Raw genomic sequence first — 144,179 nt, forward strand, 5'->3', positions numbered from 1 at the left:
GGTTAGCCTTCCTTTGACATTGCTGCACCTCTTATGTGTCCATAGCTTACACTTGGTGCATCTTATAGAGTTCCTACCTACGTCTTTTCTACAGATCGAGCAGGGCCATCTACCTGAAGGTGTTTGAGATTTGTCTACCTTCCTACTTATTACGACTTTGGTTTTAGCTAGATTGACTCTAAGGCCCTTTGATTCTAATCCTTGCTTCCACACCTGAAACTTCTCCTCCAGTTCTGATAGTGACTCAGCAATTAGAGCAAGGTCGTCAGCATAGAGGAGCTCCCATGGGCATCCGTTATTGCCTGGAGGACTATGATAAATAGGAGGGGGCTGAGGACTGAGCTTTGGTGGACCCCAACCTCCACCCGGAATTCTTCACTGTACTCGTTGCCAACCTTCACCTTACTAACAGCGTCCCTGTACATGGCACGCACAGCTCTCACTAACCATTCATCTATCCCTAGTTTCCTCATTGACCACCAGATAAGGGATCGGGGGACCCTGTCAAAGGCTTTCTCCAAGTCAACGAAAGCCAGGTACAGAGTTTTATCTTTGGCTAGGTATTTCTCCTGCAGCTGTCTCACCAGAAATATAGCATCAGTGGTGCTTTTCCCTGGCACGAAACAAAACTGCATCTCGTCTAGGTTGATATATTATATATCATATATATATATATATATATATATATACACACACGACAGGCTTTTTCAGTTTCTGTCTACCAAATCTACTCACAAGGTTTTGGTTGACTTGAGGCTATAATAGAAGACACTTGCCCAAGATGCCATGTGGTTAGGCAGCAAGCTTCTTACCACACAGCCACACCATAGACAGACAGACAGACAAGAGGCAGGCAGACAGACCGACAGACCGACAGACAGGTAGGCAGACAGACAGACAGACAGACAGTCAGACAGACGGACGGACGGACGGACGGACGGACGGACGGACGGACGGACGGACGGACGGACGGACGGATAGATAGATAGATAGATAGATAGATAGATAAATAGATAGATAGATAGATAGATAGGGAATAATGTATCAGGGTCACTCCTAAATGTTCATCCAACTCCACTGTACCATAGGACCATTTGGTCAGAGTGAACTTGAAGCTGCTGAACAACAACTAGCCATCCTATATCACTATAGTTTGAAGAGCTCACACTGCACTGAACAATAAAGTGGATTTACTTTTGAGGTTTGTCTCTTTCTTCTTCAGCTCATCTCTTCCACTATCAACAAAATTTCCACCATACTAAAAACATGCCTTCACTTCAAATGCTTTAAATTTAAACAATAAAAAGTTTAAAATCCAGTGTTTATAATAAAGACTTACGGCCTTAAATCTCCTCCGTCTTCATGTCGTGGATGAACAATAACAAAGGAGTAGAATCCTTCTGGAGAAGAATAAGAGATAAAGAGAAAGAGAAAAAATTTGTGGTGGTTGAAAAACTGGTTTAAGAGGTTTTAGGCTTTGTTTGGTGCTTCATTGTTTTTAAACCCAATGTATCTGTGTATGTCCCTCTGTGAGAGTGTGAGAGAGAGAATGAGAGTGTATTTGTGTGTGTGTGTGTGTGTGTGTGTGTGTGTGTGTGTGTGTGAGTGTATGTGTGTTTGTGTGCATGTGTGTATGTGTGGGAATGTGTGATGATATGAATGATATTATATATATATATGTGTGTGTGTGTGTGTGTGTATATATATGTGTGTGAGTGTGTGTGTGAGTACATGCACACATGGACATATATATATATATATATATATATATATATATATACTATATAAATTCAGAGCACTAATTGAAAACTATAAATTCTACATCTTCAGTAGAGTAACTAGTCCCATCTATCCTCTGGAGACAAGAACAGCCAGCAATATCCACTGCAATCACGCACTGTACATCAGAAGTGTAGTTTCCTCATGTACAATGGTCACAGCTCAATTTGACTGAGGAGAGAGGCAATCTGAAAACTGAAGACACCAAATGGTTCATCACTGATTGTCATGAACTCTAACTTTAACAGAATTATCTTCACTCATCTGTGTGGAGAGTAGCAACACCAATGTTTCCAACTAAAATAACTAATTTGGCATTTGAAAATGTGCCACAATATTTGGTGTCCCAAATGAAGAACTTGCCCTATCTGAACAGAAAATGGATTATTCCATCTGGACATCTGCCTTTGCTGCAGTCAAAGCAGGTTCTAGTTCTGTCCTAGTGTCACATTAGATAATGGAATCATGATAGCATATTAGATTATGTAGTGTTCACGATGTATTATATAATGTAGTCCTAATGACACATATATAGTCTTAATATAGTCTTAATAACAAGTTAGATAATGTAGTCTTAATGACACATTATATTATGTAACCCTAAGGATGCATTTGCTCGTCTTAGTATTTTCTCTGTGAGTGGAAACACACAGAAAGATTGAAGCTGAGTAAAATTTGGTTAATAGCAAGATCAGAGACCTATTGTTTTAGTGGTAATATAAACATCATCTAGACTAATTTCTTTGTTTACTATTTTCTGATTGTGGCTTCACTGGAACACTTCCAGCATTCATTTTCCTGTGAAATGTAGGATTGAGAATACAAGAATTTTATTGTGTATAAAGGGTTGAATTTAAAGTGAAGTATACAGTGAATATAGGGAATTTATTTGATGGTGTATTGATGGAAGAGCTAGTTGTATTAGAGTGGTAGGTGGAAACATTAAACGATATTGATACAAATTCTGTTGCTATCAATCTCTTAAAATCTATACTCTACTGGTGGATTTAGAGATACAACCACCTCTTATCAAGTGATACAGCCTCCTCTCTTCCACCTTTCCCAGGAATCAACCAGTCTGAAATTTTAAGAACTCTTTCACCTTATTCATTCTAAACATCTGAAATCTTCGTAACACTTTAGGAAGTAAAAGTGCTAATGGGCTTTTAGTGCACAAAAGCATCATTAACCCACTTATTATCATCTTGTAGAAATATCATGATAGATAAACACTTCTCAGTTGTTGCTATTGTTAATTGCTGCCTTGATTAAACAGACCTGTGCTCAAAGACTTAGCCATAACCATCCTGTCTTTCCTTCAAACATATTATTAAAAACACATTATCAAGTGTGTTCCTTTTGAAAGTGTTAAAAAGTGATCTGAAAAATATTTAGGTGTTATTTCTAGCAAGTCAGTCAACCATTCAGAAAGTATAACTTTGACTCCACATCTCCTTGATGGTGGTCTTCTCCAGGGACTGTATAGTTGGATGAGAATCACTTGAAGGTAGGGAGATTATAGACTTTAATAATTCTAAATTAAGGAACTTACATAGGAGGATTATATTTGGTACTTTAATAGTGTGATATTGAGGGACATACATAAGAGGATACTGTTTGGAACTGGGTTGGCTTTTTCTAAGTGTTTGATGGCAAAAATATATTGGGTGGGAAAAGGGTTGTTAGTTTAGAATTTATAAAACTCTGACCAATTTATCAGATGTTTGCAGGAATGAGACTGGGGTGAGATATATTAATGTGAAATGAGAGTTAATAATGTGGCATCGTTCTGGTGATTCTATTGGTGCAAAGTCTGGATGACTAAACCAGCATCAAAGACGAGAAATGGAACAAGTTTGGCAAGAAAAACAAGTAGTGTTATTGGTTCTTGTAATATAATAGAAAAAAGTAGTAGTAGTAGTAGTAGTAGTAGTAGTAGTAGTAGTAGTAGTAGTAGTAGTAGTAGTAGTAGTAGTAGCAGTAGTAGTAGTAGTAGTAGTAGTAGTAGTAGTAGTAGCAGTAGTAGCAGTAGTAGTAGTAGTAGTAGTAGTAGTAGTAGTAGTAGTGGTGGTGGTGGTGTCAATCACAGACAAGATGGCAGAAGCAGTAGCAGCAGCAGTAGTGGTAGAGGCGATGGCAGTGGAAGTGGTGGTGCTAGTCGTGATAGTAGTGGTGGTTTGGTGATGGTGGTGGTGGTGGTAGTAGTAGTAGTAGCAGACATATAGGGTGTTCAGGCTAAATTTGACAATATCTTGTGTCACCTTTTTTCAGAAAGTTTGATGTATTGGTAAAAGGTCAATGGCATTGGAGAGCATAAAAATTGAAGTTGTAGCTGAGAAATAGCTGACATGGTGGACTGGAAGTGACCTGAATATTGGAAAAGAGTTATATGTATCATGATGATTTACACCAGGTGCCAAAATACTAACACCATGACTGCTGCTCAATGCTGTGAAATCTGTAAAGGCTGTCAGTTGTGATGTGGACAGCTACAATGGAAACTACGAAGCCATGGCCAGCAGGAAGGGACATGGTAGGCATTCTGACAACATCCATAAAATGGAATTTATCTCCACATATTTGAACAGGGTCCTAGTCTCAATTCAAGTAGCTATGTGAAACTGATGGAGACTGGTCAAACCCTGGCTGGAGAGGGTTGCTGCTGGAGGACCATATGTGTGTGGCAGTAAGATTCAGCTCCTTGTTCTACTTCCAGAAAGAGTCGGAAGTGATTATTGGAGAATTTCTACAACTTCACCAGCCCCAATTTCTGGCCTCCTAATTCTCTGATTGTAATCCCATGGATTTCTGTGTATGGGGCATGGTTGAGAAAGACACCAACCACTCTGCCTGCAACACCAATGCCAAGCTGGTGACCAAGACCAAGGAGATGGTCTAAGATCTTCCACTGAGAGGAATGCATGCACTATGTTCTGGAGCTATCTTGAGATCATGGTGGAAGGTGACAAAAGCTCCTTTGAGTAAATATTTATCTCCAATCATAATCTAGTTGTTATTTATTGATTTTTTTAAATACTTTTATTTTTGGATGGGATATTATGTTTTCTTTTCCTGTCAAATTTTGCTTGAACACTGTATATATAGAGTTATTAATATCTAATGCTTTATTAATTCTAGCAGTTGTTGGCTTTTCCTTCTGTCCCACCAATTATCTTTAAAATGGAAGAACATATTAAATAATGTAGTCCTGGATATACTGTATCTAAATAAGAGTAGCAATGGCATGGCTATGTGGTAAGAAGCTTGTTTTTCAATCATGTGGCTTCAGGTTCAGTCCCACTGTGTGGCACCTTGGGCAAGTGTTTTCTAATATAGCCTCAGGCTGACCAAAGTCTTGTTGAATGGATTTGGTAGATGGAAAATGAAAGAGGCCCATCATGTGTGTGTGTGTGTGTGCATGTGCATGTGTGCATGTGCATGTGTGCATGTGCATGTATGCATGTACTCACACGTGTGTGTGAGTCTTTGTGTCTGTGTTTCTCCCCCACCACTCCTCGACAACCGGTTGTTATGTTTATGTCCTTGTAACTTAGTGCTTTGACAAAAGAGACCCAATCAAAGAAGTACTCCGAGGCTTAAAAAAAAAAAATAAGCAGTGGGGTCGATTGTTTCAACTAAAAATTCTTCAAGATGGTGCCCCATCATGGTCACAGTCAAATGACTGAAACAAGTAAAATATATAAGATAAAGATAATGGTTATGGCTGGAGCATTTTTGTTCATAAGTCAGCTGGATTAGAATTAATATAGAGTTAAATAACATTAAGATGGACAAAGAGGGAATTGCAAGGGTTGCTGTACTGTTGAAGAAGGAGAGGACTAAATGTTTAGACCAGGGTTTTGAGACACTGTAGAGATGCCAAGAAGGAGAGAGATAGTTTGGTACACAACTTGTTAGTTTTGAGAAACAGAAAATGTGGTGGTAGCATTGTAAAAGACAATGAGTAGATACAACAGATCGATTGGCCAAATGTTTGTAATGTATTGGTGAATGGAGGTTTGTCAATAAATTAAATAATCTTTTCAGTGAATGCCATCTAGTGTTTGTATGTGTCGAATCTGTACTGTGCAAAATATGTCACTTGTCTGTATAAAATACCATAGACCTTTGTGTATACATGTGTATGGTAGCAGCATTAAGGATCACAATTACAATTGATGACTTACCTTTCAGGAAGTAACTCTGCTGGACAAAATCCTGTATATCTGGTGGTAACTTCTGAACAGGGATAGTCTGTAGTTGAAGGAATTTGAAACCAAATCAGTGAATGATGCAGTTTGTAACATTTGATACATTTTTCAGTGGTGACGGTATTAGTTAGGTTTTGGATAAATAACAAAAGAGATGTTACTCAAGTTATTGAGACTATAATATGTCTATTGCTAACATTCTTACTGTGTCTATTCAGTTTTGTTGCAATTAGTTGCCATGAGTAGGTGCAATTATAAGCATGGAAAATGGTAAAATCGATCTCTGTAACTGCTAAGATCACAAATGTTAGGTCAGGGTATTGACAATTAAATCAATCTCAGTATTTAACTGGCTCTTTAGTTTTACTGAAAATAGAAGGATAAAAAGTGGTGTTGACCTCAGTTGGATTTGAACTCAGAACTGTGATAAATACTGCAGTGCATTTGTTTGACACACTACCAGTTCTCCCAATTTATTTCATTAACAAATAATGCTAAGTTCAAATTCTACTGTGGCCAAGAGAAAATAACAGAAAGCTCCTAGTTCTACTACTGAATCTAAGTCCTAGATTTGATTCTGCTGCTTGCAGTGACTGTTGTTTGCTTTACATTTAATCTATTCATCCACTATGAAGTGAATATCTTTCTTAGGAATCATAGGGTAGGGGCTTTACAATGTAGTATTCAGTGCACTGTATAACTGACAATTGTAATACTGGGTCAGTGCCAACATAGTATCTGATGTGAGCAGAACAATCTCTGGCTGCCTAGATCCCAATATTTTGTTGTTAGCATCCTCACACACAGAAGCTGATAGTATACACTGATGACTGTAGTGAAAGTTCTGTATTCCAGAGAAATCATTTTTGATGTGTGCGTGCATGTGTGTGTGTGTGTGTGCACGCGCGCGCATGTGTGTGTGTATGTGTGTGTGTGTGCATGCGTGCGCGTGCGCATGTTACGTATGATGGTATAGAAGGGAAACTACTCTGATATATTCCCATAAACTCTATCTATTTACTCCATTGCTCCTATGAACATTTTAGATCAAAATTCAAAAGACTATAGTTTCCTGTCAATGTTCTGTTTAGCAATATCAAGTGACTATGTTCAGTGATGTATATTCGGCTTTGTTGCAAATAGTTCCCATGAATAAGTGTAATTGTAAGCGTGGATAAACTGGAAAATAGATTTCTAACATTGCTAAGGTCACAAATGCTAGATCAGGGTAATGACAAATCAACCTCAGTATTTAACTGCCTCTTTAGTTTACTGAAACTAGAAGGATGAAAAGCTGAGTTGACCTCAGCTCGATTTGAACTCAGAACTGTAACTAAATACTGCAGTGCATTTGTTTGACACACTACCATTTCTTCTGATTCTGTTGCATGTAATGACTGTTTCACATTAAATCTATCCACCCATCACAAAGTGAATATCTTTCTTAAAAATCATAAAGTGAGGGCTTTACAACCTGGTATTAGCTGCACTGTATAGTGAGTTGACAATTTCAATACAGGAACAGTACCATCTCAGTAGTATCTGATGTGAGCAGAGCAATCGCTCAGAATTGTAAGTTTGAACCTTGAAACATGCTGCTTACAAAAAATGTAAGATGTTCCAGGGTGTAGTAGTAAAAACAAGCTATACATGAAACTGTCAGTAAACTTTAGTTTATCAAGAAGTATTAAACTAATCATTATAAAAATTAATTTTTATGAAATATTTTCAGAAAAAGCTTTTAGTTTTAGTTAAGTATTTCATATTAAAGCAGTTCTTAGTCATCAGAAATGTGAAATAAGTCACAAATTTTTATGTGTGTGACATCTGTTTGTCTAAGAGTTGTCAACTATTACTTTTGAGAGTGTAATGTCAGTTACATTCAAATTGTCTGATATTTGTTATTATTAAACTAAACAATGTGAGATAAGAAGAAAAATGATTGTAGTGAAGAAAATAACTAAACTTACCACTGTTTGGATAAATTCTGTTGTAAGAAGTAAGTAAATTTTGACCACTAGTTGTAACATATTTTTCTCCAAAAATTCTGTAAAATATCCCTCACTACACTTTTAACAATTTGAAAGCTCTGAAGAGGATGGATATATTAACTGTGGAATATTAGTAATGTTAACTTTGCTATTAACATATATCTCAGTGAGAATGTTTGTAAAAACCTATTTATATTATTGAAGAATTGAGAAACGAAAACCTTCATATACTTGAAATGTAAGCGGAAGTGACACAATTTTCAAGATTATTTATTAGTATTATGACAAGTAAAAATGTCTTGTTTGTTTGGTTCTTTCTTTTTTAATATTCTCTCATAAAAATCTGTGGACTCATTTACTTGTCATCCATATATCATATCTATTCATTGTCTCTGTCAACACATCATCCACTCTGATATGTAATTTTCAATTATTGACTTAACTGCCTCTCTCAGTAGGAACCATTTTACTTATTTTATAATTAAAAAACAGGAATAACATCCCTTCTTTCAATTGTTTTTAGTTTTACTTACACTAAGTTTGTAAAATTTGTGAAACTTTTTTACTTTTTATAAAATAAAATTGAGTTATAGTATTGACGATGGGATAAAAATGTCATAATGTTTGGAAAACAGGAGGTTGATTTAAGAATATGCCCAAGAAAGAGAAAATTGGATAGTCTTCTTTTGATGAGATTTTAGCAATAATATTTTCAGGTGACAATATTTTTCTGTGTCACCAATGAGAGGTTATGATCAAAGATATTTTGTCTATGGCCATTCTGTCTCTTTTATTCAGGTATTATGTACCCTGAAAACACAGATGCAAAGATTCACACACACACACACACATATTATCAATGTATCACATATCTGGAAAAGTAGCACACTCTAAAGCATAGAGTAGTAACATATTTATACACAGTTATGTATATGTCTGGTCATAGAATGACCAACGGTTTTGTGTCCACAAAGGGCTTAGTTGTCCATGGGCTAAGCTCTTTATGGAAGCAAGACCACTGGTCACTCTATGACTGGACATATACTTAACAGCATATATATATATATATATACAAAGGGCTTCTTTCAGTTTCCATCTACCAAGTCCACTCACAAGACTTTGGTCAGCCTGAGGCTATGGAAGAAGACACTTGTCTAAGGTGCCATGCAGTGGGACTAAACTTGGAACCATGTGGTTGGGAAGCAAGCTTCTTACCACACACCTATGCCTGTACCTAAGTATTACAGAAGAATAAGTTATATCCTTAAAATGGATCTGAACTCACAAAACCGATTTAATGCAGCAAATAGTCTAGCTAAACCTGAACTCTCTAGAACACCAAAAGAATTATGTGAAAACCAGAAAAATCCTCACATTGCACAAAGGTACCTTAAATCTAATTTTACTTAAAATGTCTTTTAAAACAACTGCCATCAGTTTTTGAAGTATTGATACTACAACTGACAGGATGATGGCCTTGATTTAAAACCATGAAAATAAAAAAATCTAAGTCCCCTGTTACAAAAGAAGCCAAAAAAAACTATAAATTCAGAAAATATAGACCTTAAGACAAAAGATACTTTACCAACTCAAGCTACAAAAATAATCAAATGAAAGACAAAAGAGAAGGAATTAGAATAAGTAAAACAATACCTGCCAAAATATGTTCTTACACAGCCAAAATGTAACATGCACTGATGAAGCTGGTTGCAAAATGCCAGGTTAAAAGCCGAAACTGAAGGTTTATCATTGCAGCTCATGGTCAATATTCATAACCCACAGTTACTGGACAAAGATTCTTAGGAATGGAACAGACTCAAAGCATAGGCTATGTAACACCCAGGTAGAAACAACTGACTACTTTGTCTCAGGATGTTCTTTAACTCTCTAGCATTTAAACCATCCATATCCAGCTGAAATATTCTACCTGTTTTATGTTTAAACTGGCCGGATCTGGTTTCTCATGCCAGCCCTACACTATCATTCTAAAAATTAACAGTTACCTCATCAAAATCTCAAAGCTGCAATATAATGCATAATTAATTCAAAATGATGTAAATAAATAAGCATTAATTTTGACAGAATAATGTGAATGTTAAAGGGTTAATGGCTGCCAAATAGTATAAAAACTAATATGATCAAAAAGGGCAACATATTTATTGGAAAATCTGCAAGAACAATGTGAAAGAAAGGATTAAAAACTGGTTTGAACATCTTCCCAAATTAGTAGCTGAGATTGGTCCCATCACTAATCTCATACCAATAGAACTATCTTGGAAAATCACTCTAATATAACAGTAAAAAAATCATATTGATAAAACTTGTTTCCTAACTGATATGGCTGTTCCCACAGACAACAATATTACAGTTAAAGAACTCAACGATTTAGATATAGAGATCAGCAAAATGTGGGAAATGAAAACGGCTACAACACTTGTTAACATAGAAGCACTCAGAAGAAAGAAACAGAAAAATTCTGTAGACTTGATACAAAGAAAAAACATTCATAAAAGAAATACAGAAAATAATGCTAATGGACATTGCTCACATTTTATGACATTGCTAAATTTCATAATTTTTTAGAAGCTTTAGTGAGCACTCATATGTAGACATGCATTTCAAAAATTTATCCAATTCTCAACATGATATAATCACCCAATATTCTAAGAACATTATATCAGTTATCTATTTCAGATACTAAAGTGGCACCTTGTAGATAAAGTGTAAATACAGCAGATATCAAGGAAAATTGTTCATTATAATAGTAATAATAATAATCCTTTTTACAGAAGACACAAGGCCTGAAATTTTGGGGGAGGGGACTAGTCAATCATGTCAACCCTAGTGTTTCACTGGTACTCAGTTTATCGGCCCTGAAAAGATGAAAGGCAACGTTGACCTTGGCAGAATTTGAACTCAGAATGTAAAGACAGATTTTACTTGGTGTGCTAATGATTCTCACCAGCTCGCCGCCTTTGATCTCAAATTTTGGCACAAGGCCAACAATTTCAGGGGAGGGGGTAAGTCAATTACATCAACCTCGGTCCTCAACTGATACTTATTTTATCAAACCCAAAGGGATGAAACAAAGTTAATCTTGCCAGAATAAAGACAGATAAAATGCCGCTGAGCGTTTTGTCCAGTATGCTAATGATTCTGCCAGCTCACTACCTTAATAATGATAGTAATAATGATAATTGTCCTTTTTACTAAAGACACAAGGCCTGGAATTTGGGGAAGGGGACTGGTTGATTACAAAGACCCCAGTGTTTGACTGATACTTAATTTATCAACCCAGAAAGGATGAAAGGCAAAGTTGACCTCAGCAGAATTTGAACTCAAAATGTAATGATGGGCGAAATACTGCTAAACATCTTGCCCAGTGTGCTAAGGATTCTGCCAGCCCACTACCTTCAATAAAAATAATAATAATGATTATAATTTAGTTTGACAAGGTACACAGCTCAATATTTTTATAAAGGAGAAATGGGGTGTATGAAACATTTACTTTCTCTTCCCCTGGTCTCATAAAGTGAATCCATGATTAACTATTGTGGCACTCCATCGGTTACGACGACGAGGGTTCCAGTTGATCCAATCAATGGAACAGCCTGCTCATGAAATTAACATAGTTCTTGAGGAGATTCATGAAATTAACATAGTTCTTGGGGAGATTCAGCATGACACAGTGTGTGACAAGACTGGCCCTTTGAAATACAGGTACAACAGAAACAAGAAGAAAGAATGAGAGAAAGTTGTGGTGAAAGAGTACAGCAGGGTTCACCATAACCCCCTGCTGGAGCCTCTTGGAGCTTTAGGTGTTTTCGCTCAATAAACACTCATAATGCCTGGTCTGAGAATCAAAATAGCGGTCCTATGACCACGATTAACAATATTTCAGCTGTGTTTACCCCATATTTTATTTTTAGTGCAGGCATATCAAAAACTACATAATCCCACAGTCTTTTTTAGTAGGATATGATTTGGCTGCTATCTCTTAGCAGGTCAAGTGACTGCCAAATATTTCCCTTGACTCCTTTACATGAGAATGAGAGCATAGCACAAAATGAACTATAACTGTTATATATATTTTTCAACTAAAAGATAAATACAATGTCCATATGTAACCTGATTTGAACTCAACTTACTGAGGCTATGTCTAGACCCAATACCTCTTCTGCAGTGGCCTATCTTTTGTGTGCTTTGAAATTTGTCAAGTATAAAGTCCTCACCTAGATCAATAATTTTCAGTTAAACATATGGAAGTTAAGACTGTTTATTTATTGCATCACCAGTCTGGAACCCCTATCTTGCCCAGGATATTAATCGTCTGGAAGCCATTCAGCGATGTGCAACCAAGAGAATACCCTCCATCAGGCATTTGCCATATTCTGAACGCCTTACTTCTCTGGGCATGGACACATTGAAACTCCGACATCTGGCAGCTGACTTGGTAGACACCCATAAAATTATTAATCATCTTACAAACAATAACTCTGAGCACCTTTTCAGACTCCACCTGTCTAACACCTGTGGACATGTTTACAAAGTCAGAAAACAGCACAGCTCCCATGACTTTCGGAAACATTTTTTCCCGCTAAGAGTTGCTGAAGCATGGAACAGACTGCCAGCATCAGTTGCTAGTTGTCGGAGCACTGCATCCTTCAAAACTTCCTTGCTTCCTGATATTTTCCAACACTACACCTGATTTTCCCCCCTCCATATACACACAAGCATGTATCTGACTCATACACTGTTCGCTTTCCAGACATTTGTACATTACTGCATATACTTTATACGCACTTTTGATAAGTTGTGGTGCACCTGAGCACTGTATACAATAATTTCATTATTATTATTATTGAGTGAGAGAGCAGTTCATGCCATCAAAGTGACACTGGGGTAAAATATACGAAGCCCAATATACCCATCATGACTACCCGTCTGATAAAGGTACACCAGGCACATGCATCACAACCATATGTGCGCGACATGGTGATCTCATATCAAGATAAACAGCACATGACCTTGCAGGTGGGGCCCAGTTAGAATTTTCTTCAGGTTGAGTAGCCCATCCCGCTCAAACGGTCCCTGAATAAGGGTTGTTTAAGGATGTTGAAAGAACCACCCATGTTTCCAGAGGTGAACTATTCAAACCCCAAAGAATCCCTCTCAACACATGGCTATGATGCTCCCCCACTACTTCTGCTCATGATCAGAGATGCACATATCGTCAGCCACTAAGGGACATGCTCAACTGGTTAAGGTCAAACAACTGACAAGCAAATCTGTGGTATTGAGCAGAATATTTGCTGTAGCCCATCTTTTATACCAAGACAAAACAATGTACATGATAACACTTCCAATCAGTTAAGATCAGTATTATTATTATTATTATTATTATTATTATTATTATTTTTATAGTTCCATTACCAGTTAATAACTGATATTTTTAGTATGTTGTGAGACAAAAGCCAAAAAGCAAAGAAAAATAAAAATAAAAGGGAAAAGATAGACATGCATGATAGTTCCAGAAAGGGAGACACAACATGGTTACTTGACCTGGTAGAAATAGCAGTCAAATTTCATACCACTAACTGAAATAAAGGATAGATTGGACTATGTAGTTGATGATATAGAAAAAGACTAGGCTGGAATGGCTTTAGGATTTAACAGCATCACCATCTATACTGATATTCCAACATAGAGATCTCTCATTCTCAAATCTGCTCAATCAGAGCTGCCTCAGCGTTAAATATCATTATTCATCACCCTAACTAGTGATAGCCATGATCAAATGTTTCTCAAGTGTTGTAACCCTGTTTAAGACTTCAGGCTAACAACCATGGAAGAAACTAACAGAGAAATTCTTGGATTTTAAAGAAGTGAATCAAGAAACAAGCAGTCCACCCACCTGTTACCTAGTTGTTCTGACCTTCTGAAGATTAACAACACCAGTCTCACCTGTATGTAAGACAGCCCTTCATATGTCATGGATACTGATTTTTATTGAAAATATTCTATATAGAAAAAATGGTTATTGAAGGACAAAGCACGTGCTCTTATTGCATCTACATTTATGTTTAGATGTTACATTTGTATGTAAAGCTTGTCAAACAACTGTAGCTGAATCATAAATCATCTAAATATATATTGATTTCTGCTTATGTCAAGAAGACTTTACAAAATATTGTATAAAAAAAAAAACAAGAACAAATTGGGTTTTAGTGAACTAGTATTAATAACATGTGTGGTGGGGAGATGATGGTGTATGCATATACAGTGGTGTGTGGTGTAGTGTGCAGGTGGGTGTATTTGTGTGTGTGTGTGTGTGTGAAATGCATGTAAGAATGTATGTTGTATGAAAGACATCCAAATGTTTAAGAAGTTAGGAAGATTTCTTCACATTACCGAAGTCTCATTGCATGTGAAGCAAATTATTTCTTGTATTCTTTGCCAGGAATTGAGACCTTAGTCTACAGTTATCTATATATTCCTTTCATTTGTTCTTGACATCTGCACTAAGAAATTTATGATAGTCAACTGTCATACTAAAACAAGTCTTATTGTTTTCCTGAGCATCATTAGTTTAAATTCAATTCATCTCAGGTAGATGTATTAACCTTGTTTTGTTTTTTTTTTCCAACCTACTTCTAATTTTTCATGTGTATAAATACAAAACATTAAATAGAATTCTTCCTCCTTCACTCGGCACCTTGGCTGAAGGAGTACATCTCTCTTTCACCTGGTGATTTGCTGAAGAAACACCTTTCTCTCTTTCGTTCAGTTCCTTTGCCAAAGAAACATCTCTCTCCTCATGGTATGCGAATGAGAGACCATATAGCTTTCACTATCTCTACTCATCAATCCATTGAGGTAAATTCTCTTACTCTTTCTTTCTCCATCTTCCTTCCATCTCCTGACAGTCACCAACAGATCTAAAAACTACCTATGAAACGGACAACAGAAATTCTTTCTTATATTTTTTACTTGTTTCAGTAATTATTTTTTAAGCTTGGTATCTATCAGTCACTTTTACTGAACTGCTAAGTTACAGGAACATAAACACACTATCACAAGTTGTCCAGCAGTGATAGGGGACAAACACAAACACAAAGGCACATACATAGATATAGAGACACACATACACCATGGGTGTCTTTCAGTTTCCATCAACCAAATCCAATCACAAGGCTTTGGTTGGCCTGAGGCTATAGTAGAAGACACTTGCCAAAGGTGCTGCCCAGTGGGATTGAACCCGGAACCATGTATTTGGGAAGTAAGCTTCTTACAACACAGTCACACCTGTGCCCACTAAAGTTATTGTATAAATGACAACTCGGAGCAGATGTTTTTAAACTATAACAGTAAAATAAAGGGCATTTCAACTATTATTTTCTTCTGTCATTTATTCAAAGCACTTTGAAAATAACCAAAACATCCATTACATCCTTGGTGACCTAATATCTATTATACATCCGACCAATCATTACACTTGGTGACAAGCAGCTTTTTCATCTTACCACCTGTTGCATTTGATTACTCTGAACATTAGATAAACCCAGCTGCTCATTAATTTTACTTACAGTGCAGTTTTTTTTTGAGCCAGTATTGCTCTCTTTTAAACAGCCAATTGAGATTGTGATAAGTTTTTGACCATGGGATGTAAGAGACACAATCCATTTCTGAAAGTTATTCTGCAAAGAGTTACCTCCCTTGTTCCTATAACCCAAGAAAGAGTTATGTAAAAAAAATTTTAAGGGTCTCAAACAATCTCTGGAACATAAGTTATGTATGTTCCCTGTTTCAAGAAAATCATTTGTAAGCTTCAGAAGTTACGTGGGTTTCCACGGACACACACACAACGTCACTTTTATGTGTACATATATATATATATATATATATATATATATATATATTTATTATATAGAAGGAGCTTCTACAGGACTAGAACTGTTTCATTCAAGAGAAATCTTCAGGAAGCATTTCTCTTGAATGAAACAGTTCTAGTCCTGTAGAAGCTCCTTCTATATAATAAATTAATTTTACTCTGCTATGTATTGAGTACCTTATTTACTGTGGTTAACCCCGAATCAACCCGGGACCTACATATATATATATATATATATATATATATATATAAGCAATAATAAATCTCTGAACGTGGTATAAACAGTAACTGCACGACAATGTGAGGTATGTTTGCCATCTCAATATGGCTAACCACTAAGGGTGGGTGTTACTGTAGCTTATGGCCCCAGGAGAACATCGTCTCCAGCTGGCTAGAAAGTGTACCTAAAGCCAGCTGGAGACGATGTTCTCCTGGGGTTACAAGCTACAGTAACACCCACCCTTAGTGGTTAGCCATATTGAGATGGCAAACATACCTCACATTATATATATATATAATTTTAAAATAGGATAAAATATTTATAAGAATTTATCAAGTAGTCAGAGTGAAAAACCTCATAAGGGAAAAATTATTAATTATTCCCTTTAAATATATTTATTTATATTAAGGACATTACTATACATAAATGCTTCGTGCTAGGGGGTACTCTTAAAGTCAAAACTACCATAATAAACACATTTTACAGAACGTGAAAGAATGCAAATATTGGTGCTTGCTTCGAGAGATGCATTCCATTGTATTTGGTAAAGATGTGTTTATTATGGTAGTTTTGACTTTAAGAGTCCCTCATAGCATGAGGCATTTATGTATAGTAATGTCCTTAATATGAAATATATATATATATATATATATATATATATATATATATATATATATGTATGTATATATATATATATATGTATAATCAAAATAAGCAGCAAGGATCCTTGTTGCTTGTTTTGATTTTAATCACCTTATTTTGAAATTGTATGGATAATACCATACTAAATTCTGGTGCCTCAACTTAAGTACCATATTCATCTGAATCTATCTATATGTATATGTAGATATACATATGTGTGTGTGTGTATATATGTATGTGTATATGTATATCAGGGAGAAGAATTAGAAGTAGTTGATAGCTTCCGTTACCTAGGTGACCAAGTCAGTAGCGGGGGTGGGTGTGCTGAAAGTGTAACTGCTAGAGTAAGAATAGCCTGGGCAAAGTTCAGAGAGCTCTTACCCCTGCTGGTGACAAAAGGCCTCTTGCTCAGAGTAAAAGGCAGACTGTATGATGCATGTGTACGAACAGCCATGCTACATGGTAGCGAAACATGGGCTGTGACTGCTGAGGATATGTGTAAGCTCGCAAGAAATGAAGCCAGTATGCTCCGATGGATGTGTAATGTCAGTATTCATACTCGACAGAGTGTAAGTACCTTGAGAGAAAAGTTGGACCTAAGAAGCATCAGTTGTGGTGTGCAAGAGAGACGTTTGCGCTGGTATGGTCATGTGACGAGAATGTCTGAAGATAGTTGTGTGCAAAAGTGCCACACCCTAGCGGTTGAGGGAACCTGTGGAAGAGGTAGACCCAGGAAAACCTGGGACGAGGTGGTGAAGCACGACCTTCGAACTTTAGGTCTCACCAAGGAAATGACTAGAGACCGAGACCTATGGAAGTATGCTGTGCGTGAGAAGACCCGGCAGGACTAGTGAGACCATAACCCGTGGCCTCTACCTGGGATGTAGCCAGTCGACTTATGCATACTTTTCCTTCTTGGGACACAAAACTCCACTTGTGAAGACCCGTTGAGGCAAGTGGAAATCAAATCAAATCAAATCAGATATCAGAAATCAGAACCAAAATCGAAGTCGATCAACATCAATGGAAATTGCAGCTGCGTTACCAGTGCCGGTGACACGTAAAAAGCACCACCCGACCATGTCCGTTGCCAGCACTGCCCCGACTGGCCTCCGTGCCGATGGCACGTAAAAAGCACCACGTGATCGTGGCCGTTGCCAGCCTTGCCTGGCCCCCGTGCCGGTGGCACGTAAAAGGCACCATCCGTCCGTGGCCGTTTGCCAGCCCCGTCTGGCACCTGTGCGGGTGGCACATACAAAGCACCCACTACACTCACAGAGTGGTTGGCGTTAGGAAGGGCATCCAGCCATAGAAACACTGCCAGATCAGACTGGGCCTGGTGCAGCCTTCTGGCTTCCCAGACCCCAGATGAACCGTCCAACCCATGCTAGCATGGAAAGCGGACGCTAAATGATGACGATGATGATATATATATATATACATATATATATATATATATATATATATATATATATATATATATATATATACACACATATATATAATAAAAATAAGGAAGTGGGGAAACAAATTCAGTTTGTTCATCAACTTACGGATATTAAAATGTTACATTATTTATTCATTTTACAAATGAGAACATCAAAAGCAAACAAAATATTATATAAATCAATAGGTAATATAATAATACAAATACAGATTTTAAAAGTCATATTATAAATTATTGAAATTTATAAACTACTTCTTACAGCTGTTTCAGCCTATGGTCAAAAGTTAATCCAACTTACATTGCCTATAGATGTTAATATATTAGGGTTGTAGGCATTTAAAAAATATAATACTTATATGTTAAAAGAACCATAGGCATCGTCAAAGGATATAATTAACTTGAAAAATATAATAATAATATTAATATACTAGACATGCTGCACTTATTACCTAATATATACAAATAAATAATAAACAAATATCCAAAAATACATATATATATATATATATATATATATATAACATTTATGTATTAACTTTGTTGGGTACTTCACTAGCAGTATATTGGATATACGTTATCCCATAGAGGGTTGCATTTACAACCCCTATCTCAATTTGTATATATATATATATATATAAAAATACACATGCGCAAAATACATTAATGAACACCATTGAGCAATATGTTACATTGGGTATACCATGCGTTGTATAGTTATGTAAATACATTCTAATGTACATACACTACTATGTTTGACGAAGGACAATCATCCTGAAACACGTGTCCCTAGATGCAGCCCGGGCGGCTGGGGGCATTTGTCTCCCCTTCGTAAATGTATATAAGGACACAGGGAAAATGTGTCAAAGCCATCAAGAGGCGTCGGTGCTTCCTAGGGCTAAACAGCGGTGATGTACACCCCTACTGTCACGTTCGTGTTAGATTGACAGTATACAACCATTCTATCGCCCCACCACCGTACATGTCTCTATGAGAGATTTAGAAATCTAGTATTTCTGAACAGCATTATTGCTTTAACGATAATCTTCAACATATCATGCATACTATACTCATGTCTACTAACATAACAAAAATTCACGATACAAGGTTCAAAATATATATATTCATACATATACAGATATATATACATGCACAAACAAAATATATGCTTATAAGTATATTAATCAGACAAACATAATCTAGATATTACTTAGTAACGTAATCTAGATATTACCACGTAACGCAAACAAATTCAATTTAAGAATCCAAAATAGTAAATCCAAAATGTATGTCTAAGCTGGATTTGATCCACAATGTTTATGCTTCTGTTATATGCATATTAAAGTTTATCTAGATATTATTTAATATATCCACGTTACGCGAACAAATTCAGTTATAGAATCCAAAAAGTAAATCCAAACTTTATGTCTAAGCTGAGTTTAATCCACAATGTTTACGTTTCTGTTATATGCATATTAAAATTTATACATCCACGTAACGCTAACAAATACAATTTTAAAATCTGAAATAGTAATTCCAAAGCTGAATTTAATCCACAAAGTTTATGCTTATGTTTTATGCATATTAAATATTTAAAATATATTGGGGGTTAGGGAGCGGTCATTTAAAATCATGATCTATTTCCAATTGGCTAATTTGTTTGAATTTATCTGTTAGGCCAGTTGTAAACAATAGGAGGTCAGATTATTAGTTAAATAAATCATATTAGTTTATCTAAACTAAATAAATTGTTAAGTAAAAGTCCATTCATTTCTATGCTAAGACTTGGATAGATATTTACAAAAAAACAGACAACTATATCTTCAATCGTATTTTACACCTTCGAAGTGTATTTATACTCACATATATAGCTATGCATACGTAAACAAAAAGGCATACGATGGACACCGTAAACGCACATCCAATGAAATACATATAAGTATGCGTATGCATCCATTCACATATACACAAGCATACATACATATTGTTACGACACGGTGGGACCTCCGTGATTCGAACTGTTACGGAAATCCTCACACAGGCCCGTTCGATGCAGCGAATAAGCTACGGAAACCCGTCGGAGAGAGGAGAGAGAGAAGATATACACAACAACAACAACCGCAGCAGCACAGAGATACAGAGGCAAGACGGCACTGGCTTACATTCAACAACAGTTTATATGACAATCAATGGTTACAACATCAAAGCATTTAAGGGCAAACAACAAATCAATCAGATCATACACAAACAAGTTCAGATCAAATAATGTTCACGATACGTCACAGTCCAATCAGAACACTTCGATACATTATACAATGTTCGTATCACAACAATTCACGTTACAATTCAAAGTTCATTATCGTCTACATCAGAGTCCTTCTTTTTCTCTCTTCTTTCTCTTCTTTTCTTTTACATCGTAACACGTATCAATACATAATCAAATACCTTAATTCCTAATTGAATCGCCAGTGTCCCACATTGCACCTCATCTCTCTCCGCACCGCCCATTCCTCTGCATATATCCCCTCTGTGCCGCCAAGCTCTCGCATCCCAGCTTGCTTGCTCCTAAAATTCCAACTCCTTGCTGACTTCCAAGATCCGTCTACCTTCTTCGACGATGACTACCAACTACCAACTACGCAAAACCTCACTTCCTCTCTCTCCTTCCCACTACCCTCATCTCCATCTGTCTCTACTGCTTATCCTCTCTATCTGCCCTGGTCCCAACTGCCTATCTCTATCGCCTCAATCTGTCCCTTAGCCTTATACTCTATCTCTCTCACTACTTTTCTTCTCTCTTCTTCAAGGGGTGTTTAGAACGACCTCTAATTCACCCGAAAGGGGTCGCAGAACCGATCAATCACCTGAATCTGACAGGACAATGGGTTTATCCCAAAGTAGGTCACTGCCAACTGTCCTTAGACTGAACCATTCATAGCACTATGAATGAAAATACTATCGCATACTGTCAATAAACACACACACACACACACACACACACACACACACATATATATATATATATATATATATATATATATACACAGTCCCTCTTACAATCCGCATAAATGGACACATATACATATTCAAACAAACATACATACATACACACTTATCCATACACCTATGTTCATACATCTACATTCCTACATCAATAATATACGGATGCCTACAAAATTAACTCTATTAATAAGTATGTCTACAATTATACATGGATAGATAGATATAGAAAGCAAACATTAGTAGTTCCAATCAGATTAATACTAACGAAAGGAGTATATACATAAATGTAAATGTACACCAATACACCTATAAAACTCCATATACATATAAACAAATACAAGTATATAAGGAGTATATACATATATACACACATATATATAACCCCACAAGCAATTATACATCATAGTTTAAATATGTAAAAACATAATACCAATACCAGTAAAGGCCAGACTACATGCATAAACATATATGTCAATATATACCCACATATATATTTATACATATATATACATATACACACACATATACATATATATACACATATATACCCCTACATGCATACAAACCAGTACAATCATCACATACACAAAAGTGTACTGAAGTTTATTCATAATATCTAATATACAAGAAAGATAACATAAAATAATACTTAAAACTACCACATGCATGCACACAAATAAACATAGATAAATAAATAGATAAATAAATAAATATATATATACATATGCGTCTACATATATACAAATCCAATAGTGACCTCAATATGTTTAGTACATTGACTCATACTTTATGCATAACTATATACTAAAAAACAAAAGTAAATATATATAAATATAAAGATATATTTACAAACAAGTACAAGTATATAAAGAATGTACAAATATGTACACACAAATAAACACTTATATAAATATACAAATACATATATTATACACTTATACATACATATACAAAAAATGATATGCCCATAACCCATTACAATTTTTTACTCCTAAATATAATAAAGTGAAAATGCTCAATATAACTATTTGTATCTATTTCAAAGAGTATTTTATACTAGAGAAAGTATACCCCAGTTTATGAAGGCATGACCCATTACACTCCTTAAGATTGTTAATAATCGGTAAATTAGCCCTAATTATGAAGAAAATCTCATTAATGCATAATGAGCATTTTCTATTCCTATTATTATACGCTGGTGCAGATATGAGTATTTTCCATTGCAAATTATAGTTGATTTTTTTATCCTTAAGCTCCCATATATTTGCACTTAACCCTGTAGAATTACTCCTATTCCTCTTTTTAAAAGTATATCTGTGATAATTAAGTCTCTGTTTCAAATTATTCTTAGTAGCCCCAATATATACTCTATTATCATATTGTGTACTTACAATACATTGATATACTACCTCCTTTTTCATGCAGTCATTATTGAATACACAATTTTCTCTAATCCTACAATTGCACCTATTATCTTGTTGTAGTTGCTTTACTTTATTATGATTAATTGCTATTGTATTCTTATCAATATTATTATTGTTAATATTATTATCATTATTACTTATTATTCCCATATCCATCGGCATGTTATTATTGATAATATTGCTCTTATTTATGTTATATTCTATGTTACTATTATTATTATTACCTATCATTACTAATTCCATTAATATTATCCATGCTATTATTACTTGTTATAGCATTACTATTACTATAGTTTCCATGACAATTACTATTACTAGTATTGTTATAATTATTATATCTTAAGTTATAGTGAGACACATTAGTGCTACCTAAATTATTTTTTCTATTTAGATAGAAACTAGCAGTATCGCCCGGCGTTGCTCGGGTTTGTAAGGGAAATAACTATATAAGCATTTTTAGAGAGTTATAGCCAAAAAATAGCAAAAAAATGCATTAAAAATTGAAAAAAAATTAAGGTAAATTTTTTTTAAATCGTTGACACATCGTAGATATTTTTAGAGAGTTACTTCCCTTATATAAAAGCGAAAAAAATGCATTAAAATGGAAAAATATGATGGTAAATTTTTTTAAATCGTAGACTCATCGTAGACGCGCGCTAATACCCAGAAGGGCTCGATATGAATCACGACTATAAGATACCCGGTTTTGGTTAAACTGCACCGCAAAATGTGGGAGTAGTTACGAATCTAAATCGTAGGAGACAGACACACAACTTCACTCTTATATAAAGATGCATTTTTTTTCAGTCATAGAGTTAGATTTATGAAGGTCTTCAGTAGAAAATCCTTCGAATTCTGACTCGCTGCTTGATATAATGAAATTCGTATCCATTTTTTGTCAGAATTACAAATTTTGAAAACACAATAGGAACAAATTTCGGAAAAAAATCTCCCATAATTCACGGAATTAAAATTACACTTCGATTTTTGTACAAAACTGTAGTTGAAGTGTTTACGAAGTATAATACGTGTTTTCACGAATGTACTAAAGAGATTTACTCTGATATTCTCATTTAAATATGAATAGGTAAATTCGAGCGGTTTGGTAACGAAAGGGTTAAACGGATGCATACATTTATTAATCTCTTATTATAATAACTATATATAAGTGTCGTCTGTTTATACATAAACACTGTTTCATACTGTAATTATATATACATATATCTATATATAATATTATATAATAAAATATATACAGAGTAAAATAAAAACCAATTTACCTTTTCTGTATTGTTATAGCAATTCCACCGTCCGTGTGTCTTTGCAAATGTGTTGGAATGATTAGTGAGTTGTGTTTTGGCGCCTTTTTTACTAATAACAAACACACACGTGTTTGTATGTAGTTGTTTGAAACGTTTGTGTTTGCCACTCTCATATATGTATGTGTATGCGTGTGTGTGAGGAATGACACACACACACTCACGCACGCACACATGTACATCAATGCTTTCGGAGTGAAATGTTAAAATATTGAGTTTTCTCGAATTTTGTCTTAATTGGTGGTAAAATTGAAAGAAATTTTTTATGGCATCACCCACTGAAGTACTCTGAAAAATCATGGGTACACTCTAATTGAAGAAATTGTGTGAGGAGTAAATCGTTATGTATTTATTTGTTTCTGTTTGCTGTGTTTTTTTATTTTTTGAGTAGTGGTTTAAATACTTTCAGTTTAGTCTTCCTCAAATCACTCTGTCGCTATTTACTTTCATTTTATTCGTTGCACACTGTGTGTGTGCGTGTGCGTGTGGTGTAAACCACATTAAGAAAAGCATTTGACACACACACCAGAATGTGAGTTTTCTGTAAATTTTGCTTAATTGGAGTTTAAATTTTAAAAACTGGACCTGGCATGACCCGATGCATTCTACTCTTAAAAATGCTAGGTAAATTGTAATTGAAGAAATCCTATATTGTAGATTTCTATAAGTTACAAAGGGAGGCAGATAAAATCTGCCTTTTATAATAAGAGATAATCAAGTTTTTTATTATTAATTGAGGATATGATGGTGGCCAGATTATGAGTAAGACTGTATCCTATTCTAATAGTTTTATTATTAATTATGTCACAGTATTTGTTCTTTCCTTTTCCAAAATGCTTGTTTATTAAATTGAAAATATTCATTGCTATGTTATTTTTAATTTGCATAACATATGGAATTATTAACCACAGTGTATCAATAACATTATTTTGATTACATGGCTTACCTATATTATTTATAAAATTCCCATTCTTATTATTTCTTCTATACTTTCTATAATCAGTATAACTTATATTATTAAAATCATGACTAAATGCTTTATTGTAGTTATTATTGTTATAATAGTTCTTATTAACTTTACTATTTATATCATTATTATTAATATTATAATTATTGATATTTAATATATGATCTTTAATCCTGCTTAGACTATTATTAGTATTATTTCTATTCATATCAATATTATATTTGTGATTATTCTTTTTATTTGGATTGTTGTTATGCATGTCTAACCAATGTTTATTAGTAGTTGTTAATTTATTACTAGCGTTAAGGCAGTTATTGGGGATATATTTTATTTTACCATTATATCCTGCCCTATGTAATGCAGTGTTATACTTTTCACTATGTCTATTAAATATCTCTTCATTTGAGGAAAGGTTAGAAATCCTTTTCCTAATGTTAAGTAGTAGTGCTTTTTTAATTTGTGGAGGGTGATTACTAGAGTTATTTATATATCTTAAATTAGAATTTTTTATATGTATATATATATGTATTTTTGGATATTTGCTTATTATTCATTTGTATATATTAGGTAATAAGTGCAGCATGTCTAGTATATTAATATTATTATATTTTTCAAATTAATTATATCCTTTGACGATGCCTATGGTTCTTTTAACATATAAGTATTATATTTTTTAAATGCCTACAACCCTAATATATTGACATCTATAGGCAATGTAAATTGGATTAACTTTTTACCATAGGCTGAAACAGCTGTAAGAAGTAGTTTATAAATTTCAATAATTTATAATATGACTTTTAAAATCTGTATTTGTATTATTATATTACCTATTGATTTATATAATATTTTGTTTGCTTTTGATGTTCTCATTTGTAAAATGAATAAATAATGTAACATTGTAATATCCGAAAGTTGATGAACAAACTGAATTTGTTTCTCCATTTCCTTATTTGTATTATAAATTTTCAGTAAAAATATTTCTTTACCTTCACCCATTTAATTCAATAAATGAATTAATTGCATTGCAATTAAAAACATTTGTATATTAAGAATTCGGGTACTTTACCAACAGTATATTGGATAATTGATATCCCATAGTGGGTTACATCCATAAACCCTATCTTACTTTATACACACACATATATATATATATATATATATATATATATATATATATATATATATATAATCAAAATAAGCAATAAGAATGACTCCGGTAATTGGGTACAATCGTTTCGAACTACATCATTTTATTAAATGTTGTAAGTATTACAACAGATTTAAGATGCTGAGTACTTATCAGCCAATTATAGAGGTTTTCCATTAATACACAAGTGGCAACATTATAGAGAAGGTAGATATACAGACAAAGATGTGGATTTAAATTTTAAGAACATATGAGGTAATGAAGTCCTTCCACTGACTGACCAAGATATGGCTGTTCCTAACTGCTGTAAGGTTAGAAGCAATAAAGATTTTTTAATTGTAGAAATGGGGTAAAGGAGGTTTCAGAACACCATAAAAGGAATTCATGTTGAAGACAGCAATTGCCACTAACAAATGCCAATTACTGCTATTTGGTGAGAGAAATTAGGTCAATGTCAAATGGTCTTAATCCCATTTACAGAGAGTGTAATTTAGAGAAAAAAGTGGAAAACCTATCACTTATTATTATGAGTAGGCATAGTATTTTATAACTGGGGGAAAGCCTTATTAATTTTAAAGCTAGATTAAATTTAGAAAAAAATTCCAATTTCAAGTTTGCAGTGAAGTTATTTTAGTCATCTATGAATGTTAAATTGAAAGCTAGTATAGTATATTTCTTATTATTTGATTATAAAGAATTAAAATTTGAAAAATATAGGAATACTCACAAAATTATTATTTAAAGTATTTAAATGTTTGGGTTGTGCAATGTATACAAGATACTCCTAACTCCAGACGATTATTCAATAGATTTGTATTACTCTGATGTTTTAAAATTTCATAAGTTTCCATAGAACAAAGTTGACAACCTTCCCTACTATTTCTATAAGGTTGTGTCCTTCTAACTATATCCCATTTTAGGTTGAATTCTATATTATTTGTTTTTAGTTCCCAAATTTTGCTAGATAGAGTTGTGCAACCTGCCTTATGTTTGAGCCTAAAAGAGGAAAAATGATTAAGACATCTTTTAAGATCCACCAAACATCCGAAATAAAGAAAGCTATTGCTAGAAGTTATTATCATGCATGTATAAATTACGTTTTGGACCGAACAACGACCAGATACCAGACATTTTGATCTAATCCTACAATTACAACTGGGGGGACAGTGTTCGGTTCTGGAATTATTTGAGGACAGTTCACTCACATTACTGTTATTTAAATTATTATTAGTATTAGTATTACTTTCATTATTAGTAATCACGTTGTTATGCAAATTAGGGTTACTAGTTATTAATCCATCATCACCTACCATACTTTTATCTATACTACCTATATTATTGGTATTGTTATTATCACTATTTACATCAATGTTGTTATTATTATTATTATTATTATTATTATTATTATTATTATTATTATTATTATTGTTATCATCATTATTAATATTATTTTTATTATTATTATTATTACCATTATTATTATTATTATTATTATTATTATTATTTATTATTACTATTGTTAATGCTATTATTACAATTATTATTACTATCATTGTTGTTACTATTCATTCTACTTCTGGCTAACTTAATGTTTTTACTATTAAGTCTAGCTATTATGGTAGTCATGTTTGGGAGAGTGGAATATGAAATTCTTACTGATCTCCTAGAAATTATTTTATCATATTTATGGGAGGCTGTGAAATTTTTTTCCAGTATAGATTTAAATCTACTGTACACATTCGTTGAGATCGCCCAATTAAAGGGGATATTTAGCCAAATGATATTATCTCTTTTATATTTTTTGTTTAAGTACAAGTGGGAAGGATTAGTGTTATCAGTATTCATACGAGAATTATTATTCCTTTTAGTACTATATTAATGCCTATCGGGTTTATCTAGGTTAGCATTTTCATATTTATTTATGATCTGTTCCCTATTTTTATTCCTATAATTAGGTTTATACACTAGGTTCTTTTTCTCCATTAATTTATGTTTATGAGAGTTTATATTACTTACGTCATTTACATTCACTTCATTATTTGGGAGATTTGAACTATCCATATCAAGAAAGGTGATTTCCTGATCATATCCCACCTTGGATAATGCGATATTGTAATGGTTAGAGTGAGAGTTAAAGATTTCACTATTTGATGATAATTTTGAAATTCTTTGGGAAATATTTTTAACTAATGATTTTAGTATATTCGGGGGGTGATTAGATAACTTACTTACATATCTAGTGACTTCGCCCTCCTTTCTAAATGGGTAATGTAACTTTGAATTTAGGTCTAAGGTAATGTCTAGGAAATTAACTATCTTAGTGTTAGGTTCATAAGTAATGCCAAGGTTAAAATCTTTGAAAAATTTGCTAATTTTCTTTTTTATTCTCTCAATACTTGATTTACTATTGCTAGGTACAACAAACAAAGCATCATCCTTATATAGACCACCTTGTAATTCAGGGATATCTCTGTTTATGCATTTTAATAAGTATGCTCCCACCAGATTCTTTATCTCTGCTGAGTCACTAGAGCCCATAGGTATATCAAAATTATTAGGGGTATCCGCCCTAGTCCATAATTTACCTTCAAATTCGATGATAGTTTTTCTAGCTAATAGGATGATGTCAATTTCCTCCCTAGATATGAGAGAGCGGTTCATAGCAAAAATAAGCTAAACTAAAATCAGAAACCAATTGGTCCAGGAAATTAGATGGTAAAATGTTCTTATTTTTTCATTTCGTTTCTGTCGAATTTTATCCCTAATTATGTGGTTATAGAACCTAACTGTTCTTTCTAGCATGTTGAATCCCATGAATGGATTCCTTATGTGTTTAAATGTACACTGTATTTTATATATATACCTAGAGAGAGAGTAGAGTCCATAGTGATCCATAGTAGGAGAGGTGCAGTTGAAGGGTAAATGTCCAAAAGAGATCGGTAGCCACTACACAGATTTTTTTTCTCTCCTTGTTTTTTTCTGTGTTCCTTTCTGTAGAAGAGTGTAAGCTCGAAATGTAAAAGACTTTTTCAATTCCTGAGCATTATACTAATACATCTGTTTGTTTTCTACACAACCTGTCTTTGTCTTTTGTTATTTTTGTGAACTCTCCCCCATATATATATATATATATATATATATATATATATATATATATATATATATATATATATATATATACATGTGGAAGTGCAATGGCCCAGTGGTTAGGGCAGCGGATTCGCGGTTTCGATTCCCAGACCGAGCATTGTGAGTGTTTATTGAGCGAAAACACCCAAAGCTCCATGAGGCTCCGGCAGGGGCTGGTGGCAAACCCTACTGTACTCTTTCACCACAACTTTCTCTCACTCTTTCTTCAGTTGGCCTACTTGCTTAGCCAGTGGGGTGGCATCATTTGAAGGCTAAAACAATGCGAAGCGCATTGTGACCAGTGATGTGTAGCAACATCTAATGGCCTGGTCAGTCACGGTGATCACGGTGATATATATATATGTGTATACATATGAAGGCACATGGCTCAGTGGTTAGAGCGTTGAGTTTACGATTGTGAGGTTGTGAACTCGAATCCCAGAACAGGCTGCGTGTCATGTTCTTGAGCAAGACACTTTATTGCTCCAGTTCACTCAGCTGTAGAAATGAGTTGCAACGTCACAGGTGCCAAGCTGTATCAGCCTTTGCCTTTCCCTTGGATAACACTAGTGGTGTGGAGAGGGGAGGCCAGTACGCATGGGCGACTGCTTGTCTTCCATAAACAACCTTGCCTGGATTTGTGCCTGGGAGGGTAACTTTCTAGGTGCAATGCCATGATTTGTGTCATGGCCGAAGGGGTCGCAGACATATGTATATACACATTCTTTTATTCTTTTACTTGTTTCAGTCATTTGACTGCAGTCATGCTGGAGCACCGCCTTTAGTCGAGCAAATTGACCCTTGGACTTATTCCTTGTAAGCCTAGTACTTATTCTATTGGTCTTTTTGCCAAACCAATAAGTTATGGCTACGTCAACACAGGAACACCAATTGTCAAGTGACATGTATATATATATATATATATATATATATATATATAAATATATATATATATATATATAAATATATATATATATATATAAATATATATATATATATTTATATATACAAATATATATATGTATTAACTTGCTCAGGGTGTCGAGAGCAATACATAGGCCAAACCCAAAACAATCTACACCAAAGTATGACATTACATAGATCCCAGATTAAAATTCAGGTATACAGAAAAATAGCATTCAGTGAAACACTTTGACATTTGTGCCACTAATGAACAACTCAACTTCAGAATTTTTCCCCTCTATAAATTCAGGGATGATGCAACTTATAATTAGCGCATTAGCAAAGAGTCATATTTTATCGCAAAATATAAACCCCCTTTCAATGCCACCACTACAAGTGCCTTAGGATAATACCCACACAAATATTAAAAACACTATATTCAGATACAACAGGTCACTTGACCATTTAAGAGCACTCCACCAACAACTTACTACTGTCATACCACTCCCGTATTTTTCTTATTCTTTCTCTTCTTTTCCCACTCCCTCTTCTTCTTCTTCTTCACCATCTCCTTCCTTGGCTACTGCTGCTTAAACAATCAAAACCAAGAATCCACATCTCTCATATAAAATATTCCTTCAGATCTGCTGCTGCTACCTACCTCCTGAACCTGCACAAAAATAAAAGAGACAGACAGACAGAAAAAAGGAAAATGTCCCATGTGTTTGAAAACTATGGAAATATTTTTAAAAAAACATTTCATTTAATTTTTCTACAATTTAAATGTTTTTCATACTCTACTCTAAGTTGAAAAAGTCGCAAAGACTGAAACCGGTACTAAAATGTTCTTCATGATAAAATCATTTTAGCATTTTCTACCTTGTCCAATTTTCCTTATACATGTGTGTGTGTGTGTTAGAATTTATGAAATAAATTTCTGAAATTGTTCTGAAAATGTGTGAGTGGATTCCATCACTGGTCTCAATCTACAAGGCATTAGTACCTCCCATCAGCCATGTTTTTTAAACCTCTCTTGTTCAAACATATACGACACTCTTTTGTGTACGTGTCCTGATATCATTCGCCCTGTGTTTAAGAATCATTCAGTCACTCACTCTGTGACTCATCATATTGTTACAGATAGATCACCAGATTTTTTTTGTTATCCCCAAGCCGTGTTGACTGGCTTCTGAATACGCTAAGATTGCGATGGCTGAGTTTGAGTACATACTGGAGCTGAACATAGTTCGTCCATCCAGCAGCAATAGGACCTCACCTTTTCATATGATCCCCAAAATATCTTCTGGTGACTAAGGACTCTGTGGAGACTATCACCTATTGAATGAAGCCCGATAAATACTCTGTACCTCATTTACAGGACTTTTCTCCCACTCTACATGGTACCAGAGTGTTTTTCAAAATTGATCTTGTTCGGGCATACAATCGAGCTGGAGGATATTCTGAAAACAACTATTATTTCTCCCATCGGCATTTTCGAATTCTTCAAAATGCCATTTGGTCTTCACAACGCTTCTTCAACTTACCAACTTTTCCTCAAAACTGTAGTCCGAGATTTACCCTATGTCTATGCGTATACTGATGACTTGCTTGTTGTCAACACAACTGAAGACGAGTACAAAAACATCTGCAGTTACTTTTCGATCGTCTTTCGTACTACAGTGAAAATAATAATGGTTTTATGGAGCTTCTACTTTAGATTTTCTGGGCCACTGTCTTGACGAAAATAGAATTCATTTTGTCGAGTTAAACTATGAGAGTTTATCGGTCTGATCAGTTTTTATCGTCAGTTTATTCCTCATTCTGCGGAACTTATGCAACCCCTCACAGATGTTCTCCACCATCGCACCAAAAAAAAATAAATAAAATTAAAAAAATCCCAGCTTATCACTCTAAATTATAGAGTTTGCAGTCTTTAATGAAATCAAGAAGGTCTTAGCTAACACACCTTGTTGGTTCATCCAAAGCCTGATGCAACACGCTGTTACTTGATGCATCAGATGCTGGTGTTGGTGGCGTTCTTCAATGGAATGTTAACAGAACCTGACAACCACTTTCTATTCTTTCTCCAAGCGACTCAAACCGGTCGAGATGAAATATAGTGCTTTTGGCCAAAAATTGACAGCAGCGCATCTTAGTGTGAAACACTTCAAGCACATGCTGGAGGGTTCTCTGTTTTCTATATATGCTGATCACAAACCTCTAAATTACGCTCTCTGCGTTCCAAGCCTGACCATCACTCACGCAGGGAAATTCAGCTCGTTGATTTAATTTCCCAATACACCACAGATATTTGGTATGTTAAAAGCTCGGATAGTTCTGCTGCTGACGCACTTTCTCGCTTCCACATCGATGCACTACATACTACTGCCTCTATCAATCTCCAATCTCCAACTAGGAAAACATTAAAGAACTTAAACTTCGACATTTTCTCTCTTCTCTTTCTTTCAAACTTCTTCTACCCTCTTCTCCTGGTTATATTTAGTACTATAGTTCTTTGGGTCACGACGCCCTTATGTTCCAAAGAAGCTCAGACATTTGATTTTTTTCTGCTTTGCTTACTCTATCGCATCCTGGAGCAAATTTCCTCCTGAAGTTGATCGCTGCCCAATTTGTGTGGCTGGTATAGACAAAGACATCAGGGAATAGGCCCAGATATCACGGAATAGGTCAGAATGCAAAAGTTCATCACCATATCACCATAGGCGCAGGAGTGGCTGTGTGGTAAGTAGCTTGCTAACCAACCACATGGTTCCGGGTTCAGTCCCACTGCGTGGCATCTTGGGCAAGTGTCTTCTGCTATAGCCCCGGGCCGCCCAATACCTTGTGAGTGGATTTGGTAGACGGAAACTGAAAGAAGCCTGTCGTATATATGTATATATATATATAAGTGTGTGTCTATATGTTTGTGTGTCTGTGTTTGTCCCCCTAGCATTGCTTGACAACAATGCTGGTGTGTTTACGTCCCCGTCACTTAGCGGTTCGGCAAAAAGAGACCGATAGAATAAGTACTGGGCTTACAAAGAATAAGTCCCGGGGTCGATTTGCTCGACTAAAGGCGGTGCTCCAGCATGGCCACAGTCAAATGACTGAAACAAGTAAAAGAGTATATCAAATCACCTCTTTAAACATTCTCAACACCCGACGCACGGTTTCAACATGTGCATATTGGCATCATCAGTCCACTGTCACTGTCTCAATATTGCACGCATTTCTTGAGCTGTGTGGATAGCTTTTCTTGATAGCCTGAAGCAATTCATTTCGAGATATCACAGAAGAAACAATAGCTAAAGCTCTATTTCAACATTGGATTGCATGTTTTGGGACACCTTTTACCAGTACAACAGACAGAGGACGTCAGTTTCAATCCAGTCTCTTCTCGGAAATGATACGCATCTTTTATCATAACACCTGGGATGACTATGAGAAATGACTGTGAAATCTTGCATGTGTCAATTCCAATTCTTCCTATTAATATCCGCATTGGTTCTTTCCAAACTGATATCTGACCATTCAAAGAAGACTTCAACAATGACTAGTAGTGACTTCTCTTGAAAATCGACAAAATTTGACATTGTGGTCTTATCAAGTACCTGCAGAAAAAAGGGTTTAGCTCCCAACAACATTCATGCTGATATGATTGCTACATTAGGGAGTGACACAACAATGCAATAAATGGGCAGCTGAATTTAGCAGGGGAAGGAAGTGTGTTAAAGATGACCCAACACCTGGACATCCTGCAACTGCCACCACCGAGGAAAATTTTGATTGTGTTCATCACATGCTGATAGATGTCATGCTATGGACTACAAATCAAATAGCCAATGCTATTAATATATCTCGTGAGAGAATTGAGAATATTCTACACAATGAACTTAGCATGACGAAGATTTCTGCCCGTGAGTGCGACATCTTACCCCTAATCAAAGTCGCACCTAACTGATTATGTCACAGGAAAATCTGACATTGAGACAGATCCACTAGGTTTCTTTGAACGTTTCCTAACCCAAGATAAGTGTTGGGTTTTTCACTTTGCTCCAAAGATGGCCAATGACATTTCAACTGCAAGAAAGGTGATGGCTTCAGATTTTTGGGATGCGAAAGGCATTGTGATTATTGACTGTCTTCAAAAGAGTCAAACCATCAATGGAAAGTACTATGCCAACTTGCTGAGACATATGCTGTTGATGACTTTTTACCAACTGGATAAAAGCTTTTTTACCAATGGGATCCAAGCACTGCAATACTATTGAAGAATCATGTGGATTGTAAGTGGGACTATGTTGAAAAATAAACCTCATTTGATTACATTGGTCAGCATATGAACTTTTCAGCCGATCATCATATAATTATTGTTTTTATTAGTACAACTATTTATATTGATGTTAATACTATTATAGTCAATATTGTTATTACTACTGCTGCTGCTATTACTCAGATAGGCTTAATCGTTTAGCATGAACTCCTTTAATTTGTGAGTGTTGTTTGAGGCTATTGTTTGTGTCAAGTTCCTTGTTGAGTATGAGAACTTCACCAAATGTTTATTAAGCAATTTGCAGTATTGGCTTCATGGTGGAAAATGTTTCTTTGTAGCCAGAAAGAATTTGCAAAGAATATTGATGGTGATCTGGATCCCATATGGTGCATTACACCATATAACTTCTCTTAATACATCTCGTTATTTCCGAGAATTTCTATTTTGTTTCCGACACCTATTCGTATTCTTGCCAAGGTCTCGTCCATGGGCATTATAATCCATCTCATTGCAATGAGTACAGCACTTTCTATTGCCTGTCTCATTAGTTTTCTATTCATGTTTAATATCTTTATGATAAATGGTTCTATCAGTTATTTGTATTTATACCAATTGCATTTCGATTGTTTATTATTCATATTATGCCTATTGCATTTTGAATGTAGTCTAGATTTATTCCCACTAAGCTTAATCTGAGTGAACCCACCCTTTAACATATTCCTATTTCTGTTGATAAGGCATACGCCAATGTCAGTTGCTTTAAATAGATGGCCTAGTTTTCGAATGATACCATTTTGGCCAGATTCCTTTCTTTTGGCAGTCAGTTTATTGTGGTTCTGAAGAAGATGAAGGTGTAGGAATGTTCTCTATTTTATTTATGGATTGATTAATTAATATGATTGAAGTATGCATCTAGACCCCTCCAGTATTTATCAGAAACATATGTAGGTCTTAAATAAATGTATAAAATCCATTATCTGTATACCTCATATCCCCTTTCAGTCTAAAATGAAATCTGAGATTAAATACTTTAGAAATTCTAAAAAGAAGTTCTTTTTTTATTATGATAAGACTAATAACCTATATGAAGTTACTAATGATTCGTACGATAAGTTGCTAAAAGACACTATTTCCTCTAAATATAAGAAAGCTACCGTAGAGAGATGCTATAATATCAATGATGAAGCTAAATTCCTCGTTAAACATAGCAATATCGATGATATATTAGAATGCTTAGCTAAGAGAGAGGTGTTTATTACTATAAAAGACCACAAGCCTAATTTTCATAATAATCCTTCCTGTATATTGTTAAACCTAGCAAGATCTGAAATTGGGCTTGTAGTTGAGAAAATACTTAGAAATATTAATATTAGAATTAGGGGAATTACTGGGCTTCAGCAGTGGAATAGCAGTTTTACTGTAATAAATTGGTTTAAGAATATCAAGAATAAGAATAAAGCTAAATTTACCCAGTTTGATATAATAGACATTTATCCCTCTATAACTAGATCGCTGCTTGACAAAGCTATTGAATTTGCTAATTCATATGTTGAAATTGATCCTATAGATCTAGACTTTATCAGGCATGCGCGAAAAACATTTTTGTTCACCAAAGGATTACCATGGGTAAAAAAGTCGCATAGTGATGAACTATTTTATATATCTATGGGGTCATAAGATAGTGCTGATGTCTGTGATCTTGTGGGTTTATTTATATTATATATAAATAAAATATAAATAGAATATAGATACCCAGCTCATGACATTGGCCTATACCGTGTTGACGGTTTAGGTATTTCCCATGGGTGTAATGAACACACTCTTGATAGATTTAGAAAGGAACTAATTTCAACCTTTAATCAATTAGGTCTTAAAATCACAGTAGCTACTAATCTGTTGATTATTTAGATGTTTCCCTAGATTTAAACTCTTCCTCATATAAACCTTTCCATAAGCCTAATGAGAAACTCACATATGTACATAAACAGTCTTGTCACCCTCCTGTAGTATTTAAAAACCTGGTAGCTAATATTAGTAAGAGTGTCTAACCTCTCTTCTTACAAAGACATTTTTGACAAAGCTGCCCCCTGTTATAACAAGGCCCTAGCAAATAGTAGCTACAAAGATAAATTAATATATAATCCCTCTATTAATCAAAATATTAATAATACATCTAGCGGCATCAAAGATAAAGTAGTACTTAACCACTCTAGTATTAATCAAGATAATAAGAAACCAAAAAATAGGCCAAGGAAAATTATTTGGTTTGCCCCCTCCCTTTTCCTTTAATATAAAACCTAACATTGGTAAAAGATTCCTGTCACTCCTAGACAAAGACTTTCCAGCTACTCACAGATACAGGAAAATATTCAATAGGCATTCTGTAAAAGTATCATATTGCTGCTGCCCAAATATGAAGAGTGGTCAACACCAAGAACCTGAATCCAGCTGCAACTGTCGCAACCCAGGATATTGTCCACTTGACCAACGATGTAAGATTAAATCTATCATATATGAGGCAGAAGTTACTGCAACCCTAAATAATAATACAACTGATAAGAAGACCTATATTGGATTATGTGAGGGAGAATTTTAAAATCGATATGCCAATCACATAGCTTCCTTCCGACATAGGGACAAAAGTAAACTAAGTTGGCTAGCTACATATGGACTTTGAAAGATAATGAAACACCACATGTGATTAAATGGAAAGTAATAGAGAAATTCATACTTTATGTGAATGGATCAAATAAATGTAGAATTTGTCTGGCTGAAAGAGCGCAGATCCTGTTCAGATCTAAGATCCCTAACTCTCTATTGAACTCCAGGTCAGAAATTTTCAGTGGTTGCATGCATATGTATAAATATATTCTTAAGAATTGGGAAAATTCTGCCTATTCCTGACTGACTCGATATCTTTCCAGCCTTTTCATTTAAGGCCCAAGGAGGATAACACTTTTTTGCCTTTTGACACTTTAGTTTTGTTTTCCATTGTTTACTGTCTATGTTTTCTGTATGCTGCCTTCCCAGTTTCATTGCATTTCTTCTATTTATTCAATTTTTTAGTTCATTATGATAAGTGGTTTGTGCCTGAAGAATATGTTTGAGGTCTCTCAACATATGAAACTATTAGTAACGCTTTAATACATGTATTGTGACCTTTAAATAATAATAATAATAATAAAAACATATATATATATATTATCTGAAGTGTACAGTATTATATATCTATCATGGCTTATCTTACCAGTCGGTTTCACACTGGGAGTAAATTGGAGTGTGAGGTAACAATCCGATACTATAACTCTACGCTCATCAGAGATGACTGCTCTCTATAGAATAGAGAGCAGTCACCATATTTCATTGCATATTGGTTATCTTTGATGAGCGTAAAGTTATATAATCGGATTGTTACTTAACACTCTGCCGTACCCATAGTGTGAAACCGATTGGTAAGATCAGCTGTGATGAATGTATGATACAGTACACTTTAGATAATATATCCACTCTATTGACAGATATATGAGTGCATCTTTTTCCTGACTTATGGACTTTTAGACGACTATTGCACGTGTGGTGTGTGTTTATTACATATACAGATATACGTACTTATATATATGTACATATACATACATATATAGATACACATGTATCCACACGTATACATTTATGTTTTTATTTATATACACATATGCAATATATATATATATATATATACACATACATCTTTAAATCTTTATAGTGTTTCAACTTTAAAGCTGTGGTAATGGTGGGGCACCACAGTCGTGGCTGTGTGGTAAGAAGCTTGCTTTCCAAAGACATGGTTCCAGATTCAGTCCCACTGCGAGGCACCTTGGGCAAGTGTCTTCTACTATAGCCATGGGCTGAACAAAGCCTTGTGAGTGGATTTGGTAGATGGAAACTGAAAGAATTCTGTTTTATATATATACATGCATATAGGTGTGTGTTTGTGTGTGTGTGTGTGTGTGCATGTGTGTGTTTGTCCCCCTCCCATGCCATCTCTTGACAAACGATACTGATGTGTTTATGTCACTGTAACTTAGTGGTTCGGCAAAAAAGGTCAATAGAATAAGTACCAGGCTCACAAAGAATAAATCCTGGGGTCGGGTCGGTTTCTTAGACTAAAACCCTTTAAGGTGGTGCTCCAGCATGGCCACAGTCAAATGACTGAAACAAGCAAAAAAGAATATATATATATGTGTGTGTGTGTATACATATACATATATATATATACATATATGTAAACATGCATATATATACATATACAAACCGATTCATATATGTATATTTGAATATATACAATTAAATTAACAGTCACGAGCCGATAAGATGGCAGTGATTAAAAAGAAGTTTTCAAATGAATGAAATAAATTGAAAAGCATCTTACAGTTGTTTCAGGGAATGTGCGAAGAGGTACATACATCTTTTTGTTTTTATTTGAAGCTATTAGTAGCTCTTTTGTATTTGTGTATATTAAATGATATATACATATACATGAATGTACACATACGTACAGAGTGCGGTGAATAAACTGTCGTCTAAATTACGCAGAAATTGAAATAACACTGACATCTCATTTTAAAAGATATATTTACCAAAATTGCATAAAAGTATCCTGAAATACTAAAGAGTTAATTTACTCAATAAAATCACCATTGGTGACTTCAGAATCTCATGTAACTCTTCCGGGCAGTCTCCTTGTTTAAGTTGGTGAATGCTGCCATAATCCTTGCTTTCAGTTCATCTTTGGTGTTATAAGGAGTTTTGTTGATTTCTCGCTCAAATGCTTCCCACACATAATAATCAAGGGGGTTGCAGTGTGAGGAGTTTGGTGGCCAGATGTTAGGGATCATGTGGTCACAAAAATTGTCTCATGGTCATGACTGGGCTCTCCTGCTTATGTGGCATAGTGCAGAGTCATATATCATCCAAAACAAAAAGTTTTCCAGCGTTTTCTCTCTGAGAATAGCTTCATTCTCTATTCACTCAATCCATCTCTCTTTCTCTCTTCCCCCTACCTCTCAGCACTATCAATATCCTCTTTCTCTCACACCCTCTTACTCCCTATTCTTTGATGATTTGCCTCTTACTTCAACTATACTTCTGCTTAACAAATTTTATTTCTCTTTTTACCTCTTCCTTTCAACAAAGTGTGACACACATATTGGTTATCTTTGATGAGCGTAAAGTTATATAATCGGATTGTTACTTAACACTCTGCCGTACCTCTAGTATGAAACCGATTGGTAAGATCGGCTGTGATGAATGTATGATACAGGTATGTACGTATGTAACCACATAGGTTAATAGAACAGTCCTTATAACTTGGAAATAAATTTGGGAATAATCGAAATAAATTGCGCAATCTAGCGAAAGTCACCCATGAAATAGAAATAATTATTTGTACGAAAGGCAAGGACCTACATACATCAAATTGTCTTTAAATTAAGTGGCGGCAAAAAAATTATTGTTGAACTTTTAAAAGGTAGGCTTAAATATTAATGTAATACTTAAATGCAGCAATCAATTTTCAGTTTTTCTGTAGTTTATTGTTGGCTATTGCATATGGCAGTAGTATGCCTTGTAAAAATAAATCTCTGCCAACAGAGGACCAGATTGCAATCAAAAGAACCAAGGCTGCTGTGAGGAAAAGAAAGTCCCATACAAATGAAAACCCAGATCAAATGGCAGCCACGAGAGCTTCCAATGCTCAGAATACACAAATATTTTGGGACTCAATGCATGAAGAATCATTGTTGGGCCCAAGGCCCAATAAAGAACCCTTTGTAGGAGCTAGCTACATACATATGCACACAGTAACACGTACATATACACGCACAAATATATATATAGATAGATAGATATACATGCATACATAGTTATATATATGCACGTACACAGATGCACATATACATATCATTATCTGTTTTTTAATGTCCACATTTTCATTTCAGACGGGTCGGACATTTGTTGATGCAGATTTTCTATAGCCAGATACCCTTCCTGTCACCAACCTTTACCCATTCCCAAGGAGGATAACACTTCCACATGACCAGATATATTTCCCTAGAATATTGGAAATAAATGACTTTCATACACAATAATCACTTGGCATCAAGAAAAGCAAACACAAAGACTTACATACTACACACACTCGACGGGCTTCTTTCAGTTTCTGCCAACCAAATCCACTTTCACAGGGCTTTGGTCAGCCGAAGTCTATACTAGAAAATATCTGCTGAAGTGGGAATGAATAGTGGCAATGAATATAGTGGAAATGATTACAAAACCATTTGGCTGGGAAACAAACTTCTCAACCACAGAGAGAGAGAGAGAGAGACACACACACACACACACACAAAGGATGTTCCAGAAAAATGCATACACACTGTCAATTTTCATTTTTAGATTTAACCCATTAGAAATAATGGAGGGAACTAAACTAGTCTTTGAATGAAAGTTAATTCATCTTAAAGTGTTATTAGAATCCCGAAGACACAGTCGAAGTGCAAAGACAGCTTAGTAAGGAGTTTCAAACAGATCTTACATGACTTACCTTCACTTAAAGTAGATTGCAAAGCTGAAGCAGATGACCTGTTGAGAATGTCCACAAAGTTAGAAATACAAATGCACATATTCCAGTTGTTGGATGAATTAAAGATAGCAATGATAATATTGTTGACACTATAGAAGCTAAATTTCAACAAATAAATACAATTAGGCACAAAAATAATGATAATTACAATAATATACTGTCTGACTTTAATAATGTTAATAATGGTTATCCCCATGATATGCTCTAAAATAACTGTAGACAGAAATAAGCCCTCTAATGTCAATTATATAAGTTTGCACCATAGGCATAAACAAAATAAAAATAATTGAATCAAGAAATAAAGTGGATACCAATGAGAAAATTACTTATAATAATAATAATGATGATGATGATGATGATGATAATAGTAATAATTTCTACTATAGGCACAAGGCCTGAAATTTGCAGGGAAGGGGATAGTTGATTATATTGACCCCAGTACTCAAATGATTGACTCCGAGAGGATGAAAGGCAAAGTTGACCTCAATGGAATTTGAACTCAGACAGAAGAAACAGCGCGCTAATGATTCTGGCAGCTCGCCGTCTTAATAATAAAAATATTAATAATATAACCCAGTAAATGTAGTTACTTATAATAATAATAATGATGATGATGATGATGATGATGATGATAATAGTAATAATTTCTACTATAGGCACAAGGCCTGAAATTTGCAGGGAAGGGGATAGTTGATTATATTGACCCCAGTACTCAAATGATTGACTCCGAGAGGATGAAAGGCAAAGTTGACCTCAATGGAATTTGAACTCAGACAGAAGAAACAGCGCGCTAATGATTCTGGCAGCTCGCCGTCTTAATAATAAAAATATTAATAATATAACCCAGTAAATGTAGTTACTTATAATAATAATAATGATGATGATGATGATGATGATGATGATAATAGTAATAATTTCTACTATAGGCACAAGGCCTGAAATTTGCAGGGAAGGGGATAGTTGATTATATTGACCCCAGTACTCAAATGATTGACTCCGAGAGGATGAAAGGCAAAGTTGACCTCAATGGAATTTGAACTCAGACAGAAGAAACAGCGCGCTAATGATTCTGGCAGCTCGCCGTCTTAATAATAAAAATATTAATAATATAACCCAGTAAATGTAGTTAAACTGGATAATACGAATAAGAACGATAGTCATTATCATAGTAAAGCAGTGTATAAATAACCAAATTGCTTTAGATCCTACTACACCTCATCAAAATAAGTTTAAAAATAAAAAGATTACAAATGTGGTTCAACCCTGTTCTTTGTTATAAATGTTGCTTTAAATATGGCTGGTAAATCTTTTTGAGCTTCAGAGAAATACTTCCATGCATCCAACTTGATCAAGAAATTTTCAGTAGACATACTACGCTGAACTCATTTACTGCACAATACCAAATATTGCTGAATACATAACAAAATTTAACCATAGAAAATTAAACAATACAACTAATGACAATCCTCATAATAGCACTGCTCTTAGCCACCCAAATAACTGCAATACTATAAATAATGTAAATGGTCAATGCACCCAATTCTAATAATAGAACTACATTGATAGTCAATCTGAACCTATTATACCTACCAATATGTAACTTTTGAAATATATTAGTGTCCAGTTAATAATCAATTCTTTAAGAAAAATATACTGCATAAGTGATTTATCACTGCACTTTGTAAAGGACTTGTTTATATTGGTGTGTCCTGCTCCTCATTCAAACTTGTTGGGAAAATCCCAAATCTACACCTGAAAATAAAGCTAGTAGTTACATCTTCAGCTAAATTTGTATATTGTTTCACTGATAATTTCTCTCTATATAAATCTCTTTGTTCTTCTCTCTGTTCCCTAAGCATTCTCAAATGGCTCCACCAAATCAAATCAAATTTTACAAGGTAACAGTATTACACCCTGCGATTGTCAACATGTTATTTTTATTTTCATTTGGATTGAAACAATATAACATTTTCTCGAAAATAATCTTTCTATAGTAACGGACATTTTATGCCATGACGTCATGTTTTGTATATGGGTGTGTATGTGTCTGTGTTTGCACGTTCGTTACGTACGAGATAGTAAAGGACATTTTATACAATGACGACATCATATCTCTATCATTCTGTCTAGTGCTTACCGTTGTAATGATGTCTGGTATCAAAAAAATTATTACAGCTACTTTCATTGTTTACAATCTTCTGTACCGGTGTACTTGTGTACACTAACACATAAACAAAAAGTTAGAAAGGCTGAAGGGCCAAACAAAAACACTGTACTGGTGTATCAGAAAATAACCATGTAATGGTTTCTGGTGCTCCCAAAATTATTACAGCTACTTTAATTGTTTAGTTTGGCGTACCGGTGTATTTGTGTTTCAGTAAATAACAATGGGTATTTCGTAAAGGACCCGTTCATACCATGGTGTGAAATAATTTTTTTTTACACAGGATTTTTCGAGTGCATTCAATGTATCTGACCTCCAAACCTGCCACAAGCCACTTTTTTTTTCTAGAAAAGAAGGGGGCGAGGAACTAAAAAATTATTTCATAGTGAAATATCAGTGGGGCCCTTTATTGCGAATAGCTGTTACGTGGTATAGGGCGTGCTAGAAATAGCAGCCAAATCTTTCCTTTTTGGGGGAAAGGAGCTGTTTACACGTGATTTCGAGGCCACATTTGTTGAAAGTATGCGAAATAACATGGAAAAGAAAAACAAAAACCTGTGAAACAAAAAATCTGAGGTACCACGCCTCTCCTCTCTTTTCCGGAAAAATGTGGCTTGCAGTGGGTTTGAAGGTTAGATACACTGAATGTACTCAAAAAAACTTGTGGAAAAAAGTTATTTTACACCAAGTTACGAATGGGTCCTTTACGAAATATTTACCACCTGAGTCCTTCTGCTTGTATTAAATATAAAATTGCTTGATCCATCGTATGAAATATATGGTGGTGGTGGTTGGTGTGGGCTCTGTGTATCTGAGGCATACCACATTATAAGTAACCAGTATCATAAAAATAAATTGTTTGTATATACTATGTATACCTAACCTTAAATAACTTAGGAGACCTACACTAACAAAACCTTGATTAATGCAAATGAGCACTTTCCAATATAATGAAGATCATAACAGTTTCCTGTTTGTAATCATACTCTGTCATTCCACTATTAAGTAAAATTATTAAAAAACTTATAGATATTTAGATTTTCAGTCTCTCTCAAGCCCCGAACAAATCTATATAAGTATTACTAAAATTGTTACTATCTGATGACTATCCTAGTTCTGCCTTTCTACACCTCTGAACTTCTTTATATTCGCTCAATTGTTTTAATTTTAGATGTTATTTATCTAAATTTTATTTTAAATAATCCCTTTGGCAGATTCATCTGCTAGATGTATTAACTACTTATCCTTAGTAACTGGCCTGCATACACTTGTGTATGTACTCCTATATGCATAAATCTGTGTAGACATGCATATGCTGAGATTTGGGTGTATATATACATATGTGCATACATATACAGATGTTTCTATGTACATACATTAATATGCATGTGTGCTTATCATTCTATGTATGTATTGTTTACTTATATTTAAAAAAAATCTGTGCACATGTATGTATATTCATATGTGTGTATGTATGTACGTGTGTGTATATATATATATATAAACATGTATACACATAGGCCCAAGTGTGCATATTTATATTTATCTGTATGTATAAATGTTTCTGAATGTGTTTCTACATATATAATTTGTTTACCAGAGAAAAGCATATCGAGATGTAGCTAATGTTGGAGTAAAATTCTTGAAAGTTCAAAAGCTTTCTGCGACCTTGTATGGACGTTTATTGTTACTGAACACAATTCCTTGGTATTAGTTTGACCTCCCTGTCTTTATGTATTCATCCATGAATTCACCAGTTTTTTTTTGTTCAACTTTTATATTATTTGTTTACATTTTTAGAAAATATATCTTTTAATTGCAATAATAAATCTCTGGAGCACTGCCTTGAAGGTCGAACAAATTGACCCCAGTACTTTTTTTAAAGCCTGGTATTCTATTGGTCTTTATATATACAACAGGTTTCTTTCAGTTTGTCTCACAAGGCTTTGGGCAACACAGGGCTATAGTAGAAGACACTTGCCTAAGATGCCATACAATGAGACTGAACCCGGAACCATGTGGCTGGAAAGCAAGTTTGTTACCACACAGCCAGCCATACTTTGTTATTTTATTTAATTTTTTTTTCTTCTTGTTATCTTGATGGTTAATTCCTCAATTTCTATCTAGCATTTGAATTATGTGAGGGTGTTCATATGTAAAAAAAAATCTTTCTCTAATAGCAACACAGTATATCTTACCTTTTACTGACTAAATATTATTTAGTCCAGTTCCATACAGTGTATATAAAGAGGGAATTTTGCATGTACATTTAGAGTTCAACTGCTGAAATAACCATGATGTTCTGCTGGACTAGCATCCTTTATTTACATTAATTCAAGAATATACAAATGTATTGTATAATGCTGAGCATACATATTACTGCAAACATGTACACAAAATTTCTTGCATAGTGAAATACTACAAGAAGGTTGCAAAACAACCATAAACCTATTGAAGTTACATGATTAAACCTCATATATATATATATATATATATATATATATATACACACACAAACATATACAAGAAAATCAATAAGAGACATTCAACATCTTTGGCCGATTTTGTGTGGCGACTTAAGGAAGATCAAATAAAGTATAACATAACTTGGTCTATAGTAAGGCACGCAAAACCATATAATATTGTTTCCAGATGTCAACTCTGCTTCGAGGAATCCCAGTCTATTCTGCGGACCATGAGATCATTAATAGAATTCCTGAAAGACTCTCAATATGCCTACATGCATGTGTACTTTTGCATAATGCAGTGGGAATGAATTTGAGTAACTGTTAATGTAATTTACCTTAAGGTATGGATGAATTAAGTTTAGCTCTAGCCTCCCCATTCATATAAACACCAAGTAGCTATTTAACTTGCTATGTGAATGCATGTGTGTAAAACCACACGTGCATACAATTGCGTCTTCTTGGATGCTTGCATGAGCAAGTGTACATGTGTCATACAACTTATATGAGGGCATTTATACATCCATATCTATTGGTTATTTTTAATACATTTTTCACTGTATTGCACATTTATTTCTTTTTTGCATGTTATTTTATTATTGATTTTCTATGTTAATGAAGTTGTATCCTTTAATTTGTTGCTTTTCTTTACACGAAATGAGAAGATACATAGCAGAACTGTTATTTTAATGAGTTATAACTATTTATCACCCAAAGAGACACATCTGCTCCATTGGATGATCCTGAACCAGTTGTTAAGTATCCCAGCCATGAGGGATCGATGCTAGATGTGTCAAAACAATTGTAGTGATTAATAATTCTCGTATCTTCTGTCATATATATATATATATATATATAGGGCATCCGGCCGTAGAAAACTTGCCACACGCATAGCGCTGCGTATATGTATATATATATATACATACATACAAACGTGTATCTATCTATTTATATATATACAAACGCATATGTATATTCATAGCTTTTATCTTTTACTTGTTTCAGTCATTAGACTGAGGTCATGCTGGGGACCTTGAAGAATTTTTAGTTGAATGGATCGATCCCAGTACTTGATTCTTTTTTTTTTTGCTAAACCTAGCACCTATTCTCATTTGCTGAACTGCTAGGTTACAGGAACATAGATGGGCTTCTTTCAGTTTCTGTCTACCAAATCCACTCACAAGGCTTTGGTCGGCCTGGGGCTACAGTAGAAAGCACTTGCCCAAGGTGCCATGCAGTGGGACTGAACTCAGAGCCATGTGGTTAGGAAGCAAGATTCTTACCACACAGTCATGCCTACAATACATATATAAACATACACACATATATATATATATACATACATTCTTTTTTTTTAGCCATGATTTGCATTCATGCTTGAGCACCAGTGACTTTGCATGTTTACACATATACATACATACAAATATATTATAGATGTCTCATCAGGCCACGCACATATAACCTCAGTTTGAAAAGAGGTTATATGTCTGCAGCCAATGGAGACTGACAATAACAACATGTATGTATACAGATGGATTCTGCATGTGTATGTGTTATACATATATAATTTGGTAGATAGAAAGTAATATGGAGGTCTGTCATGTAGATTTGCATGTATAAATATAGAATTTTTATGTAACTACTCATCTGTATATATTTATATATGACAGGCTTCAGTATAGTTTCTGTCTACAAAATTTTGATCATAAGGCCAAAATGCAAGGTATTTTTCCACTGTACTACACAGTGGACTGAGACAGAAGTAACATGTTTGCAAAGCAGACTTCTTTATCACACAGATGTGTGTGAGTATATATATATATATATATATATATATATATATTAGTGAAGGCATGTGGCTTATTGGTTCAGGTATTCAGCTCATGATTGTAGGGCCATGAGTTTCATTCCTGGTACATGTTATGTCCTTGAGCAAGACACTTTATTTCATGTTGCTTCAGTTCACTCAGCTGGCAAAAATGAGTAGTACCTATATTTCAAAGGGCCAGCCTTGTTACATTCTGTGTCATGCTGAATCTGCCTGAGTATAATGTTGATTGGATCAACTGTAACCCTCGTCGTAACTGATGGAGTGCCAATGTGATACACACAAGCACACACATGCACAGAATAGATCTTAAATAATATTATTGTTATTTAAGACAGCAATCTAGCAGAATCATTAATGCTGGGCAAAATGCTTAGCTGCATTTCCTCTGGCTTCACGTTCTGTGTTCAAATTTTGCCAAAGTTAATTACCTTTCATTCTTCTGGGGTTGATAAAATAAGTACCAGTTGAACACTGGGTTTGATGTGACTTATCCCCTCCCCGATCTTGCTGGCTTTGTGCCAAAAATTTGAAATCATCACCATCATTACTCTTATCAAAGCAGTGAGCTGGCAGAATCGTTAGCATACTTAGTGGTATTCCATCCATCACTACATTCTGAGTTTCATTCTTTTGGAGCTGATAAATTAAGTACCAGTGAAACACTGGGGTCGATGTAATTGACTAGACCCCTCCCCACAAATCTGAGGCCTTGTGCCTCAAGTAGAAAGGACTACTACTACTACTACTACTATTATTATTATTATTATTAGGCTGGTGGATAGGCAGAATTGTTAAAGTATCAGGAAATATGCATTGTATAATTTTGTTTGTTTCTCTCTGTTTTGAGTTCAAATCCAGTTGAGGTTAATTTCACTTTTCATCATTTTGGCATTGATAATATAATGTACCAAACTAATACTGGAGTCAATGGTTTCAATGAACATCCAATCTTGAAAACTGCTGGTCTTGTGCTTAAATTAGAAACAATTATTAGTGTTATTATTACAAAGAATATATTCTGGAGATGTGAATACTATACTCCAGAGTATCCTGGACTCAATATGGGCAGCATGTGCAGCATCAGTGCCACGTAAACAAAAAAAGAAGAACCGCCCCAAAAGGGCAATTTGGGAAACTTCAGCGGTCCGACTTGCCAGGAGGGAACGTCGGACTGCTGAACGGGAATACAGGTTGCATAAATCAGACACCAACAGGAAGAAGCGGAATAAATCCTCCAACCATCTCAAGCAAGTGACAAAAAAAGCAGTGCTTGAATTTGAACAGTGCATAGCAGCCAATCCTGACAGCAAGGTTTTCTGGAAATATGTGCACTCAAAGCAGAGACCTCACTCTCCAGTGGGCCCTCTTCGCAACCCTCACACAAACCAGATCACTGACGACCCCAAGGAATGCGCAGAACTCATTGCCGAGTGCTATGCAAACATATTCACTGTTGAAAGTCAAAATGTACCATCTTCACCATCACTAACAGCAAACTCCATAACAACTATGGAATTTACACCTGCAATGCTGCGACGTCACCTTCAAAATAAGCGCAACTATGCCTCCCCTGGTCTCGATGGAGTTACATACCTGCTTCTCAAACGTGGCAGGCACTTCCTTTTACACCAGCTTTCTATTTTCTTCCAGTACTGTCTCAACAATGGTGCTACTCCGGAGCAGTGGAAAACTGCCAGTGTCATTCCTCTGTTCAAAAAGGGCGACCGCACATCACCTGTCAACTATCGCCCAGTCAGTCTCACTAGCTGTATTGCAAAACTGATGGAATCGTGTGTCAGAGAAACACTCTGGAACTTCTGGAGCTCTCACAGTCTCATCCGACCCTCACAATATGGATTTGTCCCTAACTCCAGCTGCAGTGACCAGCTTGTCGAGTTCCTTGAGGACATTACTCAGATTACTGACAGTGGCTCATGGGTGGATGTTGTCTACCTTGACTTTGCTAAGGCTTTCAACTCTGTGCCACACAAAAGGCTTATGGTGAAACTCTCTGCAATGGGTGTGGGGGATGACCTTTTTAACTGGTTGAAATCCTTCATCCTCAGCCGAAAGGAGGTAGTCACAGTTCTAGGACAGCACTCTACACCATATGAGATGTCATCGGGTGTACCACAGGGATCTGTCCTTGGCCCCCTCTTGTTTGTGGCATACATTAACGACATAGATGCCAATTTAAAGAATGCCACAGTATTGAAATATGCAGACGACATCAAGCTGTACCTTGAAATCAACAGGACAGATCCTGATGTCTACAACTCTTTCCTGCAATCAGACCTAGACACAATGCAGCAATGGATCACAGACTGGCAACTGAAACTGGCTGTGGACAAGTGTACCACCATGCATTTTGGGAGAAAAAACCCTGCGTTCACATACTCCCTCCACAACACTGATATCAAGAAATCCTCTTGCGAGCGTGACCTAGGCATCACTGTCAGCAGTGATCTGCGTTGGTCAAAGCATATCTCTAAGATTGTCAGGAAGGCCGAGGGTGTCTTGGCATCACTCAGCAGGTCTTTTGTTAGCCGCTCTCCAGCCATCTATTTAAAACTGTATACAGCTATGGTACGACCACACTTGGAATTCGCATCATCAGTTTGGAACCCCTATCTTGCACAGAACATTGACCTCCTGGAATCTGTCCAGAGACGTGCAACCAAACGCATACCCTCCATCAGACACCTACCATATTCTGAGCGCCTTGTTTCCCTGGGCATGGATTCACTGAAGCTCCGGCGTTTGGCGACGGACTTGGTAAACACCCACAAAGTTATCAACCACCTCACCAACAACAACACTGAACACCTTTTTGATCTCCATGTGTCTAACACACGTGGACATGCCTACAAAGTCAGAAAACAATACAGCTCCCATGACTTTCGGAAACATTTTTTCACGCTCAGAGTTGCTGAAGCATGGAATAAACTGCCTGCGTCAGTTGTTGACTGCCATGACACTGCATCTTTTAAGGCCCTCATGCTTTCCGAAATCCGCCGAAACTTCACCTGATTATATATACACTTTAGATGAGTTGTAGTGCACCTGAGCACTGTACACAATTATTATTATTATTATTATTCTCAAGTTAAGCATACTTCTGATAAATGTCATCCAGGGTCTTCAATGAACTGATTTAAATATTTTATTTTATGTGTTATTCATTATAAGAATCGTAATATTTCTTTTTAAGTCATCATCATCATCACCACAATCAGCATCATCTTCATTATAACAAGCTTCTATCTCCTGATCATATATCAATAATTAAGCTGTGAATAAATTTGCTATATTGAAAAGAATAGATACTATATTTCATTGAGAAAATAAAAGGTGTGCGTGTGTACTGATACAGATATATTTGTGTCCTTACTCTTACAGAAATGTACTACAAATACCAATCTGAGAATTATGAAATTGAAAAGAATATACATAAAAATAAACAGAAGATAATAAACTGTAAGATTAAATAATGAATTTAAAAAATAACAAGAACAACAATTAAAATTATTAATAAACAGAAAAGAAAAAAAAAAACATTGAAAGTTTGGGTAAGTTTTAATGGTTATGCCATTTGTAGGCAATATAAAATATAGCAGAGTGGGAAAAGTTTCAATGTACAAATAAATTAAAAGTGAGACAAAATGTGTTTTGTTTTGTGGTTGTTTTTAACTACTTTGTAAAATAAATTATTTATTTTTTTATTGTCTGAGAGAATCTCCATTTAGAGTTTTTTCTTTTTGCCATTTATTCATTTATTTATATATTTATTTTTCTCGTGTTTTGAATAGAATAAATTGAAATGATACCTCAAATGAAGAATGCTGCTTATTTCGGTGGGGAGAAGACATAACATCACTAAGCTAAGGATAAAGCAATGGAATAAAAAAAACAAAAGCTTTCATCCATTTAAGGGCCATTTGTATGATTATAAAATTAACCCTAACCCTTTAGCATTCAAACTGGCTAAACTGAAGCCACTATTAAAGACTAAACCATATCATACCCAGCCTTGGTACCAAACTACTTTTCTCCAATTAATTATAATTTCTATATAAATACACCAGCGTATTTAACATTATTAGTATCATGAATGCTAAAGGGATAATAAACCACTACTGAAAGTTATAAAACAATGAAGTGGGGGAAGTGTGTGTCTATGTGTAATGTGTTTGTGATATATATTTTAGAATCTGACATAACACCCTGCCCCCTAAAAAATTCTAACAGATCACAGCATATCTGGATATGTGAAAGCACACTTTGTATTTGCTGCAAATAATTCTCATATTATGTATGGATATGTTTATGTGTGTGTGTGCATATACATCTGAATTTTCCCCTCAAAATGGGAACGGGTATGTATAAAAAAGAAAAGTAATGTTTGTATATTCAAGTGCTGTTGTGTATGATTTGTTTTATAAAACAAAGTATATAAGCCAAGCTCTCTCTCTTTCTTTCTCTCTATTAATTAAAATTTTCTGATTATACATTCCAATGAGATATAAATTAATCTGTTGTGATTGTCCACTAATTAAGATAAGAACAACTTGCAAATTAGGGAAAAAACATCAAAGAGTTTCTGAAAGCCATTGTCTTTGTGTATTGTTTTACTTTTTTCTTTCTTTTTCTTTTGGGAGGTGGGCTGGGGTTTCTCTTGTGGTGATGTGTTTGTTTTTGCACAGACCATTACAACAATCTTCAAAATTGTACATCAGAAATGACTTCGAAATCAATGAAACATCATCACAAAATGTTCCTATGGTTTCTCTCTGGCAGTAACTGAAGAAACAGACTTTCGGCAGTAACAATAAACATATTCATAACAATAATTTAAGTATCTTTTAAAGCAAACTGAAGATAATTGCAGTAGTGTTGTAGGGGGGTTTAAAATGGAATATAACATTGTAGGTTCCATTCAAATCACAGCCACACACTACATTGGAATGAAATACCATTTTTTTTCTCTAAAGCAGCAACAAATGCTATGATGTGTTCACTTCATGTTATCAGCAACATACTTTATAAAACTGTTTTTTGAAAGGCTCATATACAAGTAGTTTCACTTGAAGGCATAGGCTTCATGTGAAAACACGTGAAGTTAATGAGCAATCACTAATAAAGCCAATATCAATAGTAAAAATTAACTGATAAAAGATATGTACATGTGTATGTGTATATACACAAACACACATTTGTAACTCACACACAAGTGTGTGTATGTGTGTGTGTGTATGTGTATATATATATTTATATATCCATTATACACACAGACACACATATACATGATATATATATATATATAAAATTTATAGTTATATATCAGAAAATAAGCAGGGAGATAATTGAGTAAAAAATAAACCTAACAAATTGTTATGATATCGTGTGTGTGTGTATGTGTTTGTTTGTGTAGAGTAATATAAATAAAACTTTGTATCTCTAATGAATATATATAAGCAAATGATACAACCAGTTTCACCAATTTATACCCATGTTCCAGTGATAGATCAATGTATATCATATATATATATATATATAATCAACACAATAGGGAACCTCTATTACTCTCCTCTCACACTGATTTTGTTGAGTATTTGAGAGTGGAGGAACCAACCTTTCAAGATAGAGCCGGAGAATAGGGAGTGGGGGCAAGGCAATGAAATGCCGGAAGATTGTACCTGATGTTTAGATTAGGAAGCACTGTAAACACTGACTGTCCCTTAATGAGAGAATTCTGATTGCTGACATGGCAAGACAATAAAAATAGGACAAAAAAAAATAAATAAAAAAAGTAACAGAATATTCTTTCCTGTTGTGACCTTCCCATCCCTCAAAAAAAAAAAGAGAGTGGGTGATTTGCTAACAATTTTTTTTTCCCAAGATGAAGTGAGTCAGCAGAGAAGTAAAACTGGAATTTTGTAAATAAATAGGCCTAATTTATTTTAATATATTTAAATATTTATCATATATCAATTTGGAAAATCGGAACAAAACTGACTAAAATGATGCAAGATTTTGCTTCTCTTGTTTGTTAAAGGAATCTGTCCTAACATTTTTTTTCACTGGTTAGTATAAAGAGTCTATAACATAACAGGTAATCAGATAAGATACCTACTGGCCAGCCTATCATCATTGCAATTACTTTTCCAATTTTGATAATTAATTTGATATTTTAATTTTTTTAAATCCTGACAGAGAAAAAGGAGGCCTATCATGATAACTACAAGAAAAAGAAATACTCAAAACAAAATTATATATATGCAATATGTGTGTGCATGTGCATGTGTATAGTGTATGTGTGTATATATAACACACACACAAGTACTAATCACATACACATTTTCTGTTTGTCTTTATATGTTCTTTCCATGCTAGCACGGGTTAGACGAATATGTTAAGGAGGCATTTGTTTTACAGCTGGAAACCTTTCCTGACACTAACCCTTACCTCTTTCCAAGTAAGGAATCTCTTATTCCATGCAATTTTAAAGCTGAGGGGATACTGACTGGAGAAGAGTCAACAGGTACACTGCACAAATGTCATGACTTTCATATAAGTGAGATGGTGATGTAAATAAACACATACATATGTATGTGTTTATTTATGTATATAAATATGTGTGTGTATGTACATATAATTTATATGTAAGCGTGTGTATTCATATATTTATATATATACACACACACAAATATATACATGTGTGCATATATATATATGACTGTGTGTTTTGGTATAAAAGTATGTATGTTAAATCAAGTATCTTTATAGTCCAGTGACATTTCCCTTTTCTGAAACACACTTAAATAGATAACTGACTGGTAGACAGAAAGATAGTTAGACAGATATGGGGAGGGGAGAAAAAAAGAGAAAGAGAGAGATTTGTCTTCTCTGTTAACTGAGCCCAAAGCTACGATCATTACACAGCAAATTTGATCATTTTTTTTTCCATCACAGGTTACTGATCTCCCACTTATGTGACAATGCAAGGGGGTGGGGTGGGACATCAGAGAAATTCTTAGTGTGGAAGAAATGCTTCTAGACAGCAGCAATGTCAAAGACAATAGAAGTATTTCTGTTAAGCCAGTGTAGGATAAGGCTGCTTGCTATGCAATGCTTTTTCTCACATACTTCTTTTATCAATGCAGGCAACTAGCAAAATATCTGTCTCCAACATCCATCTCATATCACAGAAATATGCTACAGTGCATCAAAGTAAATTTATGCGATGCACGCTGGATTACAAGAAACCTTAGTTTGATTTGTACTTCAAACCAATTGGGAACATATATATATATATACACACACACACACACATATATATATATATATATATATATATATATATATATGTGTGTGTGTTTAGTATGTTATTTATGCACATATCAATAAATCTAGTTAAACTACTATACTACATAGTTTCAAGGCAACAATGTAGTTATATTTTGTCAGTTTCCTTTCACATATATATGTATATTTATATATATAATGTATAGTGTGTGTGTGTGTGTGTGTATGCACAGGTAAGTGAGTGTATAATGTACATGTGTTGTGTGAGAGAATTCCTGCAAAATAGCAGTGGCATTTGGCCAGAGACATGGCTAGCAGGCAATTGCAGATAGTTTCACTGTTATAGCAAGACATATGGACAACTGGTGTTGATACATAGAGCTGCTGTATTGCTGCTGTATTGCTGCTGCCTTAAACAGATAACTAGGTATTGCTACTGCTATCAGACTCCTCCTCCTCTTCCTCCTCACCATCATCATCATTATCAAACATCATCATCAAATGACTCAAGGTAAGTTGCTTTACTCCATGCCATAAGTACTTGTTTCCTCCACTGCAGTTACTAATTTCTCAAACAACATTTCTTGACAAGTGTATGGAGGCAGGTCTAAGCGGTTAAAGCAAGTGTGTGCTCTGAAAAAAAAAAGCGATCAAAATAGAAGACATTAACTCTGTGAATAAAACCACCAAATAATTTACAACAACAGAAACTTTTGATAATAGCAAAACTTCCTCAAACATCTTGCTTATTAACTTTCTCTCATATTTCTACAGTTCTAACATATTATTTTCAGCTTTCATCTTTGATTAATAATCATTAATTTGTAAAGCTCAATAAGTGTCATTGTCAAGAAGCTTAGATGCTCCCAAAAAGTGAATTCCAGTGGGCATGGTCAATTATCCATAGCAATTCAATTTTATCCCAGTGATTTGTATCAGTTATCCAATGTAGATAAAGTGATGTTCTTTACACCTTTTGCTATAATTAGGCTTCCAAAGCAACAACTGGTGTATTACTTCATCACTGTTTCTTCAACAGTGACCAATAAAACTAAAATCTTTCTTGTGGCTTACATACTGAAAATATTCAGTTGCACAATAGTTATTTCAAAAGCTGAATAAATGTTCATCTTGCAATCTGTAGGAAGTAGGAATGGAGCATGATTTTATTAGCCATATTAAATGGAACAAATAATGTCAGGATGCCTTGTTCAGGAACACAACAGAATGGACGCAGTGGCAAGGTTAGCACTTATTTGACCATATGGTGAGTAGTTCACTCCAACTTAACAAAAAAGCACCAAGCATAACCAACTACTCTAATATCAGGCAACTATTTAATATTGGATTGATGTTAAGTAGATATCTTGTATTTAATAGATATATCTTAATAATGAATAGATATCGATAATAATAATAATAAGGAAAAGTTAAGTGGTAATAAAGATGGTGTACAATAATGTAGCACATACCTTGGAAGGCTGGTAATGCGTCCCCACTTTTCAATACAAAACTTCCGTGGTCCATTACTTCCACGTAGGGCAGCAAACCCTTCATATGGAATGCTGGAGGTTCCAGTTACAAACTTGAAAGAAAAAAAGAAAACAGTAATGGTGTAAAGTTATGTTGATGCAGGAGGTATCGTTCTACTGCTTCACATCCTAATAACAAAAAAAAAAAAAAGACAAGGTAGGCTACTGCAATTAATCCACCCCACTACTATTACACCATCATATGTCTGCTATCCATACTAGCAACAGTTGAGGTCATCACTGTCTGATCTCAGTCATTTCTTATTTGGAGTTAATGACATCCTAGACAAGTTAGGGGACTCATACATTCCATTTCTAGTATGGTTTCTATGGCTAGATGCCCTTCTAAATGCTGATCACTTTGCAGAGTATCCTGGGTGCATCTTATCATGGCAGTAAAAGTTTGGAATTTTGGAGAAAATTGTTTTGCATCTGGATACTGCTTTCTGTTATTATTTACTCAACTGTGAAAGGTGAGCAGTATCAGTTTGTCGGGCAAACAGAATGAGGCCTATCCAAAAGGTGCAACACATTTATTTGTTCTAAGCTGCTGACCATGTGACCAAGTGTTGAACAACTGAATCTCATTGTTATATATCATAACATCAAATATCACACTGTAAATTGGTTCCAATTAATCGATGGACAGATGTGATTCTAAAAAGGTAAAAAAAAAAATAACTTCAGCAGAGGTATATGGAAATCTGTTTTTCTGGAGTATTACCAAAGTGCAAGAACTAGTTACCAAATCTCAGTCAAATCATATGGTATCACCATACAGAAAAGGATATATTTGATAGTCTTAGATACCTTAGGGAAGATAGTCATGACTTTATTAATAAGTCTACAGGATTAGGGCTAACCTGGAGTAAACAAGTGACATGATTATAGATCTATTTAGACCTGTATCAATGGTTTAATTTTATCATGAGAATAAGTGATTTAAAAAAATTTTGCTGAAAAATGGAATTAAATAACAACAATGATAAATACTTACCTGTAAAAGGCGTAACCTTCTTTCATTATCAAATTTTTCAATTGCTGCCCAAAACCACTGAATAACAAGATGTTGGTCATGGTAACCTAGAAAATAAAATGTATCTATAGAGAACTATATTTAACAATATGGTTTATTTTATTACAATAATCTATATAATAATCTGCTTGTTTATTTGCCTGTTATACATTAGTTAGGTGGAGTGAGAGTGAGGGAGGGACGAAAAGTAGAGAAAAGTGATCAATATTAATACACTTAGGCCAAATGGTCATGAGGTCAGCTGAAGGTAGAGGCAAAGAATGAGAGAAAAAGAGGGAGAGAGAAGTGTTAATGATGTGCGATGAAGTGGGAAAGGAATACTTATTATGTGTTTAAAAAGTTAGCTGAAAAGAAAGGTAGATAGAGAGAGATGGACAAGGGAGGCAGTTATGTATGTATTTAGAATCAAGTTTGGGGTTCAATATCTTACCTATCATATGGTGAAGTATACAAATACTCTCATGGCAGTCTTTGAAAGTGATTGCAAAACAACTTTTGTGAAATATATAGCAAACAGAGGAGAAGGAGAAGTTATATCACCTTAATTTACAATAACATTAATTGAAAAATGAGTTACAGCATTTGCCACATTTGATCTCATCATGAAAGGATATGATAACAGTCATAAATTTATTAGGACAATGAGCTTTTCTGAGTATTGGCAATAGCGCATAATGAGTCACTGAATCAAAAGTATTAGTGAAGTCAATGGTACAGTGAGACAGCTCAATGCATTTTTCTTTTAGCTCAGGAGCTGAAAATATCAGATCATTGGTTCCTTACCAGCACGAAAACCCTGACTGAGACTTAAAGATGAATCATCATCATCATCATCATCATCGTTTAATGTCCGTTCTCCATGCTAGCATGGGTTGGATGGTTCGACCAGGGATCTGGGAAGCCAGAAGGCTGCACCAGGCTCCGGTCTTATCTGGCAATGTTTCTACAGCTGGATGCCCTTCCTAACGCCAACCACTCTGTGAGTGTAGTGGGTGCTTTTTACGTGCCACCTGCACTGGTGCCAGGCGAGGCTGGCATCGGCCACGGTCGGATTGGTGTATTTTACGTGCCACCTGCATGGAAGCCAGTCGAGACGGCACTGGCTTCGGCCACGATTCAGATGGTGCTTTTTACGTGCCACCGACACGGAAGCCAGTCGAGGCGGCGCTGGCAACAGCCACGATTCGGATAGTGCTTTTTACGTATCTCCAGTCCAGGGGTCCTGGCATCTGCCAGGTGCCAGTCATAGGATTGGTTCAATTTCGATTCCGATTTCACTTGCCACAACAGGTGCCTGTCGTCGGATGAGGTTCTATATCGACTTCGCTTGCCTCAACAGGTCTTTGTGTCCAAGGGAGGAAAGGCATGCATAAGTGGGCTGGACTCACTTGTCCTGCCTGGTCTTTTCACGCACAGCATATTTCCAAAGGTCTCGGTCGCTGGTCATTTTCTCAGTGAGACCTAAAGTTCGAAGGTCGTGCTTCACCACTTCGCCCCAAGTTTTCCTGGGTCTACCTCTTCCACGGGTTCCCTCCACTGCTAGGGATTGGCACTTTTTCACACACCTATCTTCATCCATTCTCGTCACATGACCATACCAGCGCAATCGTCTCTCTTGCACACCACAACTGATGCTCCTTAGGTCCAACATTTCTCTCAGGGTACTGACGCTCTGTCGAGCATGCACACTGACATTACACATCCATCGGAGCATACTGGCTTCATTTCTCGCGAGCTTACGCATGTCCTCAGCAGTCACGGCCCATGTTTCGCTGCCATGTAGCATGGCTGTTCGTACACATGCATCATACAGTCTGCCTTTTACTCTGAGCGAGAGGCCTTTAGTCACCAGCAGAGGTAAGAGCTCCCTAAACTTTGCCCAGGCTATTCTTACTCTAGCTGTTACACTATATAAGGTGGTGACCATACGGCGCAAAACATGATAGTGTGGTGTAGCAGGTTGAACTTAAGATCATTGCTTTGCTTATGAATTCTGCCAAATGCGAGCTTTCTTTTCAGGTACATAGTGCAAATTTGGTGATATCACTGTACACTGTATTTCAGCCACATAACTGGTGGAATGGAACACATCAAATAACAATGATAACAACAAAATATTAACATGAGTTAACTCCTACCTGAACGATACTCAGTGTTTTTCCTCCAGTCATTAATATCAATTTCTACTGTTCCAGCAATTACAAGTTCCAGTTCCCGGGCATCAAAAGCAGAAACTAAACGATGGTCAATCACCTGCACAGAAGAAATAAACAGCCTGTTAGGAAATAATATTTTAATCGTAACACAAAGTGAAAGAGGCTTGAAGTGTAGGAAGACTGGACAGAATCTACATTGGCACATAACTGTTATTTATCCAGCACACACACATACATACACACACACTCTCTCTCTCTTTGCCATTTCACTGTGTGCATGCACACACCCACACACACAATTAGCAAATAACAAAAAATTATGTTTGTAGTATATTAAAATCAGCTTCTATGTGATATTGATAAGGCAAATATTGATACCCATTTTATCAATCCAGGACTGATGAAAGGCAAAGCTGACTCCTGAATGAGAGACTACTTTAAATTCAGAATGAACAACAATATAATTAAATCCCACCAAAGTATTTAGTCCTCTAGTTTCTTTCTTATTTTACAGCATACATTAGCTAACAAGACATCTTTATTTGACAGACACTGCATATTAATACAGTACTACATATGTACAAACATATCACTTATGGAGAAGGCACATGACTGCTTGCTCAAGTCTAACTAATAAACAGGTTCCACTCCTAGTTTACAGATACAGTAATTCCTTGGCTACCGCAGATGTTACATTTCAAAACCCTGCCATGATAGGTGAAAATCCGTGAAGTAAAAATAGTACTGTATATATTTTTTTAATCATTTTTATAATTTGCATATATTTACTTTATTATAAATACAAAACAACACCAATATTCGCTTATGGTACACTACACATTTTCTTTTAATATATTTTAGTTAATGTGTCATACAGTGCAGTACTGTACTGTATTTTCATGCATTAATTTATTAATTTTTAGGTGTGAAAACGCTTATTTTACCACAGAAACCTGTGATATACTGAGGAGTCTGCAATATAAATTTACATATATTAGCCAGAAGAATCCGCGATGTAATGAGGGTGTGATAGGTAACCTGCGATATGCAGTTGATTACTGTATATGATTATATGATCACACAGACAAGTATTGGTAGGATGAAAAGCAAAATGAAGCTAGGCTAAACTTTAAACTCAGAACATAAAAACATAGCATAACTGAATTCAAGAAGGAACTTAGCCTTGAATTTAAAAGTTTTTGCAAAAAATACTTTAACTATCAGGTCATCCCATAAGTTCTGTCTGAATTTTGAATAAAGACAAGTGATCAAATGTTATATTTAATTGAAATTTAATCCTCAATGTACTTTCCTTGATTATCTATGACTTCCTTACATCTATTTACAAGCTATTTAATCCCATCATTGTAAAACTCTTTTGGTTTCAAAACAAAGAACTTTGAAATGTCAGTTTCGACCTCCTCCTGGCTTGCGAAAGTTATGTCCCCACAAATGATTCTGTAAACTACGAAACAAATGGTAGTCTGAAGGAGCAAAGTTGGGAGAATAAGGTAGATGAGGAATTTTTTCCCAACCAAGCTCTTCAATCTTCTGTGATGTGATCTTTGCAGTGTGGGATTGCGCATTGCCCTGATGAAACATCACACCTTTTCAATTCACTAAAGCGGGTCTTTTTTTCTTCAAAGCTTAGTTCAAATGCTCTAATTGCCGACAGTAGACTTGAGCATCGATTGTTGCATTAGATGGTAACAATTTAAAGTGAATTACTCTTTTGCAATCCCACCAGATAGAGAGAAGAACCTTTTTCCCATTAAGTTCCCTTCTCGGTTGTGGTTGAGCTTTTTCCCTTTTACTAAGCCACTGTTTACAACGTTTAACATTTTGATAGAAGATCCATTTTCTGTTACTAGTCACAAGTCTATCCAAAAAGGATGAAATGAGTTCGCGAGAATGGAGAGAAGAGCAGATGTCAACTCGGAATTTGCGGTTGCTTTCGGACAATTCATGAGGCACCCATTTTCCAAGCTTAGGAATCTTTCCAACTTGTTGAAGATAACGATGAACAGTTGTATGGTTTGAACTAAGCTTTATTGCTAATTTTTCAACTGATAATGCAGGATTTTCTTCAAGTAATGCCTCAAGGAGCTTATCATTAAACTCAACTGGACGTCCTGTTCGATCTTTATCTTCAAGACTGAAATCTCCACTTCTGAATTTTGCAAACCATCTTCTGCAAGTTCTTTCATTCAAGCATTCTTTCCCATAACTGAGTGTATGTTTCGAGTCACTTCGGTGTCAGAGTTTCCTTTTTTGTACTCATAAAGCATTATGTGCTCTTTGGATACTTCCATGATAGGAAGGGTTTTAATCAAAGAAATTTTAATTCTATTATTCTGTAAAATAATATTTAATTAGTTTAAATGTACACAAATAATTTTAAATTCCATTAGGCATTCTAAAAAACGATTAACTTTCATTCAATTTTAAAAAAGGTAAAATCGGACAGAACTTACGGGATGACCCGATTATTATCTATTTAATATTATAGCTAAGGGAGGTAACTCTTAGCAACCCAAATGCTCTTATATCAAATCTCAATGCTGGATGTTCAAGAACCAAATGAAGGCCAGATTTTCAATCCTGGGATCATCTTGATTCCAAAAAGGTATATGTCTATGTAGAGCAAATGTAGACTGAGATATAGGGGTACTAGACGGAGAGAAAAAATTTCACTTATATCATCATGTCTCGTTGAATTGTGTGGCACCAGACATCACGGTCCGCAGCCATGTCTGACCAGCATTGGTGGTTAATATGACATGATGTTAGAGACTTCTTGAGGCAGTCTTTGTAGCGCTTCCTCGGAGCTCCTCTCACATGGTGGCCAGTGGAGAGTTCACCAAACAGGGCAATCTTAGGAAGGCGATGCTTCTCCATTCTGGAGACATGCCCTGCCCATCGGAGATGGGACTTCAGTAGCATGGCTTCAATGCTGGGGATCTTGGCCCGCTCCAAGACTGCAGTGTTTGTGACAAAGTCACATCCATGTATGTTGAGGATGGTGCGGAGACATCGCTGGTGGAAGCGCTCGAGGAGACAGATGTGACTGCAGTAAGTGATCCAGGTCTCTGAGCCCTAGAGAAGAGTGGTAAGAACCACGGCCCTGTAGACACTGATCTTTGTTTTGTTCTTCAGGTTATTATTGTGCCAAACACGTTTGTACAATCTGCCAAAGGACCTATTTGCCGTAGAGAGTCTATTTTCAATTTCTTTGTCGATTCTTGCATCGAATGAGATGATCAGCCCAGATATGTAAACTGCTGAGTTGATTTCAGTTTGGTACCGCAGATAGTGATGTGGGGTGGGCGGTAATCCTTTTGGGGTGTAGGTTGGTGAAGTACCTCCGTCTTCTTGAGGCTGACCTCAGGCCAAAGAGCTGCGAAGCGTCTGCAAAGCAGGATGTGATGCGCTGCAGAGCTTGCTCTGTGTGGGCGACAAGGACAGCGTTGTCTGTGAAGAGAAGATCTTGGATCAGCCTCTCCTGAGTCTTGGTGTGGGCTTGGAGGCGCCGTAGATTGAAGAGGCTGCCATCGTGATGATACTTAACATACACCCCATCCTCATCCTCCATATCTTCAGTTGCATGCTTGATCATCATGCTGAAGAAAGCCGGTGCCAGGACACAACCCTGCTTCATGCCGTTGGAAATGGGGAAGGGCTCTGACAGGTCAACATTGAGTCTGATCTGACCATATTGATTCTCGTGCAGCTGGATCACCATCTGTAGAAACTTGGCGGGACAGCCAAGTCGTTCCAGGATGAGCCATAGTCCTGTCCTGCTCACTGTGTCAAATGCTTTTGTGTGTATATATATATATATATACAGTTTTTTAAAAATTTGTTACCCAAATACCATCACAATGTTTTTGTTATTTCAGGGCTGTAATAGAAGAAACTTGCCCAAACTGCTATGCACCCTCAAAACCATGTGGTAAGGAAGCAAACTTCTTAACTATGCAACCATGTTTGAGCCAGTATCTATCTTTACACAGACACACATGCATATACATATATTATTGGTACTAGCAATTAGTAAAACACCACTCATCACTTGCTCGACAACGTACCTCATAGAAACCCTTAATTAGACATTCCGTTTGCTCTGTTACTCCCCGTTCTAAGCGCCAGTTCACCATTTTTTCTATGTATTCTTTTTTAGTTTTCTCTGTCACTGGTATGTTTTTTCCATTTGGTTTTAACTCTCTTTCAGTAACCTGGAAGAAATGAGTTTGATGAAGTAAGGTTATTTTAGAAAGTACCACATAGCAGAAATATCATTTAAAAAAAAAAAAAAATGACTTAGAAGAGCTGTTTAGTTTCAGTCACCCATAGCTGATTAAACCTAAGTTGAAAGTTACTCCAACTTCAAGCACTTTGTCTATTTTTAGAATATCTAAATTGATTATCCAGATTATCTTGTGTCTTCAACTCTTGTTGAGGTGTGTGTGAACTGATGGATATGTAGCAGCCATTTCATAGAGGATGAACAACATAGATTCTCCTTCACTGGTGTGAGTTCTTTAACATTACGATAAACTAATGTTTTCACAGATGAACATTATTTCAACATCAATAATCACTATAAACATGGTTGGCACCACTCCCTTGTAATATCTTCATATTCTTTTCCAAATTATATAATAATCTAGTTTTAAAGTTTAGTATATTTTTAGTACTCATTAAACTTCATCAATTACTTTTTATTTCTTTTGAGAATATTACAAAAAAAGTTTGAATTCACTGAAAAATATGATTCACAAGAGTAAATAACAAGAAAATGGCATGTCAACATAAATATCAAAGATGATGGATCATGTCCTACAGACATGTTATTCATGACAATGATGAGCAATGTTTAAAAAAAGAGTCTGCTGTACAGCTCCTCAAAAGATGCAGTTTATTGCTTTTATTGTACTTCGATATCAAGCCAATATGACAGGTTTTCCAATGAGGATGTTTTAATGACTGTGTAATAAAGGCTAATGTATATATTAATTATTCTACTACTTCTTTCAGACATTTACTGCAGTCATGCTGGAGCACTGCCTTGAAGGGCTTCAGTTGAACAAATTGACCCCAAGATTTATTTCTTAAGCCTAGTACTTATTCTGTTGGTCTCTTTTAATGAATCACTAAGTTACAGGGATGTAAACACACCAAAACCAGTTGTCAAATGGTGATGGGGGGACAAACACAGACACACATATACATACAGTAATCCCTCGACTATAGCGGGTGTTACGTTCCCACAGAAATAATTAAAATCTTTAAAAAATATAAATACCTATCTGCCACAGAAACTTGGATATACTGAGGAGTCTGCGATATAAATTTACATATATTATACAAAAAAATTTGCAATATGATGAGGGATTACTGTGTATATATAGTTTATAGATGATATCAGATATTCACTGTATAGAGTACACTTAGTGGTGCTCAAAGATTCAAACTTGAGAGGTATAGAGGCAAATTAGATAGATAAATATATAAAGTATACTAAATACATGAAATACAAAATATGTATATATGTATACATATATACGTATTTTGTATTTCATGTATTTAATATACTTTATATATTGATCTGCCTAATTTGCTTAACCCCACATTTGCTCCTATATATATATACACACACACATACATGATGAGCTTCAGTTTCCATGTACCAAATCTACCCACAAGGCTTTGGTCAGCCTGAGGCTATAGTACAAGACGCCTGCCCAAGGTGCCACTGTAGGAAAAAGCTGAATTTCAACAGAATATGTATTTTATAAAAATGCTCTTGAAGAAACTGCCTTTTTCTGCTAAAGACAACTGGCTTGATATAATGGTCCAGTTATAAAGTTTAATGTAAAAAAAAGATGAATATCTTTACCATTTGTAGTGAGTGTATAGAGGTTACTGTATGTGTAAGATTGATTTTCACCAAGAGATTAACAGACATGTTACCTGACCGAAAACTTCTTCATTTACTGAGAATGTCATCACTAAATCATGTTCAGTAATATCTGTATCCTGAATCCACAACAAACTTTGGTGAAATTCTGTATCTAGAGCCTCAACATCTGCTATTGTCCAGGATCTATGATAGAATAGAAAGAGAAATAATGAGACTAGCTATAGAAATATGAAAAATGATGCACAATGAAATATTTTTAATGAAATATCCTCTACTTCCTTTCACTCAGTTATAGTTGTTGTTTAGTCCCAGGTCAGCCATGAACAAGCAAATGCTTGGTTATAGGTGTAATTCTTATGGTCATTTCACATGTTTGTATATTACAAACTACATTGTCTAATGTATCTTTTATTTAAGACAATAAAATGAGATTTGAGGGACATTTGGCTACTATTTCCAGCAAGTTGTGCAAATATGTAGCAGCTTGCTAATGGTGGTTCCTTCTATACCAGGTTCTTGTTCCTGTAATAGATATTCTAGGAACTGTGCAGAATCAAGCGTTAAGTTTAATTTTTCCCTTCCCATTATCTCCCCTAAGTGTACAAGCCACACTATTGTTAATAGTAGATATTAAATACTGTAGTGAAAAGGAGACAAATTATGGAATAGTTAACTTTAAGTGAGTCACTAAGGAACTCGTACCAGTGGCACGTAAAAAGCACTGTTTGGGAGTTGGGCTTCGTGGAGGCAGTGACATCAAGTCAAGTGAGATGGCTGATGCCAGTGTCGTGTAACTGGCCCATTAACCCTTTTGTTACTGTATTTATTTTGAGATGCTCTGTGTTTCTTTCAATTACTTTAAATATAAAAAAGAATTTAGTAAAATAATTTGGTTACCATTAAGCTAGTGTTAGGTACATGAATTGTGACTAAGGTTTGGTGGAAGATTTTAATTCAAAACTTTTGAAAACAAGACATTTTTACTCAGAGCCAGAGCCGGTTTCAGCCGGGTTGGTATTGAAAGGGTTAAAAGCACCCTTCAATCGTTGGGTGATATGCTGTGCTTATGAAGACCTACTGAACCAAGTGAAATTGCAGTTGTGGCCGATGCCAGAGCCGTCTGGCTGGCACCTGTGCCAGTGGAATATAAATAGCACAGTTCAAGCGTTGGGCTGCATGGAGGCAGTGACAGGTGACCAAGACCTTTTGTGACTACTGTTCTTGTATTGACCTGTCTAGCCAAGTGAGACCATAGTCGTGGCCGATGCTGCTGTCAGGTCAATGGCACTTGTGCCAGTGGCATGTAAAAAGCACCCACTACACTCTCGGAGTGGTCAGCATTAGGAGGGGCATCCAGCTGTAGAAACCTTCCCCAATAAGGTTGGAACCTGGTGCAGCTCCCACCAGCTTACCAGTTTTCAGTCAAACTGTCCAACCCAGCCAGCACAGAAAGCGGACGTTAAACAATGATGATGAATTGAGGTATCCTGATTTAATTGGAGTAGGAAGAAAGCAGCTATAACTATTGTAAGGTTTCCCATACAGTTAAGGCACACTCCCAACTTTCAAAATATGGATGTTGGTTGGAAAAAAAAAATATGATTGGGGATGGGAGGGAGTAGAAATTCCAGAAGGATGCAATTCTGGAGAAGAAAGGTAGAGCTAAGTGTTTAGTCCTGTTTAGTGTTAGGCCAGCTTTGATGGAACAGACCTATTATTATCAAAAGCAGTTAACTGTGGCTATTCTGTCTTAGAAATCTCTTTGACTACATTGTGTAATGTGTCCTCTTTTTTTAAGACGGTAAAATGTGATATGACAGAGATGTGACTGCATTAGTAGCAAGTCAAATGACCACAAAGAGACTCTCTGATTAATTGTGAAGGATATGTCTATGATACAGATGTAGACCATAGGGACCCATCCCATATGATCAGTTAAAACTTCAGTAACATATTCATTAAAACTTGAACATCTGTGGTATACATTAATATGATTAATGAAAATGTACTCACTCTCTTAACAAAGCTTTATAGAATGGTCTAGTGAAGAATGCATCCAGTAAGTACTGATGGACCAGAGCTAATCCTAAAACACGTCCTGCAAACCTGAACCTGAAAAAAGATAGAAACATATTATAAAACAAACATGTCTGTATTATGTATACACACAATATCATCATCAACATCATTTTACATGTTTTTCATGCTTGCATGGATTAGATGGGTTTTCTAGCACAGTATGTTGTTACTGTTCACTTTGTTGTAATGTTCAGTTTCACCACTTTTAACTTGATTTTTCACATGGACTGGTTGGCATATCACCACCCACATGTCATTCTTCATGTCCGTTCCAATGCAGTCATCTTTTATACACTGCAGCCGTTATGCCCATTTCCCACTTGGCTCATTTCTGTTCTGTTGTTTATGCATGCTGACATTATATACCAAATAAAGCATGCTCATTACACCTCTATCAAACCTTTGCGCATCCTCCACATTCAGTGCCATGTCTTGCTACCATTCAGACACAATATGAGCTTAATTTGGAGAGAGAAAACTGTTATTCTAAGGGAAGTAATAGATGATACAAGCACAAGAAATAGCATAGATTTCATTGTAAGTAAAGAATGGATATCAAAACCTGTACCCTACGGTTTATCTAAATAATGTATCTGAGTGCTAAATGTTTATATCTCAAGAAATATCTGATCTTCCAAACCTATACTTCCATGACAGCAAGATTGAGGGACATGGAAAAATTCTATCAAGACCTGGAGAATGTGCCAGTTTACAAATTCAATTACATTGACATGAGTGGAAAAGTGATAGGGTAACACATGTTAAAAAAACTTTATAAGAAGAGGAAAATGAAAAAAGAGAACATTTAGTCAACATGACAAATGCACTAAGACTATACATCAGGAACAGTGTGGTCAGGAAAATATCTGGAAAGAGATTGATAAAGACAACCCTAATGTTCAACATTGAAATGAGATAACTACTTCCTGGTTGACTAACAATGTAGATTGCAGGACATCTCAACTTCAGTGTCATTCAACACCATCAGTGACCACTGTTTTCCAGAGACAAAGATCCTCATTGATGAAATTAGAAAGAAAAAGGCATGAAGAATCAATACATCAAGATCGTCAATGTACTACAGTTGCAGGATGGTATTAGGAAGGAAACCTGGAGTTAATTTGAAGGAATTGATGAAGATTATGATTCACTATCCCTTATCTGGCGGTCAATGAGGAAACTAGGGATAGATGAATGGTTAGTGAGAGCTGTGCAAGCCATGTACAGGGATGCTGTCAGTAAGGTGAGGGTTGGCAACAAGTACAGGGAAGAATTCCGGGTAGAGGTAGGGGTCCACCAAGGTTCAATCCTCAGCCTCCACCTATTTATCATCGTCCTCCAGGCAATAACAGAGGAATTCAAGACAGGATGCCCCTGGGAGCTCCTCTATGCTAACAACCTTGCTCTAATTGCTGAGTCACTATCAGAACTAGAGGATTAAGTTTCAGGTGTGGAAACAAGGATAAGAATCGAAGGGCTTTGAGTCAACCTAGCTAAAACCAAAGTCCTAATAAGTAGGAAGGCAGACAAACCACAAATCCCTTCAGATAGATGGCCCTGCTCGATCTGTAGAAAAGGTGTAGGTAGAAACTCTATAAGATGTACCTAGTGTAAGCTATGGACGCATAAGAGGTGCAGCAATATCAAAGGAAGGTTAACTGGGAAGATAGTTTTTGTGTGTGGAAGATGCTCAGGAGCAATAAACACTGAAACTGTGCAGAGAACAACTTCCGCCATATTCCAGGGAGAAAAACTAAAAGTAGTTGATAGCTTCCGTTACCTAGGTGACCAAGTCAGTAGCAGGGGAGGGTGCGCTGAAAGTGTAGCTGCTAGAATAAAAATAGCCTGGGCAAAGTTAAGAGAGCTCTTACCTAAAAAGCACCATTCAAATGTGATCGTTACCAGCGTAGCCTTACCGGCACTTGTGCTAGTGGGACATGAAAAACATTCGAGTGAGGTCGTTGCCAGTACTGCTGGACTGGCTCCTGTGCAGGCGGCTCATAAAAAACACCACTTGAGCATGGCCATTGCCAATACCGCCTGACTGGCCCTTGTGCTGGTGGCACGTAAAAGCACCCACTACACTCTCAGAGTGGTTGGTGATAGAAAGGGCATCCAGCAGTAGAAACCCTGCAAGATCAAGATTGGAGACTGGTGTAGCCATCTGGTTTGCCAGTCCTCAGTCAAATCGTCCAACCCATGCTAGCATGGAAAGCGGATGTTAAACGATGATGATGATGATGACGATTTATAAGAAAGTTGATAAGGAAAATCTGAGAAACCCTTGCCCCATACACCTGTTACAATTCTACAAGATCATAGTCATTAGACAATCAAAACAGCCTAAAAATCAGCAAAATACACACTCCAATTAGAGTTAGACTAACCCTGCACTTCAACAGCACTATCCCACTTATGTTATCATATGCAAGAAAAACATGATTTACTACAAGGAACAGTGAATAGTGATTAGCTATGAAACATAGGGTCATGGAAAGATCTATGCTAGGAACATCATAATGGGAGCATATTATTATGGGAACAAGGAACTTCAGAGCAAAAGTGAAGTAACCAATGTGATTGCGGAATACTGAAAGTACAAGTTTCACTGGGATGAACATGTTGCAAGGAACATGGGCTACAGTCAAGTGGTATTTAAGAGATCATTCAGAAGACTTACAAAGCAATAGGAAGACACCATAGTCAAACAATTTGGATCCAAATAGAAGAAAAGGGTGTGTGAAATCAAGGGAAGAACAGAAATGCATTGTGACCAGTGATGTTCAGAGACATCTGATAGTCTGGTTGATGGTATATGAGACAGAATTGATTACCTTTATGAAATAAACTTTATTTTAAAACTATGCTGCAAATGTTTCATGTTACATTCATTTCTGTTTTACAATACAAGACTGCATCCATATCCTTTTTAAGTAGTCAGTACTTAGCTTTAAGAGTTGTTTTCTACAATTAAGTTTTTAGTCTTTATAATGTGTCTAATATAGAAATTTTCAAAATTCAAAGATAAATATTTTTGTTTAGGCCTTCACATGTGCTGTGTGGTGTGACCTGGAAGAATACAAATATCCAAAATATTCCCCTCAATATGATATGGGTAATTGATAACTACTTTACCAATTCTTGGTAGTATCTACAAAATCTGGACCTTGGGCTAATCTGTACAGTAATGGGTCATTGCAGAATATTCAAACAAAGCATAATATGGGTTGAAAAGCTGGCGTGACAACAGGAAAAAAAACTCTCTCGATGGTCCCCCATAGTCTAACTAAGAATATAATAAAAATGTGTCTAATATAGAAATTTTCAAAATTCAAAGATAAAATATTTTGTTTAGCCTTCACAGTGACTGTGTGTGTGACCTGGAAAGAATACAAATATACAAAATATTCCCCTCAATATGATATGGTGTAAATTGATACTACTTACCATTCTTGGTAGTTATCTACAAATCTGGACCTTGGGCTAATCTGTACAGTGTATGTGTCATTGGCAGAATATTCAAACAAAGCATAATATGGGTTGAAAAGCTGGCGTGACAACAGGAAAAAAAACTCTCTCGATGGTCCCCCATAGTCTAACCTGAAGAATATAATAAAATATGAACAGCATTGTAAGATCTGTAACTGTCAGGAATATGGCTAGGTCTGTAATGGAATATGACCAGGTCTGCAATAGAAAGGCATAATGTTATGTTTGTTATATTATGGAATATTGCAAGGCCATTTGACAAAATAAGACACTGAAAATAATCTGTTGCTGCATAACCTGTTTACACAAACTAAGTGAAATTTGTGTAAAGTTGAACAAAAGGATAACAAATAGGAAATTTTAGCTGACGTTAGTGATGGTCTGCTAAAAATGAACTATAATATTTCTGAAAATAATTGTGTTTTGTTATGAGATTTATATTTTTAGCTTGAGTTTCTCTTAATTTTTTTTTTTCATTTTAAACCAAATAACCAACATGAGAAGAAGTATTGATTTTTAACAATGCTAAAAATTTGTGAGTTGAGTGCAAAGTTGATTAGATCAACTCAAAGTTGGCAGGATTTTAACTCAGAATATATAATGTCGTAACTGAATATCCAAATACATTTAATTCATTATTCTGCTTCTGTTATTCTCCAACATAATGATTGTTTCTAACAAAGGCACAAAGCAAGACATTTGTGGGGATGGTCAGTTACTTGATTGATATTTTATTACATGGAAAAATGCAAGCATGAAAAATAATATTCTTAAGATTATAAACCTGGAAAAGTACAGGACAAGTCATTACACCTGTAAAAGTATAGGACAAACTATTACTTCAAGTAAAGTAAAGAATAAGAAACTTTTTACTTAAAATATTGCAGCAAAGAATGCCAGTTCTTCTAATTTATCACTCTTTACAGTTCTCATCTTTTAAATTGCTGTACGAAACTGTTCAGCTAATTTATAAGTTTGTCTAATTAGCCACTTTTTCCTGTATTTAAGGTAGTAAGTTAGCCAAATTCTACTTAAATAAGTTATAAAAATTACTTTTTAATATTCAAATTTTAATTTTAGATGCAATATTTTAAGTAAAAAGTTTCTTATTCTTTACTTTAAGTAATAGTTTGTTCTATACTTTTACAGGTGTAATAACTTGTCCTGTACTTTTCCAGGTTTATAATCTCAAGAATAAAACTTTTCATGCTCACATTTTTCCGTGTAATCCATGACTTTTCCAAGCATTGCTGTTATAAGATAATTAATAATGTGTCAATTAATAATTTACCATGTTTCAGAGAAATCCAAAAGATTGAGCTGACAAGTACTGCCCATATCCTTAGAAAAACCCTATCCATTTAAATGTCTGTATTGTATTACATGAAGATATTTCACTACCTTCCCTCCCCAAGCTTTCAGTCATATTGTAACATCTCTTATTTTTCATTCGCCCCAGGTCGCTGGGTATGTCTCGGCAAGTGACTGTAACAAAGATGCAGATTAAAAGTAAAATAACAATAATAATAATAAAAAAAAATGTCCTGATGCAGTACCAGGCAGTGGCTCTCATGGCTTCTGATCTTAACTGATTGGAAGTGTTATCATGTAGATTGTTTTGTCTTGGTATAAAAGATGGGCTACAGCAAATATTCTGCTCAATACCACAGATTTGCTTGTCAGTTGTTTGACCATAACCAGTTGACCATGTCCCTTAGTGGCTGATGATATGTGCATCTCTGATCACGAGCAGATGTAGGTGGGGAGCATCATAGCCATGTGTTGAAAGGGATTCTTTGGGATTTGAATAATTCACCTCTGGAAACATGGGTGTTTCGTTCAACATCCTTAAACAACCCTTATTCAGGGACCTTTTGAGCGGGATGGGTTACTCGACCAGAAGAAAATTCTAACTGGGCCCCACCTGCAAGGTCATGTGCCTAGTGTACCCTTATCAGACGGGTAGTCATGATGGGTATACTGGGCTTCGTATATTTTACCGCAGTGTCACTTTGATGGCATGCACTGCTCTCTCACTTAATAATAATAATAATGATAATAATAATAATAATAATAATAATCCTTTCTACTATAGGCATAAGGCCTGAAATTTTAGGGGAGGGGACTAGTCGATTACATTGACCCCAGTGTTTCACTGGTACTTAATTTATCGAACCCGAAAGGATGAACGGCAAAGTTGACCTCAGAATGTAGCAACAGGTGAAATACCTATTTCTTTACTACCCACAAGGGGCTAAACACAGAGAGGACAAACAAGGACAGACAAATGGATTAAGTCGATTATATCGACCCTAGTGCGTAACTGGTGCTTATTTAATCGACCCCGAAAGGTTGAAAGGCAAAGTCGACCTCGGCAGAGTTTGAACTCAGAACGTAGTGGCAGACAGAATATTGCTAAGCGTTTTGCCCGGTGTGCTAACGTTTCTGCCAGCTTGTTGCCTTAATAATTGTTTCTAATCTAGGCATAAGGCTAGCAGTTTTGGAGGGTGAACAGAGGGAAGGAGTGAGTTGATTAAATTGAGCCTAGTACTTAACTGGTACTCTATTTTACCAACCATGGTAGGATGAAAGGCAATGCTGACCTTGGTAGAATTTGAACTTAGAACATAAAGAAGTAGAACAAATACCACAAAACATTCAAGCACTCTCATAGTTCTACTAACTAACTGTCTTTTATACGAATAAAAATAACAACAGTTATAATCCTATATAAAATAATTTCTTGTATGTTTGTATGCTGTGACATATTCAGTAGTTAAGCAGTAAATGACCTTTTTAAAAGATAATCATTCAAATCTATCCTTTTTGTTTGGACATACTTCTGACATTAAGCTATTTTGATTAACTTCTATAAATGAATTTTTTAAAATTTAATCATTTGCTTTTTAATTATTAATATAATTACGTAAATATTTTTTTATACCATCGCATTTTTTTAAACAACATTATGCACAATGATGACAACTGCTGGCAAGTGATGCAAGAGCATGTGCACATACTATATTTATAACAATCCTTTCTCACATAGGCACAAAATCACAATAAAAAACTATTACTGTTTCTGATGTAGGCAGAAAGCCACAAATTTGCAATGAAGGGATTAGTTGATTAAATTGATCCAAATACATGATGGGTATTTCATTTCATTGAGCTTAGAGAGATGAGAAGCTAAGTTGAACCAGGCAAGATTTGAAGTCAGAACATAAAGAACTAGAACAAATACCACAAAGCATTTTCCTTCCATGCTGTAACAACTATGCCAGTCTTAATAATGATGATGCTGTGAATAATCCTTTCTACATTAGGCACAAGGCCTGAAATTTAGATGGGAGGGGGATAGTTGGTTGCATCAATTCTATTCCTCAACTGATACTTATTATATCACCCCTGAAAGGAGGAAAGAGAAAGTTGAGCTTAGTGAAATTGAACTCAGAACATAAAGATGGACAAAATGCTGCTAAGCATTTTGTCTGGTGTGCTAATGCTTCTGTCAGTTTGCTGCCTTAATGCTGATGATAATAACAATAATAAAAACTCAACTTGTCAACTTACCCTTCTTCCCCAGCAAATGAGATATAGAGTCGACTTTTCTGTAGCTCTTTCTTAGAAGTGGACATTATTTTATTAAAGGCATCTTCTAAAACATTATCTCTTTTTACTGTTAATCTACAATGAAATAACAAAATAGAATTAGAGTGACAAGAAGAACAATGATCATAGACAAACTGACAGAAAATTAATATAAATATTGCAATTTACTCTGTGTGTGTGTATGTGTATATATATATATATATATATATATATATATATATATATATAAGGAGAAAAGAGAGAGGTGAGAGGAGGAGGAAAGGTGAGAGAAGGAGAGTTTATAAAATATAGTGAAACTAAACCATCACTGCAACCTACTCTTGCAGTTTTTAACCAATAATACAAATTATTAATATCAACAGTGTGTTGAATTGATATATTAGTCTCTCCAATAATATATATATATATATATATATATATATATATATATATATACATATATATATGAAAAGGATGAGTCTATTTCATCCTTTACTTTTCATATAGAGGGAATGTTTCTTAAACATCTTTCACTTATATTTCCAAATAACTGTTAGCCGCATCAGTTTTAGTTCATACATAACTAGACTCAAGAACGCTATCTTAGCATGCTCTTAGTCTTTCATAAGGGTAATATGTATATTAGAGTATGTTGTGTGATACTCACTCTATCAAGTCTTCTGTAACAATAATAATATTTTTTTGATGCATTCTCTTTTCGCACTGAGGAGAACAGTAATATATAATTAATTTAATTTTAATTTAATTAATTTCTAATTTTTTTATCATGTTATTTACACATTAATATTGCTGTTTGAAATGATCCTATGCATGGATTAAATTCTTTACAAATTTCTAACATCTCTTCTCCGGCTTTAACAGTTTGTTGAGTTTCTATAGGATACTTGTTCTATAAATTCTCATAACACACATTTATATATATATATATATATATATATATATATATATATATATATATATACACACACACACATACTCTTTTACTTGCTTCAGTCATTTCACTGCAGCCATGCTGGAGCATTGCCTTAAAGGGTTTTAGTTGAAGAAATTGTAAAGACTCAATACTTATTCTATCAGTCTCTTTTGTTGAACTGCTAATTTACGGGGACATAAGCACATTTCCACTGGTTGTCAAGTGATGGGGGGGTATTACACTAATATCTAAATGTTCATTACATGGAACATCTTACAGATAGATATCTCTGATATAAAATAATAATGAAATTATTGTATACAGTGCTCAGGTGCACCACAACTTGTCAGAAAGTGCATATAAAGTACATGCAGTAATGTAGAAATGTCTGGAAAGTGAACATGCTTGTGTGTGTATGGAGGGGAGAAAATCAAGTGTAGTGTTGGCGAATCTCAGGAAGCATGGAAGTCTTGAAGGATGCAGTGCTCCAACAACTAACAACCGATGCCGGCAGTTTGTTCCACACTTCAGCAACTCTCAGCGTGAAAAAATGTTTCCTAAAGTCATGGGAGCTGTGCTGTTTTCTTACTTTGTAAGTATGTCCACGGGTGTTAGATGGGTGGAGTTTGAAGAGGTGCTCAGTGTTATTGTTTGTGCGATGGTTGATAATTTTATGGGTGTCTGCCAGGTCAGCTGCCAGATGTCGGAGTTTCAATGTGTCCATGCCCAGGGAAGTAAGGCGTTCAGGATATGGCAAATGCCTGATGGAGGGTATTCTTTTGGTTGCACGTCGCTGAACAGCTTCCAGACGATTGATGTCCTGGGCAAGATAGGGGTTCCAGACCGGTGATGCAAACTCCAGGTGAGGTCTTACCATAGCTATATAAAGCCGCAGATAGATAGCCGGAGAGCGGCTCACAAAGGATTTGGTGAGTGATACCAAGACACCCTCAGCCTTCTTGACAATTTTGGCGATGTGTTTTGTCCAACGCAAATCACTGTCGAAAATAACACCCAGGTCACGTTCACTTGAAGACTTTTTGAGACTAGTGTTGTGGAGGGAGTAGGTGGACGCTGGGTTTCTCCTCCCAAAATGCATGGTGGTACATTTGTCCACAGCCAGCTTGAGTTGCCAGTCCATGATCCACTGCTGCATTGTGTCCAGGTCTGCTTGCAATAGAGATTCATAGTGTATAGGATTTGACCTCTTTATTTCGAGGTACAGCTTGATGTCATCTGCATATTTCAGCACTGTGGCATTCTTTAAGTTGGCATCTATGTCATTAACATATGCAACAAATAAAAGGGGGCCAAGAACAGATCCCTGCGGCACACCAGATGTCATCTCATAGGGCAAAGAGTGCTGTCCTAGAACTGTGACAACCTCTTTTCGGCCGAAAATAAAGGACTTTAACCAGTTATAGAGTTCGTCTCTTACACCCAACGCAGAAAGCTTCACCATAAGTCTTTTGTGTGGCACAGAGTTAAAAGCCTTAGCAAAGTCCAGGTAAACAACATCCACCCAGGATCCGCGATCAGTGATTTGGGTAACATCCTCAAGAAACTCGATGAGTTGATTACAGCAGCTGGAGTTAGGAATAAATCCGAATTGTGACGGCTGGATGAGGCTGTGAGACTTCCAGAAGTTCCAGAGGGTTTCTCTGATACAGGATTCCATCAGTTTGGCGATGCAGCTGGTAAGACTGACGGGGCGATAGTTGACAGGCGATGTGCGGTCGCCTTTTTTGAACAGAGGGATGACACTGGCAGTTTTCCACTGTTCTGGAGTAACACCATTGTCAAGACAGAATTAGAAGAATAGAGAAAGTTGGCTTAGAAGAAAGTACCCACCGCGTTTGAGAAGTAGGTATGTAACACCATCGAGACCAGGAGAGGCATAATTGCGTTTATTCTTTAGGTGGCGTTGCAGCATTGCTGGTGTAAATTGCATAGAAGATATAGAGTCCGATGTTAGTGGTGATGATGATGGAACATTTTGGTCTTCGACAGTAAAGATGCTGGCATAGCATCCAGCAATGATTTCTGCACATTCTTCGGGATTGCCAGTAATCTGTCCTGTGTGGGGATTGCGAAGGGGACCAACAGGAGAGTGGGGTCTCTGCTTTGAGTGCACATACTTCCAGAACCCTTTGCTGTCAGGGTTAGCTGCAATGCGTTGTTCAAATTCAAGCACTGCCTTTTTTGTCACCTGCTTGAGGTGGCCTGGAAAATCAGTTGTCCATATCTAGCTTATGCACCCAAACCAATGTATTTATTGTGATCCTGGATATTTCTCATTCCATGGTGGGTGTGTTATGCAGTAAATAGGATTTTTTTCTTTCTTTTTTTCATTAACCTTCAATTCTTTATCATTTGTGAAATTTTCAGTTTTGCCTTGTTCAATTATTTCACATGTCTAACAATGAAGTTCTTCACATTAATGTGAGTTTGCCTTTGTCTTTTTAGGTTTGGTAGTTATCATTGGCTGTTGGTAATTTGTGATCCTTTAACATCATGACAAGGGATTTTTGTTATCAAGCTACTAGGTTGCATTGATGGTAATCATCTTGGCTAAGATCAGCAATTAGCACATGTCAGTGGTTCGGCATATATTTATATAAACCGCTTTAACCAGTTTATGGTGGTGATTCATTCAGTTGCCAGCACGCAACAATGGTAATAGTGCCGATTGAGGTCAGCACTCAGTGTGAGATAACATTCAGCGTACATTTACGTCATGTACCGCTTTAGTGCAAGTACTGTTTATCTACATAAACTATATCCCTGTGCTGGATGCTCATGCAGTATTATTTCTGAATAAGATCCCTCAACAACAAAAGTCAGATCAACTTCATGTATTTACAATCACGTGAATTCAAAAATTGAGTTTAGTGTGGTAGAGTTCAAAACAGTGTACCACACACAGTGGCATATCACATTGTGAACAATAGTATCTAGTTTCCTTATGCTTCCCTCTTGGTTAATATATTGAGCATCACTTTGAAGCATTTTTCTCCTTAGCAGTGAGGGAAAACAGTTGTGGAAAATGTCCATGCCTCTTCACCATGCAGTGAGGAGAGAATCCACCGTGTGGACGTCCGTGTTCTGTACTTTGGCAGGTCTGATGCTTCTATTATTTCGTGGAACAATAGATTCCTGAATGTCAATCCATCCCCTACACTGCCAAGCATCTCGCAAATCAAATATGAGTTCACGACACACATGTCGACCATATAAAAGACAATTTTTTTGTACCATTTCACAAATTTTCTCACCAATTTGTGTGTCATTACCAGTTCATCTGAGCGAATGACCCCACTCATCCTTTCATTGTATGAAACAATTACACTCAGCTTCTTAATGGCATTACTGTCTGCATCTTATTACCTAGTATCCTACATGCTTTCAGAATGCATTGTAGATAACATGCAGGTGCTTTTCTTGTCATGCTACATTAGAGTGAGAATGCCACTATCGGTGCATCGCTACACTGATTCCCCCTTTCGAAGTTTTATCTTGAGAAGATCGGGTAGCTTGTTTTTCTTGTTCATCCTCACAGTCCCACAGGCATTAGCCTTCTTCACCTGCAGCTTCAGGAAGAGGTCTGGTCTGGAAAACCAGTTGTCCATATAAATATTGTAGCCTTTGTCAAACAAATTTTCATTCAGCAACAGCATAACATAAGTTGACGCTAGAGTAGACGCTGAAGATCCAATCTGTCCTAACAGGTGTAGATTTTGTAATTCCACGAGTACCCACAGGCTCTGCCAGTTGACTGACATACTTTATAAACCTTGACTCCAAAGCAGGTACATTTGGTTGGGCTGTATTACTTGAATTTCCACAAACTTTTGTCTGTACATATGTCCTGTGTGGGGACATACATGATCCTGAAATTTTCAGCCACTTTATCAATGATAGGACATATTTTGTGCAGCTTGTCATCATGGTTCTTGCCTGTATTGAAATCTAGATTTCAAAGAAGTGCAAAAAATCGATCATGTGGCATTGTTTCCAGAAAGAAAGGTGTTGACATGGCTGGATCTTGATTCCAATATGATGCCAGTGTCAGTTTCTTCATGATGCCCATTAATATCAGCAGGGCAAGCAGAACTTTGCTTTTGTCCCCTGTGGTTGGAAACCAATCATCACCATGTCCAGGTCTGACATGCTGGGAATGGTTTTCAGCATAGTCATCAGTTTCGTCCGCTATACACTGGAACATTTCATCCATCAAAAACTCGCGGAAGATTTCCAATGGCAAACTTCCATGTTCAATTTTAGCCTTTATGCCAGGCATACCAGTAAACCCATGCCGTTGGATGAAATTGTCTCTCGCTTGCCACACGACATTCTGTTGTCCAGAGCCATTCACTGCTGCCCACCTGTACCTTTTATTCACTGGAACATCATCATCGCTATTGGAATAATTTCATTCTGAACTAGGAAAATACTCACTCTCTGAGTCATCTGAAGCAGAAGAAACAACTGGTAAGGTGGTGGAGCTTGGCTGATGACCGTAAATTTGACGAAACAGGATGCAACGATGAAGTTGACAGAGCCACAGTAGTAGGACGCGATGACTGTACATTCGATGAAACAGGACGTGATGACGAAGTTGACAGAGCTGGAGTGGCAGGACCAGCCTATTGGGTAGTAAATATTTACATGAAACATCTAATTGGCTTATCAGTTGGCAGGTGAATGAGTATTAGCTCAGGTGACAGTTCTAAGTCAGGCAGTGTATAATAATGTCAACTGATTTAAAGCACATACATTGTGTGTGTAAATTTACGTCAACCGTTTTAAAAGGGTTAATTATTTTTCTGAGATTTGATGATTGGTGTAGGACTGGAAGGCACTGTTTAGCCAAATGTAAGATGCTATAGTTTCTAGAGTTATGGGTGGAATATTTATGTTCTTTTTGTCTTTGCCCTCATTGTCAGAGTTTCTCCATAAGACAGAAATTGAGAGGTGGGTATTTTTGTTTCTGAAAGAATATTTTTAGTTCTACCAATAGTTGTTCTCATTTATTTGTGTCTGTGACTATTCAACATATATGCCTTATCATATTAAATGGCAGGCACAGCTATGTGGTAAAGAAGTTTGCTTCCCAACCATATGGCTTTGGGTTCAGCCCGTTATGTAGCATCATTGTGTAATAATTGTAAATGATTATCACTGTCATACAAACAACTTTGTGCATTTCTAGTATTCAGTGTCGCCAGGAAAATATTACCATGCTTGGAAACAGGTGAGGGTTAGCAATATCTGATTGTAGAAAATCTGCTTCAATAAACCCTATATGATCCATGCAAGCATGAAAAAGTGAATATTAAAACAATATGATGATGTATATATATATATATATGCACACACACTGATATACAATGGGCTTCTTTCAATTTTCACCTACCAAATCTGCTAACAAGACTTTAGTTGGCCTGGGGCTATAGAAGACATTTGCCCCAGTTGCCAAGCAGTGGGATTGATCCTGAAACCACATGGTTAGGAAAGGAATTTCTTAATAAAGGACCCAACCAGGATATAACTTCTGGTAACTAAATATCTAAGATTTTCAAAAAAGAACATTGTGGAATACTTTCCTGCAAGATTTCCCCATCTTAAGTTTCATGGACACAGGGAGCCAGTGCATGGCACTGATGATATGGCACAAATTATAAACCTTCTTACAAACAACCTCTCATACAGTCAACATACATGAATATATTTTGGTTGAAAAATGACAAATGAAAGAAAAAATAATAAACATCTCTTTAAATACTTACTTTAATTTCCCTGGTCCCTGACCATATCCTTTAGTTTCTAATTTTTTGTAAAAATTCCTGAGTTTTGCTTGGAAATCCCTTTTGTATGGAGCTGGAACTCTAGTTGGTCGTTGAACACCTAAGTAGGAAATAAATACACCAGTTAGCATTTACATGGAAACCTACATATTGTTCAAAATCTAATTATTAAATTAAATATCTTTTATTAGTTCCAGCCTATGGCTATAGCTATAGTTGAAAATTAATTTTACAGAAGATGCCTCCAAATAGTAAACAATCATTGATGATTACTAACATTTTTATGTCACAAAGTACTGACTCATTACAGTCAGTTGTACTATATTCTCTAAAAACGGTTATTTTCATGCCATTTCAGGAAAACTTTCAGAATAATCTCAGTTGATAGAGCAAAGATTGCTCTCTGGTAAAGACATTGCTACCAACAGCATACATAACAAGAGAGACAGTCTAACAATAGTACTCACACAATTCATACAGATTATTTAAGGGCCATGTTGCCATCACAATTCAGAAGACATTTCACTGTATCAAAATTAGTACTTCTATACATTTAGATAACCATCTCAATTCCTTTTATCAAGATCAATGCATTAGACAAGAATTTTCTGAAGAAGTGATGTTAAATGGTTCTGGTTGTAATCAGGGAAAGCTATAGTTAGACACACTGGGTGGTGAGGGTGTCATGAGAAGGAAATTAAGAGAAAGGCCCAGTTATCTATGTGTATGTGTATATATCACGTGACCAGAAGTAAGATTCACTGCGTTGTGTCTAGCTGTTACCACTTCATTACATATTTTCCTGGGTCTTCCTCTTCTGCAAGTTCTATCCACATTAAGAGATCAATTTTTCTTTATATGTCAATACCAGTGCAGTTTTCTTTCTTGCATACTGTTGGGTCATCCCATAAATAATGGATTTTTTAATACTTCTTTTATTTTTCAAAATTAAGATAAACAATGTTCTTTTTTAATCTAAAACATATTCTCCTTCATTTTCTACAATGTTCTTCCATCTATCTGGTAGACTTGCAAGGCCCCTTTCCAAAATTAATTTTACAGAAGATGCCTCCAAATAGTAAACAATTATTGATGATTACTAACATTTTCATGTCATAAAGTACAGAGTCATTACAGTCACTTGTACTATATTCTTTAAAGACAGTTGTTATTTTCATGCCATTTCAGGAAAACTACTTCTCCAGTACTGTTCTGACCTCATCTACAGAATTCATATTTTTTTCTGTCCAAATGATTTTGAAGACTGCAGAATAAATGATAATCAGATGGAGCATAGTTTCCCCATTGAAACTGCTCCAGCCTATGGAATGTCATCCTTGCTGTTCGTGGCCGAGCATTATCCTGATGGAAGAACATCTTTCGTCTTGAAACCAAAGATGGTTGTTTTGATTCTAGCGCTGATTTAAGTTGCTCGCAGTAGATCTCCTTTGTTATCATTTGGTTTAGCTTTAAAAGTCCAAAGTGGACTAAACCTTTCATATCCTATCAAACAGATACCAACACCATACATGGGTGAAGATCTTCTTTAGCCTGGGGTGCTGGTATTTCTCCTTCTGCTCCCCACTGACTTCAGCACTTGACATTTTTATAGAGAACTCATTTCTCGCCACCAGTCCCTATTTGGTCCAAAAAAAGGTTCATTCGTGAGATGTGAGAGCAAAGAAGAGCACACATTCACTCTCTGCGTGCGATTAATCTTGGAAAGTTTGTGAGGAACCTATTCACCCAATTTTCTGACTTTTCCGATGGCACACAGTTGTCAAAGAATGGTTGAATGATCAAATCCAAGCTTCTCAGCTAGTTCCTCGACAGTTATAATGGGATTTCGTTCCACCAGGGTTTGCAGGATGGGCACTGTCATGCCTTTGGGTGTCAGAAGTGAAAGTAGAGAAATCTGACGTCAGACGTCAACTTCGTGTATTTATGTCGTCTTTCGTTTATTTACGCCGTTTATTTACGTACCACTGAAATGCAAGTAAAAGCTTGTATGTATGTATGTATGTATGTATATATATATACATACATACACACATATATATAATATACATGTATATATACATATATATATATATATTTAATACATACATATATATAATATATACATGTATTTTTACCGCCTTTAGTCACACAAATCGACCCCAGAACTTATTCTATCGGTCTTTTTTCTTAACCACTATACATTATATACATACATACAGATAGATAGATAGATACACACACACACATATAATAGATATAAAATGTGTACGTGTGTACATTTTTCAGAAAAAATTCATACATTTTAAATATCAATAGCATTTCTCTTATTTTTTACATGAAGTTTTCGAAAAATGAATTTAGAATGTAAAAATCAAATATATCAAATTAATAAACGCAAATTATTTAGAATGTAAAAATCAAATATATCAAATTAATAAACGCAAATTATTTTCAAATATCATTTTCAATGGTGAGATTATCAAAATATAAACTTGAAGTTAAGTTTAAAAATAAATGCGATACTCATTCTGTCTTGATACTTATGCTCAAATACATGGATATAGCTGTCGAATTTGTTCTATCAACTTCCCGAATATATCATCCTTAAATTCATAGCGCCACATGAATTCGATGAGATGGGTCTGAAGTAAATTTCTGGCTGTTCCACATTCTCTCCTATTTCGAGTCTTTACGTGTTTCCATAAACATTCTATGTGGTTGGTTGTGGCAAATGTTACCGGATCAACAAAATTTATAGAATGATTCACGGTCAAATGTCTGTATCCTAGCTGACTGAGTGTATTATACGAACGCCAAAGGTCGGATATTATTGTTGTACCAGGCAATATACGCTCGCGTATAATCTGTAATAGAGTGTCCGCTGTTCGATTTTCAACTGCCACTAAAATACATCTTCTACTATCTCTTTCTAATGCACCAAACACCCATTGCGTTTTAACCCGATGGCCAACATGATATTTTCTCTTAACAAACGCAGTTTCATCTATTTCAACGATTCTATTGGGTCCTCCCAGTTTAATATTCTGTGCAACATAATATTCTGCACATACATCGCGGCAAAAATTCCTCCAATCGGTTACCGCTACATTTGCTAAATGACATTCCTGTCCTATTCCTTTTGCTAAATCTTCTTTGGCCCAGTAAAACAAAATATCTATGATCTGTTGACACTTCAATTTGCTATTTTCTAAAAATGTTCCTTTTCTAATTGACACGGATTTTCTACATGGTCTTCCACACGACCATATTATTTCATCAGATATACTTTTTTTCGTTACTTCTCTCATGGTAGCTCCACACGATGTACATATTTTCTGGGTATTCAAAAGGCCATGTCTCTTAAGCCAATTAATGCTATCTGCTGTTGTAGCAGTGGAGACGGCAATATCGCAGTGACTAATTCCTCTTAAACTTGGATATGCAAAAGCCATATTAAAAATTGTTTAGCACGTGTTGATATCACACTGAAAGTTTCTAACTGAATAAATTTCAAAGTTTGATTTACGCACGTGGTGGTCAGTGGTCATTCTGATTGGTGTATGTAATTGCGGTGATGGTCATGGGGGTTCATTTGTGCAGATTTTGGTGTGATTTCTTTTTTAAAAACAATAATGAATAATGCAAGAATAAATATATTCTTGCATTATTCATTATAGGAGAGAATGTGGAACAGCCAGAAATTTACTTCAGACCCATCTCATCGAATTCATGTGGCGCTATGAATTTAAGGATGATATATTCGGGAAGTTGATAGAACAAATTCGACAGCTATATCCATGTATTTGAGCATAAGTATCAAGACAGAATGAGTATCGCATTTATTTTTAAACTTAACTTCAAGTTTATATTTTGATAATCTCACCGTTGAAAATGATATTTGAAAATAATTTGCGTTTATTAATTTGATATATTTGATTTTTACATTCTAAATAATTTGCGTTTATTAATTTGATATATTTGATTTTTACATTCTAAATTCATTTTTCGAAAACTTCATGTAAAAAATAAGAGAAATGCTATTGATATTTAAAATGTATGAATTTTTTTCTGAAAAATGTACACACGTACACATTTTATATCTATTATATGTGTGTGTGTGTATCTATCTATCTATCTGTATGTATGTATATAATGTATAGTGGTTAAGAAAAAAGACCGATAGAATAAGTTCTGGGGTCGATTTGTGCGACTAAAGGCGGTAAAAATACATGTATATATTATATATATGTATGTATTAAATATATATATATATATGTATATATACATGTATATTATATATATGTGTGTATGTATGTATATATATATACATACATACATACATACATACAAGCTTTTACTTGCATTTCAGTGGTACGTAAATAAACGGCGTAAATAAACGAAAGACGACGTAAATACACGAAGTTGACGTCTGACGTCAGATTTCTCTACTTTCACTTCTGACACCCAAAGGCATGACAGTGCCGCAGGATGTCCTCTACAGATCTTTCAGGATGAGTCTCATCTTCTAGGCTGTAGTTTCTGGCTTGGAATTTCTGGAACCGATACTGGCTTATGCTTATTGTCCGATCCCCATATACTGCATTAATATTCCTCACACTTTCTGCTGTGTTGTTGCTTTTATTGAACTCAAAAAGCAAAATATGCTGGATATGCTCTTTTGTCACTTCCATTATAGCTTTGAAAAAATAACTGTTAAAATCGAACTGCACAAGGTAAACTTACAACCTGCTTTTATAGCAAGTTGATGCAGGTAGTTTATACCATCCCTTTCCAACTTTTAATATATACAACTGAAAAAAAAAAAAACAGCATTATTTATGGGTTGACTCATTACATCTAATTCCTGTTATACCCAGCTTTTCTCTCAACACATTTGTACTATGTTGTCCATGCACACTTACATCCAGTTGAGCATGCTGGCTTCATTTCTTTCCAGTTTTCTCAGGTCCTCTGTGTTTAAGGTCCATATCTCACTGCTATGCAGCATAATAGTTCCAACACAAGAGTCATGCAATATCCTATTCACTCTGAGGGAAGAGACCTTTGTTGTCAGCAGTATTAGTAGTTTTTCCAACCTGTTCTTATTCTGATTACTATATTTTCACTACAATCACCTCTCCTACTAAATACATCTAGATAATGAGAGCTATCAAATATTTCTGCCGAGCCATACAGGCATCTAAGAGATTCTATTCCTAGTGTGCTCAAAGTATATATTGCTCCAGTGCATTTATCACATATGAAATTTATATTCTGTTAGTTTGCCTGTAATTCCACCACAGTTCTGGTGTGTTCAGAGTTTACATTGGATACAATGTATGGAGTTTATGCCTTTTCTCTATCTGCATATTGAGCAAGTCTATTTCCCTGAAGATACTAGTGTCCTATCTTCTTTTCTACTTGCTTAAACCTTTGTTACTGCCAAGTTTACCTTAAGACCTCTCGATTCTAAGTTTATCTTCCATGCATGCAAATATGTACTCACATATACATCCGTATTATGAATTTTTTCATTTCCTAGTAATATTTAAATGAAAGAAAGAAATTGATGCAAGAAAATTTTTTTACCTGGAGAAGCTTGTGGTGAACCTGATGGGGAATGGACCCCTGAGCTTAAAGAGGATTGTTGTAGATGAGGAGGAACATAGGACATGATTTCATTCTCACATAAGCTAAACAAACAAGTAAAGAAACAAATATTTGTAGACATTTAAAATGACATTTAGCAAAAAGTATATAGAGATGGTAATTATATTACAACTAACAATGAAAATGAATGTAGTACAAAGTTATTCAAATTTATTATATATTTCATAATTTAAGAAGGCAGTTTAATGATGTTCATGCAGATGATAAATGAACTCCAATTATCAAAAACTGATTCTGGTACCAAACTGTGGTGATGAATGAAGAGATATGTTGTAGAGTAGAACAATAAAATCATAGGGAAATATATTTCAAAATAACACTCTGGCTGTGAATTTAAGGTGCTGGACTAATTGATTACATAGAAACAGCTGTTGTTTGTGCTGCTGGGAGGGACAATAATTCTACTTGCTACAGAAAACCAGGCTGACAAATAGCTTTCACAACTATTTCTCAAATTAGTAGTTAACAGTATGGAGAGTCACTAATGTTGACTCAAATAACATTGAATGCTCATATTTGCAAAAAAAGAAAATAAACAAATACTCATAATAACATGGTATAACCGATATAAAACAGTAAAAAAAAACCCCAACAAAAATGAATAATGAAGCGAATCTCTCTCTATATAAACGGCAGTTTGTCTGTCTGTGTGTCTGTCAGGTTGTACCCTCACCCTGACCACGGCTTTCAACCGATTCTGATGAAACTTAACACACACATAGCCCAATGTCATAATTCAAAACTAACACAGCGAAAATTTTGAAAAGTTCCCCCAGTTCTGAAAAAAAGTGATAAATTCGACATGGGGTCGAGAATCTAAGCTTTTTATTTGCAACACATTTACTGTTGTAGTTTTCGCAACTTGCAATTGATTTTCACCAAACTCATGGTGAAGCTTAATGTTACCCTAAGAAACTTAATTCTGACGTTAGTTTTCCATGCAATACCTTACCATCAGAAAAAATCGATAAAATCATGTCATTTTGGGAAATCGCGTTCAAATTCAAGATGACATATTTTCGACAATATCTTTCACAAATTGGCAGGAATTTTTTAAAATTCACAGCGAGCATCATGTCTACTCCAGGGGCTTTTACATACCCGGGCAATGCCGGGCTATGCTGCTAGTTTTTTTTATAAATTGGTTGTATCTGCTTCTTTTAATTTCCAGTGAAACCCACAAAACGAAACTAGTGATATTTCTCTAGGTGAGAGATAAATCATTCTCTTGAGAGGATGATGGTCTATTGTAGACAGTTTCTATCATAGCAAGAACTGAATTCCTCAGTGAATGATGAAATGTCAATGAAAGTCTTACAGATTACAAGAGAAGATGGAATGTTATGACAAGAATAGAATTGATTATGTTAGCTCAATAGGGCTGGCCTGTGATTAAACAGCATCAAATTATAGCTAGATAGACTAAGCCATTTAGAATTAAGTGTTTATACCCTACAACAACAAGGTGCAAGTAATAGAATATGAACTATTGAATTCAATCAGCTTGGCTATCTCTATTCTCTGATATTTTCTTAGGTGAAATGGAACAAAGAAAAAAATCAAATAGATATATTGGTAAACTAATTTACCTTAATAATATTGTTAATTCAATATCATTAGAAAGGCGATCAAGGGCATCAGTGCCTTCAGAACGAATTTTATTGATTTTATCTCGAAGAGAACTGTTGGATGCATAACAAGACTGTTTCTCCTTCAAGACTTCACTAATGTTAGGTTGACGAAGGAATGCAACAACTTTATCATTGTATGCTGAAAAGACAATAATTCAAACTGCATGAATCTCATTCAAATAATATTCAATAAAATGATGATTTTATTTTGACACAGATAAACAGGAATCAATTTTTGGATAATTTTGTTTGTTTTGAGAGCATAAAGAATGTAAGTGAATGCTATTCTGAGTGGAATTGAAACTGTTGCTTGGGCTTGTTTTATCAAGAACTTACCATTTAATCATAGAACCTGCTTCTACAAAGATAACAATAATAATAATATTGCTAGCAGATGAATAATCAATTACACTGACTCCAGTGTATTGCTGGTATTTTATAGAGTGTGTGCAAAAGGAATGTTAAACTAACTTGGCAGGATTTGAGCAAAGAATTGTGAAGGACAAATTGAAACCTCACAAAGCATTTAATTTGATATTTTTTCAGATCCAACATCTTTGCAGTCTTGAACTGTATGCAAAGTCATCTCAAGTTTTTTTTTGTTTTTTTAAAGAAAAGAAAAAAAAACGAACTTGATAATTTTGATGATCATTGCCTCCCTGTAGGATGAAAGACAAAGCTGATGCTCATGAGATTCCTGCAAAACTCTTTACCTTTATCACCAACATAACTGTCGCTTTGTTGCTATCATAATAATAAAACTAAGTCGTTCTAATTTTGGCACAAGGTCAGCAATTTTCTTTGGGTGGAGCATTAGACTGGTACTTTTTATTGACCCCAAAAGAATGAAAGGTAAAGCTGACATCTGTGGGATTTGCACTCAGAATGAAAAGAGTTGGAACAAATGCTACAAAGCATTTTTTTTTTCAGTGCTTTAAAATCTGCCAAACAATAATAATTTACCTGTTGGAATTACATCACTTCCAGCATTTCGAGGAGGTGGTGTTGGCTGAAATGGAAAGCAAACCAAGTTGAACAAAATGTTAAATTTTTAAACATACATTTAGAAGAGAAAAATACAATACATTCTAAGATTTCTAGCCTTGTCAGCATAAAGTAGTGTTAATAGTATTTATAGGGTCAAACTGCAGACTAACACACGCACACAATTTGAGATAATTTTAGTATATGACATGCATTAGAGACTAGACTTTCTTAATATTTGAAATATAGAAGGTGGTAGCAGTAGCATTTATTTTTGTTGTGATTCTGGAAGCAGTAATAGTCAGAGAAAGAAGAAAAGTTGTGTGAGAAGGAAGCCCCCCATCTCAAGATTTAATTAGTGTACTAAGTGGGTAAGTTAGTGCTGTTGATGTTTAAGTTTAAATTGTAACATGAGCAATGAAGGAAGGCAAATTCACAGACAAGACCCTGAAAAAGAGGCCTCTGAGAAAATATTTGGTACGAAGACAGTTTGGGATGAAAAATAAAAGGTGATGAAATGATTAGCTTGTACAGAGTTAAGCAATTCAGAGAAACATCTTAGTAGTAGTATAACAGTGAAAGAGAAAATGAAACTCAGTATTAAATCAAAAGTAGGTGTGCTTATCAATTAAGTTTTTCTGAACACTGTTTGTTTGTGTGTATGTGTGTGTGATGGCATACCTGCGCATATGTGCATGTGTAAGACGCAAGCTGAAGTTATTCAGATTTTATGTCTAAAAATATCATGATGAATTTTCTCCATACTGGGTACTTGAGGAATTGTAAACTTGAAATTACCAATGTTTTGGTATAAGTCACATCAGTTTATAAATTTGCTTGGTATTTTTTCTCCTCAAAGATGCTATATAGTGAAGAAACAGTAAATTTGGGGATCACATAGCTATGGATCTACACACACTCATTTTATCAAATATAATCAACATTTTGGTGAGTACTCACCAAAATGTTGATTATATACGATAAAATAAGGTGTAGCTATTACATATCGACATCTGAGAATATTTATGAACACAATTCACTGATTATAATACAGCTTAAGCTATGATTGTGGAAGTTCTCCACAAATTGTATAACAATGTGGGTGATGAAAGAAAATAAAAAGAAGGAAAGATAAAATGCAGAAAAGATTGTAGGAAATATTTTAACTCTAATGAACTATATAAACACTGCACATAGTATATACATATTTTATATAATGTTCTTTCAGAATGTACATTGTATTTTATATCAATTATACATTATTCCATAATCAGACACTATGACTGTCTGATTAAGATATCACAGTAATAAAATACTCTGTGTTTAAGGTTCCACAAAAACAAGACACTGTGTGCTTGATGTGTGACAGTTACACAACACTGCAGTTAGGGTGCTACAGTAATGGGACACCATAGTTAATGCTTTAAAGTTCCATAGTAAGGGGACACTATAACTTCAAAGCCAACATCTATAGTGTTGAGCCTTAAGATAAGGTACATATCTCTATTAGTATCATTTTTGGCAAACTCACAAATAAGTTTTGTTTCCACTTATTGGATGAGTAGTGAGTAAAAGGATGAGCATCCTGGTTTGAAAACATTCCTTGGGCAAAACCCATCTCACACATGCTAAGATGGAGTTGAGTTAGATGGGAAAGGGTGAAAATTTTGTAAAAGCTCAACATATTTTAGTAAATTAAGCAGATCAAAATAAATGTTTGCAGAGAGATTAAAAAACAAACATTTGAATATTTTAGGATCATAAGATAAAATGGCTCCTACTTACTGCGCCTGTATGAGAAGCTGAATGTGAAAGAGAATGTGTACTGTGAGAAGTTGAGTGTGGGCCACCTAAGTGTGGGCTCGAGTGTGAATGTGTACCTCCTGAGTGTGGACTTGAATGAGAGCTGCTACTGTGAGGGCCTCCAGCATGATAAGAAGTGGAGTGAGGACTTCCAGTGTGAGAGCCATCCAAGCGCAAGAAGGACATATGTAGAAAGTAAGGGTTTACTGGGGGAGTATCAACTGGCAAGCGTGGGTCTATGAAAGTTGTTGTTCTATTTACATGATCAATAAAAAAAGCCTGAAATAAAAGTAAAAAAAAAAAAATTAGATCATAGCTTTATTTTCTTTTAAAATGTGATATTGTCAGGCTTCATTTTGTATAGAGTTTGGTACAATATGCAGGGAGATTTAGAAGTACCATTATTATTTAAATACTACAGATACTTATTTTTTATATTATGAAAATTTAGTATTTATATATTTCTAACACTATTTTTGCTATTATGTTGTGAATATCATTTGATATTTTGCTTTATATATTTCAGAAAAAAGTCTTCATCAAAAGAAGAGAACATTCAACGTTTTAAAAATAACACAACATAAATATTTATATACAACAACCATTACAGATAACTGAGAGTGATTTGGTAGCATGTTCCATACTTTAGCTAATTGTTTTAAGCCTTTACATAGTACTGAGCAAGCACAGACATCATCTAGGCCTGCCCATAAATTTCACTCTACTTGAATATTCAGGATGAGTGAGAGAGGGATAGAAAGAGAGAGGGCTGCACCAGCACAGAGCTGATACTCATTGCAGCTGACTAGACTAGAATAGACTGAAAACGAACACTTTCATCAATGACACAACACACAATCCAATCCAGGAATTGAACCCCATGATCTTGTGATCATTCACCCAAATACACACACACACACATATAGTAGAAGTAAAAATAGAAAGCCCTTGGTATGGTACATATTTGAAAATATGAACAGAAATGGCTTTCTTGATAATTTTTTCATTCTAATAATTAGATATTTATAAATTATTTGGTATTTACAAATCCTGACACTGTTGTCAGTTTCTTGCTTAAAGGTGATTTTTAAACTGTGTAGGTAGGGCTGTTGAACTATGAACACACACATATATAGACACACACATGCAGACACACATACAGAAAGATGTATATGTATATAAAAAAAAAGGGGGAAAGGAGAATGAAGTAGATCAAAAATAAAAACATTAAATTTTACTTTGCTCAGTTTCAGGTGCACACTAGGGGAGGGCTGTATGTTTACATAGGACAGACAGTTGATTCATTTAAGAATTGTTATTGCAACCATATTGCCAGCTTCAAGAGAATCAATATATATATACACATATTCATTATTGAATATATATATATATACATATAGTTAATCCAAACATGAAAACACAACAACGTGAGGACGTGGAACAAGTATAGTATTATTGGACGCTCAGGAAAGAAGGAGGGTTCAACGTTTCAAGCAGAGCTCTTCGTCAGAAACATAGGAAAAGGAAAGATCCAAAGGGAAGACGGAGGAAAAAAAATCGCCAACGGTACACACGCGGTATATAGACATATATATACACACACACAAATTACATATATGTGTGTATGCATAATTCAACAGCCCAATCTACACAGGATAAGAAACTTTAAAGTATTAGTTTGAAAAATGCTTTTAAGTGAGAAACTCACAACAGTCATTTGTAAACACTTAACAATTTATAAACATCTAATTATTGAAGTGAAAAAGTTATCAGAACAGCCATTTCTAGATTGCTAGCCACTACACATTCTTTATTTTCTCTCCTTGTTTCTTTCTGTGTTCCTTTTCTGTGGAAGAGTGTAGGCTCAAAATGTTAAAGAGTTTTTCACTTCCCGAGTATTAAACTAATACATCTGTTTGTTGTCTACACCACCTGTCTTCATCTTTTGATTTTTTTTTGTGAATCCTATGTATGTATGTATGTATGATGTATGTATGTATGTATGTATGTATGCATGCATATATATATATATATATATATATATATATATGGGCTTGCATTTTTTCATGTAATCCATGATTTTTCCAGGCATTGATGTTATAAGATAATTAGAAAGATAATATTTTAATTTTTCCATGTAATTGATGATAATATTTCAATTTTTACATGTTTAATTTAAATATATATTGTGATTGATTTATTTGATATTACCCATCCACACCAAATTAATGGCAGGGATTTTTACCATGTTGTTGGTTGCACCATGGCTCACCAATAATTACAAACAACAAGACTCCAAAAGCATCAGCTACCAGGTTCACCTTAACCCTTTCGTTACTATATTTCTGACCAAATTAGACCCCTTATGTGTTTCAATTAATTTCTAACGTAATCATAAATTTAGTCTGGTTTCATTAAACAACTATAACTTTTTTATTTATCGATATATTAATCTGATTTTTGGAAGATAATTTAATGAAATATTCTCAACCAAATCTATACTATAATTTTTGTTACAAAGTCACTCTAATTGCAGGTAGATACAGGCAAATTCAACAAAATATAAAATTATTAAAATTTTGTTCAAACATCGCTATAGAAAATGGGTTATTAGCTAATATTCAATTGGGTATACAACAAAATTTTACGATAGAATTTGTTATTCTGGGTAACTTTCTGATACCCATAATAATATTTATGGCAAAATAATCTTAATTTCATTTAAAGTTGTGGGAAACCACAAACTATCGTTTCTTTCGCTTTGTTTACGTTTAGCGTAACGGTTTGTTTTTGCCGTAATGATTTCAAATAGGCTCATTCGAAAAAGTAAATAGAAATAGTCTAAGGCTTTACCCTTCTGGGAAAGTCTGTGGCTTGGTCCAGTTTCTTCAGAAAAATCACCGAAAGAAACAGTTTTTAAATTTTCACTCCATTCAGGTGCCAATTCGTTTTCTTTATCGCTATCGGAGATCTCAGATTCACTGTTTTCACTTTCGGAAAATGAAACATCAGATTCATTATCAAATACCACATGCTTTTTTTTTTTCAGTCATAGAGTTCGATTTATGAAGGTCTTCAGTAGAAAATCCTTCGAATTCTGACTAGCTGCTTGATATAATGAAATTCGTATCCATTTTTTGTCAGAATTACAAATTTTGAAAACACAATAGGAACAAATTTCGGAAAAAAATCTCCCAAAATTCACGGAATTAAAATTACACTTCGATTATTGTACAAAACTGTATTTGAAGTGTTTACGAAGTATAATACGTGTTTTCACGAATGTACTGAAGAGATTTGCTCTGATATTCTCATTTAAATACGAATAGGTAAATTCAGGCGGCTTTGGGCGGTTTGGTCTCATAAACCAAAATTTTTTTCGGGCGGTTTGGTAACGAAAGGGTTAAGTAACCTAATTTTGCAATATTAGGAGGTCACAGGAATTCATTCAATGAAAAAAAATTTCCAATGATTCTGGGATTGCCCCCCCCCCCTCCTCCCAACAACTCATTTTTTCCGAACCAAAATAAGGGATTTGCAGCATATTAGGAGGTCAGGGTACTTGATTCCACGCAAAAACTCAATTCTTTTTTTTCTGAGTGAAAATTGTGTGTGTGTTAATATAGAAATTGACCATAATGTTGTTATTTAGCCTCAAAGAACCCCCTGATACTGCAAATGTATCATCAAAGACATTCCAGTCTTTAGCAGACCGTATTTTTAGGGATAATCTAGGACATTACATACAAGGGGCATGTGATTTAGGTAGGGGGATACTTTGGCTGCTATCTTTAGCGTGTCGAGCAACCAAGTAGAGGCTCTTTCATTGGTTCGATTGCGTGATGAGATTTTTTTTTACACATATCTGTAATATGTATATATATCATTGGCAGAAGTTAGAGAGTAAGACAAAAGCTGAAAGTTTTGTGTATTGGCACTTATCAAACACAAATTTGTCCATTGTCACTCTGTAACTTCTGACGAAATAACTTCTAAAATACAAAATTTTGTCAAAAACGTTAAGAGTAAACCCTGTTCTATGTGACACATTCTACCAGTATCAGAAGTTTGAAAGTGTTAAGTTAAAAGAAATTAATGAAATAATCTGTACATCTAATTGAATAGATCCGAAATGGATGAAAGGCAATGTTGACCTCAGCAGAATTTGAACTCAGTGTGTAAAGACAGACGATATACTGCTTCTAAAATACAAATTTTTTTCAAAAACGTTAAGAGTAAACCCTGTTCTATGTGACATATTCTACTAGTATTGGAAGTTTGAAAGTGTTTAGTTAAAAAAAATTAATCAAATAATCTGTACGTCAAAGTCAAACTCAAAAATGTAAAGACAGATGAATTCTGTTGAGCATTTCACCTGGCATGCTAACGTGTCTCGCCGCCTTAGAAAGTAAACATTCATTTTATAAATATATTCTTTATTCTTATTGCTTAAGCGTTACTCCCTTACTTACTGACATGAAATTTCATAACATTTTACTTCATAACTCCTTTTCTACTAATTCTTGTTCAATGCAACTAATGATTCTGAATTCCTCGTGCATTTTTCTATCATTTAAGCCTAAGAAAGGTATACTTTTGATTTAAAATTTTAAAAATTATGTTAATTGAAGATGAATATCTGCATTACTGACCCCCTTGAGGTTGCAGATACTTTGATGTAACTCTTTTCTACTGAACCAAATCTCTAAGTGTAGCTGAGGAGGTATCTTCTTTAAAATTATTAACAGTTTGCAATTTAGTTGAGAACTGAATTAGTGGTGAAACTTGGAAACTGCTGTGATTGGTGGACTTCAGAATATATTTATATTGAATAGTGAACAGACAAAAGAATGAAGACTGTTACATAAATTTATTAAAGGTTACAGTTGTTTCAGTAGCAAGTGAATCATTTCATCCATTAAATACACATTGGTTTGTACATATAAAAAAATTATGTAGACCCAAACAATAGTAGATTATTGTTTGCTATGTTGTCAAACCTCTGAAAGTTATGCTGTTTATATTTTAAGAATTTCTAAATATACTGAGGGATATTACATTGCAAAATATCAGAGTTATAAACAGAGTCTATCCCATCCAATATTGTTCAGTAAATGGACAAGATAGATAAGGGACATGTAAGATTACTTTCTTTAATTTAGTATAAACCTGCTGGTGTTGCTGTCCCAGACAGGTCAAGAGGTTATCAAGTTTATTGAACACATGTACAAAGAATAGAGAGAAATGAATTTGTTAGATACAAAATTACAATGAGAAGGCAGTTCACTATGACAATCAGAGAAATGTCAGCAACAGAGCGGTTATATAGAGAAGAGTTGATACAGAGATGAAATCTGAAAGGAATTAAAATCAATAAATAAGGGTGGTGCGGGGAGGGGGGACTCAATAGAATGAATGCATAGAATAAATTAATGCCTGTTTCTGTAATCAATTCTAGATAATTAACAGAAATTAATTAAATGCATTAATTATAGATTAAATTATACATTAGTTAAGAAATGAGTGATTGGTTGAAATAATTGAGTGGGTGGGAGAATCAATGAAGTAGGAGCATTACCATTAATATTAGTTGAATCAAGGTACGTTAGCTATGTGATATTTTGATGTGTACATATATAAAGATATATAGGTACACAGCAGGCTTCTTTCAGTTTCTCTTTACCAATTTCACTCACAAAGTATTTGGCTGATCCACAACTGTAGTATAGAATGTTAACCAACAACTCTCACACAATGGGACTGAACTCCTAACCATGTGGTTCTGAAGTATGCCTGTCTCTATCTATATCCATTCATCGATAGACAGATAGATTAACTTGTGTGTGGGATTGAAGTAATATTTTTATCAATTCAAATGTCTTAAGCAAATGTAAATATACATGCTGATGATGTGTAAAACATAAATACACTTTCCTTTGGCTCTATAATACAGTATTATAAGGATATATTAGATGGATATGGTGTCAGTCTCTCAAACAAAATTCTACGAGTAGCATTTGTTTATGTATCTAAATAATAAACTAATGTACTCAAGTCAAATCTAATTATGTTCCTGTGTAAGATATTATGATTTCAGTCTAACCAATTTCACTTTCAGAGAACTCTATCTACAATTAAATGCTAACAGTAAAATAATTCACTGACTGCTGTGCTTAGCCTGATAAAATTTACAATTCTAGAGATTGTTAAGTTAAAACTGCACTCTTGAATGAGAGTGGTGAGGAAATTTTTAACTACAGCAAACACCTGGCAAGAAAAAAACACACCATTAAACCCAGCTCTACTTCTGTAAATAAGCACTCGATAATCATATAGTTTTTGACATGGAAAGGTCTCACTTATGCTGTTACTGTTAAGTTTCTGTCATTTTATAAGAAGTCATCAAATTCAATCTGTTTAATAGCTGTCTACATCTCGAACATCTTCAAATTACACTAGGCAACAAAATTTCTGCTATTAGATGAAATGGTGCCTACAAGTAATTTGGGAGCGCTGATTCTGAATCTGCAATAATTTTTGCTCTAGCATGTCACATTTTTGCGCTAGTATTATTATACTGCTATCAAAATTACAATAATGTGAAAATTCAAGACAAATAAAATGAATGCTATGTTAAGTGTAAATTACTGTTATTTGGTATAAGAACAATAGAAACTAGGTGGACAAGTAGCTCTAAAACCAATAAAACACAAAACAAAAGTGTAAAGTGAATATCATTAATTTTATGTTTTTCGAAAATAGCTTCAGCATCTTCTTTTACACTTAAGTTGCATGTCCACTTCTCATTTTAAAATCCAGCAGTAGTCTGTCAGCTTTTTTATTTCTTATGAAATCGTTTGCCATGCGCATCACTTATATCACTCATATAAGGTAGAAAAAAGTCAAGATGTGAGTGGAGAAAATAAATTTTTTGAGACATTCTTGCTCAAAGTTGCTTATAAGCTTTCAAAAAATCATTCACAATTGCAATGTAGTTAGATGACTTTTCATTCCCCTCAAAATTTTTTACAACAAACTTTTCCCAAGCAGTTTTCTCTACTGGGTATAATTTTTCTTGAAAATGCTCATCGCAAATTAGTGCGCGAATTTCTGGTTCATTAAAAACACCAGCTTTGATCTTAGTTTCACTCTTGCAATCCTTCGCTGCCTTCATTTATGGCCTTAACAAAATTCTTAAACAAGCCAAGTTTAATGTGTAAGAGAGGAAGGTAAATTTTCTGAGGATCAACTAATGGGATATATTTAATATTGTATCTCCCTGGAATGAAATCACTTCTCTTTGGCCATTCTTTTTGATCACAGTGATGCTTGTCATCTCTGCTGTTCCAAAGGCACAAAAAGCACTGATGCTCTGTATACTCTATTTGCAACCCAAAGTCCCCACATACATTCCGCTTGTGCTCAGAATATTTAATCAAGTGCAAAATTTTATCTATTGATTCATAAGTTTCTGTTAATCCTACAGCATGTGCTAGTGATATTGAAGGTTTTTGATTGCCATTATGCAACAAAACAGCTATCAGGCTTGCTTTGCTGGAATCTATGAAGAGTCTCCATTCTTCAGGATTATGGCTGTACCCCATCTCATGTAGGAGTCCTTCAACATCACAACAAAAACAAATACTGTCTTTCTCCGTAAAAAATTCATGATATTCTGTATACCATTTTCGAAAATATGAGCATTTCTACACCATCATGTAAAAGATTCCATTGTTTCAACCTGGAGCCCAGTAGTTCTGACTTTTCTTTTGTTAAACCCAAGTCTCTAACTAAATCATTAAACTCAAGTTGTCTTTATAAATGAACTTTTTTTGAAGATCCTGGATCATCACAGTGATTTGCTGTATCTCTCAGCACACCTTCATTTGAAGTAGATGCAGTACTTTCTTCACTTAAACTGACTTTGTCATAAGATGAAGGAGGTTCTGGAATTGGAATATTTTCAGCAGCATGAGCAACTGGTTTTAAAGCTGAAGGGCAATCTGGATAAACAATCTTGGATTTGTTTGTCTTAGAGAAACCCGTAATGTTAGTTAAGCAGAAATAACAATCGGTATAGTGGTTTGTTGGTTCACACCATATCACTGGTACTGCAAACGGCATACTTTTCCATTTACAATTCAGCCATTGGGTTAGTGCTAGGTAGCAGTTTTAGCAACAAACATGAGGTGCCCACAGTTTATCTTGGTCCCCAATTTTGTACCCAAAGTAAAGCTTGTAAGCATTTAAAAATTTCTTTATAAGCATATTTCTCTGATATTTTGGCGCAAATGTTTCACACACGTAACAAAAGCTGTCTGGGTGATTAACAAAAACTTTGCTGCTCATCATAAATACATACAGAAATAACCTAAGTCAACACTCAAGGATACTATCAGTAAACTAAACTATAAAATTAATCAACTGTAAATGTTACTGTAAAACATCAAAATATATTTCTCAAAAAAATCAAAAAATCATTGGAATTATTATAGAATGTACTGAAGCTATAGCTATCCCGAAACAATTTTTTTCCATCTCTAAATTTCAAACACTGATAATTTTAATAAATAACTAAACTTACTACTAAACTACTTTTCATATAACCTGGCTCTCTTATTTAATGTACTTTGTTTTAACAGCACTAGCAGTTATCAAGAAAAGGGAGTCTGAGTGATTTACTAGCACCTAATATCAATAGCCTACTGTGAGGAGAACTTTACTATAATTACAGTGATAACAAAGTAAAATAAATTCTCATCTTGTGTGGTAATTTAACAGGAAGCCTACATTTCCCTCTATCAGCACTTATTTTTGTTTCAGTGATGAGTATATGAATGGAAATCAAAAGCAAATAGCCTATTACTTTGACAATATTACCAAATGGTTGGAAAATTTGATGCTGTAAATAACTAAAACACTACACGTGCTGTCTGAAAATTGATGTCAGATTTGGATTCAGCAGCCTAAAATTACCCTAAATCAGCTGAAAAAGTTTAAATAGCATGATATCTTTTTTTTTTATTGCCTAGTGTTATCAACAAATAATAAAATGCTAGCAGTTTTATTAACATTTTTTGCTTATTTTTTGGATGGGAACAAAATATTAACCTTTGATTTTTAAGTTTTTAGTAAAACATACAATAACAGCATTCACTATTCTGAAATTATAAATTTACTTGTAATCTGAATACAGACTTTTGACTCAGAAATCATTTATTGAAATAAAGAAAAAGATTTATCTTTATAAATGGCAACAGTTGTCATTGTCATCATAATCATCATCACTGTTTTGGAGGAGTTAAAAACAAATAGAAATATTTAAAATAACAATGTCTATTCTCCTTTTTGGAGCATCAGTTAGTATAGATTTAGAAGATTGAAGAGTATTGATGAATATAAGTCTCTGATATTTTCATAGCTAATAGCTTTCAGAGCAAATGATATTTTCTAATTAACAAAATTAAAAGCTGTATACCTTTTACACTTACAAAATCCAAACTATCATAATGATGTATGATGGTTAACCCTTTAACATTTAAACTGACAGTATCAGGTGCAAATATTCATTTTGTTTAATGTTCAAACAGGCCAGATTTGGAACTTCACACCAGCCCTAAAATATCATTCTAAAAATAAACAACCACATCATTGAAATCTCAAAGCATGAGACAAATACATTGTGAATAAATAATCTTTACATTTGACTAAGTAATCTGAATGCTAAAGGGCTAAAAAAAAAAAAAAGAATTTTATGTTCTTTCTACCAGAAAATATTATGATAGTGTCAATCAAAGTGATTATCAGGGGCTATTAGATAATCTTTTTGTAAAGGTTAACAAGTTTCAAAAACTTGGAAACATATAATATCCCCTATCTTAACTTAATAGCAAAATTGAAAATTACAAAGTGTGTGCTGACAATGATGTATGGGGTAGTGGGTTCAAGTTCTATTACTATGTATAAAAAATAAAGAACTGAGATACTTACTTTCCTTGATCGGTCAATCTTCATTTCCCAGCCTTGAGGTAGTTCTCTTCTAGTATCCGTAAATATATTTAAGAATGAAACTAAATCCCTGTTATGTTGATACCTACAACAGGAAATAAATCATAACCGATTCTGTAAATATTGTAGATTAAAAGAAAATCTAACAGTTTTATCAGAAAGTAATGAAGACAACACACACACAGTGTGTTGTTGCAGGGTATCAAAACAAGAACATTGAATATGCTCTGTTGCATATCTAATGTTAGTGCACAAACAGAGGAGTACAAATGAGCTGAGAAAAGAACTGGGTATAAGAACAATCAGACGTTGCTTGCAAGAGACAAAACTGTGCTGGTATGAGTATCTGATGCATACAAAGAATGACATTTAGGTAAAGAAATATCAAGCAAAGCAAGTAAAAAGATTCTGCAGAAACGGAAGACTGAGGAAGACTGTGGGGAAAGCTGACCACAAGTTCACAAAACAGATAACAAATCATTGTAACATTTTTTTGCCCATGAAACTACATGGACCCTAAGTAAGGCATGTGTAGGAATCGTAGTGGAGAAGATACGATATTGCTGTGGGCTCGCCCTAGGCAAAAAGTTAAAAAATTTTTGCCGATGACACTCCCCGGACCCTAAGTAAGGCATGTGTAAAATTTGAATGAAATTGGTTGTGTAGTTCTCAAGTTTTAGGGAAACACACAGACAGACAGACAGACATTCTCAGTTTTATATATATAGAGATGACGGGCTTCTTTCAGTTTCTGTCTACCAAATCCACTCACAAGGCTTTGGTTGATTCGAGGCTATAGTAGAAGACACTGGTCCATAACGCTATGCAGTGGGTCTGAACCTGGAACTAAGTGGTTGGGAAGAAAACTTCTTACCACACACCCATGTCTGCACCTATTTTTCTTTCTCTCTTCAGAAGATTATGCCATTTGTGTGAAGAGACTCAATAGATTGCAGTATGGTAGCTTCTTTACTAAGCATGTCACTCCAAATGGCAAGTCAAGTCATATGCAAGTGATTCTTTTTGTTTCAATCTCTTTGAACAAGTTGAACAGGATGGCTCTGTAGCAATGTCCCAGAATGGCAATTCCACTGATGCTGTCACAGCTTGCTGCACGGATGGCAGGCACAAAACTAAAATATGTGCTTTAAGGTTGAGACACTTTTGGAAAACAGCTTGGGTCTTCCTATACTTCTGGCTTAGAGGTATTCAGCCATTATTGCTCAGAGGCAGCCTAGTACCACCACTCTATTGAGTGAGCATGCAAACTATTGCCCTGATCCTGCAGTTCCTCTCATACTGGATGGGATAATTGTAGCTGAGCTTGACATAGCCAGTGCTCACCAAAGGCTAGTGGTGGTGATGGACAATGTGCAAGTGCACCGCTGACACGCATTGAACTCCTGAAAACTCAGTGCACTGAATACGCGCAATGCATTGGTAGGATAAAAACTAACCTATCACATAGTGGTCTATATTAATTTTGATAAAATTACGTACCGCTCAAAGGTCTGTGGGTCTCTGCGAATTCGAGTTATCATATGGTTCAAAGTACTGTTCCTGTTGTATGCTTGTAAAACGCCCTGAAATAAACAGAATATGAAATATTTGATAAAAGAGAAACAAAAATCAGTTTTTAGTGATTTCAACAGTTGAAATGGAAAACATTTGTGGGCAATAGTCATGCAAAATAAGCACCTGAAAATATAGCATTAAATAAATGGGTGAAATATTAGTTTAAAATAACTAACTTTTGTTTATGTGAGCATCATCTTTGATCTTAAGTAACCACTTAAAAGAATCTTTTGTTAGCTTATTTCTATCACCCTCCTTCTTGTTGATTCACTTTCTTTCATTATTTTTATCCATGTATCCATTCCTACGACATGCAGTTATACTCATTATCATTTTTTCTGGTGGGTGGGAGTGTCAATAAATTAAGAGCACCAGTCAAGAACAGGAGTTGATGTAATTGACTAACTCTCTCCAGCCAAAATTCAGATCTTGTGCCAATGATAGAAACAGTTATTAGCCACATTGACCAATGTCACTAATATTATTTTTGAAACAACTACTGATGGTTCTACACTAAAGAAAGATGCTGTTATATGTATGCAGTAGAAAAACAAAGTTGTTTCAAATTTTGTGAATACAAGAATCTCAATAAAAAAAAAAAAGAATCAGTCTTTGAAAGTGGCTCTTTTGTCCTTCGAGTACAAAAATAGCAGAGCAATAGATCAGATTCTCCTTAAAGGGTTAAATTCATCAATTCGACCCATGTAGTTTGCATGCTCCCAATGTTCTTGTTTCATTAACATATAGAAACATATTCTTGACACATTGTACAATGATTTTAGTTGGTGCAGGACTGATGTCCTCATTACTAATTTTATGCTATCAAGTAGTCTAATTTGGAAATTACAGCAGACCATCAACATTCAGAGTCTGTGACAATAAAAAAGCCTCTATATGGTTAACGTGCTAGAAAAAGCAGCCAAATTTTATTCAACCATCTTTAAAATGGAAAGACAGGTTGGGTAATGTAGCCTCAGATAAACTATAACCAAAAGACAGAAGGGATGGAATAGTCATGATTTGAATACCTTTGATCGAAGCTGATCTGGAGCTAGACAACATTCAGAACAATACAGCAGCAAAGTCCTTAAAGAAATATAAGTAACATGACAGCATATCTGTAATAGTCCTGAACTTATATTCCATTAACTAGCAGTTTGAAACCTACATTAGTCATTCAAATATCTAGTATTCTTGATGTTGCAGGAGCAGCAATAACAACAGCAACAACTATGCTTTCTTCCATTTACACTTTCATTTTCCTTTTCAAGTAAAACTTGAAAATATTGATTAGGGCTTGACCAAACAGGAAGCTGTTTCTATCAATCTTGACCACAGCACAACTCCTTCCACTAAAGCCACTAAACAGATAAAAACTGTTTGTGCTTCCTGGCCAAAGGAAGGTGGCAGAACAATCCTCACAAGACTTAGCTTGTGTTGATTTTAGGATTTGTAAGTGTGTTGGTATGTTTTTTGGGGTAATATAGTCATTGCATGTAATGTTTGTATGCTATTGTATATGGTTCATTAATTTTTCGTTGTTTGTGCCTATGGCTGTATACTGTATGATGTTTCTTTGTAAATATACCATATTTGATGGCCTATAAGATATACCTTTTTTATCCAAAAATAGCTTTAAAAAATCCCTCTGCGTCCAATGCACTCAATGTAAGCTTAAAACTTGCTGAAAATGGCATGTATGTTTACAAAACATGTGCTGCCATCTATTGGTGAACAATCGCCTACGGTATGTTTATAACAAATGTGGATGCAATAAATTACTTATAAATACCAGTAATAACCTACAGGTAAGTATTCAGGTAAATGGAGGAATTAAAACATTATTTTAGAGGGATAGGTCTTGTGGTATTATATTGGGGACTCTGCTGCCTATATTGGCTCTGTTGTGGTTCTTGTTACCTGGGGAGGTTCTATTACTGATTTTTGTTTGGAGTTGCAGCTCATTTTTCTGTTGTAGCTGTGATTGCACACTGTTGTTCTTGTTTAGCAGGTTGTGGCATTAGTAATAGTAGGGGTCACCTTTCATTTGCCCTCTGCCCTTAGATGTGTGGTAGAGCTACACATGAGATGTCTTGGCCTTTGTCCCTCTATAGTCATATATAAAATAGTTCTATCTGACAAGTGAATCAAACTAGAGGAGGCATCAACTCTTAATCAGGTACAACAGCACCATTCCTACCATTGATAAATTCGCCTTGTGTGAGCATGTACACTTTTAATATTTGGGTCACCTCTTCAATGTCGACCAATATGGTTGCCACCAAACAGCAGATGTTTATTTCTGGTAACATGTTAACCATGCATGAACAAAGATATGAAGGTATTAGGAATAATTCCTCATTTTAGTGAGAAGCTAAAAAGTGGTTTGTTGCTTTGAATTCTGAGAAGAATTTGATATTTACTGTACTGTAGTGTCTGCCATGAGTTGTATGCAGCATCGGATCCTACTACTGGTAAACTGTAAACCAGTACAACCTGTGTCAGTGGGGTAGAAAGGGCTCCTTAGCCGTAGTGAAGGCAATCTATCTAGGGAGATAACCTTACAATAAATCACTCGGTCCGTAGCTTAGAAATACTGGTTGACGTCCAGCGGGAACAGCTTTGTTTCATGGAGGAGGAAAGATCTTCTTTAGTACTTGGTTGTACAATGCTTTCCAATGTGTGTAGTAGTGGCGTGCGCACACATTATTAGCCATTTGAAAAGACTATGGAATTTACAATTAACTGCACCAGGGTTCCTCTTCCCCAGGGAACCAGACCTAATGGTATACCTGCGGATGTAGGTCCAGCCCCTGCTTTGCCGGGTCCTGTCTCTGATCATGTAGCACCTCCAAGGGCATCCATTGACGGTGATGCCCTCAATCTTAACAGACGGGTATCACCTGATGGAGAAGAGTCAGCTCCCAACCAAACAACACCAAACAAACACCTCATCAGCTGTAAAAATCATACGATACTCAGCACCCTCAATGCCTGCACCCTCGGCTCTCTTGGCCGTCTAGAAGAACTTGGTGCAAATGCAGAATCACATGGCATTGATATAATAGCTGTCCAAGAACACCGATTTTACCACCCTGACAACATCCTCAAATACCATCAAGTCGGTTCTTATCAACTTGTAACCTCCTCAGCATCAAAGAATACTGTTAATTCAACAGTTGGAGGTATCGGATTTCTACTTTCATCAAAAGCTAGTGATACTCTCTTGAGTATAGAGTCAATCTCGCCTAGAATTATGGTGCTTGAGATAGATGGAAAACCAAAAACAACATTGGCATGTGTGTATAGCCCACATAATTCGTCTGTGGCAGACGAAATTGAAAATTTTTATACAACCCTTCGTTCAACCATTGAGCAAGTACCTCTCCATAATTTTCTGGTTATAGCTGGTGATCTGAATGCTAGACTAGGACCCGATGAGACCAAGTTTACTTTCAACTCTAAAACTAATCGGAACGGAGAAATGCTCAAAGACTTCTTGGAGGAATTTAATCTCTACACCTCCAACAATTCTTTTATGAAACCAAAAGGTCAACTTTGGACATTTGAGTCCCCACTTGGTGATAGGGCACAAATTGACTACCTCATCTTTCGAAAGAAATGGCGCAATAGTGTTAAGGACTCGAGATCCTACTCTTCCTTTATTTCTGTCGGTTCTGACCACAGAATTGTATCAGCTACCGTTAAGCTTAGTCTTCGCTCATCCAAAAAAACTAAGCCTCACCCGATCAAAATGATCGACTGGGAGGAAGTCTTATCTAACCCCGATATGTCCAAACAATTTACTATTGAGGTCTATAACACATTTCAATCTCTGTCTACTTCTGAAATAGATGCTGAGAACATTGAGGAAGTATACAGCAGCCTCATCAAATCAACAGAGGAAGTTGCACTGGCTACTCTTCCCAAAAGGAAGAGTAGGGGCCAGAGCAAACCTTCTAATTCCCCAAATGTCATTGAAGCCAGAAACCAGCTAAAGTCTATATCACTAGCTTACCACTGTTCTCCATCCCAGTCACTGAAGATCCAACTCATAGCTGCCAGGAAGAATCTTGATGAGGCTTACTTGAACGCCGAGGTCGAATTTATCAATGGCAAAATTAGTAAACTATCGAAAGAGCACATTAGTAAAACACACCATCTTGCCTGGAAATCTATCAAAGACCTATCAGGCAAAAATTCTGGGTCATCAGCTAAGAAGCGTTTAGAAAATTGGTCAAGCCATTTTAAAAACCTCCTTGGGATGAATGCCAAAATCCCTGATAACCCCACTCTTCCAAGTGTGCCTATATCAGACACGCTGGACATCAACACCTCCCCTTTTACCATATTTGAACTAACAGCAGCCACCAAGCAACTAAAAGCCTCGAAAGCATTTGGTCCCGACAACATTCCAGCTGTAATTTGGAAGGATGATAGATTTCACACACTTTTGCTCAACCTCTGCAACCACACACTTTCCACCTTTGTCACTCAAAAGATTTGGCACCAATCTTAAATCATTCCAATACCCCAAAAAGGCGATTTATCCCTCGTCACCAACTACAGGGGTATATCTCTAATGTCAATTGCTGCAAAACTGTACAACAAACTGATCCTAAATCGTCTTGTCCTTTTTGTTGAACCTTTGCTCCGAAAGAACCAAAATGGATTCAGACATGGGCGCTCAACGCTGAGCCAGATACTATGCCTGCGCAGACTTATTGAATAATCAAAAGCATTTAATCACAATCTTGCAATGGTATTTTAAAACAGTCTCTTTTACAATCTCTTGAACAAGCCTCAAATTGTGTATGTAGGTCTTTACCTCAATGAGGCCAAAACTGAATACATAAACAAGTGCTTGTCCAACAGTGATTGCATCATCCATACTCTCAACAGTGCGCCTTTAAATATGGTTTCTGACTATAAATATCTTGGGTCATACATATCATCATCTGGAAAAGACTTTCTAACTAGAAAGGGTATGGCCTGGTCAGCCTGTAATGACATGCATAAGATCTGGTCATCAAATCTAAGTAGAGACTTCAAACTTGAAATATTCAAAGCCACAGTCGAACCAATTCTACTATATGGCTCAGAAACCTGGACGTTACCAAAGAAGCTTGAGAGGCGGTTGGATGGAACCTACACTCACCTCCTTATGAGAGCTCAAAATCTCCAACCAAAATGCAAATATATGGGAAATTACCACCTGTGTCATCTCTTGTGAAAAGTAGGAGAGTCCAGTTTGCTGGACATTGTTGTAGAGCTGAAAAAGAAGTAATTTCTACTCTTCTCCTCTGGAAGCCATCTACTCGCAATACCAGAGGGCACACAGTCTCCTACCCTGATGTAATCTCCAGGGATACAGGCATCCAGCAACAGGATCTCCGTAATGCTATGATGGACCGTGAAGTCTGGCGTAACATAGTAAATTCCATTGTCTCGACCACGGTCGAACAATGATGATGATGAGTTTTTAGTGTCAGAAAAGGCTTGAGCTTGGGTTGGTTTTTCCACCCTTCTACCTTTGTTTTGCTTTATGCAAAGGTAGGTCACTGTGCACCTATTGGCTTATTCAAAAATGTGTTCAGGAATGGCAAGACTTACTTTTAAGCCTACCTTAGTTATTAACTTTTTTTTTTACAGCAATAAGCCTTCAGTTTTTTAAATAAACCTTTCTGATGCTCTTGCTAGCATTTGCAAATGAGAGTTTTTGCAAATGCTTGGCTGTAAATGCTCAGGGTATTGAGTGGATGATTTGAGTGAAGCAGTGGCAGTGATGTCTTCGGTAGTGAAAGCTGAATTTTGTATTGTAGATGTGGTGGTTGTGGGGATAGGTTGTTGGTCTCTTTACTTAGCATATTGTTTTTTTTATTTACTTTTGTCCTCTTTGGAAATCGTGGTATATGTAGTAGTGGAGGTAACAGCAATGGTGTAGCTTCTTTAGAATTTATACTTTGACAAAGAGGCAATCTTTGCTCATTGATTAACTGAAGGGAACAGACTCAGAGGCTAGTTTCACCCTCTTTTCAAAATAATCTTCCACATCTCCCTCTAGCTGGCTGGCTGTTAAAGATGTTGTCATCTTTTAAATTCATATTTTTTAAATGCAAAAATCTTCCAAATTTTTAACCCCAAAACTCAGAGTGAGTTAGTTCACCTTGCTCTTAGTTAACTTAAGAAAAAGTAAATAGATTTTCATAATGAAAATGTGCTGAGTGGTTAGTGTTAGGAAGGGCATCCAGCTGTAAAAATCCTGCCAAAATAGTCACAGAAGTCTGGTGCAGGCTTCTGCCTGGCCGGCTCTTGTGAAACTATCCCACCCATGCTAGCATGGAAGGTAGACATTAAGTGATGATGATGATGATAAAAAAGTTATGGATAGCGCTCATGTACAACTTTGTATGAAGAACAACAACAATTATAATTAAATTAAAAGTCAATATATACCTCATGTGCTTGAAGAATAGGGAAGAAGTCAGGTCTTGTCAGAAATTTAACAGCAGGACTGTTGTATACAGATCGGCTTTCAGGTGTCCGTGACTGTGATGAGGTGTTACCTGATGTTGAAGTAACAGAACTGCTACTATTACTACCACTTGATGTATTTGAATCACCTGGAATTTAACAACAGTACAATGCAAATAAATATGTATTTATGTTATATATATATATAAGTTAATCCAAACAAGAAAGCACAAAAAAAACACAACGCGAGGACGTGGAACAAATATAGTATTATTGGACGCTCAGGAAAGAAGGAGGGTTTAACGTTTCAAGTGGAGCTCTTCGTTGGAAACATAGGAGAAGGAAAGGTCCAGAGAAGAGAAGACAGAGGAAATAAATTGCCAACGATATATATATATCTTGTATGTATGGTCTCTTCAATTCCCAGGAGACCATACATGCAAGGTATCAGTCTATACACACACAGACATACATATATAAATATATACAAGCACAACTATTACAGAGGTTGTTGAAACATACTAGAAAGTATACAACAGATAGATGTATACAAAAATAATCACTAAATTTGCACAGTGTCATTGCAGAGATTGTTAAACAAACTGGGGGAGTTTATAGAAGCACATTCAAACTATTCATGCTACACATACATACACTTGCAAAAAGGGATAACAACATAAGCATGTAAACATGATATAGTGTATGTAGTTTTCTATTTGAGGGATTTAAAAAAATAACTAACATTTTTGTTAGGTTGGTGTTTGGAACTTAAGCGATCTTTACATGAACTTGTAATGGAAGATTTTAGTTTAAGATATTTTAAAGCAAGGTTTTTGTATTACAGAATTAGGTGCTTTTAGGTGGCCTGGTACCAAAAATTAAACACAATCTGTTTGTTCTGCAAAAACTAGTTTCTGGGAAAACTAAAATGAAACATGTCCTAGTCAGTCAACCACTTACTGATAAACATACAATTTCAATAAAAATGAACAAAATACTAAAACAGAGACATTTACTGCATGCAAGACAGAAGTCAAGTTAGTGTTAACATATTTAATGTAAGAAACTTTAACCAGAAATAATAAGATGGAGAGGGGAATATAGTATTAGTCAATGACTAATAGCATGTTTATTATTTTAGCAAATGCAAGAGACAACTCTAGACATACTGTGTCCTTATTGAGATCTGAGTGAGATATAGACAACATTGTACTTTTCAAAGTAAAGCTGAATGAATCAGTGAGTAAATGAGCAAGATTGTAGTAGGTTGGAAAAGAAAAATACAATTGTTTAAATAAGTAACCAAACTAACATTGTTTACCCTTAATTACAATAAATAAGATAACACAAATTTAACTACTGTTTATCTTCAAGATGGCATCACTGAGTTATTTTCTCTTTTAACTATTCTATTCTTAAAGTAAAATATTTTGCCGTTTTAGATTTTAAAAACATACCTGATCTTAATGATTAATAACCATTCTTAGAAAATCTTTTTTTAATAGTAACACTATAATAGTAAAACAGTAAAAATATTTTGTCACATATCTGTGACCTCTTCAGCAACACTTTCCATCCTTGTGTGTGCTCCTTCTCTGCTTAGGACTAAGTGGAACAGGAGCATACATGAAGACAGAAAGTGCCACTGAAGAGTAAAAATAAATGCATATAAACCATATATGTGTGCACATACACACACACAAAATTTACTACTCAGCAATCTTTCAAGCAAGAATCTTATTAGCAGGTCTAAAATATGCTTTTTTTAATCCAAAGATTATGGTAGAAATACTATATTACCATGCTTACCACAGGCTGACAATTCAGATGTCTGAGGAGGAAGGGGTGGTGGTGGTGGAGGTGGTGGTGGTTCTTCAGGTCGGCTCTGTGAGATTGTTCGTCGAATACTTTGATATCTATGAAATGTCAAATAATTCATAAATATTATGTTCAAAATGTTATTTGAAAAAATAAAGAGAAAAAAAAAAAGAGAAAGAAATACATTATCTAAAGATTAAAGTTTATAGTAGCAACTCTTTGTCTTTAAAACAGCTGAATATGATTCTGATTTTAGAAAAAAGCAAACAAAATTTTCAGAATCTATATAAAGAACTGGTTAACAGCTTTCTCACCAAAGTGAAAAAGTGATCCAGATATATTCCCCCCTACCCCAAAACCACATAAAAGGTCATTCCTCATCAAATCTTTTAACATGTATTTGTCTATGCTGGCATGCATGTGACAGGTCTTTAAATATAATACATCACCAAAGTCTTGCATTGTACTTTCTGAAAAGATTAGGGTACTAAGATCTTAACTTCTCCTTTTCTCCATGGCTATCTCCACTGATAGCACAGTACTTTTATGTCACAAAGAAGTGTAGTAAGGTGTTCAGTATACATAAAGATTGCATATTTAATAATGCTATTTAAAACAAACTATGGTACATTAGCAAAGTGTACAGTAGTTGTAAACTCAATAACTTTTAATAACCAGATGTTTAAAACATTTTCTGACGTAGTAAACTAATAAGCTTTGCGGATTCTTTTGATATAGGAAATAAGAGAAAAATGTCTTACCTGCGATCTAATTGTTGCCTTTGTTCTGAACTTATAGTGGGCCTTCGATGACCAGTACTTTGTCCTACTTGTGGTTTCTGCCAAGTTGTTGTTCGGTTCACATGGTCAATATAGAAAACTCGTCCATGAGTGTCAACACCAGCTTCCCAATCTTTAAGAGAAAAATATATGTTTGCATGTATCTTAGATCAGGCACATATATGTATGTGTATCTGAGTGTGTGTGTGTGCGTGCATGTATGTCTAAATACAGTGATAACAACACTTTGCTTAACTATAACCACAGCTTTCAATGTTTGATATCCCCCAAGAAAAAACTACAGCTTAAAGGTTTCAAATAAAACAAAATGGGGTTAGAAATTATAATAGTACAGAAAAATACATCCTGTAAGTGATCCTTGTCATTAATGAGTGATTGGTAAATAATATATGTAAGAAAAAACACTGTCAGGCCATATATTATTTAAGAAATAAGAGATCAAAAATAAGGTAGGTTTTTCGTGATCATTGTAGAGAAAGGAATATAAAATGTTAACAAATGTCAACATATTGATGTCTGTTCATGATCTATAATTATTTTAATTCTAGCTCATTTTTACACCACCACCAGAGGTACCTGCCACAAATCTGGTTACCAATTGCCACTCAATCCAAATGCTTTATGTAGTTTTCATAACCTTTTCTCATCACATGTTCAGACCATCTGTATCATTTAATAAGATGTAATATTTTACTTCTCCTTCCCCCGACACACTTTCTGTGTTTGTTTAAGATTCATCTATCAAGTAATTTCACTGATTCTGTTACTTTCATGTCATTCAGTAATATCAAATTCCTAACATGCACATCATGCAGTTATCCTTATCTATGAAAGGAATCCCTTTAATGAGTTAATCTGTTACTTCAGGAAATTTAAGCGAAAACACAAACTTTAATGTGAGGTATTCCTGTATACCACAACTCTAGGGCCAGGGCCCACTGTAAACCTAACTCTCAAGTTAACATTTGGTGAAATAGATAATATCTATTAAATTAAATGTATGTAAGAATTTATATGTTCATATTCATTAATACACATAAAAAAATTAGTTTAAAAAAATCAAAGAGGGAAAAAAATATAATGAAAAAAGATACCAGCTGGGAGTGGCTCTTCACCAGGTTGTGGTTCAACACGATGGTATCTGGGCCTTCGTGAAGGTAAACGAGGCAATGATGCAGCATTATCACCTGATAATAGTGAAAATAAGGCATCTTTAACATCTTGAAAACTATTAAGTTATATTTTGTTTGTCATTTTAGCGTGATGTATAATTTGATTTCCTAAACCACTGTTGTTTCAGACTAGTTTATATTTAAACTGTGTGTAGAGAGGTTAAACAACAACGAGAAACTATGCTCTGAAATAAATTCTCAATGGAGGGTTAGCAATAAAATCTCTGCTTTACTATTGAAACATGTACAGGAGAAGAAGGCTGGCCAATTATGTTGAATGAACAAAACTGACTTCAGGTTATTGAAGTACTCAGCATGGATTTTCCTACGTAAAAAAAAAAAAAAATCAATAAAGGAACATAAAATCAATGCCAGAGAGTATAAATAAATATGTTGTTTTGGAGTTTCATTCAGTGAATCTGATGTGATGAAATATAAAACTAGAAAATCAACAATTTGAAAGAACAGAGAGAACAAAGAATAGAATGTATTAAGTCACTCACTATTAGCGTGATGATGGGAAGAAGAATGACTACTGTGAGATCGCCGGTGCCAAACCACAGAGTCAGGAGCAGCTGCAGAGTGGCTTGCTGTGGATGGACGTGGTACAGAAGTTGTTGAAGAGTTGTGACTGGACCATCGTAGTGATGTGTCGCGGCGAACCCCATTTTTCGGCTGATGGGAGGACTGGTTGGGAGGAGGTGGTGGTGGCGGTGGGGGTGGAGGCGGAGCTGAGCTAGCAAGTGTTAAATTAGAACCATCCAGCCGGTCACAACCATCAACAGCAGGGATATTAGTCGAAGAATTTGAGTCTGATGAAGTAGAACTAGAATCAGACCTCTGACTGTTAACACCAACTCTTTTCTGGTGCCAGAGCTGTAGGTGATGAGCTATCTGCTGTCTATTTTGCTTACGTTCCTCTTCACTTAGAGTGCGCATTCTATTAAGCGGTGGTGATGGTGAAGCCCCATTCTGGATTGGGGTTGCAGACCGTGGACTCACATTGTCAGAAGTGCCATTCTTAGCAAATACATCAGAAAATCTTGGTGGAGAATTTATGCGGTGCTGGCGACCATTGGAGTGCATAGAATCTGACATAGAATGAGTCATGCCATGTTTATCATGTGGAGGGTTTTTAGAAGTGTGACTCTTATGTCGTTTAACATGTGAATGAGGTTTTGTAGGTTTTTCAGCTATAGCAACAGAATCCATTGTAGCAGGTCCTGGGACAGTCGAAGATAGTTTTTTACCATCATTGCTTAAACTAACAGATGGAGATCCATGGAATTTTCCTTCTTCACTGTGGTGGCCTTTAGATTTTGTTGATACATGTGAAGTGCATCTTGGTGTGAACAGATGGTCATGCTGACCACCAACAGCTCCAGCTGCCTGGTCAGCACTCAAGTTTTCTAAGGAGCCAACAAGGCTGTCCACAATATATTGCTCATTTTCTTCAGCCATATGTACAGGGCTGTAAGTTCTGGGCGGAATGGGGGGTGGTGGCTGCAATGAATGGGCAGCAGGGCTGGTTTCTGGGGTTTTTGGTGATAATGTACATTCATTGGTATTTGCAGTAGGGGCCTGGGAGCCACATATAGTGGGACTTACTATGGGACTGACAGGGGAAGAAGGTGTCGACTTGTCGGGCAATCTTGGAGGAAGTGGGGGCGCTTCTTTTGGACGTTGACGAGGAGGAAGGGGAGGAGCTTTGGATTTCGATGGGTATGTTCTTGGAGGTAAGAGAGGTGGTTCTCCAGGGCCATGAAGCATAAGTTCCAATCCAGCAGAACTACTTTCAATATATACATTATCTACAGGCTCTGATACAGGAGTATTTGCAGATAGTTCTGTTGTAGCCTGTTCTGTCTCTTCACATTCATCCTCAGCCTGCAAACCTAATGATTCATTCATTTCTGTATCTCCATCATAATCTTCACTTAGACTAGTTGGAACTAAAGTTTGCTCATCTTCATCTTCTTCATCCTCAACAGCTTCTACGTTTGTCTCACAATTCGATGGTCTTTCCTCACTGCTTATCTCTCCAACAGGGTCTGTATTTTCAACAACTGGTTCAGTGGTGAGCAAAGGAACTGTTTCACTTGAAGATATTGTCTCGCAACTCTCACTTGCTGTCACAACTGGTTCGGCTTCTGTTGAGACAGGGTTTTCTACGGCTACTGCCTCAGCATCTGGTTTATCTGCTTCTTCTGTGTTTTCCACTGTTTTGGTGTCTATAAAGCTACTGTCACTCTCAGTTAAATTACTTTCTTTACTTTCTTGAGATTGATTTATCTCAGGTAAGTCTTCCTCTTCTTCCTCTTCAGAAGCACAAACAATGCTAGGAACAGTGGCCATATTCGGAGAGTCTCCAACAACTAGTAATTTTTCCTTTGTTATTCCTATTCTATTTGGTACTTGCATATTTGGTATGATACCATTGCTAATGGCTGGATGCTCTACACTAGAAGATTCACTCACAGTAGGGTTTTCTGGAGACAATAATCCTTCAAGAGTTATCACAGGTTCTGTATGCCGGTGGTGATGACGATTCATAGCCTTTGGGCTGCTCAGAAGTCCATCAGGTAGAGAAGTCTTTCGGGCTTGAGATTTTTTCCTTGGACAGGACAGTATTTTTCTTTGATCATTCAGAATGTCTAAAAAAAAAAAAAGAAACAAGGAAAAGGAACTATAAACAAAATCAATAACAATTACAACAGTAAAAAATACTAGCATTATGCTAGGAGCAGTAGAACACTTCTAAATATTACTAAATAGTCAAACCTTTACTAATTATTACAACAGATATTTGTAACTCTTTTAATATAAAGAGTGTAGAAGCATGGAGCATGATAACTCCAGTAGAAATATACTAGTATAATTAAGTTAATCTTATATGCACATATCTGTGAAGTCACCAACTGCTAACTGGGTGAGAAACACATATGGAAACAAGAAAAGATTAAATGATTGTAACTCATTACCTAGTTATTATATTATGTTATTCTTAGTATCAAAAGCATTACTTTCAATTAATGCTACATTGTTAACCAGTGTTGTTTTATTATTATTATTATTATTATTATTATTATTATTACTATTGGTGTTGTTGTTAACCAATATCATTATATATTATACCAGTGCCATCTTATTATTGCCATTTTGTTAACTAGTATTACTATATAATTATATTGGCACCTTATATTTTTATTACAACATTGTTAACCTACATTAGAGTACAGTATTATATTATTACTACTTTTTAACCAATACTATTATAGATTACACACTGATAATCAATATTATTATATCATTATTATATTAGTCATATTGTTAACTAGTACTTCTTTAAAATATTACCTCACTGTCAACCAATATCACATTAGCATGTTACTATAAAATAAGGACCAATAATTACATTATTATATACAACACAGAAATTTTTTGTATGCATGATGTGCAAATATTAATATTCTGCATTTTGCATGAAAAAGCTGGCTCATCTACAAATGGTAAAGTCTGTTACCATTCTCTGTCAAAAAGTCATCTGCTACTTCTACATTTTCAAACACATGTAAATAAAATACAGAAAAGTTAATCTTGCATACATGTGTATGTGCGTCTGTGTGTGCACGTATGCATATTTATATTCTGCACTTTGAAGGAAAAAGTGTGGTGAGTTACAAATGAGTTAGAAATAGTGAAATTTGTTATTTCCTGTCAACAAATCCTCTGCATTGTTCTGTTTTCAAAAACACAGGATATAAAAACTCCCCTACAAGAAGAACAGGCAAAGCAATCAGCTGTCAAGCAATTCCATAATAATATGCATTGCCTCATCCATGTCTAAAACTAGACATAGAAAGAATGAAGAGCTATATATATATATATATATATACATATATATATATATAAATTAATAAATAAAACATATGCACATATACATACATATATGTACGTACCTACCTCTACATGTATATATACATGCATATATGGGTACAGGACACCAAAAAAACGTCGAACACAATGAGAAACAAAAACATAAACACAAAACCAAGGAACTGGACATTTTTCTTAAACAACGAAAAAATAGAGTACAGGACAAATAACACAAGGAAAATTTCCCTTCTTCAGTTGCCATGGTTTCATCTACTCTGCATTTCGAAGGTGTATATATATACATACACACACATAAATATACATACATATATATATATACAAACATAAATATACATACATATATATTATATATATATATATATATATATATAATATATATATCTCTATATATAAAACTGAATTGCGTTTTTACCGCTTGGTTCGCTTTCAATGCCACTACATCCCGTCCGATTCGCTCCAAAATTTACAGGGACATGTAGAATGAGGTGACGATGCGCGTGGGCTACCTTAGAAATCGCTATCTTAAAAGGTGTGGTTGCTAGGGGCCATCTTCCTACCTCACCCTATTTCCTCCAGTACTCTGTCACTCCTCTTCATTGACAATGCAACTACCGTTATTTAATGTAAAGTCTTCCTCAAATCGCTCTGTCGCTATTTACTCTCTTCCAAGAACATTTTCACTCACTCTATCTCTTACCTTCCTATACATTTTACTCAGGTATCTATCAGCGTTCATGGACAATAACAAATATTACATCGCCATCCCCATCCCCATCGCATTCTATTGTCTACCTGTCAACACACACACACATATATATATACATATATCTAATATTATATTTTTATGTTTTTGTTTTTTTACTGTTTCATTTCCCTATTACTGGTTTGATCTCTAATTTAATTTCTACAGTGTGCACACACACCCCTATATGTGGCCCCAGTAGACCTGAATGAAATCGGGTTCTCTTCATCAAAATGTGAAAAGGGGTCTAGAATTATCATCGCCACAACTTATGTTTTTCCTAATGATAATTATCATCGCCACCACCAACACACAATCATGACAATCTTTCTCTTAAAACAAATCATGTTTACATTGCAAAATATTTCATTTTCCCGTCCTCTCTTTCATATATGTGACCCAGGTTTGGGTGGCCGCACAACTACAATTAGACAACGGCTAAAAACATTCGATGTTGATAATGCCTGGATCGTTCCATTCAACCCTTTGCTTTCCAAAACATTTAATGCACACATTAATGTTGAGTACTGCAGTTCGGTGAGATGCATACAATACCTCTGCAAGTACATTAATAAGGGCGATGATATGGCCGTGTTTGTGTTCAGTGATGAAGACCTTAGACATGACGAAATTAAACAATTTGTTTTCGGTAGGTATGTATCCTCCAATTATGCAGCGTGGCGCATTTTTGGATACGAGATTCATCTCAGCTCACCATCAGTTTTCCACCTGAATGTTCATTTACAGAAGAGACAGCTGCTTTACTTCACAGAGAAAAATGCACGTCAAGTCATTGAAAATCCAAAAGGGACTACGCTTACAGCATTTTTTAAATTGTGTTCAGTTGATGAGTTTGCTGCTACTCTCATCTATCCTGAAGTACCGGAATATTACACATACAACAATAATAATTGGAAGCGCAGGTCACATGGAACAGAACTTGACAATTGGCCAGGTGTTTCTAGGAAGAACGTCATTGGCCGTGTGTATAATATTCATCCTACCAAACAGGAAATCTCTTTGAGAATGCTACTTCATGTAGTTACTGGACCGAAGTCTTTTGCTGATCTTCGCACGGATGATGGTATCATCTGCGCCACTTACAGGGAAGCATGTTTGTGGTGCGGACTTCTTCTCAATGACGACCACTTACACAGGACATTAGCAGAGGCCTCAAATTGTAAACTGCCATGGCAAATGCGTTGATTGTTTTGTAGCATATTAATCCACTGTAATCCCAGCAACCCTTTTAACCTTCGGGAATCGTTCAGACAGAGCCTATCAAAGGACATACAGGCTAATTTAGCGCTACGTGATGGCAACGACGATGTTTATAATGAGGCATTAATCGACATGGACAGACACATCAGACGCTATGTTATACGCGGTTTAAGTGAATTCCATCTGCCAACACCTGTCCATCATGAAGCGCCTTTGGATGTTGAATACATGTCAGAAAAAAACTACAACATTGCCGAATTGACGGAAACAAGTACGCGAGATGAACCAAGACTTTTGCCTGAACAAAGAGAGATTTATAATGAAATTATTGACAGCGTTAGATTGAACCAAGGAAAGCTTTTCTTTTTGAATGCTCCAGGTGGTACTGGTAAAACTTTCATTATCAATTTGATTCTCGCAAAGCTGCGCGCTGAACGTCGAATTGCCATTGCATGTGCCTCAAGTGGTATTGCAGCGACACTGCTTCAAAGCGGCCGTACGGCACATAGTGCATTCAAATTGCCCATGGACATTGGAAAGAAAGATAATCCTATATGTAATATAGATCGTAGTTCCTCAAGAGCAAGACTTCTTCGTGAATGCAGTCTTTTTATTTGGGATGAGGCTACAATGAGTAATAAGGCCATGTTTGAGGCTCTTGACAGAACTCTCCAAGATTTGCGTCACAATACAAAAATAATGGGTGGAGCTACGTTTCTCATGGCAGGAGATTTTCGACAAACTCTTCCTGTTGTCCGAGCAGGCACTAGAGCCGATGAGGTTAATGCATGTATAAAGCATTCTTATGTGTGGCACAGTGTTATCAGTCGCCATCTTCAAACAAACATGAGAGTCCACCTACATGGTGATGTGGAGTCTGAGGCTTTCGCAAAACACCTATTAGATCTTCGTGATGGAGTTTTGCCTTTCGTTGATGATGAGCATATTCGGTTGCCTTTTGGGAATTTTGTTCCAAATGTAGAAGAACTTATAAGAGCCGTTTTACCTGACGTCGAAACCAACTTCCAGGATCTCGATTGGCTAAGAGCAAGAGCTATTCTATCGCCTCATAATGCAACCGCTGAGGCTACAAATAAACAAGTACTTGATATGAATCCTGGTGAGATAGTTTCTTTCATGTCCATCGATACAAATAAGATGAGAATGATGCAGTCAAATATCCACCCGAGCTACTCAACAAGCTAACACCTCCGGGACTTCCACCTCATCATTTGTGTTTGAAAGTTGGTGCTCCAATCATGGTGCTCAGAAATATGGAAACGCCTGAAATATGCAATGGAACCCGAATGGTTATTAGGAGGATTCAAAGCCATGTTATAACTGCTGAAATTTTGAGTGGACCATTTGTAGGAACAATCAAAATGATACATAAAATTAGTATTTCACCCTCTGATGTTCCCATTCAGTTTAAACGCTTTCAATTTCCGATAAAACTATGCTTCGCGATGACAATCAACAGGTCACAGGGACAATCACTGGACATTGTAGCCATTAACCTGTCACAACCGGTTTTCAGTCATGGTCAATTGTACGTAGCCTGTTCTCGAGTTGGAAATCCACATAAACTCTTCATTCTTGGCAATCATGAGCGCACAAGGAACGTGGTTTATCAGGAGGCTCTGACAAAAGAAAACTGATTGTAAGTCATGAAATTTTGCTTGATTTTTTATTTTGCACCTCTTCATTATCTCTTCATTCTTGAAAATAAAGACATTAAAAAGAACATGGTTCATAAAGAACGTTGGGTTCAGATGTTTGCAAACATTTGATCCAACTCATTCTCTTTATTCCTCATTTTCCGATTCCTTCTACGTCTCCATTAAACGGTTTTGTCAAGTTATTGTTTCTTCGCTAACATAAGACATTCATAAAGTGAATGAGTTGTTAATTACATTTTATACACTATTCCATTGTTTAGGTGGTGTCGAAAGGACTGGCATGTGTTACCATATAAACTCCCTCAGTCAAACTCCCAACTCATGAGTTCACATCGTGATACTCTTTCTACAAAACTGAGCTGGGTGTGAATTCTAATTTCATTCACTATTACAGATGTTTTAATTTTTGAAACAAACACATTGCCTCTTTCGTTTTAAAACAATAAAACAATACTACCTTAATACATTGGTCCAACAAACAAAACATCCAACACTCTCATTATTTTATGTATCTGTCTTCCTCCATCACTCACTCACTTTTCTCCCTTCCTTTCACATTCTATCTATAACGTCGTTTCACAGCGTCTACCTACCTTACATTCACTTTCTCTTTATAACGTCGTTTCACAGCGTCCGTTATCCCCCCTCCCTGCCTTCCACAGCGCTTTCACACACTCTCACTCTCTACGTCTGTCTGCATTCATAGAGAGAATTATCATCACCACCACAACCAATCAATCATGACAACAAATATTATGAATCAGATATTTATTGGGTTAATTTTATATGTGTGTGTGTATCTATAAATATGTATATATAATAATTTTTATATATACAAACTGCATATATCTGTATTTATATATATATATATAATTTGTATACATTTATATATATATACCACACTCTTACCCGTGCGTAGAGCGGGTCACCTTCAGCTAGTATATATATATAAATATATATATATATATACATACACACACACATAAATATACATACATATATATATATACACACACACACATAAATATATATATATACACACATAAATATACATACACACACATATATGTATGTATACATTAATCCATTCTGGGCCACCCAAAAAATATCACAATTTTTTGTTACGTGTTTTTAAATAAGAAAAATGTACTTATAGATAAACGAATATTATATTAAAAAAAAACAATACAATACAATTTACTGCAATAAACTGATTTTATCAAGTATCATGTACAGCATTTACTTTGAAGATCAGGTGGCTTGAGGATACTGACAGAGGTGGAGGAGAAGAAAGGCTGAAATAGATAATCTTATTCACTGATTTTTTTGCCTTTTACGCCATGCTTTCTTCACTTTCATCTACAGGAGTTTTTGTCAAAAACCTGTCCAATAAGGTCTGTTTCATGCTCACTTTCAGAGTGTTTCTGAAATGAGTTAGGCAAGTGTCACTGAATAGCTCCATCACATGCCCAGTTGTAACTTTTCCTGGGTGTCTCTTTTGAATAGTTTCTCCCACATTCCCAACATTTCCTTAATCGCACTTGTAGAGATAACCTCCTCCATCACCTATTTTCAGCAAAACCTCCATGTGCTGCTGTGCCTGTACCTCCTTTAGTTCTTCCATTGCCAGTTCCTTGGAGTGTTCCTCAACGAGCTCATTGATGTCACTTTCATCCATGTCCAGGCTCATGGGCTTGCTAAGGGATACAATTTCCTCTACCACTGCCGCTTCAGGTTCAAGCCTTACAAAGTCCATTTTAGACACAAACTCAGGCCACAGCTTCCACAAGAAAGTCAAGGTCTTCTTTGTAACACCCTGACAGGCCATATCAATAATTCTGAGGCATAGCATGATGTTATAGTGGTCCTTCAAGAACTCTCGAAGGATGAGGTTTGTGCTCTCTGTCACCTCTCTATAACAATAATAATTCTTTCTACTACAGGTAACAAAGCTCGAAATTTTGGACAGTGATGGGACAGATGCTTGGTGAAGAGCTTCTTGAAATCAGAAATCTGATGGTCCATGAGCTGCAGGATAGGGGTGGTGTTAGTGGAAAGTAGAAAACCTTTATAATCTTGAATTTTTCAAGGATGTCATCTTCGAGGTTAGGTGGGTGAGCAGGTGCATTTTCCAGGACGAAAAGGGCTTGTAGGGGAGGTTATTTTCCTGGAGGTATTTCTTAATGTCAGGGACCAAAGACCAAATTCACTCACTCCACAGAGAACTACCTGGATTTGCCCTCCACATAGCCTGCAGCTTTTCTTTCAGAATCTTATGTGACTTAAAGGCTCTGGGGTTTTCCAGGTGATAAAAGAGCAGTGGCTTAATCTTGCAGTCACTACTCTCACTGGTACACAGTGTGAGGGTTAGCCTATCTTTCATTGGCTTGTAGCCTGGCATCCTCTTCTCCTATGCCATTATATAAGTCCTCCTTGGGATCTTCTTCCAAAAACTGCCTGTCTTGTTACAGTTGAAGACTTGCTAGGGAATGTCTCTTTTGGCTGCTATAATTCTGGAAAAAGTCTTGAGGTAATCCTCAGCTGTCTTCATATCTGCTCTCACTGCTTCACCATGTCTGACAAGTGGGTGAAGACCAGTCCTCTTTTAAAAATTCTTGAACCAGCCTCGACTAGCTGTAAACAGCTCACCTGATGCCTCGTCCATACAAGTGCCTTGAGTCTGCTGCAGCAAATCAGCATAAATAGCTTGTGCATTCTCGCAGATTATAGCCTCCATCATGGTATCTCCTGTGAGCTGCTTCTCCCACACCATCAGCAGCTTCTCCATATTTTCATGGACAGATGTCCACTTTTTTGAAATTATTTTAAAGCCCTTGACTGGTATTATAGCCTTTTATCGACTCCTGATTCAGTATGGTGCAGATCGTAGAAGTGCTACACTCATACTACTTCACCATGTCGACTACATGCACACCTTGGCCATGTTTATCGATAATTTCTTTCTTTAATTCAATGCACATCATCTGCTTCTTCTCACTACTGTCCTTCGCAGTTACTTTTTTTTTACCCATGGTTGGAAAAACGAAGTTTTGCAAAATAACTGCAAGTACAATTGCAAGCAAAACACTGATGCTTCTGTATCCTGCAACGACTAATTAAGCATTTTAACACCCGTCTAGCTAACGATCCACTAACATTCTTCACACTTGCTAATGTGCATGTCTGTCTAGCTATTGATCTACTAATGATTTTCACACTTGCTAATGTGCATATCTGTCTAGCGAGACACAGGATGCTGGGTGGATGTTACGGTATTCACTATGCCAACTAGCAGTGGGTATCTGAAGCTGGCTTGTAACCCGAATTTTAGCTCGCAACACAATGCAAAAAATCTGCTGAGAGACAGCTTGTCTCTTGAAAAACTCATTAGTTGGGAGACTTGCAAGTCAAGGTACCGTTGTATATATGTATGTATGTATGTGTGTGTGTATATATATATATATAAACACACACACACAAACAGGAACATATACAGTAATACCTCACTGTACAAGGACCTGCTTTATAAGACCCCAAGTTTACGAGTTTTATTTTTCAGCTCACTTTTGCGTGGTAAGTTGAAATTTTTGAAGCACAAGATCCAAATTTGGATAGAAGTCCAAAAGTTTCTACAATCATAAATGCTTTATAGTGTTACCAGGAAATTTATAGTGAGCAAAACAATGCTTCTTCTAAGCAAACAACTGTAGACTTGTTAAACAATTATAAGGCATAAAAAGAAGATGACTTTCAGACACAACAGAATTACAATAATAATATTTTTTATTATAAATGATTTTTACATTCTTTTTACTTTACTGTTGTGTGAACGCCCCCAGACGATGAAGTAGGCTAGCCCAATATATATAGAGGGAGAAGTCTATACGTTAGAGTTGAGTAGCGGTGAGAGTCGAGGGTTGAGTTGAGTAGAGGTCATCCGAACGTGTGACATAACAGTGGTGACGAGGATTTCGTAGCTCACACAGCCACTGAATAGTATTGCAGTATAACAGTGGCGACAAGGATTTCGTAGCTCACACAGCGACTGTGTAGTATTGCGACATAACAGTGGCGACGAGGTTTCGAATAGTACCGAAATGGAAGAGTTACTGAAAGCAGTTGTAAAACAACAGGAGCAGCAGCAACTACAGAAGTTAACAGAATTGTTACTGCAGTCGAGAAATACGACAGAATCATTTTCAGCAGAGGGTGTTGCAAATTCCATCGAGGAATTTCACTACAATCCGGATGACGGAACTACTTTTGCTGCATATTACAGACTATACGAAGACATATTCTGAGAGGAATGTAAGGGATGGTCTAGTGAAAGGAAGGTAAGGCTCCTTTTGCGAAAGCTTGCTAATCCAGAACACGAAAGATTTTGTAACTTCATTTCGCCGAGAAAGACCATGGAATTGTGTTTTGATGAAACAATAAATATTTTGACTAATATTTTTAGCGAGAAAAGTTTGCAGTTTAACATTTGATGGGAATGTTTAAATTTAAAGAAAAATGAGTCTGATGATTTTGTAACATATGCCGGTATGGTTAATAAGGCTTGTGAAAGGTTTAAGCTGGAAGAATTAATGCCAGATATGTTCAAGTGCCTAATATTCGTTAAAGGGCTAGTGGCAACGGAAGACTCGGAAATTAGAAAAAGAATATTATCAAAGTTGAATCAAAATGGTAACACAGAAGAAAGTCTACTCAATAAAAGTAAATTATACTAGACAAAACTGAAAATTTGTGTTGGTAGAACTAAATGGGTTTCAGACCAAAAAGCAATTAGATACCGATTCAGACATATCGATAATAAATACGGCAACATGGAGTGAGATAGGGAAGCCGTTGTATAAAAAAACTACTAGGATAGCCTACGGTGTGCCAGGGGAACGATTTCAATTCTTGGGCGAAATTTCACCAGAAATAAAACTTAAAAACAGGATGTGGAAATGTAAGTTGGTTCAGATGAAGCATGTGTTAACTCCGCCATACCATCCAAGGTTAAATGGGTTAGCGGAAAGATTCGTCGACACATTCAAGAGAGCCTGAAGGAAGACCAGACAGGAAAACTTCGAAGATACAAATATGACAAAGTTTTTGCAGGTGTATAGAATAACACCAAATCCAAATGCAGAGACAGGTAAGTCACCCACAGATTTGATGTTTTCCAGAAAAATTCGTTCTATTTTTGACAAATGGTTGCTGAGTAGGAAACAGAAAATAGAAAATTCGGGAAGAAAAACAAATTTTTTTAACATAGGTGACAAAGTATATTTTAAAATATATAGTAACGGAAAATAGGACTGGGGCAAGGAAGTTTAACTGGACGTCTGGATAACGTGCTATACATGGTAAAAGGACCAAAATATGAACACAGAAGGCATTTAAACCAATTAAAACAAAGATATACCAAAAACCAAGAGAGGCGAGAAGAACCAATGGATTTATGGTATGATTTGTTCCAGGTTCCAAAAGCACAAGCAAAAGTGTTTGAGGTCCCAGAACCACAAACAAAAGCAGAACTGACACGTAGGTCAAACAGGAAGAGAAACCCTACAGAAATTATGGAAATTAAAGCTAAGAGAAAAAGATATGCCAGTTTCTCACCAAGAAAATAAAATTGATAAATTCAGGTGTAAAAAACTCAAAAGGGGAGGTGTTGTGTGGAGGCCCCCAGACTATGAAGTAGGCTAGCCCAATATGTAGATATAGAGGGAAAAATCTAGATGTCAGAGTTGAGTAGCAGTGAGAGTCAAGAGTTGAGTTGAGTAGAGGTCATCCGAACGTGCAACATAACATTTATGTAAGCTATTCTTTAAATTCTACTGTTGTTTTATTGCCATTTATTTACAAGTATCATAAATTTTATAGATAAAATATTTTTCTGGGAACTTGTATATTGAGGCATTACTCTGTGTCTGTGTGTGTATATATACATACATATATATATACACATGATGGCTTAGCTGGCTGAAACTTCATCAACATTCTTGTATAAAAATAATAATTTGCACTCCACAGAAGTATAGAGTAACCCATCAGATTAATGTAAAATTGTTTTTATTATAACTGAATATGAAAACAAACACTGATACACATACACACACACATATATATATATGTACTAGCAGTATCGCCCGGCGTTGCTCAGGTTTGTAAGGGAAATAACTATAAAGCATTTTTAGAGAGTTATAGCCAAAAGATAGCAAAAAAATGGGAAAAAATGATGGTAAATTTCTTTTGAGAGTAAAAAAAGGTGGAGTTGCGTCCCATAGACAGTTTGCAGTTTGTGTTTCTGATTCTCGACCCCATGTCGAATTTATCGATTTTTTTCAGAACTGGGGGAACTTTTCAAAATTTTCGCTGCGTTAGTTTTGAATTATGACATTGGGCTATGTATGTGTCAAGTTTCATCAGAATCGGTTGAAAGCCGTGGTCAGGGTGAGGGTACGAGAAAACAGACACACAGAAACACACACAGACAAACTGCCGTTTATATATAGAGAGATAAATATACAGACATATATATATCCATATATAGACATATAAACATATGAATGTATATATACATATACACACATATATATATATACATACATACAAATATATACACGCATACACACACACGACAGAAGTAAATAGACACCCCTTAAAACATCGTTTTATGTTTATTCTAACTTGTAGAGGTTTACATTTTTTACTAATTGGCATTTTTATGTTTCAGGTTCTATATGTGACTATTTCATTATGTCATGTACAGTGGGCCATTCTGAAGGTAGACATAGCGTAAAACTGCAGAAAATCTTGGAATCCTGCTTTCTACAGTTAATAGAGTGATTGTGCAATTCACCAGAGAGGGGAAAGAGTGCACATCACCTCACCCAGATCAACCAGGGCCCTCTGACAGGACCTTACTCTTTGCTAAGTGTGGAGGATAATCCTCATTGCAAGGCCTCTGACAAAGGGGAACAAGTTGATGTCAGTCTCAGAACAGCTGTCATGTACCTCCACAAACTCGGTTACTATGGTAGAGAAGCAAGAAGGAAGCCACTTCGTTGACCAGCCAGCATCAAGCAGAGAAAAGATTGGGCCAGTAAGATGGTGGAGAAGCCACTAGCATTTTGGGACAGTCATATTCTCTTATGAGTCCAGATTTGCTGTAGTTCCTGACAGTGGTTGAGTGTGGGTCTGGAGACTCTGTAATCAAGAATTTGATGTGAAAAGATTGCAGCCGACAATGAAACATGGCAGTTATTCTGTGATGGTCTGGGGAACAATTTGGAGCAATTGTTGATCAGAGCTACTGGAGTGTGAGGGAAAAATAAACTCAAATAATTGTGTGTCCATATTGCAGAAAGGACTCCTTCCAATTTTCTCCAGTGGTGAAACGATTAAAGAAGACTCTTTATTTATGGAAGATGGGGCTCTTTGTCACACGGCTAAAATGTCACAAGATTTGTGGGATGAGAATGGCATTAAAAAGCTTCCATGGCCAAGCCAGTCACCTGATATGAACCCTATTGAACGCTTCTGGGATACAATGGTCAGGACACTTCATAAAAAAAACAAGAAAGCATCTTCGAAGCCAGATCTTTTGAGATTACTGCATGAAACTTGGCAAGAAATTCTGCAAGAGAATATTCGTCATCTGATCAATAACATGCCTAATAGGGCCCTTGCATTGAAAAACGTGAAGGGCATGTCTACTAAATATTCACATTATAACAATCAATAAATAATTTAAATGAGTAATTTCAAATCTAAATAAATTTTAATGATTATAAGGGTGTCTAGTTACATCTGTCATGTCTGACAAGGATAAAATGTCAGGGATCCTAGTGTAGGAAGTTTGTAAGCTTCAAGCAGTCCATGGCAGGTATAGAGAACAAAAAGTGGAGAGTGGATGATAAAGAAAAATTAAAATTTATCAGCAATGAAGGTTACACACTTTTTCCTATATCGAAGTTATGAGGAAATTTCATAATCTGTAAGTTTCTTTTTTTAGCTCACGGTTACTACAAATGCAAATAAAAATCCAAATTAAGGGAGTGTAAGGAGTAAAATGCAGGCTATATATGTTTCTTAGCTAGCTGATCCTCTGATGTAAAAGTTACTCTATGAGGGGTGCTAAACATAGCTAACCATCAGGTCAAGATTACCTTAATTAAATGAAGGTTACATTGTCATTTGGAATTTCCAAGTTAACTAACTGGCGATAAGAACTGATATGAATAGTGAAGCCAGACGTACAGAGTAAATAAACAAAAACTCAAAAAATAAAAAGGCTAAGAAGTATGAAAGAGAAAAGATGACATCAAACATGTGGAAGTGAGAGCTGTATAAAATTGATGGGAATGAAGAAAAAGAGAAGGGAGATGAAAGAGTAGGGAGAAAGGAGTGGATAGTTGTTGCTGTTAGTCTCCACAAAGATTCCATGTTTTCAAATGTTGGTACATGCATTGCCACCTTCAAGGTGGGAATTAGTAATCATTACTCTAGCTTTAGACCTCAAGCAAAAACTAACAGCACTTCTCTATCTAGGTTCATTGCTAGCCTAACATGTAATTCAGCAGAACACAAAATAAAATAGTCCATTGTTATGCATGTCAAACTATATAGTTGACATAACAACAAAAGCAATTTCTGTATTGCAGAAGACTTTATTATGCAATGCAACAACTGCATGAATGAAGTAACCTCATAGTTAACTGTAAACACAAATTACATAATAGATTCTTAAGGTACAAATGCTCACTCACCTGAGCTAATCCTTCTGCATCTCCTCTACTTTGACTTCTCTAAATAATTTGCAACCATTACCATTTAGCATGCTTTTATATATTTCCTTAACCTCATTTGTGGTCTCCTTATGTACTCTTCTTTCCAAATTTTTCTTGCTTGCTTAATATAAACACCCACTTTTTTATCTTTATTTCATTTCTTTCTTATTTTCTCCTCACAGATGCGAGTATGTATGTGCACTTATATATGTAGATGTTTGTGTGTGTATGTAGGTATATTCATATGCTTATGGATGCATGCACTCACCTTTGGGCACTCAGGCATTTTTGTGTGTATACTTCCATACAAAAGAGTATAAGCACACTTGGTCATAGCCTGTACACATGTTTGCATGTGTGTGTGTTTGTGTGGCATTCTTATATCTACTACATATAACTAATATATTATTTTTAAACAACCAAGGGAAATAACCCTAATGTATTATCTTTAAACACCCAAAGGAAATAACCCATTCAATTATGAAAGGGATCCTTATATATAGCGAAGGAAAATAACCCGTTCATGTTTGTAAATTATTTCGTATAAGTCAAACTGAGTAGGCTTTTTTCTTAGTACTTGGACTATTTGAGTTATTTTCACAATTTATCCAGTACAACGCTTAAACAAGTAAATAGTATTTTCCTAGACAATTAATCCACTTATTTTGGTTAGTGACTTATTCACGAATATACCAACACTAGCATGGATGACGGTAATATTTTCTGCAAACGCACAAAATCTTTTTTCAGAGTTATTCACTTAAAATTGTTATTATCTCATAACTGATTAGCCTGTTATTACGTAACCTGCTTCATGATTTTAGTTTACTTACCTTATTAATATTTCCTCCTAAATTATATATACTCTGGGAACGTATTAAAGAATATTTGCAGTGTACTTTGTTAATATAATGCTACTTACTCCATTACCAATTCGTCAGCAGATTATTAAGCTTCGAAGGAAGGATAATTTAAGTATTGGATCTATTGCAAAGATTGTTAACAAGTCAAAAAGTGTTGTACACAGTATTCTTAAGGTCTACAATGATTGTGGTTCGTGTGAAGCAAGAAAGTTTACAGGTAGGCCACGAAAAACGACCAAGAGAGAAGATCGTGCTATGGTAAAGTTGGTTAAAAAGGACAGATTTAAAACTGCTGCTGCTGTTTCTCGGAAAATGAGCATTGTACTGAAGAAAACGTTATCTCGAAAAACTGTGTCTCGTCATTTAGTTGAACATGACCAACAAGCAAGAGCACCTGCAGTGAAGCCACTGATCAGCTCCAAGAATAAAAAGTGTCGTCTTACCTTTGCAACCGAACATGGCAAATGGTGCATTTCAGTGATGAATCTAAGTTTATGCCATTTGGCTCAGATGGGAAAAGGTACGTTCGTAGAAAAGTAGGTGAAAAATTGTCGCCTAAATGCCTTAAGACTAGTGTTAAATTCGATGAAGGAAGTGTCATGGTTTGGGGGATGATATCTGGAGATGGTGTGGGCCCTTTGGTGCGATTACATGGAAAGGTAAATGCAGGAGTTTATAAACAACTTGTAAAAGATTATGTCTTGCCTGTGCTGAGAAATTCAACTAAGCGACCACCCATATTCATGCAGGACAATGCCCCATGTCACAAAGCTAAGGTGGTCATGAACTTCCTTAAGGCTGAAAAGGTTATTGTTATGGATTGGCCTGCTCAAAGCCCAGATCTCAAGCCTATTGAAAATGTATGGAATATTCTAGGAGAACGTTCGAAAGCCAGAAATCCTAAAACAACTGAGCAATTATGGAATGCCCTTCAGGAAGAATGGAATAAGATCACCCAGCAAGAAATTGAAAATTTAATTTCCTCATGCAGTCAAAGATGTCAGAGTGTGATTGAAGCTAAAGGGCTTCACACTAAATATTAAATAATTCCAGTATTCTCTGTCATTTTTGATTATTTTGTTATTTTTTCAACCGTTCTGATCATTTTGGCTGCCATTGGTTTTGCAGTAAATCACTAAATCATCCATAACTTTTGTATTATCCTCTCAAATTACACCAAAATCTCAGAAAATAACAATTAATATTGTATTTATTGTCTGTGAAAATTATAGAATATAAAACTACTTTGATAAAAACTTATACTTACTTTTCTGACGAAAACAATGCCGTTCTGAACATTTTGGTCGCAACTGTATATATGACTTTTTCAATTCCCGAGCTTTATACTAATACATCTGTTTGTTTTCTACACCACTGGTCCTCGTCTTTTGTTTCTTTTTGTGAATTCTCCCTATATATATACTGATATGTATATATATATATATATATATATATATATATATATATACATATCTCTCTCTCTCTCTCTATATATATATATATAATATATATATATATATATATATATATATATATATCATTATCATCGTATATATATATCTGTATTCATTTATACTGATATATCTATCTATCTATATGTGTGTGTGTGTATAATAAATGTATATAATTTAGAGAAAAACCTCTATTAAATTCAATAAAGAAAGATGTTATTCAAACCATATAAAAAAAAACCCTTATTTTAAAAATCAATAAAGTACAATAAACAGTAAATAGTAGTAAATAGACTACGCATGTTTCATGGCTATATTTTTAAAATAGATAATAATAATAAAATCAATTCGATTCAAAATTAAATCGAACTATTGGGAGGTGATTGTTTAGATGAAGAAGCTAGAGTAGGATTTGTACAGGCTCAAATGTCTACCACAACTGGTAAAAAGAAACGATCGTAAATGTACTATTATTACCACTTTTCTTTATTGATATATATATATATATACATACATTGATTTATATATATATAAATACATATATTGATATACATATATATATATATCACTTTGATCACTTTGACCGACCAGTCCATCAGGCGTCCATTTGACACAGCTGGTCACGCACACACACATATATATATATATATATATATATATATACATACAACTTAAACTACTTACACACAATCACCTCTCAACCCCCACTCACTTTACACCACCCATAATAAATTATTTTACACCAACACAGGGCTTCCTCTATTACTATGAATGTCCTACAACTTTAAGTCCAAAAGACATAAATTCCTTACTCACCCCAAACTGAGTAATCCGGATAGAATAAACCCTCTTTGCACCATGAGTTAGAGTTAATACCCTCTCTTTACACTGCCAGTGAAAAGTCTAACCAGAATAAGCATGAGGAAAATATGCTCTTACTTAAACTTGAGACTATAGATCAAATTAACCTCCATCCTACATCCACTGTGTAGCTGAATTATCAGCTAAGAAATCTACTATAATGTAAGACTCACCATTCTTTGTCTTTATTCTCATTATCAATGGATCCCTATGTCTTTTGCTCTTCTTACCTCTACATATGACTATGCATTCTGATGATGTCTACCACCACAACTGGTAAGCAAAAACGATCGTAAATGAACTATTACTACCACTTTACTAGCGCAAACAACCAGCTTCTTCCTGTTACTATTCCTCCATTTTCGTCTTGCATATAATCTAAACTACGGTTTACCCACTGAATTACCTGCTACCGTATACCTTTACCAAGGACTGTACCTACGCAGCTAATCACCTGGAGCGCATTTGGATTAAACCATCCCTTAGAGGTTTTAAACACCTCTAACTTATACCTACATAATTTATAAACCTCAAATAGGCACATACTGGATAAATGGAGCAAATAACAATAGAAGCATCCTTAAAAGATATAATGATTCCACCCAAAAATGTATACCTTAAAGAAGTCATCAGCAAAATAACAAATTTCACACACAGTTTAAATTAGAAGGCCTCATTTTATGACAAAAATACCCAGCCTGATTCACAACACCAGTGCAACAATAATGACATCACCAAAGGAGTCTTTAACCCTTTCGTTACTAACCCGGCCGAAAAATCTTTTGGTTCATAATACCAACCCGGCCGAGAGAACCTATTGTGATTTAAATGTAAATTTGAACCCAAATCTCATTGGTACATTCGTTAAAACACATGATTTCACTTTGTAAATAGTTGGGTTATAGTATCCAATATTGCTTGACATGATATCTCAACTCAGTGAATTTTGGGAGATTTTTTTCCACATTTTTTTGGCATCGATTTTTCTTCAACTTTGAAAATGGATAGGAGTTTCATGTTATCAAGCATTGATTCCGAACTTAAAGCTTTTTCAGCGGAAAATAGGGAGATATCAAGAAAAAGAATGAATGAGGTACAAAAGCATGTGGTGTACAATAATGAATAGGATATTTTTGTATCCGAAAATGAAAGCAGCGATTCTGAAGAAAGAAAGCGGTGATAGCGATAGCAAAGATGATTTTACATCGGAATGAAGTAAAAACTTTAAAAATGTTTTTATTAGCAATTTTTCTGAGGAGATAGAGTTTATCTATAGTCTTTCTTAAGAAGCCAAACCGTTGGACTTATATTTTTTTCAGTATGCTTGTTGGAAGCGATCACTGTGGAAACAAACTGTTTCACAGAATGTAAACAAACACAAAATGGGGGATCAAAGTTCGGAAAATTTGTGAAGCAAATACTGGGTACAGCTGTGGATTTAGTTTTTATACAGGGAAAATAATGTTAGTCAGCATGGCCTAGAGAATGATGTGGTTTGGAATTTATCACTTCCATACCATAACCAGGGCCGTATATTAATTTTTGACCAATTTCTTTAGTTCAGTCAAACTTGCGGTGGATTCCAATATTTCAGTTTATTTCACCTTTATGGTACACCTGTTCTGTTGCGCATTAAATTCAACTGATGATCTAGTGATATGCACAATTCTTCTATATCAAAATTTTGTTGCATACCCAATTGAATATTAGCTGATGATTCATTTTCTATGGTGATGTTTAAACAATATTTTAATATTTTTACCTTTTGCTCAGTTTACCTGGATTTACCTGTAATTAAAGTCACTTTGAGACAAAAGTTATGCAAAAGAATTGATTAAGAACCCTTTCTTTAATTATGTTCCAAATGTCACATTAATATGTTGATAAGTAAAAAAGTTACAGTTATTTAATAAAACAAGCCTAAATTCATGATTATTTCAGAATTTAATTGAAACTCATGAGGGGTGTATTTTGGTCAGAAATATAGTAACAAAAGGGTAAGACTAGGAAAACAGCCACTTAGATACTTTTGAAAACGAAATATGGGATAACATCAAGAACCTACAATTCAAATGACACCCACTAAGAAATAACAGCTACCAAAAGAACCTAAAAGACCTACTACACAAGTTCAAATCACAAAACGGAATTATTGTTCACTCCAATAAAACAAGGAACTGCTACACTCTGGATGTTGATACCACCAACTGCTACATAAGGAAATTACAAAAAATACAAAATAGCACCAGATACCACCTTCAGATCTATGAACTTAGCAGCCAAGGACATTATGAAAGACTACAACTTGGAGGATAAAACTGAACCCTACATGCCATCCAGACCTCAAATCACACTAAAAAGACCATAAACCTAATTTTTTAACCGGTACTAAAGTAAGATTAATATGCCCAAATAAATCGGACCTATGTAAATTAAGTAAACTAATACTCAACAAATACATCCCTAAGTTAAAAAATAGAATAGCCCTACAATAATGGTCCAACACATATGAATCCCTAAACTGGTTCTCCAATATACAGAACACGAGGAACTACAAATTCATACAGATAGTTATAATAGATTACTACTCCTCAATTAACCCTAGTCCTAAACAGCACCCTAATATTTGCCAAAAATCACACGAATTTAACTATGAAGGAAATAAAAGTAATACTAGAAGCAAGGAAATCAGTTATAAGCTTCTATAATAAACATTGTGTATGATAGGACTCCCCTAACTCTTTTGATATCACCATGAGAGCCCCAGATTCAGCACAGGTAACTGACCTGGTGGGCACTTATTTGCTATGATACATACAGGATGAATTCTCAGAACTCAATGTTGGATTATATAGGGACGATGCGCGTTTTATAATAAATAAACCCTCAAATAAGAAACTAGAGCTTACTAAAAAAAAACTACCAGAAGAACCTTTGGAATTTAACCATCGCTTAGAGGTTTTAAACACCTATATATATATATATATATATATATATATATATTATATATATATATATATACATGCAATATATATATATATCATCATCGTTTAACATCCGTTTTCCATGCTAGCATGGGTTGGACAGTTCAACTGGGGTCTGGGAAGCCAGAAGGCTGCGCCAGGTCCAGTCTGATCTGGCAGTGTTTCTAAAGCTGGATGCCCTTCATAATGTCAACCACTCCGTGAGTGTAGTGAGTGTTTTTTACGTGCCACCTGCACAGGTGCCAGGCGAGGCTAGCAAACAGCCACGATCGGATGGTGCTTTTTATGTGCCACCGGCTCAGAGCCAGACGAGGCTGGCAACGGCCACGTTCGGATGGTTTCCTTATGGGCCACCGGCACTGGTATCACAGCTACAATTTCCATTGATGTTGATCGATTTTGATTTTCACTTGCCTCAACAGGTCTTCACAACTAGGGTTTGTGTCAAAAGAAGGAAAGATATGCATAAGTGGGCTGGCTATGTCCCAGGTAGAGGTCACGGGTTATGGTCTCACTTGTCCTGCCAGGTCTTCCCACGCACAGCATACTTCCAAAGGTCTCGGTCTCTGGTCATTTCCTCGGTGAGACCTAAAGTTCGAAGGTCGTGCTTCACCACCTCATCCCAGGTTTTCCTGGGTCTACCTCTTCCACAGATTCCCTCAATTGCTAGGGTGTGGCACTTTTTCACACAACTATCTACATCCATTCTCGTTACATGACCATAGCAGCGCAAACATCTCTCTTGCACACCACAACAGATGCTTCTTAGGTCCAACTTTTCTCTCAAGGTACTTACACTCTGTCGAGTATGAACACTGACATTACACATCCATTGGAGCATACTAGCTTCATTTCTTGCAAGCTTACGCATATCCTCAGTAGTCAAGGCCCAAGTTTCACTGCCATGTAGCTATCAACAATTTCTAGTTTTTCTCCCTGGAATGTGGCAGAAGTTGGTCTCTGAGCATTTTCAGTGTTTATTGCTCCTGAGCATCTGCCACATACAATAACTATCTTCCCAGTTAGCCTTCCTTTGACCTTGCTGCACCTCTTATGTGTCCATAGCTTACACTTGGTGCATCTTATAGAGTTTCTACTTACGCCATTTCTACAGATTGAGCAGGGCCATCTACCTGAAGGCGTTTGTGATTTGCCTGCCTTCCTACATATTAGGACTTTGGTTTTAGCTAGGTTGATTTTAAGGCACTTCGATTCTAATCCTTGCCTCCACACTTGAAACTTTGCCTCTAGTTCTAATAGTGACTCAGCAATTACAGCAAGGTCATCAGCATAGAGGAGCCCCCAGGGGCATCCTGTCTTGAATTCCTCCATTATTGCCTGGAGGACTATGATAAATAGGAGAGGGCCGAGACCTGAATTCTTTAGTGTACTCGTTGCCAACTCTCACCTTACTTACAGTGTCTCTGTACATGGCTTGCACAGCTCTCACTAACCATTCGTCTATCCCTAGTTTCCTCATTGACCACCAGATAAGGGATCGGGGGACACTGTCAAAGGCTTTCTCCATATCAACGAAAGCCAGGTACAGGGGCTTATCTTTGCCTAGGTATTTCTCCTGCAGCTGTCTTACCAGAAATATGGCATCAGTGGTGCTTTTCCCTGGCATGAAACCAAACTGCATCTCATCCAAGCTGACTCTTTCCCTAATCAGTTGGGCTATGACCCTCTCCGTAACCTTCATTACCTGATCCAACAGCTTGATACCTCTGTAATTATTTGTATCTAAAGCGTCACCTTTACCTTTGTAGCAGTTGACTATTATGCTGCAACACCAGTCATTGGGTATGACTCCTTCGTGTATCACCTGATTAACTATATGGGTGACTAGGCTATAGCCGACACTACCAGATATTTTAAGCATCTCTGCAGTAATTCCTGATGGGCCTGGGGCTTTCCCTGTCTTCACGCTTCTAATTGCCTTAACTACTAAGGAACTGTCAACTCGGATAGCTGGTCCCTCTGTTGGGTTGACATTCGGCAGACTCTCTTTATCCCATTCATTTTCCTTATTTCGCAGCCTCTCATAATGGTGTCTCCAAACCTCTCTCTTTGCATCCTCATTCAGCGCAAGTGAGCCATCATTCATGCAAACACATTTCTCTCCCACCATATCATGATTCTCTCTCACACACTGTCTTGCAACACGAAATACCTTAATTCTTTGGTCCTCACGGCGCAGAACATTGGCAATTTTTTTCTTATCTGCTCCCCTTCTGGCTAAATAAACCTGTCTCCTAGCTTCTCTTTTGGTAGTCTGATACAATTCCCTGCTACCACCATTTATCCAGTCCTTCCAAGCCTGTCTCTTATCTCTAATAGCCCTGTCTACAACATTGTTCCACCACCACGTTATTTTGGGTCGAGAGGGGACTTTGTACCATCCACAGATCTGGTCAGTGGCTCTCAGCAGGTTGTCCCTAAGAAACCTCATCTATATATATATATATATATATATATATATATATATACATACATACATACATATATATATATATATATGTATGTCTGTGTATACATATATATTTCTCTCTCTATCACTTGTGAATTAATATATATTTTTCTTTTTCATATATTCGTCTTTGTTTCTTACCTTTTTTCGATTGCCTCTCCTACACCAGGCAAAATTTTGAGTGGAGAAATTCTGTTGAACACACCAGCCTATCCTGTCTTTGATCGTCGTCTCTCCTTGAAAAAAAACTCTTTTGGTTTTGTCTCCACTTTTATTCTCTAACATAGTCTTGTTCATCAGCTCTAAGCTTCTGGCAAATAATATATATATTTACTCGTTTTTCAATAATATTGTTATGTATATGTATAACCCTTTATGGCTTTTTTATGCTAGTGAAATTTTACACTGTACTCTAATAAACACATGTGACCTTGTTTACACTGAATTTTGTATAGAACGGTGTTAATTATTATTATTTTATTAAACACGTGTTAGATTATTATATTATAGTTTCACTGCACATATACACTTACATACATATTGATATATTTTTCTTTTTCGTCTCTCTCACCATTGTTATTGTTGATATCATTTTTCTTGTTCACAACTTCGTTTGTAAATTACCTGATTTCCTTTATTGCCCCATCTGAGCTCTCATTGTATCTTATTTTATTTTTATCTCCATAAACTTTTTTAATGTTCTTCAAAAGATTCCTCACTGATGAGAATGAGAATGCACAAATTAAATTTTAAATTTTATTTTTACATTTAATTTTAACTTTTTATTTTCAATTAAAATTTTTCTAACATTTTTGCATTTTTTTTTAAATGTACGTATGCATCGAATCCAGTTTTATAATAAATCTATTTCTGTTTCAACATCTTTTCCCCATTTTTTATAACTGTTTATGGTATATTCTTATATCTATAAGGAATCGCTTGAAATATTATTTTTATATTCATATTACCTGTTTTGGCTGATTTTCATGAATATGATGAATCCTTATTAGAAATCACCGTTTCTCTCTTTTTGGATCCCCCACAAAATTTGAACTGTTCTTTTTGAACTTACCTTTTCTCCTATATATACATATACACAAACACATACATATATATACACACACATATACACATCCATACATATATATACATACATATATTATATATATATATATACACACATACATTTATATATATACGCATACATACATTTATATATATATATACACATATGTACATTTATATATATACGCATACATACATTTATATATATATACACATATGTACATTTATATATATAGATATGTACATTTATATAAATACATACATACATATATTTATACATATACATACATACATACATATATTTATATATATACATACATACATACATATATTTATATACCATGCATTACCCCTCTCGTGATATCCTACGTTCTACTTGTCTAGAACCTGTCATCGTTTCTCCGAACACCCCTCCCCACTGGTGCTCCCCTATATTTCTGCACCCTCCCCCCCACATAAAAAGCACCAACTGACCGTGGCCGATGCCAGACCCCTCTGGCACCTGTGCAGGTGGCACGTAAAAAGCACCCACTACACTCGCGGAGTGGTTGGTGTTAGGAAGGGCATCCAGCTGTAGAAACACTGCCAGACCAGACTGGAGCCTGGGGCAGCCCCTGGCTCCCCAGACCCCGGTCGAAACCGTCCAACCCGTGCTAGCGCGGAAAACGGACGTTAAACGATGATGATGATGATGATACATACATACATATATTTATAAAGTTAATCCAAACAAAGAAAGCACAAAAAAACACAACAACGCGAGGACGTGGAACAATTATAGTATTATTGGATGCTCAGGAAAGAAGGAAGGTTTAACGTTTCGAGTGGAGCTCTTCGTTGGAAATATAGGAGAAGGAAAGACAGAGGAAAAAAAGTCGCCAATGGTACACATTTTGAAAGACATAATTATACATTTATACACGTGCATAAATTTGTATATATATATATATATATATATACACATACAAATATTGATATATATATATACACACACACATACATGTATTGATATATATATATCATCATCATCATCGTTTAACATCCGTTTTCCATGCTAGCATGGGTTGGATGGTTTGACTGGGGTCTGGGAAGCCAGGCTCCAGTCTGATATGGCAGTGTTTCTACAGTTGGATGCCCTTCCTAATGCCAACCACTCCGTGAGTATAGTGGGTGCTTTTTACGTGTCACCAGCACAGGCACCAGGGGAGGCGGGCAACGGCCATGATCAGTTGGTGCTTTTTACGTGCCACTGGCATGGAAGCCAGTCAAGGCGGCGTTGGCATCGGCCATGTATGGATGGTGCTTTTAACGTGCCACCGGCACAGGTATCACGGCTACGATTTCCATTTGATTTTTTTTTATGTTGATGTACTTGACTCAATAGGTTGCCTTAAGCACAGCAGGCCGTCCTGCGATCCAAGACACTTTGGATGGGCTGGGGATGTGAAGCTGGTGCAAGAATCAGCCATGAACTTACGTTATTTGTCGGGTCTTCGCAGTCACAGCATATCTCCAGAGGTCTCAGTCCTTCGTCATTGCCTCTGTGAGACCCAACATTCGATGGTCATGCTTGACCACCTCATCCAATGTCTTCCTGGGTTTACCTCTACCCTGGATTCCTTGGGAGTGGCACTTCTTCACACATCTCCTCATCCATCCGTAGTACATGACCATACCAGTGCAGACGTCTCTCTTGCACGCCACATCCAATGTTTCTTATGTCCAGCATTTCTCTCAGGGCACTTACACTCATTTATGCATATACGTTAAATCACATTATAAAAGTAATAATAAAAATAATAATTAAATAGATATACATATCATAACTAATAATTATCAAGAAACTATATATAAATAAATATTTTAACAATAATAATCAAACATAATACAATTCAAAAATTAAATAATATTGTTATATAAATACGTTACTTATATATATATAATAAATGCATGTGTGTATATATATATATATATATATATATATATATAAAATATATGTGTGTGTATATATATATATATATATATATATATGTAAATATATGCATATGTATGTATGTATGTGTGTATATATATTCTTTTACTTGTTTCAGTCATTTGACTGCAGCCATGCTGGAGCACCACCTTTAGTCGAGCAAATCGACCCTGGGACTTATTCTTTGTATGCCCAGTACTTATCTATCGGTCGCTTTTGCCGAACCGCTAAGTGACGGCGATGTAAATACACCAGCATTGGTTGTCAAGCAATGCTAGGGGCACAAACACAGACACATAAACATACACACACACACACATATATATATATGTATATATATATATATATACATATATACGATGGGCTTCTTTCAGTTTCTGTCTACCAAATCCACTCACAAGGCTTTGGTCGCCCCGAGGCTATAGTAGAAGACACTATATATATATACATATATTTACACATATATATATACATATACATATATTTACACATGCATATATATATATATATATATATATATAAATCCTTAAAAATGTTTTAGCCCGAAGGCCGCGGCCATGCTGGGGCACCACCGCTGAATGAGCTACACTAATTTGTGAATCCACCTCTGATACGTGGCACTTGATCAACAAGGGAGTTCGATGCTGCTGCCCGCATCCGCGTCTCCTGTCGTGAGGTAGGCTCATCTGGGACTCCCAACAAGAGATCCAGTTTAGTTTTAAAGAAACCCACATCCACACCATGTAAGTCTCTCAGGCATTTAGGGAGGATGTTAAAGAGCTGTGGTCCTCTGAAACCCAAGCTGTTGCAGTATCTGGACCTGTATTTTGATGGTGATGTTGGAATCCTTGGCACCATGCAGTGGCGCCCCGTTCTGCGGTTGGAGTAACTTTGAATGCCAAAGTTTGGGACAAGACCCTCCAGGATTTTCCAGATGTATATCACTGCATATCTCTCCCGCCTCCGCTCTAGGGAGAAGAGGTTTAATACCATCAGTCTTTCCCAGTAGCTGATATTTTGAGACGATTTTCTTTGTGTAGCTTCTCTGAATTGCTTTGAGTTCTGCTGTTAGTTTTATATTGTGTGGTGACCAAAGTTGGGAGCAGTAGTCCAAGCGGCTGAGGATGAATGTTTTCCATAGGACCATCAGTGTCTCCTTCTCTCTTGTTCTGAAAGTTCGGAGAATCTATCCAGCTAGCCGTCTGCATTTTATCACCAGATTAGCAATATGCATTTGGAAAGATGCATCATTGCTCATGTCAATGCCCAGGTCACGCACTGATTTTGACTCAGGGATTGCAATTCTTCCTGGGCCAGTGTATCCAGTCTTCACGTCATTTAACCTTTGTGTGCCAGTAGCGCAGGGCCTGGAACTTACCTGCATTAAACTGCATGTTGTTGTCCTCAGCCCACCTGTATATTGTGTCCAGCTCATGTTGCAGATGCGCAATATTTTCAGGGTTTTGTACTGCGTGGGAGACTTTTGTGTCATCTGCATAGCTAGCAAGGGTGGTCATCGTAGCAACTGAAGGCATGTCTGAAAGGGCCACTATGAACATCAGTGGCCCCAAGACAGTGCCCTGTGGGACACCGCTTGTTATTTGCGTTTCCTTGGAGGTGGCTTCATTGCTCACAACTGCCTGTTTTCTGTCTTTTAGGAAGTTGTGCAGCCACTTTCCAAGTTTCCCGCCTATGCCGAGACCACGCAGTTTGTGACAGATCATACCATGGTCGACACTATCAAAGGTTTTGCAAGTCGAGATATATTACATCCACATTTGAGCCATTTAGTAGCTGTTTCAACACCCAGTCATAGTGTTGCAGGAGCTGTGTTAGGCAGCCTCTACCTGGTCGAAATCCATGCTGGGTGTCAGACAGCAAGTCATTTTCTTCAAGGAACATGATTAGTTTCTTACGGACTATTCGTTCCATGACTTTGCTGATGTGTGAGGTCAGAGAGATAGGCCTATAATTTTTAGCATCTGCTCTGCTACCTCCCTTATGGATAGGGCATATTACCCCCTCTTTCAATTTGACTGGGAGCTTACCACTTGCAAGAAAGCTCTGAAAAAGAAGCTGTAGCGGTTTTGCAAGGGCTTGTTTGCACGATTTGAGAAGGATCGCTGGGAATCCAGCAGCTGAGTTTGTGTAAATCTCATCAATGGCTAGTGTGATATCATCATCTTCGATGTTGATGTACTCAATTTTTGTCTCTTTGGCCGCAGGTAAAGTGGCAAAGAATTCTTCTGGGTTGTTTACTTGCCTGTGTCCTAGAGGTGTAGTGAACACACTTTGGAACTGTTCGTTCAGTATTTCACTTATCCTCGTGGGATTTCCTGTGAGAGAGCCATCTTTCTGGAAGAGAGGTCCTATTCTCTGGTGCACTGTGGCTGTCTCTTTGGCAAACTTAAAGAAAGCTTTAGGATTTGATTTTATATTTTCTATTACCCAAGCTTCTTTATCTGCTCTCTCCTTTTCATGGGACTGATGTAGACTTTTCTCAGTTTCCATTAGCATTCTTTCGAGCTTGGTGTGTGCTTGCTTTGGTGTGCTTGCTCAGGTGGTTTGCAATCCTTGTCCGTCGTCTCATAAGAATCCTCCTTTCTCTAGGGATCCTGTTTTTGTTCTTGTGTGTGCTGGCCCTGCACACTGGGAGATATTTGTCACATATGGCTTGTATTATGGACATGAAGTGTTTGTGTTTCATGTTTATGTCCGGTGTGGAGAGACATTCAGGCCAATCCTGTTTGAGGATCTCTTTCTCAATCAACTCCCAGTTGGCTTTATGAAAGTTTAAGTTGGAGAGATGGTGGGTGCTTCGTATAGGCTGTGTGTCTACGGGGGCTTTTGTTCCATACATAGACAGCTCTATTATGTTGTGATCCGAGATCATTGTCGGCATCACATTAACATTATGGATAAAATCCATATTCTTTGTGAAGCAGGGATATATATATATATATATATATATATATATACATATAT

At 35.7% G+C, this 144,179-nt stretch overlaps 2 protein-coding genes across 5 annotated transcripts in view; both read right to left on the bottom strand.

Annotated features, from left to right (window-relative positions):
- The window catches only part of LOC118763023 (A disintegrin and metalloproteinase with thrombospondin motifs 7-like), a 206,659-nt gene extending 185,947 nt beyond the window's left edge, over positions 1 to 20,712 (bottom strand). The window contains exons 1-3 of the mRNA XM_036502187.1: positions 20,624 to 20,712; positions 5,967 to 6,033; positions 1,340 to 1,400 (exon numbers count right to left, since the gene is read on the bottom strand). Of these exons, the coding sequence (XP_036358080.1) occupies positions 1,340 to 1,400; positions 5,967 to 6,033; positions 20,624 to 20,686 (191 nt within the window). The 5' untranslated portion in view covers positions 20,687 to 20,712. The remainder of the gene's footprint in view (positions 1 to 1,339; positions 1,401 to 5,966; positions 6,034 to 20,623) is intronic.
- A 33,658-nt stretch (positions 20,713 to 54,370) lies between these two features.
- On the bottom strand, positions 54,371 to 115,884 carry LOC115210889 (E3 ubiquitin-protein ligase HECW2). 4 transcript variants are annotated; one of them, XM_029779660.2, is made up of 21 exons: positions 113,710 to 115,884; positions 113,129 to 113,221; positions 111,996 to 112,146; positions 111,226 to 111,332; positions 109,399 to 109,565; positions 102,868 to 102,950; positions 101,350 to 101,452; positions 91,342 to 91,638; positions 89,536 to 89,581; positions 88,531 to 88,711; positions 86,861 to 86,964; positions 81,254 to 81,371; positions 74,513 to 74,626; positions 70,898 to 71,050; positions 67,385 to 67,483; positions 65,422 to 65,554; positions 63,537 to 63,683; positions 59,431 to 59,545; positions 57,254 to 57,339; positions 56,197 to 56,309; positions 54,371 to 55,357 (listed from the first exon to the last, which is right to left on the bottom strand). In XM_029779660.2, the coding sequence occupies exons 1-21, from the start codon at positions 115,757 to 115,759 to the stop codon at positions 55,246 to 55,248; spliced, it is 4,572 nt and encodes a 1,523-aa protein (XP_029635520.1). In that variant the 5' UTR covers positions 115,760 to 115,884; the 3' UTR covers positions 54,371 to 55,245. The 4 variants fall into 4 exon arrangements, with proteins under 4 accessions (XP_029635520.1, XP_036358087.1, XP_036358088.1 ...); XM_036502194.1 differs by having other exon boundaries at positions 111,217 to 111,332; XM_036502195.1 differs by lacking the exon at positions 113,129 to 113,221 and having other exon boundaries at positions 111,217 to 111,332.
- Between the last annotated feature and the right edge of the window lie 28,295 nt (positions 115,885 to 144,179).

The sequence above is a fragment of the Octopus sinensis genome, linkage group LG4 (assembly GCF_006345805.1).
Source record: "Octopus sinensis linkage group LG4, ASM634580v1, whole genome shotgun sequence".
Taxonomy (NCBI): domain Eukaryota; kingdom Metazoa; phylum Mollusca; class Cephalopoda; order Octopoda; family Octopodidae; genus Octopus; species Octopus sinensis.

Coding starts and splice junctions, on each gene's coding strand:
- LOC115210889 (XM_036502194.1), bottom strand. CDS start 115,759: ATGAATCGTCATCACCACCGGCATACAGAACCTGTGATAACTCTTGAA. Junction 67,484..70,897: donor GTAGATAACTACCAAGAATG/GTAAGTAGTATC, acceptor ATCTTTTTTCAG/GTTCAGGTTTGCAGGACGTG. Junction 56,310..57,253: donor GAAGGTTACGCCTTTTACAG/GTAAGTATTTAT, acceptor TTTTCTTTCAAG/TTTGTAACTGGAACCTCCAG.